The sequence below is a fragment of the Theropithecus gelada genome, chromosome 19, assembly GCF_003255815.1.
Source record: "Theropithecus gelada isolate Dixy chromosome 19, Tgel_1.0, whole genome shotgun sequence".
Taxonomy (NCBI): Eukaryota; Metazoa; Chordata; class Mammalia; order Primates; family Cercopithecidae; genus Theropithecus; species Theropithecus gelada.
In genome coordinates, this window is record NC_037687.1 from 9,848,662 (window position 1) to 9,987,161 (window position 138,500).

At 51.2% G+C, this 138,500-nt stretch overlaps 6 protein-coding genes and 2 non-coding genes across 13 annotated transcripts in view; 5 read left to right on the forward strand and 3 right to left on the reverse strand.

Annotated features, from left to right (window-relative positions):
* C19H19orf66 (chromosome 19 C19orf66 homolog) overlaps positions 1 to 5,038 on the forward strand; it is a 7,266-nt gene extending 2,228 nt beyond the window's left edge. The window contains exons 4-8 of one of the 2 annotated variants that reach the window (XM_025368927.1): positions 1,414 to 1,452; positions 1,655 to 1,804; positions 2,973 to 3,076; positions 3,199 to 3,353; positions 3,851 to 5,038. In XM_025368927.1, coding sequence (XP_025224712.1) covers positions 1,414 to 1,452; positions 1,655 to 1,804; positions 2,973 to 3,076; positions 3,199 to 3,353; positions 3,851 to 4,086 — 684 coding nt within the window. In that variant the 3' untranslated portion in view covers positions 4,087 to 5,038. The remainder of the gene's footprint in view (positions 1 to 1,413; positions 1,453 to 1,654; positions 1,805 to 2,972; positions 3,077 to 3,198; positions 3,354 to 3,850) is intronic. The other variant, XM_025368928.1, reaches the window with a different exon arrangement.
* Positions 4,122 to 13,924, reverse strand: ANGPTL6 (angiopoietin like 6). 2 transcript variants are annotated; one of them, XM_025368924.1, is made up of 6 exons: positions 13,702 to 13,924; positions 7,774 to 8,365; positions 6,553 to 6,733; positions 5,482 to 5,669; positions 5,138 to 5,408; positions 4,122 to 4,564 (listed from the first exon to the last, which is right to left on the reverse strand). In XM_025368924.1, the coding sequence occupies exons 2-6, from the start codon at positions 8,353 to 8,355 to the stop codon at positions 4,374 to 4,376; spliced, it is 1,413 nt and encodes a 470-aa protein (XP_025224709.1). In that variant the 5' UTR covers positions 8,356 to 8,365; positions 13,702 to 13,924; the 3' UTR covers positions 4,122 to 4,373. The 2 variants fall into 2 exon arrangements, with proteins under 2 accessions (XP_025224709.1, XP_025224711.1); XM_025368926.1 differs by having other exon boundaries at positions 13,686 to 13,787.
* A 3,200-nt stretch (positions 13,925 to 17,124) lies between these two features.
* Positions 17,125 to 22,560, forward strand: LOC112613573 (suppressor of SWI4 1 homolog). 2 transcript variants are annotated; one of them, XM_025369222.1, is made up of 12 exons: positions 17,125 to 17,314; positions 17,403 to 17,573; positions 18,410 to 18,511; positions 18,710 to 18,760; positions 18,867 to 19,037; positions 20,905 to 20,981; positions 21,183 to 21,290; positions 21,392 to 21,515; positions 21,592 to 21,670; positions 21,753 to 21,882; positions 21,962 to 22,131; positions 22,210 to 22,560. In XM_025369222.1, the coding sequence occupies exons 1-12, from the start codon at positions 17,297 to 17,299 to the stop codon at positions 22,422 to 22,424; spliced, it is 1,416 nt and encodes a 471-aa protein (XP_025225007.1). In that variant the 5' UTR covers positions 17,125 to 17,296; the 3' UTR covers positions 22,425 to 22,560. The 2 variants fall into 2 exon arrangements, with proteins under 2 accessions (XP_025225007.1, XP_025225008.1); XM_025369223.1 differs by having other exon boundaries at positions 21,186 to 21,290.
* Positions 18,556 to 18,640, forward strand: LOC112613661. The gene has a single exon (XR_003116988.1). It is a non-coding gene; the product is annotated as a small nucleolar RNA SNORD105 (small nucleolar RNA).
* Positions 21,031 to 21,110, forward strand: LOC112613668. The gene has a single exon (XR_003116994.1). It is a non-coding gene; the product is annotated as a small nucleolar RNA U105B (small nucleolar RNA).
* Positions 22,561 to 22,776: 216 nt separating the features above from the next.
* On the forward strand, positions 22,777 to 26,627 carry P2RY11 (purinergic receptor P2Y11). Its single transcript, XM_025369225.1, has 2 exons — positions 22,777 to 23,001; positions 24,857 to 26,627. Exons 1-2 carry the CDS (start codon positions 22,983 to 22,985, stop codon positions 25,960 to 25,962), a joined length of 1,125 nt encoding a protein of 374 aa, XP_025225010.1. The 5' UTR covers positions 22,777 to 22,982; the 3' UTR covers positions 25,963 to 26,627.
* EIF3G (eukaryotic translation initiation factor 3 subunit G) lies at positions 26,239 to 31,134 on the reverse strand. The gene is made up of 11 exons (XM_025369227.1): positions 31,055 to 31,134; positions 30,869 to 30,915; positions 30,294 to 30,377; positions 30,097 to 30,185; positions 29,898 to 29,957; positions 28,359 to 28,463; positions 28,074 to 28,263; positions 27,205 to 27,312; positions 26,940 to 27,076; positions 26,733 to 26,839; positions 26,239 to 26,354 (listed from the first exon to the last, which is right to left on the reverse strand). Exons 1-11 carry the CDS (start codon positions 31,072 to 31,074, stop codon positions 26,339 to 26,341), a joined length of 963 nt encoding a protein of 320 aa, XP_025225012.1. The 5' UTR covers positions 31,075 to 31,134; the 3' UTR covers positions 26,239 to 26,338.
* A 15,882-nt stretch (positions 31,135 to 47,016) lies between these two features.
* Positions 47,017 to 116,628, reverse strand: DNMT1 (DNA methyltransferase 1). Of its 3 annotated transcripts, XM_025369220.1 has the most exons (42): positions 116,556 to 116,628; positions 116,311 to 116,454; positions 109,705 to 109,942; positions 97,721 to 97,757; positions 95,559 to 95,666; positions 95,125 to 95,344; positions 91,613 to 91,688; positions 89,543 to 89,621; positions 87,639 to 87,673; positions 86,877 to 86,961; positions 84,333 to 84,367; positions 82,313 to 82,400; positions 78,792 to 78,826; positions 78,140 to 78,221; positions 75,308 to 75,342; positions 74,940 to 74,985; positions 74,764 to 74,844; positions 74,580 to 74,689; positions 71,325 to 71,443; positions 70,724 to 70,816; positions 69,780 to 69,931; positions 69,461 to 69,648; positions 69,168 to 69,354; positions 65,719 to 65,816; positions 65,367 to 65,514; positions 63,504 to 63,619; positions 63,107 to 63,311; positions 62,524 to 62,657; positions 60,359 to 60,532; positions 57,478 to 57,699; positions 55,702 to 55,894; positions 54,776 to 54,860; positions 54,453 to 54,581; positions 53,714 to 53,996; positions 53,346 to 53,487; positions 52,118 to 52,284; positions 51,531 to 51,708; positions 50,768 to 50,972; positions 49,765 to 49,931; positions 49,371 to 49,487; positions 47,865 to 47,955; positions 47,017 to 47,373 (listed from the first exon to the last, which is right to left on the reverse strand). In XM_025369220.1, exons 2-42 carry the CDS (start codon positions 116,318 to 116,320, stop codon positions 47,339 to 47,341), a joined length of 5,028 nt encoding a protein of 1,675 aa, XP_025225005.1. In that variant the 5' UTR covers positions 116,321 to 116,454; positions 116,556 to 116,628; the 3' UTR covers positions 47,017 to 47,338. The 3 variants fall into 3 exon arrangements, with proteins under 3 accessions (XP_025225005.1, XP_025225006.1, XP_025225004.1); XM_025369221.1 differs by lacking the exons at positions 116,311 to 116,454; positions 116,556 to 116,628 and adding an exon at positions 93,560 to 93,607 and having other exon boundaries at positions 50,777 to 50,972; positions 109,705 to 109,874; XM_025369219.1 differs by lacking the exons at positions 116,311 to 116,454; positions 116,556 to 116,628 and having other exon boundaries at positions 50,777 to 50,972; positions 109,705 to 110,014.
* Positions 116,629 to 138,500: the final 21,872 nt, after the last annotated feature.

Below are 138,500 nucleotides of genomic sequence, written 5' to 3' on the forward strand. Positions count from 1 at the left end.
GTCAAAAAAAAAAAAAAAAAAAAAAAAGGCCAGGCGTGGTGGCTCACGCCTGTAATCCCAGCACTTTGGGAGGCCAAAGCAGGCGGATCACGAGGTCAGGAGATTAAGACCATCCTGGCTAACATGGTGAAACCCCATCTCTACTAAAAATACAAAACAACAACAACAACAACAATTAGCCAGGCGTAGTGGCAGGCGCCTGTAGTCCCAGCTACTCAGGAGGCTGAGGCAGGAGAATGGCGTAAACCCGGAAGGCAGAGCTTGCAGTGAGCCAAGATCGCGCCACTGCACTCCAGCCTGGGCAACAGAGCAAGACTCCGTCTCAAAAACAAAACAAAAAACAAAAAAAACCCATAGGATAGTAAAATATGTATCATAGTCTACATTATACATATAAAAGTATGATAAAAATGATAGCAGAGGGGCCGGGTGCGGTGGCTCACGCCTGTAATCCCAGCACTTTGGGAGGTTGAGGCGGGCAGATCACTTGAGGTCAGGAGCTCGAGATTAGCCTGGCCAACATAGTGAAACCCCATCCATACCAAAAATACAAAAATTAGCTGGGCGTGGTGGTGCATGCTTGTAATCCCAGCTACTTGGGAGGCTAAGGCAGAAGAATCACTTGAACCTGGGAGGTGGAGGTTGCAGTCAGCCGAGATCACGCCATTGCACTCCAGCCTGGGCGACAAGAGTGAAACTCCATCTCAAAAATATAATAATAACAATAGCAGAGGGTAGCATTCATTGAGTATTTCCCATATGGCAAGACTCCAGGAATTGATTTATTTCATCGCCACAGTGACCTCAGGAGACAGGTCCTGTTATTTATCCCCATTTCACAGACAAACTGAGGATGAAGTCACTTGCTAGGTTCACGAAGCAAGCAGGTGGCAGCTGCGATTTGAACCCTGGCCACCTGGAGTCAGAGTCTGGGCTCTAACATGCCTGTCAGTGGGAACCCAGGAGGCAGGGAGTGGCTTGTCCAAGTCCCCACAGCTGGAAGTGATAGAGCTGGGATTCGAACCCACATCTCTCAGTCCAGATCCCCACCACTTAGCCAAGCACAACGTGGCCTCAAAGGGGCGATGTTGTCACAACACCAACAAGCATGTGGCATTTGCAGGCAGGAAGTGAGTATGGGGGTCAGGCTGGCCTCACTCAGGCAAGCCCTCCCCTAAGCCTCAGTTTCCCCATCTGAGCAATAAGGTAACAGGTGTGCCCACCTCTCAGGGCTGCTATGAGGACAACTGAGGCCACACACCTGGCTCTCAATATGTGGGCAGTGCTCTGTGAGCTCCTGGCGAGCTAGGGGCACCCTATTCTCCTTGCGGCCGGGGCCCTCCCAACACAGCAAATAGGTGGAAAAGAGGCCTGAGGCCCGTCCCAGTTTCTGCCCCTGCTATCTCCACCCAGGATCCACCAGAAGATATGAAACAGGACCGGGACATTCAGGTGAGTTGGTGGCTGGGGCTTGAGATGGGGAAGTGGGGAGGGGGACATCTGCAGGCACGGAAGGATGTCCATTAGGGCAGGAGGGGAGACATTCACTGGGGCAGGAGGGGGACTCATCTGTGGGGAGAGGAGGGCTGATGCTTATGCTGGTGCACAAGGGGTGACCCCCCTCCACCTCATCCCCACCTGCCCCATTCCACAGGCAGTGGCGACCTCCCTCCTGCCGCTGACAGAAGCCAACCTACGCATGTTTCAACGTGCCCAGGACGACCTTATCCCTGCTGTGGACCGGCAGTTTGCCTGCTCCTCCTGCGACCACGTCTGGTGGCGCCGCGTGCCCCAGAGGAAGGAGGTAGTGACCCACAACTTAACCTTGACTTTGACTGTCCCGAACTCCACTCCTGACTCCCATCCTCAGTGACTGTACCTCTGACCTAAGGATTTCCATCACTGACCTCCAAACTCAGAGCTCAGCCTTCATCTCTGATCCCAACCCCTGACCTTAAATGTGAGAAGCCTAATACCTCCTTACCCCAGAGCCTGACCCTTGACCCCACAATTGAACAGCTACTACAGAAATCAAACCTGGCCAGGCGCAGTGGCTCATGGCTGCAATCTCAGTGCTTTGGGAGGCTAAGTGGGGAGGATTGCTTGAACCTAGGAGTTTGAGACCAGCCTGGGTGACAGGGTGAGACCCTGGCTCCAAAAAGATTTTTGTTTTGAAGAGATGGGGTCTCGCCCTGTCGCCCAGGCTGGAGTACAGTGGCGGGATCATAGCTCACTGCAGCCTCCACCTTCTGGGCTCAGATGATCCTCCCCACTCAGCCTCCCAAGTAACTGAGACTACAGGCCTGCGCCACCACACTTGGCTAATTTTTGTATTTTGTGTGTGTGTGTGGAGATGGGGTTTTGCCATGTTGCCCAAGCTGGTCTCAAACTCCTGAGCTCAAGCAATCTACCGCCTCAGCCTCCCAAAGTGCTGGGATTACAGGCATGAGCCACTGCGTCTGGCAAAAAAATTTTTTTTAATTAGCTGGGAGTGGCGGTGTGTGCCTGTGGTCCCAACTACTCAGGAGGCTAAGGTGGGAGGATCGTTTGAGCCTAGGAGGTGGAGGCTGCAGTGAGTCATGATCACAACACTGTATTCCAGCCTGGATGACAGAGTGAGACTCTGTCTCTGAAAAAAGAAAGAAAGAAAGAAAAGAAACCAAATCTGACCTCAAAAACACAGCCCCAAATCTGGCCTCTGAACGTCCTGACCAGTAGTTCGCTTCTGGTCAATGCTTAACTAGTTCTTGCAAAAGAGGCAGGAAAGCAAGATGTGTAGTGTTTGCCAATTTCTGTGGTGTAAGTATTCCCACCATGGTCAATATGAGGCTACCCATGTGAAGTCACTGATTGAGTTGGGTTGCTCAAGCTGAGGCCAGCCACTGCAGCACACTTCTAGCCCTGACCCCAACCTCAGACACCTCTGACAATCCTTGGTCCCCTCTCTGCACGCCCCCCACCACCACCACCAGGTATCCCGGTGCCGGAAATGCCGGAAGCGCTACGAGCCAGTGCCAGCTGACAAGATGTGGGGCCTGGCTGAGTTCCACTGCCCGAAGTGTCGGCACAACTTCCGGTGAGGGCGCTGACCCCCAGCTCCCCCTCAGCCCTGCCCCACCCCAGCCCTGCCCCTCCCTGCCCTGGCCCCACCCTGGCCCAGCCTCGCCCTCGGACCCTCACAGCCCTGCCCGCCCCCAGGGGCTGGGCACAGATGGGGTCCCCGTCCCCCTGCTACGGGTGCGGCTTCCCCGTGTATCCAACACGGATCCTCCCCCCGCGCTGGGACCGGGACCCGGATCGCCGCAGCACCCACACTCACTCCTGCTCGGCCGCCGACTGCTACAACCGGCGAGGTGAGGCTTTTCTCCTCCAACATCCTGGGCAGTCTTTGTCCCCTTCTGTGCCTTTAAGTCCCCAAATCTCCACTCAGTCCACTTCGTCTCCCACAGCAGCAGCCACTGCTTCTACGTGGCCTCCATGGCCCCCCAGTCTCCATGGTCTTGCTCACGAGGCTCTGAGGTTTCACCCCAGTGGCCCATGCCTGAGGGTCTCCATGGCCTCTGCCCCCATGGTCTCTGGGTTTGGGGCCCCTGTTTTGTCCCCTGTAATCTCAGGTGACCCCCATGTCCCCAGGTCTCCTGTATCTTCAACACCCCTGAATGTCCAGTTGTGCTGGTCCCCGTATATTGTGGCCTCAGCTCCTCCCTAGAGCCCCTCGTGGCCTCAGCCCCTCCCTAGAGCCCCTCGTGGCCTCAGCCCCTCCCTAGAGCCCCTCGTGGCCTCAGCCCCCTCCTGCCCAAACTCTTATGGGACCTGGAGTCCCATGTCTGCAGCACCTCTCCCTCCCTAGAGCCCCACGTGCCTGGGACATCCTGTGCTCACCCCAAGAGCCGGAAGCAGAACCACCTGCCCAAAGTGCTCCACCCCAGCAACCCTCACATTAGCAGTGGCTCCACTGTGGCCACCTGCTTGAGCCAGGGCGGCCTCCTGGAAGACCTGGACAACCTCATCCTGGAGGACCTGAAGGAGGAGGAGGAGGAGGAAGAGGAAGAGGTGGAGGACGAGGAGGGCGGGCCCAGGGAGTGACCCCTGCCAGGTGCAGATACAAACCAGACACGGTCTGTGGCTACTTTGTGTTATTATAAGATATGAGCTCAAACCGAGATATGAATGACCTTGGGGAGCCATCTGGGGCCAAGATATTGACAGGGGGGGATTCCTGGGGCCCATTTTCAGCACCCAGGGTCACAGATCCACAGTGGGAGGTTCTGTGGGACACACTGGCACTGAGCCACAAAGAAGGTGTGGCCAGGACAACTTGAGTTCCTGCTGACCAATGTCCCCTGGGGCCTAGGGGACAGAGGAACAGAGAGTCACAGCTTCAGGGGCCGAATGAGCATGGCGGCCTTCCTGAGAGAGTATGCTCCACCACGAAACTCAGCCCAGTAGACACCATCCTGGTAGCGGCTTCGGTAGTGGCCGCCGCGGTGCCACACACCGTTGAGGTTGGAGTGGGCACAGGCATGGTACCACCAGCCTCCCCGCTGGTACAGGGCACAGTTACCTGAGGGGAGAGAGAAAGTCCATGTCCTCTCACCAGAATAAAAGTCTCTACCTGCACCTCACAGTGCAAGGCTTTTGCCAGGTATCCACTGGCCCCTCCCATTCTTATTTAATACAAGCCCTGATCTTCCATCTCCTCAGCAAAAAAATAGGAGCCCTGGCCCCCCAACTTTCTTCGGAGTAATAGCCTTAATTCCTTCCCTATCTCCTTACCAAAGTACGAGTCACACCTTTCCCACTTTTTCTGCAAACTAGGAGTCTACCACTCATTCCTTTATCAAAGAAAAGAAAATTATCTACTTCCTTTCTAGATAAGAGTACTAGCTCTCACCCTCTGCCCTTCACTTGAACAGGAGTCTTGATTCTTTTTTTGCCTCATCAGAGAAGGAATCTGGACTCCCCATACCCCCACCAGGATAAAAGTCCTGACCTTTGTTCTCTTGACAGAATAAAAGCTTGCTTATCCTAATACTTACCAGAGGGGCGTCTTACCTACCCTGCCTCCTTTCATTCCCTCACCAGAACAGAAGTCCCGCCTCCCCTATCCTCCCACCAGAATAAGAGTTCTCCTTACCAGAATAAGAGTCTCGGTCCCTATCCACGGTGCTGAAGGGCTTGTCATTGTGCCAGGAAAGAGAGTCTCCAGCATCACCATGGTACTGGCCAAGCCGCAGGCGGTAGTGATCGCTCTCAGGTTCCAGGGAGAAGCCATCATAGTGGGCACGTGCTCCACGGCCCCCCCAGTCTTCCAGGAGAACCAGCAGCTCATGGTCCCCACGGCTGGTCAGCTGATACACGGGTTCAAGGCCCAGCCAGTATTCTCCGTCTGGCCGCCCAAAGCCCGCCTGGCAGGGCAGGAAAGTCAGGAAGCCAGAACAGGCTCCCTCCCCTTCCCTGCCTCTGCCCACCTGTGCCCACCTTATAGTGCTGCCAGGTAGTGAAGAAGTTGACTGAACCATCTTGCCTCCGCTGGATCACAGTCCAGCCTCCACCCTCCAGCTGCTGCTCACACCATGCTGACACCACATGCCGGCCCACTCGCAGTTCATACACTCCACTCTGTTCATGGCCTGCCTGGCGGGCCTCTGCACAATCCTGCCATGGGCCTGTGGGCACAGGGATATGTGGGAGGCACAGCCTGGGCTGACCAATCCCTTACTGGAGCAAGAGTCAAGATTCTCACAGGTCCCTCACCAGAATAAGAGTCCTGCCTCTCCCACTTTTCTATCAGAGTCATGCCTCTCCCATTTCCTCACCAGCATAAGAGGCCTGCCTCTCCCATTTCCTCACTAGAATTTGAGCCCCAGTAGCCATTTCCTTACCTGAGTAAGAATCTGGGTCCCTTGTCTCTAACCAGAGGAAATGCCAAGCCTGGGGTTCGTTCTTTCTTTCTTTTTTTTGAGACAGAGTCTCGCTCTGTCGCCCAGGCTGGAGTGCAGTGGTGTGATCTTGGCTCACTGCAAGCTCTGCCTCCCGGGTTCACGCCATTCTCCTGTCTCAGCCTCCCGAGTAGCTGGGACCACAGGTGCCCGCCACCATGCCCAGATAATTTTTTGTATTTTTAGTAGAGACGGGGTTTCACCGTGTTAGCCAGGATGGTCTCGATCTCCTGACCTCATGATCTGCCCGCCTCGGCCTCCCAAAGTGTTCGGATTACGGGCATGAGCCACCGCGCCGGGCCAAGTCTGGGGTTCTTAAACCCTGGTTTTTATGGTCTCCTCACCAGAATATAAGTCCTGAATATGGTACTCTGAACCAGTTCAAACTCTTACCAAAGTAGCAGTCCTAAATCTACAATCGCCTCACTAAAATAAGAGTCCCTCCTCTTCTATTTCTTGTTTCTCCTATTTTCACACCTTAGAAGTTTGGTCTTATTTTTAATCAGAATCATTTCTTCCGGTCCTCTCACGATAAGAGAAATATGCCACTAAAATCCTGACTCCTCAATTTGCCTCTACCCACAATTCCTCAGCCCTGCTGTCGACTTACCCACAGGCTTGGTGGGGACAGCAGGTTGACCTGCAGGGATGGGAGAACCCAGGGGCTCCTGCTGTCTCTGGGTCTGGTCTCTCTGGGGCTCTGGGACTGGGTCCAGCATCCTACTGGTGTCATTGGTGCTACCCACAAGACGGACCGGAACCACAGGCACCAGTGGGGGTGGTGGCAGGACCTGGGGTGACGGAGAAAGTCAGGTGTTATTACACTAACCCTCAGGCCAGGAGGCCTGGTCTCAGGGGCAGAGATGGTGGATAAATCTCCCAGCTCCCAAATGACCTGGACATCTGGCAGTGGGGATATCCCAGCCCCAGGAATAATCCTCCCCAAAAGCTAAACAACTTGGCTTTAAAGTGCAGACAGGCTGTGTGCGACGGCCCACTCCTGTAATCCCAGTACTTTGGGAGGCCGAGGCAGGCGGATCACCTGAGGTCAGTAGTTCGAGACCAGCCTGACCAACATGGTGAAACCCTGTCTCTACTAAAAGTACAAAAAAAAAAATTAACTGAGTGTGGTGGCTCATGCCTGTAATGCCAGCCACTCAGAAGGTTGAGGTAGGAGGATCGCTTGAACCTGGGAAGTGGAGGCTGCAGTGAGCCAAGATCACACCACTGCACTCCAGCCTGGGAGACAGAGCAAGACTCTATCTCAAAAATAAAATTAAAAAAATAAAGTGCAGACAGAGCTGGGCTTAAATACCGGTTCTTGGTGCTCATGGCTTAATTGATCTGTGCCCCAGCCTCCTTCTCTGTAAAGTAGGCATAATAAGAACACATCCAACAGTATCTTAACTTACTGACTCCTCTCACCAACCCTGTAAGGTAGGGACTGTCACAGAGCAACATTCTCTTATCCCAAACCCAGACCCGGACACGTTCCAGAATTCAGAATAACACGGCTGGATTTAGACACAGTGACATAGGGAGGGTTATGTATATGCATGTGCGTACAGAATATACATAACACCCCTAAAGGGGTTTTTGGTCTTTACGTGATAATGATATGCTTAATTATAGGATCCTATGACTATTCACATTAAGTGGATAAGTAAAGGCTATAAATAGCCACCAGTCACTTTTTGACCCAAATAAGTTACCAGAAGGGGCGAGTAGCAATCCGGTTTTCAGGGTTTTGCGGATCTCGGAACTGTGGATTGGGGTTGCAAAACGCCCATTTCACAGACGATGCTGCTATCCGGGGAGGCTGCGAGGTTACCTGCTGCTGCCCGCCCGCGCCTCCCGGGCACAGGCGCTCCAGGCGGGCGATGAGACTGCTCTGCTGGGTGACAAGCTGCGCCAGCTCGCGAAACTTGACGTCCAGCTGGTGGAAGCGGGCGGCGGCGCGCTGAGCCTCGGCGGACGCGTTGAGCACGCGCTCCCCAAGCAGCGCCAGGGCCGCGGCAGGCTCCGCCCCCGGATCCGCCCCCGGGCCCACCCCGGGCCCCGCCTCGTGCTGCAGCTGCGCGCGCAACTGGCCCAGGCGCGCGCTCAGGCCGCGGCTTTCCTTGCGCAGCGCGCGCACCTCGCCGGCCACGGCGCCGTCGGCCGCCGCCAGCCTCTGCAGCTCGCGCAACAGCTCCTCGTGGCGGCCAACGCGCATGCGCAGCGCCGCCAGCTCGCTGGCGTTGGCGGCTTCGGGCGCCGCCCGCGTGGACGCTGGGCCGCTCCAGCACACGGCCCCCGTGAACTTCTGCGGCGGCAGCACGAAGGTGTAGGTGCAGCGCGGGGCACCCTCCCGCGCCCACGACGCGCCCAGCAGGAGCAGCAGTTGCAGCGCACGCAGCCAGGGCCTCCCCATGGCGGCGGACCTGCAGGCAGAAGAGGAACGGGAGGAAGACGGCGTGCTGGGGCCCGGCCAGATCCCTCTGCTTCCACGCGGGGATGCGCGCGTCTACACCCGCGGTGTCCCGGGCCCATGATTCCCATCCCCATCTCATTCCCCCCGCGGCTGGAGGGCCCCAGGGTGATCCCACTCTGGCTTCAACACTGAGCTCCTGGCGCCCCCCCGAGATAACGCATCTCACGCATTCATTCAAGCGAGGCCGGGCGCGGTGGCTCACGCCTGCAAACTCAGCACTTTGGGAGGTCGAGGCGAGAGGATCGCTTGAGACCAGGAGTTCGAGACCAGCCTGGGCAACATGAGGAGACCCCCCCCCCCATCTCTACAAAAAATTAAAAATTAGCCGGACGTGGTGGTGCACACCTCTGGCTATTCGGGAGGCTGAGGCAGGACGATCACTTGAGCCCAGGAGTTCAAGGCTGCAGTGAGCCATGAGCGCTCCCATGCACTCCAGCCTGGGCAACAAAGTGATACCCCATCTCAAAAATAAATAAATAAATAAAAACATGAGGCTTGTTTTTAGGCTGGTAATTCCAGCACTTTGGGAGGTCGAGGTGGGCTAATCGCTTGAGCCTAGGAGTTGGAGACCAGCCCAGACAACACAGAGAGACCCTGTCTATACAAAAAATACAAAAATTAGCTAGGCATGGTGGCAAGGGCTTGTCATCCCAAGATCGCCTGCGCCCAGGAGTTCCAGGCTGCAGTGAGCTGTGATCGCGCCACTGCACTCCAGCTTGGGCGACAGAGCGACTCTGTCATAAAAAAAAAAAAAAAAAAAAAAAAAAAGGCACTAGGTACCATGCACAAATGTGTGCCAGCCCCCTTTCTAGGCACTGGGAATACATTTAGGAACAAAACAGACAAAAATCCCTCCCCCAGTGGCAAAACAAAACAAAACAAAACAAACATACTGTATGGGATGAATAAATAGAGTATATCAGACAATGTTAAGTGCTAAAAATAATAGGACTGGTGAGGCAGCTGAGGCCTGCGTTAAGGCAGGAAGACTGCTTGAGGCCATGAATTCAAGACCACACTTCAGACAGGGCAATGTATCCAGATCCTATCTCTTAAAAAAAAAAAAAAAAAAACTCCAAGTGCACAGAACCACATCTGGCTAATGTTTAAATTTTCTGTAGAGTTAGGGTCTCGCTATGTTGCCCAGGCTGGTCTCCCCTGGCCTCAAGTGATCCACCTCCGCCTCCCAAAATGCTGAGATTACAGGTGTGACCCACCATGCCCTGCTAATTTTTAAAATATTTTGTACATCTGGGCTCAGTGGCTCACACCTGTAATCCCAGCTCCTTGGGAGGCAGAGGAGGGAGGATCAATTGAGGCCAGGAGTTTGAAGCTGCAGTGAGCTATGATCGTAGCATTGCACTCCAGCCTGGGGACAACAGAGCAAACTCTGTCTCTTAAAACAAAACAATAACAACAGCAAACTAGGTAAAGAACATGGAGGTCTGTGCAGGGGCAGCATGAGAGGAGGGGTTGCCTAAAGGGAAAGCCTGGTGGAGGAGGAGGTCTAAGCACAACAGCTCTGAGACTGGACCCTGCCTGATGTACTAAAGCAACCTGGGAGAGGTTAAAGCAAAAGCAAAGGAAGGCCGAGTGCTGTGGGAAGGCCGAGTGCTGTGGCTCACGTCTGTAATCCCAGCAGTTTGGGAGGCCAAGGCGGATGGATCACCTGAGGTCAGGAACTCGAGACCAGCATGACCAACACAGTGAAACCCCGTCTCTACTGAAAATACAAAATTAGCCGGGTGTGGGGATACAGGCCTGTAATCTCAGCTACTTGGGAGGCTGAGGCAGAAGAATCACTTGAACCTGGGAGGTGGAGGTTGCAGTGTGCGGAGATAGCACCACTGCACTCCAGCCTGGGCAACAAGAGCAAAACTGTCTCAAAAAAAAAAAAAAAAAAAAAGCAAAGGGAGCAGGGTGCAAGGAGGTAAGATGGGTCTCATCTGTTGGATATTGGAAACCCCAACTTCCACATCCTCAGACAAAACCCCAGCAGATCCAACCCATCTAAGCAGATCTAATCCATCAGCCAGACCTGTCTGCTCTTCTGTTTAGATCCTGAATTCCTCCACGTCCCCGCTACTCCCCGCTGCCCGGAGACCCTCCCTGAATTCCCAGCTCAAGACACCATCTGGATGACAGCAGCTGCCTCCCTGCTCTCTGGATTTCCATCCTCAACCCCAGGTCTAGTCTCCCCAACAGCAGCCAGAGGGCGCCTGTGAACATCTGAGTCAGTTCACATCCCTCCCTCCCTCCTCTGCCCTGAATCTTCCTTGGCTCCCACCTCCTTTAGAGGAAAAGCCCAAATCCACCCACCGTCCATAAAAACTTGCGCTATCTGCCATATCCCCTCCTGCCCTCACCTCCTCCCATGCACTTCCTCACACGAAGCAAGTTCCAGCCTCAGGGCCTTTGTACCTGCTATTTTTGCAGCCTGGAACATTGTTCACAATTTAACATCATTCCCTTCCTGTCCTTATTCAAGTCTCAGCAGCCCTCCTTGATCAGCAGATTTAGGGTTGTCCCTCCATATACAGCGCTCGCTCTCTCGCTCTCTCTCTCTCTCTCTCTTTCCCTCTTTCCCCGCCCCCCCCCCCCTCTTTTTTTTTTTCTTTTTTTTTTTTAGACGGAGTTTTGCTCTGCAGTCTCAGCTCACTGCAACCTCCGCCTCCTGGGTTCAAGCGATTCTCATGCCTCAGCCTCCCAAGTAGCTGGGATTATAGGCACGTACCACCACTCCCAGCTAATTTTTGTATTTTTAGTAGAGACAGGGTGCCTGGCCAACATGGTGAAATCCCATCTCTACTAAAAATACAATTAGCTGGGCATGGTGGCATGGGCCTGTAATCTCAACTACTCGGGAGGCTGAGGCAGAAGAATGGCTTGAACCTGGGAGGCAGAGGTGGCAGTGAGCTGAGACCATGCCACTGCCTTCTAGCCTGGGCAATCCAGTGAAACTCCATCTCAAAAAAAAGAAAAAAAAAAAAAAGACAGAGTCTTGCTCTGTTGCCCAGGCTAGAGTGCAGTGGAGCAATCATAGCTCACTGCAGCCTCCAACTCCTGCACTCAAGTGGTCCTCCTGCCTCAGCCTCCTGAGTAGTTGTAACTATAGGTGCACACCACCATGCCCAGCTACTTTTTTGTAGGCAGGGGGTCTCACTATGTTGCCCAGGCTAGTCTCAAACTCCTGGGCTCAAGTGATCCTTCCACCTTGGACTCCCAAAGTGCTGAAATTACAGGTGTAAGCGACCACACTGGGCCTAAACCTACACTTCCTGATGCCTGTACAAGCACATATCCTGAGGGTCTCCACCTCACACACACATTGCCGCATTCATGCATTCAACCACAGGCGCCTTGAGTGCCTATCGTGTGCCAGGTGCTGTTTTAGGCAATGAGGACACAACCTTAAACCAAACAGACAAAATTCCTGCCCTTACAAAGCTGACATTCAAGTTGGTAGAACAGAGAAATAAGTCAAACAGTCGCCAGGTAGGTCAGAGGGTAATCGTGCTTAGGAGAAAAATGGAACAGGAAAGGGGGTGACAGTCCTGGGGTTGGGGGACATTTAACAGAGAAGTCAGGACTGGGGGTGGTGGCTCACGCCCACAATCCCAGCACTTTTGGGAGATTGAGGTGCCTATAATCCTAGCACTTTGGGATGCTGAGGTGGGAGGATCACTTGAGGCCAGGAGTTTGAGACCAGCTTGGCTAACGTGGCGAAACCCTGTCTCTACTGAAAATACAAAAATTAGCCAGGCGTAGTGGCGCACGCCTGTAGTCTCAGCTACTCAGGAGGCTGAGGCATAAGAATCACTTGAACCCGGAAGGCAGAGGTTGCAGTGAGCCATGATTGTGCCACTGCAGTCCAGCCTGGGCAACAGAGCGGGACTCTGTCTCAAAAAATAAATAAATAAATAAATAAAAGGAGTCAGGAAAGGCCTCACAGAAGAAGTGACACTTGACTGGACACAGTGCCTCACGCCTGTAATTTCAGCTCTTTGGGAGGCCAAGGCAGGAGGATCGCTTGAGCCCAGGAGTTTGAGACCAGCCTGGCCAACATGGTGAAAGCCCATTTCTACTAAATATAAAAATTAAAATAAAATAAAGAATGACACTTTTGCAAAGACCTGAAGGACGAGAGAGAAGAGGAAGAGCATTTCAGGCAGAGGGAACAGCAGGTGCAAAGGCCCTGAGGTTGCACCCAAGAAATGGCAGAAAGGGGCCAGGCATGGTGGCTCATGCCTGTAATCCCAGCATTTTGGGAGGCTGAGGCAGGAAGATCACCTGAGGTCAGGAGTTCAAGACCAGCCTGACCAACATGGTGAAACCCCATGTCTACTAAAAATACAAAAATTAGCTGGGCATGGTAATGCATGCCTGTAATCCCAGCTACTACTCAGGAGGCTGAGGTGGGAGAATCGCTTGAACTCAGGAGGCAGAGGTTGCAGTGAGCTGAGATCATGCCATTGCACTCCAGCCTGGGCTACAGAGTAAGTCTAAAAAACTAAAAAATAAAAAAATAATAAAAAAGGCCGGGTGTGGTGGCTCACGCCTGTAATCCTAGCCCTTTGGAAGGCCGAGGCGGGTGGTTCACGAGGTCAGGAGATCAAGACCATCCTGGCTAACACGGTGAAACCCTGTCTCTACTAAAAATACAAAAAAAAAAAAAAAAATTATCCGGGCATGGTGGTGGGCGCCTGTAGTCCCAGCTACTCGGGAGGCTGAGGCAAGAGAATGGCGTGAACCCGGGAGGCAGAGCTTGCAGTGAGCCGAGATTGTGCCACTGCACTCCAGCCTGGGCAACAGGGCGAGACTCTGTCTCAAAAAAAAAAAAAAAAAAAAAGGAAATGGCAGAAAGGTCTACGAGGCCGGAACAGAGAGAGTAAGCGAGGGGGGAAGCAGGAGGAGGGAAGACATGACAGGGCAAAGGGTCCTGTGGGCCCGGAGGAGGACTTGGGTTTTACTCTGAGTCAGCTGGGAACCATGGAAGGGTCTGGGCTGGAGATGGCCACATTTACTTCTGGACTCAGACACCAAGCAGGGGCTCACAAGAGTCCGGGGCGGGGGGTCCTCTTTTTGTCCCCTGATCACTGACATGCCCCCACCCCCCACAACAGAGACTGACCAACCCCCCTGGAACTGGGACGTGTGTATAATACCCACTGCCTTTCACACTGTCAGCCTGGGGTGGCGGGGTGGCCTGGGGGCCCCTAAGCCAAGCTGTGGTCGGAGTTTCCCCACAGTGAGAATCAGCCTCTACCTACCTTCCCACCCTCTCACCTCTCGCGCCCAAGACCCTGAATCCAGCGAAGCTCACAGAACACACAAGAAGTCCAAGGAAGAGCCGAGGGTCCAGTGGGGCCTCTGAGCTAGAGAAGGAGAGAGGGTGGTGGGACAGGAGAGAGGAGGCTTAGTAACCACTCCCCAGCCCCCAGAGCCTGGGAGTGGAGCTGGGATGCTGGGCCCAGAAGCCCAAACTATAAATATTTAGCTTTTCCCGAATGCGAAATGAGACAGAATTGCCAGACCCCCCTGCCCAGGCCACCAGAGCCTGATAACACAGGTCAGTGTCCTGGACATCCCTCCCCTTCCCCCCCCATCCTCCACTGCAGAGCCGAGAGTGTGGGAGCGGCAGGCCCCGGGGCAGCCAGGCAGGATCCCAGCCCCAGACATGCACACACCACACACAGAACAAGGAACATCACTGGGGACTCACTGTGTGTAGGGCTTGGTTCTAAACTCTCCACACCTTTTATGTATTTGATCCTCACAACCTGAGCTGGATTCTGTATGTACCCTCATTTTACGGCAGGGAAAACTGAGGCTCAGAGAGGGTAAGCGACTTGCCTGCAGTCACACAGCCAAAAAGAGACCAGGACGGGAGCCATTCGAGGTAGCCTGACTCAGAAACTCACACATGTACACCACAGCAGTCACACACATATGGGCACATAACAGAGCGGACACAAAGACACACACACACTCGCATGCACGCACACATTAACACCCAGCAAAAGTCTGGGTGCAGTGGCTCATGCCCGAAATGCCAGCACTTTGGGAGGCCGGGGTGGGTGGATTACCTGAGGTTAGGAGTTTGAAACCATCCTGGCCAACATGGTAAAACCTCGCCTCTACTAAAAATACAAAAATTAGCTGGGCATGGTGGTGTGCGCCAGTAATCCCAACTACTCCAGAGGCTGAGGCAGGAGAATTGCTTGAAGGCAGGAGAGTCGCTTGAAGCTGGGAGGCGGAGGTTGCAGTGAGCCAAGATAGAGCAACTGCACACACTCCAGCCTGGGCGACAAGACTGAAACTCCATCTCAAAATAATAATAAATGATGATAATAAATTGAAGAATTAATAAATTAAAATAAAAAATAAATATAAAAGACAGCTGGAAATTTTTAAATTGTGGTAGAAGTAATATATTCTTAAAGTGAAAACCTTAGCTCAGTTACATGTGATTTATGTTTTCTGGATTAATCTGGATTTTGTAATTATAAATAAAAATGTAAGGCCGGGCACAGTGGCTCACGCCTGTAATCCCAGCACTTTGGGAGGCCAAGGCAGGCAGATCACGAGGTCAGCAATTCAAGACCAGCCTGGCCAAGATGGTGAAACCCCATCTCTACTAAAAATACAAAAATTCACCAGGCGTGGTGGCGGGCGCCTGTAATCCCAGGTACTCAGGAGGCTTAGGCAGGAGAATCGGTTGAACCCGGGGGGCGGAGGTTGCAGTGAGCCACTGTACTCCAGCCTGGGCGACAGAGTGAGACTCTGGCTCAAAAAAAAAAAAAAAAAGAAGAAATGAAAATGTAAGATTTTGAGTCCACTTAATTATTTGTTGAAAATAATACAAGTCAGTATAATAGAGAAGCATTCATATATTCAACACTGTAAGACAAAACACTAGAGACCTTGGATTTGATAATTGATCTGATATCCTGGACAGTACTCATATGTACAGTGATAGTTATCTTCCTTTGGGTTTTGTGTGTGTGTGTGTGTGTGTAGTTTTATGCAGTAAGTTCCATGTAGTGCTGGCACTTATTTAATTAACTATTCATGATTTTGTTAATACCTTGTTATAGAATTCAGGCATGTATTTTCAGCATAAGAAGCCAAACACACCAGCTTGTCATTGGAAAGAAACCATAAAGCTTGACTTTTGCATTGGAACTATGCTTTCATAAATAAAGGATATCTCATTGATTTTTAAAAAAAGACACAGCTGAAAACAACACAGTTTCAGGCAACAACTGTATGTTCCAAATATGGTCACACACACATCACAACTTAAAGGGAAATGGGGGTGGGCTGAGTGGGTCTTTATCTGTGTGTCAGGCCTTCCACACCCTGGTTCTTGTGATCACGCAGTAGTGCACAGATACAAAACAGGTCTGCACAGGTGACACCTGGAAACCTATCCACCACATCACAGAGGTCACCATCTGTCTCCCACACGCTCGTTCACATTTTCACACAAGTCAAATCACACAAGACGGAACTGGGGGAAGTAACCATGCAGTCATTTCCCAGGGGTACAAAGAAACTCACGTAGAGCCCTGCAGAGTCCTGGCCCAGGGTCTGAGACCTGTCCGAAGGCCCCACCGACGACCAGCCACACGCTGGGAGAGCCGCCTCCTTCCCCGGGTCTGCACCGTCCTGAGCTCCCAAGTAACTCGAGTGGACTCCAGGGTTGAAAGAGGAAATGGTCGTCCCAGATCTTAGAGAGGCTGCCAGGCTGGGCTCTGGGCCTGGGCTGGGGCCCCCACACTGGGCCCCTCAGCCCCCCACCCTCAGCCCCTTCTGGCTTCCCCATTGGCAGTAGAGAGGGAGGGAACTTCATAAGTCACAGAGAGGGGCTGAAGAAGACAGAGAGTCAGACAGATGGAGATGGGAGAGACATAGGGCGATGGCAGAGATAGGGAAGAGACGGGGAGATGGGGAGAGACACAGGGAGGCAGATGAGAAGAAACAGGGATGGGACCAGACACAGAGAAAGGAAACTTCTTTAGTTTCCATCTTTAGTTATAAATGATGAAAGAGACAACTAATGACAGAGACAATGTTGCAAGAGGGAGAGAGAGATGGGGGAAGACGAATGGGAGGGGAGACACATCTAGGGGAGAGGAGGAAGAATTGGGGTGCCAGAGAGAGCAAGGAGGGAGAGGAGGCCGATGGGGGAGGGGAGAGCAACGCTCAGCCCAGCGAGGGGGTGTCCCTTCCCCCCACCGCAAGGTTTTGGGGAAGACGCCAGAGGCCTGAGGCCAAGACTGAGGCTTTGAGCGGAAAGAAGGAGGGGGCGAGTTATTCACGAAGCGCCCGCCTTGCCCTGAGTTTCCAGAAGGTGATGTGGAGTTTCCATCCCTCAGCCCGTCTGCAGTCAGGGGTACCCAGGGAGGACAGCTGGCCCAGAGGAGCTGTGGGACAAAAATGAATGATTGCCACAGTCATTCCGTCCAGTGGCTTCTCCCCAAGTACGTGGCGCCAGAGCGCCCAACATTGTGCGTATATGATCGCTCCTAATTCGTGAGCCCGGGGACATTATCATCCTTACTTTGGGAGGAGCCTCGGAATGCAGAAAGTGGTTTTAGCCCAGCTGGAGGAAATGGACCGAAGCGGGATTCGAACCGGCGGATTAGTTGCTCTGCAGCCCGGAGCCGCGTAGCCCCGCCCCTTTCTCCCTAGAAACTGGCACCCGTGTCTCCATAGCAACCGCTCCACCTGATTGCCCCTCCCCGCTCCCGGAGGCCACCTAGTGCGCAGGCCTGCACGATGACGACCCAGGCCGTGCCGGCTCTCAGGCGCCGGAAGTGAGCTGCGCAGCGCCGGAAGCGGCGGACACAGGAGGCCTCGTGGAGGACACAGCAGCATGGGACAGTCAGGGAGGGTAAGGCCCGGAGGTTTGGGAGGCAGGGGACGCAGGCGGGGTCCCGACCGAGGTCGCGGCGCTCACCGTTTGTCTCTTGCCACCGCAGTCCCGGCACCAGAAGCGCGCCCGCGCTCAGGCGCAGCTCCGCAACCTCGAGGCCTATGCCGCGAACCCGCACTCGTTCGTGTTCACGCGGGGCTGTACGGGTCGCAACATCCGGCAGCTCAGCCTGGACGTGCGGCGGGTCATGGAGCCGCTCACTGCCAGCCGTCTGCAGGTCTGTACCCCATCCCCAGCCCGCCTCCACCCACCCTGGGCCCCGTATTCACGGCTGCAGTAATGGCTCCCGCTACAAAACTGTGGGAGGCCCCAGTCTCCCCGGGTGGAAAAAGTGACCCTCATGGGGAGCATCATCTCTACCTTTCAGGGCTTTGCTGAGCTGGAATGAGGGCGCGCAGCTTGGGAGATAGTTGGTCGCCTAAGCCTGACGGTTAAGACTGGAATCTGGAGCCGGGCGTAGTGGCTCATGCCTGTATTCCCAGTATTTTGGGAGGCTGAGGCAGGAGGATCACTTGAGCCCAGGAATTCGAGATCAGCCTGCGCAGCATGGCGAAACCCCGTCTTTGCAAAAAATAGAAAAATTAGTCGGATATGGTGGTGCATGCCTGTAGTTCCAGCTACTCGAGAGGCTGAGGTGGGAGGATTCCTTGAGCCCAGGAAATTAAGGCTGCAGTGAATCAGGATCGTGCCACCTCACTCCAGCCTGGGCGACAGGAGGAGACCGTGTCGGGAAAAAAAAAAGAGGCTAGAATCTGGAGGCAGCAAAGCAGGGTTCCAAACTGTCTTCTCCCCAGTACCTGAAGCAAGTTAGTTAACCTTGCTGGGCCTCAGTTCACTCATTTGTCAATGGGAAAATGCGCTGTGAGCAAGAGGTAAGAGTTAGAACTCAAATCTGCGTCTGATTGACTCTAAAGGCTAAGATCCTTTTGCTCCTCTGGGCTTATTGAAAGGGTTTGATGCTAGACAGACCATAACAGGATTTGCACCGTCAGCTTATAGTCATAGCAATAAGGGATAAGCTATGTTTTCTCTTTTTCTTTTTGTCATTTCCAGGTTCGTAAGAAGAACTCGCTAAAAGACTGTGTGGCAGTGGCTGGGCCCCTCGGGGTCACACACTTTCTGATCCTGAGCAAAACAGAGACCAGTGTCTACTTTGTGAGTAGATGCCCTCACCCTTCATCTCCCCCAGACCCCCACTTCCCCCTTCTCTTATGATGAACACATGTGCCTCTGAGCTGCTGTGATTTCTGGCTTCAAAGTAAACGCTCTGAAGAAGAGATGGGGCAAAGGTGCCTACTCGCAGACTCCTCTGCTAGATCCCTCCAGCGTCACTGATCTTTTTTTCTCCTGCAGAAGTTGATGCGCCTCCCAGGAGGCCCCACCTTGACCTTCCAGGTCAAGAAGGTGAGAGGGGTGGAGGTGGTACAAAGCCATGTGGGGTCAGAGCTGGACTTGGGGGTGTTCCCAGCCATGTGTGGTTGGTGGTCACCCCCTCACTCCTGCCCTACAGTACTCGCTGGTGCGTGATGTGGTCTCCTCATTGCGCCGGCACCGTATGCACGAGCAGCAGTTTGCCCACCCACCCCTCCTGGTACTCAACAGCTTTGGCCCCCACGGCATGCATGTGAAGCTTATGGCCACCATGTTCCAGAACCTGTTCCCCTCCATCAATGTGCACAAGGTGGGTCTGGCCTGGCGAGGTGGCAGGTATGGGTGGGTGCAGCGGGTAGAGGTCCCACAGGCCCTCAGATGGATTGCTCAGTCCTCCCAGTTCTGAAGCTGAGAGCTCCTGGGTCTGCTGAGTCCTGAGGGCAAATCCCACTCCTGTGTCTGATGATGCTGGACAAAAGTGTCCACAGATGCCCCTAGCGCTCCCCACCCCACGAGCTGCGCCTTTTCCAGCAGGTGGAGAGAAATACTGATGGAGCTCTATTCCCTGTGTGTGTTGAGTGCTGGACTGAGCAGGATCATAGCATCTCTTCTCATGGCCCTGTTTTACAGAGGGAAGCTGCAGGCCCAGTGCTGTGGCTCAGGCCTGTAATCCCAGTACCTTGAGAGGGCGAGGTGGGAGGATTGCTTGAGCCCAAGACTTTGAGATAAGCTTGTGCAACATAGTGAGACTGCATGTCTACAAAAAGTAGATTTTTAAAAAGCCCAGTGTGGTGATGCATGCCTTTAGTACCAGCTACTGGGGAGGCTGAGGTGAGGATCACCTTAGCCCAGGAGGTCGAGGTTGCAGTGAGTTGTGTTCATGCCACTCTACTCCATCCTGGGTGACAAAGCGAGACCCTGTCTCAAAAAAAAAAAAGCAAAACTGAGGCTGGCCAAGATGCTGATTTTAGATTCCAGGGCGCAGGACTGGATTTTTAAACTCGTCTGGCTCCTGAGTTCTAGCTCCTAATCCTTGTCACTAGTGACTCTCAGGTGGGACTTAGAAATTATGGAAGATATCAGTCATCAGAGAGTCTAATACGGGCTCAGGGACCAGGATTTCTTCTTTCCTTTTCTTTTTTTTTTTTTTTGAGACAGAGTCTGGCTCTGTAGCCCAGGCTGGAGTGCAGTGGCCGGATCTCAGCTCACTGCAAGTTCCGCCTCCCGGGTTCATGCCATTCTCCTGCCTCAGCCACCTGAGTAGCTGGGACTACAGGCGCCTGCCACCTCGCCTGGCTAGTTTTTTTTTGTATTTTTTAGTAGAGACGGGGTTTCACCGTGTTAACCAGGATGGTCTCGATCTCCTGACCTCGTGATCCGCCCGTCTCAGCCTCCCAAAGTGCTGGGATTACAGGCTTGAGCCACCGTGCCCGGTTGATTTTTTTTTTTTTTTTTTTAATTATTATTTTTTATTTTTTCAAACCCGCTTGTTCTTTCTTTTTTATAGTTTATTTTTTTTTTTTTTTTGAGACGGAGTCTCGCTCTGTCGCCCAGGCTGGAGTGCAGTGGCCGGATCTCAGTTCACCGCAAGCTCCGCCTCCCGGGTTCACGCCATTCTCCTGCCTCAGCCTCCCGAGTAGCTGGGACTACAGGCGTCCGCCACATCGCCCGGCTAGTTTTTTGTATTTTTTAGTAGAGACGGGGTTTCACCGTGTTAGCCAGGATGGTCTCGATCTCCTGACCTCGTGATCCACCCGTCTCGGCTTCCCAAAGTACTGGGATTACAGGCTTGAGCCACCGCGCCCGGCCCCTTTTTTTTTTTTAAGAGACACATCTCCCTACGTTGATCTTGAACTCCTGGGCGCAGGCAATCCTGCAGCCTCCGCCCCCCAAGTAGCTGAGACTACAGGCATGAGCCACCACATCCAGCACATTTTTCCATCTACTTTTTGTAGACATGGAGACTCGCTATGTTGCCCAGGCTGGTTTTGAACTCCTGGGCTCAGGCAGTCCCCCCACTTCAGCCTCTGGAGTAGCTGAAACTGCAGGTGCGAGCTGGAGGCAGCATTTGTAGCCAGTGCCACAGTCCATGTACAGTGCATGCATCCCCCAAAGCCCCCACTTCCCCATACTTCGCCGTGAGCCTACTGGAGCATGCGCTGTTCCTCACCTTCTAGGTGAACCTGAACACCATCAAGCGCTGCCTGCTCATTGACTACAACCCTGACTCCCAGGAGCTGGACTTCCGCCACTAGTGAGTGTCCCAGCGGAATGGGGGACGAGGGGGTGCCGGGTGGGGGCCCCTGCGTGCGGCTGATGACAGCACTCCTGCTGAGACTCTGTGATTGCTGTGTCTCAAAGTAAACGCCCTGACGCACTGTGGGAAGGGTGGGATGGGGACTGCCAGCCCCGTGTCCCCTGACCACCCCCTTGCCGTCCACTCACGTTCCTGCAGTAGCATCAAAGTCGTTCCTGTGGGCGCGAGTCGCGGGATGAAGAAGCTTCTCCAGGAAAAGTTCCCCAACATGAGCCGCCTGCAGGACATCAGCGAGCTGCTGGCCACGTGAGGAGGGCACAGGGCGGAAGGCCACTGCCGCCTGGGGACCCCAGAACAGGCCCGGGAGCCTGAGCTTCCCCACTGAGCCCTGTATGTCCCACACACAGGGGCGCGGGGCTGTCGGAGAGCGAGGCAGAGCCTGATGGCGACCACAACATCACAGAGCTGCCTCAGGCTGTTGCTGGCCGTGGCAACATGCGAGCCCAGCAGAGTGCAGTGCGGCTCACTGAGGTGAGGCCCAGGGCAGGGGACTCCTGGGTTCCCCCAGTCCCAACAATGGGCTGACACTTCTCCCTCATCGCCCTAGATCGGCCCGCGGATGACATTGCAGCTCATCAAGGTCCAGGAGGGCGTTGGGGAGGGCAAAGTGATGTTCCACAGTTTTGGTGAGTCCAGATCCCGCGGGGGTGCGGGGTCATGGGTGCCGGGCTGCATCCGGACCTTGGTGACCTGCGTCTCCTGGCTCAGTGCGCAAGACAGAGGAGGAGCTGCAGGCCATCCTGGAAGCCAAGGAGAAGAAGCTGCGGCTGAAGGCACAGAGGCAGGCCCAGCAGGCCCAGAATGTGCAGCGCAAGCAGGAGCAGCGGGAGGCCCACAGGTTCGGGCAGGGCTGGGCACGGCGGGGCTGGGGGATCCCTGGGGTGGGCAGCGACGTTGACCCCCACCCCCTCCTCCAGGAAGAAGAGCCTGGAGGGCATGAAGAAGGCACGGGTCGGGGGTGGTGATGAAGAGGCCTCTGGGATCCCTTCGAGGACGGCGAGCCTGGGGTTGGGTGAGGAGGACGATGACCAGGAAGATGATGACATCGAGTATTTCTGCCAGGCGGTCGGCGAGGCGCCTAGTGAAGGTATGGAGTGGGGTCTGCAGCGGGGCACCCAGAGCCTGTCCTTGTCCCTGGGAACCCTGACACTGTCTCTCCCCACAGACCTGTTCCCCGAGGCCAAGCGGAAACGGCCTGCCAAGTCTCCAGGCCGGAAGCGGCGGGAAACGGATCGAGGCAGGGGTCGTCTTTGTGACCGGAAGTTTCCCAAGCCCAAGGACAAGCCCCCGGGGTCCCAGACCAGGCGAGGGCCCAGAGGGGCTTCCCGGGATGGTGGGCGAGGCCAGGGCCGGGGCCGCTCACGGAAGAGAGTGGCCTGAGCCCAAGCCGCACCGGAGCAGCGGATGAACCGAACGCCCCAGATTGGGGCCCGAGAGACATGGCCCTCGGTTTCCTTTCATAAAGGAGTCGTGTCCCCCACCCTTCCACTCCAATAAACAACTGAACTGGCCAGGGGTCCACGTCGGCGTTTGGGATGGGGGATCCTGGAGCTCTGCAAAGCAACCCAGAGTCGCCTGGGCAGGTGACCCCGGGAGTCCCTCCCACCTGGTTTCTTCCTGGAAGCTGGGTCTCTCCGCTCCCTGCATGGGGTTGGTTTCATTGGTGGCAGTGGTGGTCATGAGGCCCCTCCCCACAGTCCCACCAAGAGCCCTGCAAGCAGACAGGTCACGCTTTCAGCAGATGAGCTTGAACCTCAAGAGGGCTGTGCACAATGAGGAAGGAAACGTGGGTGGAAAGGCACCCTGGCCTGCTCTGCTGGCTGGGCCAGGAACTGGGGGTGGGGCTGGGGCAGGGGCAGGGCCCGCTAAGCCACCAGTGACTGGGGGAGGAGCTGCGGAACTGGGTGGCAGACACAGGCTGAGGCTCGGCACGGGAGCATGGCAGCCAACGTCTCAGGTAAGAAGGCATGTTGGCTTTCTCTGGGGGTCTGTGGTTAGCCCTGCAGATTGTCAGGAGGTGGGGGCGGTGGGGCATGGGTATTGGTAAAACCTAGGTCTGGGGCTGGGCACAGTGGCTCACGCCTGTAATCCCAGCACTTTGGGAGGTTGAGGCGGGCAGAACATGAGGTCAGGAGTTTGAGAACACCCTGACCAGCCAGAAACCCCATTGCTACTAAAAATATAAAATTAGCCGGACCTGGTGGTACGTGCTTGTAATCCCAGCTACTCGGGAGGCTGAGACAGGAGAATCACTTAAACGCGGGAGGCGGAGGTTGCCCTCCAGCTTGGGCAACGAGCAAAACTCTCTCAAACCTGGTGGTGTGAGCCTGAGATTCCAGCTACTGGTGAGGCTGAGGCAGGAGGATCACGACCCCAGGAGGTCCGAGACTGCACTGAGCTGTGATTGCACCTCAGCCTCGGTGACAGTGAAATCCTGTCTCCAAAAAAAGCCAGTCTAGACGACACTTCCTCCCTGAGCAGGCTGGCGTTGGGAGTCCTCCGGAGGAGCCTGCCCCGGCCTGCGGTGGCAGGAGTGGGGTGTGCAAGGAGTGAGTGCCCCTGTGCTGCTGGGCCCTGGGCACTGCGGTGAGCACTGGCGCCAGTAGTGTGTAAGCAGGCCCCCCCATTCTCCCGAAAGAGGGAGATTTTTCTCACTGTCATCAGGTGAGGCACAGGGTATGGGGGAAAATACCGCAGGGAAGGGAGAGTGGAGGGCACATAGTGGTTAGAGTGGCCTTGGGCCCTCTCACAGGCAAGACCACAGATGTGGGGAAAGGAGCCTCAAGAAAGTCTGGGTGAGGCCAGGTGCGGTGGCTCATGCCTGTAATCCCAGCACTTTCGGAGGCTGAGGCGGGCAGATCTGAGGTCAGGAGTTCGAGACCTCCTGGCCAACATGGGGAAACCCGATCTCTACTAAAAATACAAAATTTAAAATTAAACCAAGCGTGGTGGTGGTTGCCTGTAGTCCCAGCTACTCAGGAGGCTGAGGCAGGAGAATCACTTGAACCAGGGAGGCAGAGGTTGCAGTGAGCTGAGATCGCATCATTGCACTCCAGCCTGGGTGATGAGAGCGAGACTCTTGTCTCAAAAAAAAAAAAGAAAAAAAAAGAATGTCTGGGTATTAAGGTCCCAAGGCACAAGCCTGTAAAAGCAGCCGGGAAGCCAGGGTGGGCTGGCACAAGGGAGTGAGTCGTGGAGCACAGAGGGTGGCACTGGGGGGTATGGCGGGTGGGAGTGCTCTTGTGGGACCTTGTGGGGTGAGTCTGGCTTTTTGGCGGCAACTCTGTGGCCAAGTGTGAGCACCTGGAAGCAAAAGGATGGGGACAGGACTCTGGCGCTCGCAGGTGCCCTCTGGTGGCCACAGGGAGAAGAGGCTGTGGGCAGCGGCTAGTGCTGAGGTGGGGGCAGGATGCTGGGGCTGGACCCCACCCCGGTGGGGCCTCAGACGGCACAGGTCTGAAGCGGAGCCAGCAGGCCTTGCCGGGGCTGGACTTTGAGGAGGAGGCCTCTAGTGAGGCCAGGGACTCCCACAGGCAGGTGTGGTGCGGGAGCAGGGTGGCCACTGCCCGTGTTACCGGTGGACCCTGAGCTCCAAGACTGCCTGGCCCTCCTTAGCTGGTCCCTCGGGGCCCAATGCAGAACCCCGGCTCTGAGCCCAGTCCTGTCCATATAAAGGAGTGGAGCCCGGTCTTCCAGGGAGGGGAAAGAACTTGTGTCAAGGAATCCATGCCATGGCAGACGTGGGCTCTGGGGGCAGCAGGAGCTGCCATGTGGGAGAATAAGGCTCAGCTGGTGACACCTTCTGCCCACAGATGCCAAGTCCTGCCCTGCCAACTTCTCAGCAGCTGCCGACCACATCCTCAGTGGGTTCCAGGAAGACTTCCTGTGGCCCATACTGCTGGTTCAGTTCCTGGTGGCCTTGGCCAGCAATGGCCTGGCCTTGTACCGCTTCAGCACCCGGGAGCAGCGCCCATGGTACCCCGCCGTGGTCTTCTCAGTCCAGCTGGCAGTCAGTGACCTGCTCTGCGCCCTGACGCTGCCCCCGCTGGCCGCCTACCTCTATCCCCCCAAGCACTGGCGCTATGGGGAGGCCGCATGCCACCTGGAGCGCTTCCTCTTCACCTGCAACCTGCTGGGCAGCGTCATCTTCATCACCTGCATCAGCCTCAACCGCTACCTGGGCATCGTGCACCCCTTCTTCACCCGCAGCCACCTGCGGCCCAAGCATGCCTGGGCCGTGAGCGCCGCCGGCTGGGTCCTGGCCGCCCTGCTGGCCATGCCCACACTCAGCTTCTCCCACCTGAAGAGGCCACAGCAGGGGGTGGGCAACTGCAGCGTGGCCAGGCCCGAGGCCTGCATCAAGTGTCTGGGGACAGCAGGTCACAGGCTGGAGGCCTACAGAGCATACAGCCTGGTGCTGGCGGGGCTGGGCTGCGGCCTGCCGCTGCTGCTCACGCTGGCAGCCTATGGCGCCCTGGGGCGGGCTGTGCTACGCAGCCCGAGCATGACTGTGGCCGAGAAGCTGCGCGTGGCGGCGCTGGTGGCCAGTGGCGTGGCCCTCTACGCCAGCTCCTACGTGCCCTACCACGTCATGCATGTGCTCAACGTGGATGCTCGGCGGCGCTGGAGCACCCGCTGCCCGAGCTTTGCAGACGTGGCCCAGGCCACAGCAGCCCTGGAGCTGGGACCCTACGTGGGCTACCAGGTGATGCGGGGCCTCATGCCCCTAGCCTTCTGTGTCCACCCGCTGCTCTACATGGCCGCGGTGCCCAGCCTGGGTTGCTGCTGCCGACACTGCCCTGGCTACAAGGACAGCTGGAACCCAGAGGATGCCAAGAACACTGGCCAAGCCCTGCCCCTCAATGCCACAGCTGCCTCTAAACCGTCGGAGCCCCAGTCCCATGAGCTGAGCCCGTGACGTAGCCTAGCTGAAGCCGCCGTCTCACCCCAGGTGTTGCTGGAGAACCCTGAGGACAGGACCCCAGCCCCAACATGCCCCTTCCCCCAAAAAGCAACACCTGTGGTTGCAGCCAGGTCAAGCCCAGCTGCAGCCCAGGCAGGAGCAGTTGCCTTTCCCACCCAACAGCGCTGGCCACAGGGCTCCCTGCAGCATCAGGGACCAAACCATGCCCAGGGGAGGGGAGGCGCTGGCCCCCGCCACAGGACTGGAGACACGAGAACAAACAGGCCCGGGTAGAGAGAGTGGAGCTTTTTTATTGCCCTTGGAGCCCGCTCTCTCAGAGGCTGCCTTCTGTCGCCGAGGGTCCTGGGCCGAGCACGTGGTGGCAGCTGGCTTAGTTGGTGGACGGCCTGGGGTAGGGGAGGGTGGCAGGGTATGAGACCTCCAGGGGCGCCCCAAGACCCCAGACACCCAAATGGTGCCTTGCGGCGGGCTAGGGGCAGAGAAGGACGGGGTAATGGGAGGACAAAGTGGGCACTGAGCCAGATGGCCAGCCTCAAGGCCTGGCCCACGGACTGGCAGGGATGCCAGGCACAAGAGCTGCCACCCCTCTGCCCCTCTGCCAGGTTTTGGGAAAAAACAATAAAGGACTGTCCCCTCAAAACCAGCTGGGGGACTGTTAATTTGGCACACGGCCACTGGTTGGCCCAAGGTTCCGTGGAGGTGCTGGGACGAGGTGGGGAGCAGGGGCTGGGGTGGGGAGGGGTGGGGCGGGGGTGGAGTCTTACTTGGCCCACTCGACATTGAGAATGAGGTGGTCGTAGCCGAAGCCGGACACCCCGGCGATGGCGCGCGCGGCATCCTCACGGCGGTGGAAGCTGATGAAGGCGAAGCCCTGTGCAGGGGCGGGGTGGGGTCAGGAGCACAAACTAGGACAGGCGACCCCAGGACAGGTGACCCTCACACAGCCCCGTTGCACCCGCCTGCCTGCCCACCTTGGACTGGCCGGTGGTCTTGTCCTTAGCCAGGTAGATGCGGGAAATGGAGCCGAAAGGCCGGAAGAGCTCCTGCAGGTCGGTCTCACGTGTGTCCTCTGACAAGTTGGTGACACGGATGGTGGCGTTGTCGTCGGCTGTGTGGGAGAGGGGAGGTGGCTGTGAGGGGGAGGCCCCTGCCCAGCCCTTGTGTGCACGCTTTAGGGATAATTACGAGGTGCCGGGAGATGCCCACCCACCAGCCTGGCATCAGGGTGCCCCTCACCTCTGCGGTTGGGCTGCATGGACTCCCCGCGTCGGCTGGCCCCGTCGCGCAGGCTTGGGGGCACGTACTTCCCTGTCTTGTTCTGCGTGGCCTGCACCGGCTCCAGCTCTGGGGACCAAAAGACAGTCAACTGAGTTCAACCTCACCCTGGCACAGGAACAGGGACACAGCCGCCCCAGGAGGCTCAGGCTTCAGTGCTGACCCAGCGCAGGCACTGTGTGCCAAGCCACAGGCAGCCGGTTGGCCACGAGGACACCAAGGTGACACCTAGGAAGCTGACACCATTTGAGTTCCTGGCCAGTGACAATGGCGGAGGAAGAGGGAGCCCTGACCCCACCCCAGAGAGGGTGGGTTGGGCGGGGGGGGCGACGGGAATGGCAGCCTCACATCCACAGCGACAGCAGGCATGGGACACACGACAGGAACAGTGCCCAGGTTTCCCTCGCATGGTAGGCGACAAATGCACGTCTCCACTCTCACACTCACCACCAGCAATCCCACCAAAAGATTCAGACGGTACAGCCACAGGCATGCAACGGAGACACTACACACACAGTGCGTACACACAAGGGCGGGTGGTCAGCACCCTGGGGCCGGCCGACAGCAGCTCCCATCAGCACAGTCATAGGGCCACCAGCAGAGTCACAGCTGCCAAGTCACACATATACAAGAGACGCCGGTCTCCCAACCACAGGAGGTACAGCCAATTAGGAAGGCACAGACGCCCTGAGGAGAGTCGGGCGCCATCAACCCTGCCACGCTGTTGTGTGGGAGATGACAGCACAAAGGCAGCACTGGGGACAGAACCCGCGCACTGACAGCAGGACCCCCCGCCCCCGCAATGGCAGCCAGCATCTCCAGCCCCGCACCTCCCGGCAGCTTCTCCTTCTCGCCCGTAGACAGGCCCAGCTGCTCGGCCAGCTCCTTCTGCATGGGACCCAGCGTGTCCTTGTAGGGGCAGCGGGTGGTCCAGTGGTCGCCCTTGCAGATGCGGCAAGACACAATCTTCTGGCCCTTGAGTTTGTTCATGGGGTCCTCCTCCTCCTGGCAGTTCAGGTCCTGGCAGGGGTGGGTTGTGGGGAGCTCAGAGGCGGCTGAGGCACCCCCTTTCCCCCCACCCCAGCATGTCAGACCCACCTGATTGCCCGGCTTACCTCTTTGCTGGTGATGAACGTCATAGAGACATCATCACTGACAGTGGTGGTGGCCACATTGGGTCCCGGGGGGTCAAACTCTGAGTTCCCGAACTTCTTCCAGTTCTGGGCTCAGGGAGGGATGGGGGACAGTTGAGGCAGGGTTCCACAGTGGGGTACCCTAGACCTACAGCAGCCATCCCCAGAGTGCCTGGGCCTCGAACCCCATTTTCATCCTCCTCAACCACTCCCCAAATAGTCCTGGCGACAGTTCCCATTTCCTGAGTACACGCCAGGCCCAAGCTCCAGGTGACAGCTGTACAGCCTGGGGCCTGTGCAGGCTGGCGGACCAGCTCCCACCAGGGCGTGATACTCAGGGATGTGCAGGGGTCCACCCAGACCTCCGGGCCCTTGAGCTAGACAACCTCAGCCTCAGCTTCCTCCCTTCCTCCCTTATCAAACGGGAACCACAAAAGCTTCCTGCCTCCCTGGGCTCCTAAGGAGACTGAATCAGAGAAACACTCCCTGCAAGGTGTTTGCCATGGGGTATGTTACAATGAAGCGCACAGCAAGCTGTTCTAAGTGTATTTATTGCTAACGCTTCTAACTGCTGCGACCACCTCCTGCCTCTGTTCCTCCAGGCTGATGGGCCAAGAGGAACAAGAATCTAACCCCGGCTGGGCCCGGTGGCTCCCTCCTGTAATCCCAGCACTTTGAGAGGCAAAGGTGGGAGGATCTCTTAAGCCCAGGAGCTGGAGACCAGCCTGGGCAACATAGTGAAACCCCATATCTACAAATAATTAAAATTAGCCGGGTGTGGCAGTGCACACCTGTAATCCCAGGTTGGCTTGAGCCTGGGAGTTCAAGGCTGCAGTAAGCTATGATCGTGCCACTGCACTCCAACCTGGGCAACAGAACTGGACCCTGTGTCTTTAAAAAAATTAAAAGAATCTAACTTTCACTCGATATTTATAATCGAATTTATTTGACATTTATTAATATAATTTGATATCTATCATCAAACTTTTATTAGATATTTGTCATTTATTTAATCGCTATTTATCATCGACTCCTATGCCCTGGGCTTTTCAGAGTCCCAAGAGAGTGCAAGCACTCCAGGCCTCAGTTCAGCTTCAACAAAATAGGTACAAAGAGTTAAGCCCGGCTGGGTGCGATGGCTCATGCCTGTAATCCCAACACTTTGGGAGGCCGAGGCAGGTGGATCACATGAGGTCAGGAGTTCAAGACCAGTCTGGCCAACATGGCAAAACCCCATCTCTACTAAAAGTACAAAAATTAGCTGGGCGTGGTGGCGCATGCCTGTAACCCCAGCTACTCGGGAGGCTGAGGCAGGAGAATCACTTGAACCCAGGAGGCGCAGGTTGCGGTGAGTCAAGATCGTGCCACTGCACTACAGCCTGGGGGATAGAGCGACACTCTATCTCAAAAAAAAAGAAAAGAAAAGAAAAGAAAAGAGTGAAGCCCCATCTCTAAACACAAAGGTCTGGGAGCACGGTTTCCCAATTCCTCTGGGTTAGCCCTGGGGAAGGAGCGCCTCACCTTCCTCCTTGCAACAGCCTTTGAAGCCTTCCGGGTCTCAATCCTGAAGGTGCGGACAATCTGGGGATGACAGGGGAGAAGGGTCAGGCTTCTGGGACTAGGGGATCTCCTTTACCAACCCCCTCAGCACACCCCACCGCCTTCTCGTCTAAGGGCCCCCAAGCACAAGGGTCCCCACTCCCTGGCCCCCTACCCTCACCTTGAACTTCTTGCCATCCTCATCTATCTTGTACTCTGTCACTGTCTTTATGTTTCCGTTGATGACCTCCTTGGGAGGTGGCAGTGGAGCTGGGAGAAGGGGAAAAACAGAAGGACTGAGCCCTGGGTCATGGGGATCAGCAGCGGCAGGGCTGGAGGGAGAGGCAGCCCGGACACGGAGTGGCAGTCCTCACTCACCTCCCGGCAGTAGCTCTGGCTCTGGGCTGGTATCGCCAGTGGCCAGAGGGATCCCCTTGAGGAGCTCACTGGTGACACATTTGTCTGCAAGAGGCAGCGTGGGGAGGAGGGGTCAGCTCCAGGGCAGGAGCTCCCCAGCTGCGATGGAAGGGCCTTTGGGATGATGCCTACAGCAAGAGCTGAGAAAGGCAGGCCAAGGGCAGAGGGCTGACCAGGCAGCGCACTGGGATAGCCCTGTGGGGACTTGGAGTGGCAAAGATGGGGGATCCCTCGTAGGAAGGTGGGTGCCAGGCCATGAAGCCAACCAGGCGCCAGTAGAGAAACAGGAGACGGGAGATTACAACTTCCTCCCTGGAGTAAGGCAACAGCTGGGAGAACTTGGGCAGTAACATGGGAGGAACAGGGACCCGCCGGGGAACACCTGGAGTTGGCAACAGGCAGGTCCCAAGGAGGATGGCGCGGGGCAGGGACTGGTCGTGACGGGGGACACGGTGCCAGACTGCGAGATGGAAGCAGGCGTCAGTCGCCTGGCTCGGGCCTGGCCGTGATTACCCCGGGCGACCGGGTACACTCACCGTCCTCCCCCTCCTCCTCCACCTGGTCGGCCCAACTGGGCTTCGAACTGCGGAAACAAATGTGTGGGAAGCGAAGATTAAGTCAGCAAGGCCCGGTCCCCGCAGCCTCGGCACACCCAGGCCCCATAATACTGCCCAGAGCACCCCAACCGCTTCCCATGCCCCCCTCCGCGATCCCGGACTCACTCAAAGTCTCCAGTAGGCATCGCAAAAAGTATTCTCCACGCAGCCCAAGCCTGGCCAGAGAGCGGAAGTGGGTGGAAAACGAGACTTCCGGTGTCGCCGTCGCCGCTAGAGAGGCCCAGCCGCGGCACCCACAGCGACACCTGCGGACGGAGGTGGAGGCGCACGCGGCTGTGTGTGCTGCTGAATGCTGCTGGTACCAGAGCAGGGCTGGCGGGGCAGAGGCTGATTTCAGTGCTGGTCCTATTAACCTTTAAAATTAAAATAGGCGGGGCGCGGTGGCTCAAGCCTGTAATCCCCTCACTTTGGGAGATCGAGGCGGGCGGATCACCTGAGGTAAGGAGTTCGAGACCAGCTTGGCCAACGTGGCGAAACCCCGTCACTACTAAAAATACAAAAATTAGCTGGGCGTGGTAGTGCGCGTCTGTAGTCCTAGCTACAGATTGGAGGCTGAGGCAGGAGAATCGCTTGAACCCGGGAGGTGGAGATTGCAGTGAGCTGAGATTGCGCCACTGCACTCCACCCTGGCGACAGAGCGAGACACCGTCTCAAAAACACACACACACACACACACACACACACACACACACACAAAAACAAAATTAGCCAGGCGTGGTGGCGGGCGCCTATAATCCCAGGGACTCGGGAGGCTGAGGCGGGAGAATCGCTAGAACCCATGAGGCGGAGGCTGCAGTGAGCCGAAATCACACCACTGCACTCTAGCCTGGGCTGCAGAGTGAGACTCTGTCTGAGAAAAATAAGTAAAATTAAAATAAATAATAATCATAACAAGGCTCACTTATTGAGTGCTTGTTGTATATGAAGCATGGTGAGGAGGATATTACTTCCATTTTACAGCTGAGGAAACTGAGGCTCAGACTGGGTCCGGTGGCGCATGCCTGTAATCCTGCACTTTGGGAGACTGAGGTGTGGGGATCGCTTGAGGCCAGGAGTTTGAGACCAGCCTGGGCAGCATAGTGAGAACCCCTGTCTCTAAAACAGAAAAAAAAAAGAAAAAAGAAACCAAAGCTCAGGGAAAACAATCCTTTTGCTTAAACTGTTCCTTATCTTCTTTCCCGATCTCAATGATTCAGATGCCAAGTCGCCCCCCTCCCCAGCCACTCCCTCTTCTTTTCTTTGTAGCGTTCTTGGCTTTCCGGTATAATTTTGTGCATTTACTTGTTTATGGCTCAGCTGCTTGCTCTAAGCACAACCGTCCTCAGTTGGAGTGATTCATGATGACTCCCCAGGGGAAAAAACTGCTTTTCAGGGAGGAAAAAAATCTTAGATATTGTGGTCTTCTAAAGCCAGCTCTATCAGACATCTTATTCCTAAGTATTTAGTTTCTGCCTTTAGGGAGATATTAAATGTAATTAAATTGAAATTAATTTAGTTGATGTAAATTCAATTTTAGAATAATTCGGGTTTTCTCCTAAGGAGGGTGATATGAACAAAAAAAGTTTGACAATGCCGGATGCAGTGGCTTACACGTGTAATCCCAGCACTTTGAGAGGCCGAGGCGGGCAGATCTCTTGAGGTCAGGAGTTCAAGACCAGCCTCGGCAACATGGCGAAACCCGTCTTTACTAAAAATACAAAAATTAGTTGGGTGTTGTGGCCCGCGCCTGTAATCCCAGCACTTTGGGAGACTGAGGCAGAAGGATCACTTGAGCCCCGGAGTTCGACCAGCCTGGGCAACACATAGCGAGACCCCCATCTCTAAAACACTTTTTTTTGGGGGGGGGATGCAGTCTCACTCTGTCGCCCAGTCTGGAGTGCAGTGGCGCAATCGCGGATCACTGCAACCTCTGCCTCCCAGGTTCTAGAGATTCTCCTGCCTCAGCCTCCCGAATAGCTGGGATTACAGACTACGGCCACCATGTCGTGCTAATTTTTGTATTTTTAGTAGAGATAGAGACAGGGGCCTGCCTCGGCCTCCCAAGGTGCTGGGATTACAGTTGTGAGCCTGGCCCCTAAAAAGAAAAACAAACAAAAAAAAACAACAACTTTAAAAAAATTAGCTGGGCATAATTCTGTGTGCCTGTAGTCCCAGATACTCAGGAGGCTGAGGTGGGAGAATAGCTTCAGTCCAGGAGGTTGAGCCATGATCACACCACTGCGCTTCAGCCTAGGCAACAGAGCGAGACTCTGTCTCGAAAACACAGACACACACACACACACACGCAACAAACAAAACAAAACAAAACAAACTTGTAAGGGAGAATGGCCTGAGAAAAATAAATAAAGAAGACAGGAAAAACAAAGTTTATGCTGTTTAACTTCTGAGGTGTGAGTGAGGAGGCCACTCAAGGGTTTGGAATATCACCAGCTTTTCTTGTGGAAAAAATTATTCTAGAAGCCTGTAGAGACCCAAGTGGAAGGGAAAACATTAGCTGGAGGCAGGAAAGAGAGGCACGCCGCTGCGGCTTGCGGCGGTTTTTCAGGAGGGTGTCCTGGCTATGTATATTAGTGAAAATATGAGGCTGGTCCAAAGGGCTGATAAACATTTGTACAAACTCACTCAAATGTACTCTGAGCAACACAAAATCCAAACAACCTAGCAGATTGGGCAAAGCTTTAAAAATTTGATATCACCCGGTGGTAGTAAAGATGTTATAGGGAAACAGGCCAGGCGCGGTGGTTCACGCCTGTAATCCCAGCACTTCGGGAGGCTGAGGTGGGTGGATCACCTGAGGTCAGGAGTTTGAGACCAGCCTGGAAAGCATGGTGAAACCTCATCTATACTAAAAATACAAAAATTCACTGGGCGTGGTGGTGGCGGGTGCCTGTGATCACAACTACTTGGGAGGCTGAGTCAGAAGGATCACTTGAACCTGGGAGACAGAGGTTGCAGTAAGCCAAGATTGCCCCACTGCACTCCAGCCTGGGTGACAGAGCAAGCCTCTGTCTCAAAAAAAGAAAAAAACAAGCACGTATGAATTTTCCTTTGAACCAGCTAATAATTCCTGCTGTGAATAAACTTGTAAATATATGCAAAGATGTGAGTAAAATGTCTGCAGTATTGTTTATGATAGCAAAAACTGGAAACACTCATCCACCATCCATAGGGACTAGTTACATAGATGAAGTTATGCTATACTGTAATCTATAAATTGCTATTTGATCTTTAAGGAGGTAGATACATTTGTGCTCATGTAAAAAACAAACTTCAGGATAAAAAGAGGAAGCAAAGACGGCGCGCAGTGGCTCACTCCTGTAATCCCAGCACTTTGGGAGGCCGAGGCGGGTGGATCACCGGAGGTCAGGAGTTCAAGACCAGCCCCTGGCCAACATGGTGAGATGCCGTCTCTACTAAAAATACAAAAAATATATATTGGCCGGGCGCGGTGGCTCAAGCCTGTAATCCCAGCACTTAGGGAGGCCGAGATGGGCGGATCACGAGGTCAGGAGATCGAGACCATCCTGGCTAACACGGTGAAACCCTGTCTCTACTAAAAAATACAAAAAAAAAAAAAACTAGCTGGGCGAGGTGGCGGGCGTCTGTAGTCCCAGCTACTTGGGAGGCTGAGGCAGGAGAATGGCGTGAACCCGGCAGGCGGAGCTTGCAGTGAGCTGAGATCTGGCCATGGAACCCCGGCCTGGGCGACAGAGCGAGACTCCGTCTCCAAAAAAAAAAAAAAAAATATATATATATATATATATATATCTGGCCGTGGTGGTGGGTGCCTGTAATCCCAGCTACTCGGGAGGCTGAGGCAGGAGAATCACCACTGCACTCCAGCCTGGGCGACACAGCGAGACTTCATCTCAAAAAAAAAAAAAAGAGGAAGCAATATATAAAATGGCATATATTGTAGGAACCAATTTGTGTACATCTTTAATAGCACATAGATATGCAGATATATGCAAATCATTTCCTGGAAAGAAAGAATCAGAAACTGTTAATGAGGAATGCTTTGGAAAGAAGGCACCAAGAAAGGAAAGATTATTTTTGGACATGAATTAATATATAATATGCATTTATGTAATATATGTGAGATGTAACATATAAATATATTTCTTGGCTGGGCACTGTGGCTCATGCCTATAATCCCAGCACTTTGGGAGGCCAAGGCAGAAGAGTTTCTTAAGCCCAGGAGTTCAAGACCAGACGAGGCAACGTCATTGAGACCCCATCACTACACACAAAAAATTGCTGGGTGTGGTAATGTACGCCTGTAGTCCCAGCTACCTGGGAGGCTGAGGTGGGAGGATTGCCTGAGCCCAGGAGGTAAGGCTGCAGTGAGCTATGATTGTACCATTCCACTCTGGCCTGGGTGACAGAGCAAAAACCCTGTCTCTGAAAAAGAAAGAGGCTGGGCACAGTGGCTTACGTCTGTAATCCCAGCACTTTGGGAGGCCAAGGCGGGCAGATGGCCTGAGGTCAGAAGTTCAAGACTAGCCTGGCCGGGCGCGGTGGCTCAAGCCTGTAATCCCAGCACTTTGGGAGGCCGAGACGGGCGGATCGTGAGGTCAGGAGATCCAGACCATCCTGGCTAACACGGTGAAACCCCGTCTCTACTAAAAAAATACGAAAAACTAGCCGGGCGAGGTGGCGGGCGCCTGTAGTCCCAGCTACTCGGGAGGCTGAGACAGGAGAATGGCGTGAACCCGGGAAGCGGAGCTTGCAGTGAGCTGAGATCCAGCCACTGCACTCCATCCAGCCTGGGCGACAGAGCGAGACTCCGTCTCAAAAAAAAAAAAAAAAAAAAAAAAAGACTAGCCTGGCAAACATGGTGAAAACCCATCTCTATTAAAAATACAAAAATTAGCTGAGCATGATGGCATGTGTCTGTAATCCCAGCTACTCAGGAGGCTGAGGCAGGAGAATCCCTGGAGCCCGGGAGGTGGAGGCTGCAATGAGCAAAGTGCTGGGATTAGGCAGGTGTGAGCCACCATGCCCGGCCACATCAAGGTTTGGGTATAAGAGTACATCTGGTTATAGATTACAGAAGCATAATACCCTAACCCCATTAGATGTTATTTTATATGTAGGAAAAGGCTTAGGCCAGGTCCTTTTTTTTTTTTTTTTTCCCCCGAGATGGGGTCTTGCTCTGTCACCCAGGCTGGAGTGCAGTGGTGCAATCTTAGCTCACTGCAACCTCTGCCTCCGGGGTTCAAGCAATTCTCCCACCTCAGCCTCCTGAGTAGCTGGGATTACAGTCATGCGCCACCATGCCCAGCTAATTTTGTGTTTTTAGTAGAGACGGGGTTTCTCCATATTGGTCAGGCTGATCTCGAACTCCTGACTTCAGGTGATCCACCCGCCTTGGCCTCCCAAAGTGCTGGGATTACAGGCGTGAGCCACTGCGCCCGGCACACCTCTTTTTTTTTCCTTTTTTTTTTGGGACAGGGTCTTGCTCTATCACCCAGGCTGGAGTGCAGTGGCGTGATCACAGCTCGCTGCAGCCTCAACCTCCCCAGGCTAAGGTGATACTCTTGCCCTAGTCTCCCAAAATGCTGGGATCACAGGCATGAGCCACTGTGCCCAGACTCACTTAAGGAATATAGTGATTTGGGCAAGAGACATGGGGTGCCCTGTGCTCTATACTGTTTTGTCTTCAAAGTCTCATTCTGTAGAGCTGTGCAGACATGTCCCAGAGTCAGGGGCTTTGTGAAGTTATGCCAGAAAACAGAAATGAGCAAACCCAGCTTAACATTAGTTACTTTCTCTCATATTGCCACGACGAAATACCACAGACTGGGGGGCTTAAACAGCACACATTTATTTTCTCAATTCTGGAGGCTGGAAGTCCAAGATCACAGTGTCAGCAGGGTTGGTTTCTTCTGAGGTGGTGGCACCTTCTCCGTATGTCCTCACATGGCCTCCTCTGTGTGTATCTATGTCCCAATCTCTTCTTCTAAGGACATCAGTCTTACTGGATTAGGGCCCACCCTAATGACCTCATTTAAACTTAATTCTTTTTTTTTTTTAAATTTTTTTTTTAAGGTGAAGTCTTACTCTGTAGCCCAGGCTGGAGTGCAGTGGTGCAATCTCAGCTAATGGCAACCTCTGCCTCCTGGGTTCCAGTGATTCTCCTGCCTCAGCCTCCTGAGTAGCTGTGACTACAGGCATGTGCCACCACACCCAGCTAATGTTTGTATTTCTAGTAGAGACAGGGTTTCCCCAAGTTGGCAAGGCTGGTCTTGAACTCCTGACCTCATGATCTGCCTGCCTCGGCCTCCCAACATGCTGGGATTACAGGCATGAGCCACCGCGCTTGGCCTTAATTTTCTCTCTAAAGGCCCTATTTCTGCTGGGCGCAGTGGATCACGTCTGTAATCCCAGCACGTTGGGAGACCCAGACAGGCGGATCCCCTGAGGTCAGGAGTTCGAGACCAGCCTGGCCAACATAGCGAAACCCCATGTCTACTAAAAATACAAAAATTAGCCAGGTGTGGTGGCAGGCATCTGTAATCCCAGCTACTCGGGAGGCTGAGGCATGACAATCCCTTGAACCCGAGAGGCAGAGGTTGCCGTGAACCGATATCGTACCACATCCTCCAGCCTGGGTGATGGAGAGAGACTCCTTTTTTTTTTTTTTTTTTTTTTGGAGATGGAGTTTTGCTCTTGTTGTCCAGGCTGGAGTGCAATGGCATGATCTCGGCTCACCACAACCTCTACCTCCCGGGTTTAAGCTATTCTGCCTCAGCTTCCCTAGTAGCTGGGATTACAGGCATGCTCCACCATGCCCATCTAATTTTGTATTTTTAGTAGAGACAGGGTTTCTCCATGTTGGCCAGGCTAGTCTTGAACTCCAAACTCAGGTGATCTGCCTGCCTTGGCCTCCGAAAGTGCTGGGATTATAGGCGTGAGCCGCCATGCCCGGCCAAGACTCTTTCTAAAAAGAAATAAAAATAGGCCATGTGCGGTGGCTCACATCTGTAATCCCAGCACTTTGGAAGGCCGAAGTGGGAGATCACTTGAGGTCAAGAGTTCGAGACAAGCCTGGCCAACATGATGAAACCCTATCTCTACTAAAAATACAAAAATCAGCTGGGTATGGCCAGGAGTTGGAGACCAGCCTGGCCAACATGGTGAGCTGAGATCCTGCCATTGCACTTCAGCCTGGGCAACAAGAAGGTAACTCTGTTTCAAAAAAAAAAAAATCAGCTGGGTGTGGTGGTGCATGCCTGTTACTCAGGAGGCTGAGGCAGGAGAATCACTTGAACCCAGGAGGCAGAGGTTGCTGTTGCAATGAACCAAGATTGCACCACTGCACTCCAGCCTGGGTGACAGACTCCATCTCAAAAAAAAAAAAAAAAAGTAAATAGAAATAAAAAGAAGGAAATACTAAATTGATGGGACATGCAGATGTGGTAACAGTAAAAAAATAGGGCAGAAAGGAGACATGGCAATGTCCTTACTGTGGTTTTTCTAGGGAAGTAGATGGGCACGTCAGCAGTGCCTTACATGTTTATTTCATTAAAATAAAACAGCCTTCCACTATGAACTATGGTATGGTGGTTCCTCAAAAAATTAAAAATAGAACTACCAAATGACCCAGCGCTTCCACATCTGCTTTATACTTACAAGAATGGAAATCACTGGAGACCAGCCTGGGCAATACAGCGAGACCCCATCTTTACAAAAAATAATAATACATTAAAAGGAAAAAAAAAAAGAAGCCAGGCACGGTGGCTTACACTTGTAATCCCAGCACTTTGGGAGGCTGGGGAGGGAAGATCACTGGAGCCCAGGAGTTTGAAACCAGCCTGGGCAACATGGCAAGAACTCATCTTTACTAAAAATAAAAATAAAAATGAGTTAGGCATACTGGTACATACCTGTAGTCCCAGCTACTCCAGAGACTGAGCGGGGAGGATCTCTGGAGCAAAGGAGTTCGAGGCTGCAGTGAGCTATGATCGCATCACTGCAGTCCAGTCTGGGTGAAAGAATAAGACCCTGTCTCTCAAAAGACAAGACAATGGCTTCTAATTCTTACACCAAAGTACACCCTCAAGTTGTCTTTGGTGAAGGATTGTATACTTCAGACTGTGACAACTGAAAAAGTGGGATTAAAAACAAGGAAATTCAGGCCAGGTGTGATGGCTCACACCTGTAATCCCAGCACTTTGGGAGGCTGAGGATCACCTGAGGTCAGGAGTTGGAGACCAGCCTGGCCAACATGGTGAAACCCCTTCTCTACTAAAAATACAAAAATTAGCTGGGCGTGATGGCCTATGCCTGTAATCCCAGCTACTCAGAAGGCTGAGGCAGGAGAATCCCTTGAACCTGAAGGTGGAGGTTGCAGTGAGCAGAGATCACGCCACTGCACTGGGTGACAGAGCGAGACTCCATCTCCAAAAAAAAAAAAAAAAGGAATTCAACAAGTTGGTTAGGTTCAAAAACCAATTTACAAAATCACAGCCAATACAAATGGAGCATCTCTCCATAGGCAAAGGACCACAGTTTAGAAAACAAGAAAACATCCCCATTTATATTAGTAATGAAGGGACTAAATACTTAGGAATCCAGTTATGAAGTCTGCAAGATCTGGATGAAAAGCTGTGGACACAAAGGAATTCCTGAACAAACAGGACAAACCCTGTTCTTAGAAAGGAAGGCTTGGCCGGGCTTGGTGGCTAACGCCTGTAATCCCAGCACTTTGGGAGGCCAAGGCGGGCGGATCACGAGGTCAGGAGATCGAGACCATTCTGGCAAACACGGTGAAACCCTGTCTCTACTAAAAATACAAAAAAATTAGCCGGGTGTGGTGGCGGGCGCCTGTAGTCCCAGCTTCTAGGGAGGCTGAGGCAGGAGAATGGCATGAACCTGGGAGGCGGCGGAGCTTACAGTGAGCGGAGATCGTGCCACTACACTCCAACCTGGGCGACAGAGCGAGATTCCGTCTCAAAAAAAAAAAAAAAAAAAAAAAAAAAGGAAGGCTTGTCATTAACACGTCAATTCTTCCAGAAGTCTGCAAAGTTAATGCAATCCCTATAAAACACCTGCTCGATTTTTAGCAGATGTGCCAGTTCTAAAGTTTCAACCCAGTCATTCAACTCCTAGAAAAGTAGACTATATGTGGATACACATATGTATACAAATCTACGTCCAGCCATCTCTCAGTATCCCCAGGGGATTGGTTCCAGGATCCCATGTGGTACCAAAATCAGAATGTGCTCAAATCCCTGATAGAAAATAGCATAGGCTGGGCGTGGTGGCTCACACCTGTAGTTCCAGCACTTTGGGAGGCCAAGACGGGTGGATCATTTGAGGCCAGGAGTTCAAGACCACCCTGACCAACATGGCGAAACCCCGTCTCTACTAAAAATACAAAAAAATTAGCCGGGTGTGATGGCGCATGCCTGTAATCTCAGTTACTTGGGAGGCTGAGGCAGAAGAATCGCTTGACCCCGGGAAGCAGAGGTTGCAGTGAGCCGAAATTGTGCTACTATATTCCAGCCTGGGCAACAGAGTGAGACTCTGTCTCAAATATAAAATAAAATAAAGGCCGGGCGCGGTGGCTCACGCCTGTAATCCCAGCACTTTGGGAGGCCAAGGCGGGAGGATCACAAGGTCAGAAGATCGAGACCACGGTGAAACCCCGTCTCTACTAAAAATACAAAAAACTAGCCGGGCGCGGTGGCGGGCGCCTGTAGTCCCAGCTACTCAGGAGGCTGAGGCAGGAGAATGGCGTGAACCTGGGAGGCGGAGCTTGCAGTGAGCCGAGATCGCGCCACTGCACTCCAGCCTGGGCGACAGAGCAAGACTCCATCTCAAAAAAAATAAAAATAAAAATAAAAATAAAAATAAAAATAAAATAAAATAAAATAAAATGGCATAGTATTTGCATATACACTACACACATTCCCCTGTGTACATTACTTTTTGACAGAGTCTTGCTTTGTCACCCAGGCTAGCGCAATCTCAGCTCAATGTAACCTCCACCTGCTGGGCTCAAGTGATCCTTCCATCGCAGCCTCTGGAGTAGCTGGGACTACAGGTGTGTGCCACCATGCTCAGCACATTTTTGTATTTTTTGTAGAGAGGGTGTTTCGCCATGTTGGCCAGGCTGGTCTTGAACTCCTGGCCTCCAGTGTTCCTCCTGCCTTGGCCTCCCAAAGTGCTGGGATTACAGGCGTGAGCCACTGCACCCAGCCTCTCTTATGTACTTTATATCATCTCTAGATTACTTGTAATACCTGACATAATGTCTACACATTGCTTTCTTCTTATGGATTCCACGTAGCACTTCATGAGCGGCAAATACAAGTTTCGCTTTTTGGAACTTTATGGACTTTTTCTGGATATTTTAAATCCGTGGTTGGTTGAATGGCAGAGGTGGAATCCTTGGATATGGAGGGCTGACCTGCATCACAATTCAATCTACTGCTCTTGAGACTGTAGTTGTTTCCAAACAATATAAAGAAAAAAAGTTCAAATAAAGGCATTCTAAGATATTTATTGTATAACATAGTGAGTATAGTTAATATATTATATTCTTTTTTTTTTTTTTTGAGACGGAGTCTCGCTCTGTCGCCCAGGCTGGAGTGCAGTGGCCGGATCTCAGCTCACTGCAAGCTCCGCCTCCCGGGTTCACGCCATTCTCCTGCCTCAGTCTCCCGAGTAGCTGGGACTACAGGCGCCCGCCACCGCGCCCGGCTAGTTTTTTGTATTTTTTAGTAGAGACGGAGTTTCACCGGGTTAGCCAGGATGGTCTCGATCTCCTGACCTCATGATCCGCCCGTCTCGGCCTCCCAAAGTGCTGGGATTACAGGCTTAAGCCACCGCGCCCGGCCAGTTAATATATTATATTCTTGTCCAGGCGCAGTGGCTAATGCCTATAATCCCAGCATTTGGGGACGCCAAGGCAGGCAGATCGCTTGAGCCCAGGAGTGTGAGGCCAGCCTGGGCAACAAAGCGAGACCCCGTCTCTACAGAAAATATAAAAATCAGCTGCCGGGCACGGTAGCTCGTGTCTGTAATCCAAGCACTTTGGAAGGCTGAAGCAGGCAGATCACTTGAGACCAGGAGATCGAGACCAGCCTGGCCAACATGGGGAAACCCCGTCTCTACTAAAAACATAAAAATTAGCCGGGCCTGGTGGCGGGCCTGTAATCCCAGCTACTCGGGAGGCTGAGGCATGAGAATAGCTTGAACCCAGGAGGCAGAGGTTGCAGTAAGCCAAGATCGCACCACTGCACTCCAGCCTGGAGACAGAGTGAGACTCTGTCTCAAAAATAAAGAAATAAAATAAATAAATAAATAATAATAAATAAATAATAATAATATATTTATAATAATACATAATAATAATTAGAAATAAAATAAATAAATAAAATAAATAAATAAATAAATAATAATGTGGCGGCACATACCTGTGGTCCCAGCTACTACAGAAGCTGAGGTGGGAGGATCACGTGAGGCCAGGAGTTTTAGACCACCCTGAGCAACACAGTGAGACCCCATCTCCATAAAAAAAATGTAAAACTTAGCTGGGCATGGTGGCATGCGCCTATAGCTCCAGCTACTCAGGAGGCTGAGGCAGGAGGATCACTTGAGCCCAGGAGATGAAGGCTGCAGTAGAGCATCACTGCACTCCAGCCTGGGCAACAGAGCAAGATCCTGCCTCTAAAATATACATATATATATATATATATGGACAAAACTGATACACATATTAATGGCATGGATGAATCCCAAAGGCATTTATGCTGAAAGATCCCAAACACAAGAGCTCATGCTGGCCTGAACAGGCAAATGTCATCTATGGAGACAAAACTGGATGGGAGGCTGCCCAGGGACCGGGAAGGGGAAGATCAAGTGGGAAGAGGTACGAGGTGACCTGAGGTGACAGAGACATTCTCTATCTCGATAAGGACGTAGTCTACAGTGCTATATTCACTTCTCGAAATTTAAGCTGAACATTTAGGAGTTGCATATTTCATATTCTACCCCGATTTTCAAAAATAGAGGAACAAGCGAGATTCCTAGGTAAGACAACCTTCGAGGTGCGAGACAGTTTTTTTTTTTTTTTTTTTTTTTGAGACAGTCTCACTTTGTCGCCCAGGCTGGAGTGTAGTGGTGTGATCGTGGCTCACTGCAGCCACCGCCTCCCAGGTTCAAGTGATTCTGCCTCAATCTCCCGAGTAGCTGGGATTACAGGCATATTCCACCATGCCTAGTTGATTTTTGTATCTATACTAGAGATGGGGTTTCACCCTATTGGCCAGGGTGGTCTTGAACTCCTGACCTCAGGTGATCCACCTGCCTGGGCCTCCCAAAGTGCTGGAATTACAGGCGTGAGCCACCGCACCTGGCCCAAAGCAGTTTATTTTTGAGACAGGGTCTCGCTGTGTTACCCAGGCTGGAGTGCAATGGCACAATCTCGGTTGCAGTAAGCCGAGATTGCTACTGCAAACTCCACCTCCTGGGCTCAAGCGATTCTCCCGCTTCATTCTCCTGAGTAACTGGGACTACAGGCATGTGCCACCATGTCCCACTAAGTTTTGTAAAGGCAGTCTTAATAGACACTATCATAGGGCGCAGTGGCTCACGCCTGTAATCCCAACACTTTTAGAGGCCAAGGTGGGTGGATCACCTGAGGTCAGGGGTTCAAGACCAGCCTGGCCAACATGGTGAAACCCCGTCTCTACTAAAATATGAAAATTAGCTGGGCGTGGTGGTAGGCGCCTGTAATCTCAGCTACTCGGGAGGCTGAGGCAGGAGAATCACTTGAACCCAGGAGGCGGAGGTTGCAGTGAGCCAAGATCATGCCATTGCATTCCAGCCTGGGCAACAAGACCAAAACTCCATCTCATTAAAAAAAAAAAAAAAAAGACACTATTGGCTGGGTATGGTGGCACATACCTGTAATCTAGCACTTTAGGAGGCCAAGTGGGAGGATCGCTTGAGGCCAGGAGTTTGAGACCAGCCTGGGCAACATAGTGAGACTGCATCTCTACAAAAGCAAAAATTAGGCCTGGTGTGGTGGCTCACGCCTGTAATCCTGACACTTTGGGAGGCTGAGGTGGGCTGATCGCTTGAGATCACTTGAGGTCATGGGCAACATGGTGAAACTCTGTCTCTACCAAAAATACAAAAATTAGCTGGGCACATGCCTTTAATCCCAGCTACTTGGGAGGCTGGGGCAGGAGGATCCATGAACCCGGGAGGTAGAGGCTGCAGTGAGCTGAGATTGTGCCATTGCACTCCAGCCTGGGCAACAAGAGTGAAACTCCATCTTAAAAAAACAAACAAAAAATTAGCCACATGTGATGATATACTCCTGTAGTCCCAGTTACATGGAAGCAGGGGATCACTTGAACCCAGGAGGTGGAGGTTGCCATGCGCCGAGATCAGGCCACTGCACTCCAGCCTGGGTGACAGACCGAGATCCTGTCTCAAAAAAATAGAAAATAGGCCGGGCGCGGTGGCTCACGCCTGTAATCCCAGCACTTTGGGAGGCCGAGATGGGCGGATCACGAGGTCAGGAGATCGAGACCATCCTGGCTAACACGGTGAAACCCCGTCTCTACTAAAAAATACAAAAAAAAATTAGCCGGGCGAGGTGGCGGGCACCTGTAGTCCCAGCTACTCGAGAGGCTGAGGCAGGAGAATGGCGTGAACCCGGGAGGCGGAGCTTGCAGTCAGCTGAGATCCGGCCACTGCACTCCAGCCTGGGTGACAGAGCGAGACTCTGTCTCAAAAAAAAAAAAAAAAAAAAGAAAAGAAAAGATCATAGGTACATGGGCAAAATGCATAGTGTGACCTTGTGAGAAAACAAGGATTCGGTTGTCTTGCTCAAGGTGCCTCGGAATCCAGAAAAAGAAAACTCATTATACTCATTATATACTTTAAAATGATTTTTTTTTTTTTTAGCTCAAAATAGCAGCAGAAAGTATATTAAAAAAAAATCTTGGATGGGGGAACTTTACCATATGTCAGGCTGAGCTGTTGTACTTTGCTGTGTGCATTTGCTATCAGTCTTATTCAAAAAATAAGCTGAGATTCCCATTTTTAGTCCTTACAAAAGTGATTCATGTGTTAAAATGGGAATGTCAGAAATGTGGAAGAAGATACATGTTTAAGATCTCTTGGTGGAGGGAGGGAAGGCATTTCTAAATAGGCTACAAAGGCCGGGTGTGGTGGCTTATGCTTGTAATGCCAGCACTTTGGGAGGCCAAGGCGGGAGGATCACTTGAGGTCAGGAGTTTGAGACTAGCCTGGCCAACATAGCAAAACCCTGTCTCTACTAAATTAACAAAAATTAGTCGGATGTGGTGGCAGGCGCCTGTAATCCCAGCTACTCAATCCCCGCTACTTGGGAGGCTGAGGAAGGAGGTTATAAACCCGGGAGGTGGAGGTTGCAGTGAGCCGAGATCATGCCACTGCACTCCAGCCTGGGCGACAGAGTGAGAATCCATCTCAAAAATAAACAGGCTACAAAAAACTAAGAGTGACAAATATAAATAAATTGACTTCCTAAAACTGGGAGGTCTCTGTATGGCACAGACATGAGCCAGGATGACTGAGCAGGGGCAGTCATCCCAAACGCCCGGGGATCTCCCAGCAAAGACGGTCATGTGGCCACCACAGAGAAGGGGTACATCCAGTGGCCACTGGACACACAGAAGTGTTATGTCACTATTAAAAAATGCTGGCCAGGCACGGTGGCTCACACCTACAATCACAGCACTTTAGGAGGCCGAGGCAGGCAGATCACCTGAGGTCGGGAGTTTGAGATCACCCTGACCAACATGGAGAAATCCTATCTCTACCAAAAATATAAAATTAGCTGGGTGTGGTGGCGCACACCTGTAACCCCAGCTACTTGGGAGGCTGAGGCAGGAGAATCATGAACCTGGGAGGTGGAGGTTGCAGTGAGCAGAGATCGTGCCACCGCACTCCAGCCTAGGTAACAAGAATGAAACTGTCTCAAAAAAAAAAAAAAAAAAAAAAAGCTGCCAGGCGCGGTGGCTCATGCCTGTAATCCCAGCACTTTGGGAGGCCGAGGCTGGTGGATCACGAGGTCAGGAGATCGAGACCATCATGGCTAACATGGTGAAACCCCGTCTCTACTGAAAATACAAAAAAATTAGCCGGGCGTGGTGGTGGGCACCTGTAGTCCCAGCTACTCGGGAGGCTGAGGCAGGAGAATGGCGTGAACCCGGGAGGCGGAGCTTGCAGTGAGCCAAGATCTGGCCACTGCACTCCAGCCTGGGCGACAGAGCAAGACTCCGTCTCCAAAAAAAAAAAAAAAGCTAATGGGAGGCTGGGTGCAGTGGGTCACACCTGTAACACAGCACTTTAGGAGGCCCAGGTGGGCGGATCATATCAGGATTTCAAGACCAGCCTGGCCAACATGGTGAAACATCATCTCTACTAAAAGTACAAAAATTAGCTGGGCGTGGTGATGGGCGGCTGCAACCCCAGCTACTCAGGAGGCTGAGGCAAGACAATTTCTTGAATCCAGGAGGCAGAGGTTACGCTGAACCAAGACTGCCCCACTACACTACAGTCTGAGCAACAGAGCAAGACCCTGTCTCAAAAAAAAAAAAAAAGAAAAAAGAAAAAAAAACCTTTAAAAAAAAACCCAACTAAAGAAGGGGTTTTGCTTTGGGATAGGGAGGCCGGAGCTCCAAGGGCAGCTCAGTGGTGACTTCTCTCTCCTTGTTCCACCAGTCGCTGCACAGAGCTCTGCCTCATGGTCACAGGATGGCTGCTCTACTGCCAGGCATCACAACCTACTCCAGACCAAAGAAGGGCTACCAGCCATGGGGAAGGCTAGCCAAGACTTCCGTCAAAAGGCTTTCCTGGAAGCTACACTAGCAAGTTCCATTTGCATGTCATGGGGATCAACTCATGTGACTCAGTTCTGAACAAACAGACACACGGAGTGTCTAGCTTCAAACATGTGCTAGCTTCAAACTCCATGTGGGTCGCCTTCAGTGTGGAGGAGCTTGTTCCTGTCTGGCCTCAGCCAGAAGCCCCGTGCAAATCACGAGTCCCCACCCAGGGTGGTTTATAGGAGAGATTTATTTGAAGAAATATTACAACATATAAAAACTACATAAAGTCTTAATTTCCACTCATACAGTGGTAGATTTGATATAATGCATAATAAAAAACTTTTAAAATCCAGAATGCACAAAGTACTGCACAATTTGATCACTAAATCATTAGTTGATAAGCGAACCTCACACAACAGCTTCATGTCAGCCAAGGCCACAAACACCATGTACCACACATGTGAACGGACAGATTGACATGTTAAAAACACAACATCAGTGCATGTTGGGGATTCCTGGTGCCAGAAACAGGGGTGACGGGAGGGCAGAACTAGTCCTTAGCAGCTTCCTCCTCCTTTATTTTAGCTGAAGGGAAATAAAAGGAGAAGTCACTCTGGGGAACACGCACGGTATCACGCTACATGACAGGTGAGGAACAGACATGGACCATCAGGAAATGTTAACGTACTGATGTAACAGCTGACCCAGTAAGCGGCAGAGTGCTAAAGGAACATTCATGGAGACTGAATACTCCTCAAAAGGTCCCAGGGGGTTCTAGACCCAGAGGCTCGAGTGAACAGCTGAGGCAGGTGCCTGCTGAGCCAGACTCACTGAACAGGAGTGAGGGAAATGGCCCCAGGGCCAGCCCAGCAGCCAACCTGACCAAAGGCCTGCTGTGTGCAGCGCGCCTGCTCTAAGCACTCGACACGTGCAACTCAATCCTCACAGCAGCCCCTTCAGAAAGATGGGTGACCCACATGAGGCCCAGAGTCCAGAGCGGTGGCCGGCAGCTGCCCCTGCATGTACCCCCAGAGGGTGCTCAGGCCCCAGAGGAAGCCCAGCCCACCCCACCATACCTGAGGCACTCTCTCGGGCTTTGGCCAACATACAGAGCTTGATCTCCAAGCCAATGGCTTTGGCCAGGGGCGGCGGCACAGCATTGCCCACCTGCGGGAGGGGAGAAGGGCAATGCCTGGTGTGGATGGCCAGGCCCGAGGCCCGGGGTCAGGTGTACTGCCGCCCCTGCTCAGACGGAGGACACCCTGGGCATCGCGCCCCTTGGGGAGGGGTTCTGGTCCTGCTCACATGGGCCCAAAGCCCTTCCAGCACAAGGTCCTCGGATCCTCCAACTGGCCCATCGTCCCACCCCACAGCCATAGTTCACTGGGCCTTTGAAGAGCTTCAGAAAGACTTGAGACAATGACACATGGGGCTGGGCGCGGTGGCTCACGCCTGTAATCCCAGCACTTTGGGAAGCCAAGGCAGGTGGGTTAGTTGAGGCCAGGAGTTCAAGACCAGCCTGGCCAACATGGCGAAACCTCGTCTACTAAAAGTACAAAAACTAGCCGGGCATGGTGGCACATGTCTGTAATCCCAGCTACTCGGGAGGCTGAGACAGCAGAATGGCTTGAACCCGGGAGGTGGAGGTTGCAGTGAGCAGAGATGATGTCACTGCACTCCAGCCTGGGTGACAGAGTGAGACTGTCTCAGGAAAAAAAAAAGACAAATGGGCTACCTAGACACGTTTCGCTCCCAGCTAAGAGTGGCTGCTTCCCTGGCCGGCGCGGAGGCGCATGCCTATAATCCCAGCACTTTGGGAGGCCGAGGCAGGTGGATCACCTGAGGTCAAGAGTTCGGGACCAGCCTGGCCAACATGGTGAAACCCCGTCTCTACTAAAAATACAAAAATTAGCCCGGTGTGTTGGCACACAACTGTAATCCCAGCTACTCAGGAGTCTGAGGCAGGAGAATCACTTGAAACCAGGGGGGTGTAGTAGGTTGTGGTGAGCTGAGATCATGCCACTTCACTCCAGCATGGGCGAGAGAAAAGCTTCATCTTAAAAAAAAGAAAAAAAAAAAGTGGCTGCTTCCTGAGAACCAGATTCGGCGGGAGGGGCGAAACATGGTTTTTCACAAGAACCCTGGACACTGGTTTTTAAGCTATGCATGTGCCCTGTGTTGATGAAAATACACTTAACTAAGACTAACTTATAGACTAACTCGTCAAGTCAACCTGACAACTGAGAAGCAGGTAGGAATTAAGGTGCTAGTTCATTTGAACCTACAGTGAGTGAGCTGTCGCCACCGTGGGTTTTAGCCTGCTCCCTTAGTGTGACGGACTGTCCTTCTGGCTCAGTCTCTGACTCAAAGACAAACAGTAAGGAACCAGCGTAGGGATACAGCCTGACTCGGATGTCTCAGCCCTGGCCCTCCTGTGGGCCATCGTCCTACTGCGAGTGCTGGGGCTACCCGGCAGCCAACAGGTGTCCTCTCGGAAGTGACTGTGCTGGCCCCAGTCCCACCCAATGACAGGCACAGAAGCCTCCTTCCTGTCCAGACCCAGTGGGCGCCGCCCCACTGACCTGCCGGTGCTTGTCCAGGATGTTGCCGAAGAGCCGGTAGGTGTCGGGGAAGCCCTGGGAGCGGGCGCACTCCCGCACGCTCACCACGCGGTGCTGCTCGGGGTGGAGCACGCGGCCCTGGGGCAAGAGGCGCAGTGGGTGAGGGTAGTAGCACCCAGGCCAGGTCACCGTGGGGGACAGGGAGGGAAATGGCAACCTGGCAGCGTCCGGCCGTGGCCTTGGCCTTGGCCTACGAGCCTGTCCCATGGACACGGAGCGGGCAGGAGGCAGAGGAGGCCAGGTGCCTGGGGTCCTGGGGTGCTGTCCTCCAGTTGGCTAAGCCCACACCTCCACCCAGTTAGGCCTCCAAGTACAGGGCCTGACACAGGCCCTTGGACACCCCCTCCCCACCTACCTGCTTGCCCATGGGCTCGGGGTTGGTGACGGTTGTGCTGAAGAAGCCATCCCACTCGAGCCTTCCATAGAGGCCAGCCCAGTGGTTGTGCCGGTTCCCGGTGTGGGGCAGGCACCAGGGGATGAGGGTGTTGAACTGCCTGGCTGCGGGGTCGCAGGCTTTGCCGGCTGGAAGAGAGGACAGTGATGAGGCTGCAGTTACGGGATGGGGTATAGGCTTGGGACGGGGGACAGTGGCTCTTAGAGCTTTGGGAGGCAGAGATGGCACCTCCTGTGCAAGGGGACCCCTGGGGTGGAACAGCCAACAATCCTCATTCTCTGGGCACTGTGTTTGTTATTATTACTATATATTTTTTTGAGACAGAGTCTGGCTCTGTTGCCCAGGCTGGAGTGCAATGGCATGATCTTGGCTCACTGCAACCTCTGCCTATGGAGTTCAAGCGATTCTCCTGCCTCAGCCTCCCAAATAGCTGGGATTACAGGCGTGTGATACCACGCCCAGCTAATTTGTGTAATTTTAGTAAAGATGGGGTTTCACCATGTTGGCCAGGCTGATCTCGAGCTCCTGACCTCAAGTGATCTGCCTGCCTTGGCCTCCCAAAGTGCTGGGATTACAGAGGTTGAGCCACTGTGCCTGACCTGTTTTATTTGTTTTATTATTTTATCTATCTATCCATTCATTCATTCATTCATTCATTCATTTTAGAGACAAGGTCTCACTCTGTCTCCCAGGCTGGAGTGCAATGGCACAATCACAGCTCTCTACAGCCTCAACCTCCCAGGCTCAAGTGATCCTCCCGCCTTAAAGTGCTTCCCAAAGTGCTGGGATTACAGGTGTGGCCACCAACCCAGCCTGCTTTTACTGCTTAACATGGTCAGCAGCTACCTTCTCTGGGACACCCAGGTTTGGTGTGTCTGTGCCCTGCCCTGGCCTCCAGGTTCACAGGTCAAAGCCCCAGGGCTCTGCCTTCCTTCCCCTCAGCCCATCGGGAACCACGACCTACAGGCCCCACCTTCCACGCAGGAGCAGACCCCACGGAGGGCCCCAGAGCTGCTGCGGCCGTTCTTCCTGTCATGGTGGGTATACCGCAGCTTCCTGGCCATGGTGCCGTCCGAGAGCCGCACCTCGATGTTCGGCAGATCGCGCCAGTCTGAGCCGGGGGCCAAGGGGATGTGCCGCATGCGGGCGGCCACCAATGCACTCATGTCCTGAAAGAGTGTGGGGGACCCAGCTGTCACCTCGTGTAAGCAGCATCCGAGCATCCATGGTGGGCTGGGTGCTGGGAACACCATGGTGACCAGGAAGCCCCCTGGGGCTCACGCCCATCGGGAAAGAGACAGTCGGGGATGTTGTACTTGGCTCAAGGCCATAGCAGAGACCTGAGGCAGCGCAGGGGCGGGACAGCGTGGGAATCTAAGCTGAGTCTTTAGGGTGGGGGAAGGGGAGTGGTGCCAGGGGATGGTGAAAGGGCTGGTCTTGGCATCCTGGGAAAATATGCAGGAAGAGGCAGCGAGGGGGAAGGCAGTGGTGGGTGGGCAGTGGCTTGACACCATTCCAGACCGAGTCTGAGTCCAGGAGTGCGGGAGCTCTGACACTTCCCATGACCATGGGAGAGAGACCAGGGGTCACGCAAGGGCTGAGGTCTCAGGAAGAGGAGCCTGGGATCAGATTCCATGTCCCCCCTGAGCCTTGGGAAGGCTCTGACTGTTCCCATGAGGCTGCTAGGCTGGGCCTCCGGGGGAGCTGCTTTGTCAGGGTGCCGTTACCTTACAGATGTGGTCCCTGAGGATGGGCTGGTACTGTGCGCCCCGGAGCTGCCTCTGGAACCAGGACTGAGGCTCCCCATTGTAGGAGATCTCCAGTGCTGAAGCTCCATTCCGCACCTCTGGCAGGTCGGACATTGTGTCTCGCACCGTGATGGTCCGAAAAGGACCTGAGCTCAACCTGCAACAGGAGGTCGACACCTCTGGGCATGCACGCAGCAGCTGTCCCCTCGTCACAGGTGCTGCCCCCTGCCTGCTCACATGGCCTTCTCGAGAGGTCACAGCACACTGCCTGAGGTCACATGAGTGGCAGTGTGCCTGGATGCCATCTGGAAGAGGGGACGAGGTTATGGCATGGACTTTGTGGATGACCACAGCCAAGCATGCGGCCAGCCGCTCTACATGCGCTATCTACTAGGGAAGCAGATGACGCGGGGTCAGAATTGGAGAAGGGGGGTGACAGAGCGCCGTGTTGCAGGCTGGATGCCGTACCATCCTCTCCTCCCTAAATCTCACCAGGGAGCACTCACGGGCCCTAGGAGCTACTGAGGCCCGCTCGGCAGTGTGGAGGAGTGACCAGGGCCACCTACCTGGTTATGTTGCTCACGAACTTCTTGTCGTCCACCACCACACTCAGCTGGCAGGCCCGGGGTGCAAACACGTGCAGCGGCTCCGGGAACAGGGGAAGTTTCTCTCCAGGGGCTGCGGCCAGGATGATGGCCCGCCTCCGCGTCTGGGCCACGCCGTACTGACCGGCCTGTGGGGGAGAAGGACAGACACCCCCATCAGTGGGACACTCCCAACTGGACAGGCCAGACCCAGGCCTGGCGTCAGCAGCCTGACTTGGGAGCAGCTGGCCGATGCAGAGTGCACTTGCAGAATCCCCAGTTACCCCAGCAGGCACGCTCCTGGTCAGAGGAGGTTGGAGCAGATAAAGAACAAAAGCAGCTGAGCGCAGGGGACAACCACTGGGGAAGGTGGGAGCGAACCTTGTGGGCAAGTCCAGCCAGCTCTGAAAGCACTGCAAGGGCCCCGAGGTCTTAGCACTCAGGGAGAACAACACTGGAGACCAGGAGCCCTGCCACTTCCCTAATGGCTGTGGTTACAAGGACAGAGAACGTGGCTGTGACAAGTCTTGCCTGCTGAGCCTGAGTCACCCTGAGGCTGAACTAGGGGACCGGGTAGCCAAGTGCTTGCCCACTTAGGCAGACATCCTGTGCTAGCATCTGAATAGCTGCTTCATTTTTAGTTATACCCTCAATCGCTGAGCTGATAGAGGACGAGGGATGCTTTTCAGATAAGGCCTGGGCCCCACAGACCATGTCCATCCTGTCCCTGCAGACACAGCCACCTGGAGTGCAACCCTCGGCCATCTGTGGGGGTTTGTATGTGCAGTTACCCAGAGCAAAACTGTCTTTTAAATCGATCGAACAGCAGCTGCCTACACATGTCTCTGCACACCTCACTTCCCCTCCCTCATGCAGACTCAACCGCTCCGTGGTGCTCCGTGGTGGGCTGCTCACCCTTCTCCATCGAGGGAAAGGAACCGGGAGCTACCTGGTGAGAAGCCCCTGGTAGCCAGCCCTCCCGGGCATGTTCGAGAACACAGCTCAAGAGACGCTAGAGGTGGACTTGCTGGGGGCTGGCTGAGCATGCATCTCCCCTGACCCCACCAGTGGGACAGAGCACCACGCCAGCCTCTGCCGCCTGAATGGCAGGCCTGTGCCATTGAACCCTGCTTTCAGTAAGGGACGGTTGGCTGCTGGCCGGGTCATGTGCTGGCCACATCCATCTGCCCGCCCCGGCCCCGGGGCCCACCTGCAGCACGCCGAAGGTGCACTGATAGCCCATGCGGACCAGGCAGCGGAGGGTGAGCTTCAGGACCATGGAACGCTTGAAGGAGACAAAGTTCCTGACATTCTCCAGGAGGAAGAACCGGGGCCGGTAGTAGTCGCAGTAGCTGTAGGGGGCAGGAGAGACTGCAGGAGTCACCTCCACAGACAGAGGGGAGAAACGACCCACTGTGCTAGAAGCCCCTCGTGAATGTTATCAAAGTCTCTCCCTACTGAAAGCTGAGCTGTGAGTTTCCAGCGGGCAGAAGCCTCAGTGCAGGGTGAATGACCACTGCTGACACGCGGCACAGCCCCAGGCCATCTGTCAACATGGGGGGGCTTCTACCTGTTTACCTGAGGAAGGAGACCACCAGCGAGTTTTTGAACTTGGAGTAGGTGCGTGAGTTGAAGCGGTTCATGCCACTGAAGCCCTGGCAGGGCGGCCCACCGCACAGCATCTCCACGTCTCCCTTCTGGGGCAGCCGCTGGCCGCGGGAGTTGGTGGTCTCCCCGGCCATGACCAGCTTCAGCAGTATGTTGCAGTCCTCTGTGAACACCGTGGAGCCAGGGTTGTTCAGTCGGAACGCCTGGGCCGCGGGGTCCCACATCTCGATGGCCCACAGCGTGTCAGAGATGCCTGGCGGATCAAGAACGAAGCCATGCTTTCAACTTCCCAGAAGGAGATTTTTTTTTTTTTTTTTTTGAGATGGAGTCTCGCTCTGTCACCTAGGCTGGAGTGCAGTGGCACGATCTCAGCTCACTGCAAGCCTCCCAGGTTCAAGCGATTCTCCCACCTCAGCCTCCCGAGAAGCTGGGACACTACAGGTGCCCGCCACCACGCCCGGCTAATTTTTGTATTCTTATTAGAGACAGGGTTTCACCATGTTGGTCAGGATGGTCTCGAACTCCTGACCTCGTGATCCTCCCACGTTGGCCTCCCAAAGTGCTGGGATTACAGGCGTGCGCCACCGTGCCTGGCCTCGGAAGGAGATTCTTGAGTCAGGAAGGTGACCGGGGTTGGAAGTCGTTTCAGGTAGCACCTGCCCAGTCTGGGCTCACCAGGTGTTCAGAGATGGAGCCTACGGGCACTCACCTGCTTGGTGGAATCCCTCCGACAACCCCCCGCAGCCAGAAAACACATCCAGGGTCCGCAGCTTGGGCAGCTTGATCTCCTTCTCTGGCTCGCTCGGCTCACAGGCTTGGGACTTGGGCTTGCCCTTCCCTGGGGGAGAGAGGCCAGAGGCTAAACCTGATCCTGAGTCCAAGTCCCACCTTGCTCTCAAGCACCTTGTTAATTCAGGCAGCCTCGCTATCCCAGAGTTGGTAACACCAAAGGTGGTTTTACACTGAGGGATTCACAGGCAGCCTCCAAGTTACAGAAGAATGACTTGAAAAGAAACTCATACAATGACATACCTTTTCCCTTGCCCTTCCCTTTGTTTCCAGGGCTACGGGCATGGTTGGGAGGATCTTCAAAGCTTTTACTCTTCGCATTATAGGCCTGAAAAGGAGAGAACTGCCATCGTTTGGGAGAGAAGCGCACTGGTCCCCTCTCTAACACAGACTAGTAAGAAGGCAATTTCATAGCCACTTAATTTCTCCCTCAGTGAGGCATGGTCAGTTAGCCACCAATAAGAGTAGTGTGACTTTGCTACAATGGAAACTTAAAACAATCCATCTTATTAATACTAACATTTGATCTGGCTGACACTGAAATGCCTATTATAAGCACTTGGGAGTACTCATTCTAGAACAGGAAAAAGTGCTATACAGAATCTGCTGTCCAATTGAGCTATCCTCATCCAAGCCTGGGAAAACGTGGATGTATCGTTTTAAGATAACAACACGGAAAGGCCAAGCCCCAACAATTTACAAGTCATGAGCTTGATCAGCTGACTACCGGGCCCTCTCCATAACCAGGGCCACCTGCACGGGCATGTGGGCTGGGCCTGGACGTGGGTGCCTGGCCCAAGGGACCCAGGAGCAGGGGTACCTTCTCCAACTCATACTAAGACACCAGTCAGGCTGGTGGAGGCTGCCTCACGATCCTCAACGTTCAGTTGCACCAAGACACTAAAATGTTATGTTCTCTAATGACACGCTTTTTAAAAACCAGGAGTGTTAAACTCCGGAACTACTTGAATCTCATACAACTTGTGCTCCGGAGAACCCTGCCCAGACCCCCGTAAAGCTCCTGCAGAACAGCTTCACGTCAGCCAACCACCCACTTCTTACAAAAGCTGAAACCCTGCAGCCAAGCCGCCTTGTGCATAACCCGACATCAGACTCCTTCTGGACAACTTTGACCCCGAAGCCTTCCCTCTAGCAAGCAGGGGCACCACCTCGAGGAAGTAGAAGCGGTTGGGGCCGCCCATGGAGTACACCTGGACGCACTCGGGCAGGTCCTCCCCATACTCCACGGTGCAGCGGCCCTGCACGGCCTTGAAGTCCACCACAGCCTCCTCGTCGCTCCAGTAGAGCAGGTTGATGTCTGCGTGGTAGCTCGCCGGGGTGGACTTGTGGGTGTTCTCAGGCCTGCGAGCGGGAGAGGCCTCGTTAGGAGCTCTCCTTCGTGGTGAGCTTATGCAGAATTAAACAGCACCATGTTCCTGGGGTGCTCAGGGAACTGCTGGGTAAAGACCACCCCCCGCCAGTAGGCAACCACCAGGTAAAGACACCCCCAGTTAGGGAACCGCAGGGTAAGGAACCCCTGCCAATTAGGGAACCGCAGGGTAAAGATATCCCCTCCCCACACTGGGGAACTGCAAGGTAGACAGACTCCCCCCATTTAGGGAACCGCAGGGTAAAGACCCACCCCCAGTTAGGGAACCGCAGGGCAAAGACCCACCCCCAGTTAGGGAACAACAGGGTAAAGACCCACCCCCAGTTAGGGAACAACAGGGTAAAGACCCACCCCCAGTTAGGGAACTGTAGGGTAAAGATATCCCCTTCCCACATTAGGGAACTGCAAGGTAGACTCCCCCACAATTAGGGAACCGCCGGATAATGACCCCCCACCCCAGTTAGGGAACCACAGGGTAAAGGCCCCCTCAGCGAATCATAGGGTAAAGACCCCCCCCATATTTAGGGAACCGTAGGTAAAGATATCCCCTCCCCACATGAGGGAACTGTAAGGTAGACTCGCCCCCAATTAGGGAACTGCCAGGTAAAGACTCCCCAACCGTTAGGTCAGGTTGGCTGCTTGCTCTGCACGCCTGGCCCTGCCCTGTGTGGCCACCTGCCGGTAGCAGCCTCTCCAGAGTGTGTTTCTCTCACCTGTACCCCTCAGAACCCTTGTTTTATTTCCCGTTATTACAAAGGCTTCAGGAAATCTTTGATCTATGTTAGCTAAGAGGTGAGGCAAGTGTATACCTTCCTGTACAGGCTAGTTTCAGGTTAATGCCCAATCACCACCAGTTACTCGGGTCTTAGAAAAAGAAAACGTAATAGGCCAAAAGCTTAGGAAAGAGAAAAAATCCCAGAGACAGAAAGGAGGACCTGGGAAGAGGTGGGGACAGTGGGACAGAACCTGGACAGTCATAGATGCAGCTCTGGGATGCGGGTGCCCAGACACTCTACCCTTTTTTTCTTTTGAGACAGGGTTTGGCTGTCACCCAGGCTGGAGTGCAGTGGTGGGATCATGGCTCACCACAGCCTCAAATTCCTGGGTTTGAATGATCCCTCCAGCCTCAGCCTCCCAAGTACCTGGGACTACAGGCATGTGCCACCACACCCAGCTGGTCTTTTTTTTTTTTTGGTAGGTTCAGGGTCTCACTACATTTCCTCAGGCTGGTCTCGAACTCCTGGACTCAAGTGATCTTCCTGCCTCAGCCTCCCGAAGTGCTAGGATTAGAGGCGTGAGCTACAGCGCCCAGACAGCTTAAGGATTTCTTTTGGAAAAAGGGCTCTGCAACATTAAAATAAGGACCTAAAAGTGAGGGCTGGGAACTAGAATTCTAGTCATTATCAATGCCCACCGATAATCAAAAACACTTGGAAAAACAGCTAACTCAACCTAACTCTTAGAACAACCGTGGGTGCTATGTCATAACCCTGTTTCAGGCAGAGCCTTCTAGAAGAGTCTGCGGCCTCGTGGAAGAATAGAGGCCTCCACTGACCTGTAGAACTTGTTGACCCGGATCTTGATATCAGTCTCGTTGGGCCTGCCGTTGCTCTTCTTGGGACAGAAGATCTCTTTGATCCGGCCAATTCGGTAGGGCTCAGGGGCATCCAGGTTGCTGCCTTTGATGTAGTCGGAGTATTTCCGGTAGTGCTCTGGGTACAGGTCCTCGTCCACAGGCTCCTTCCGTGGGCGTTTCACGGGACTGGACAGCTTGATGCTGCAGAGAAGCACCCACTTAGCATCAATGAACTTTCCACCTTGCAGTGGTCAGTCAGACATGACTGACCCGTGACAATAGCCATTTAAAGTCAAACACCTGATAAATTAAGGTAGGTGTGTACCTTAAGAAATGATTTAGGCTGGGCATTGTGGCTCACGCCTGTAATCCCAGCACTTTGGGAGATCGAGGCAGGTAGACTACAAGGTCAGAAGTTCGAGACCAGCCTGGCCAACATAGTGAAACCCTGTCTCTACTAAAAATACAAAAATTGGCTGGGCGCGGTGGTACACGCCTGTAATTCCAGCTACTCAGGAGGCTGAGGCAGGAGAATTGCTTGAACCCAGGAGGCAGAGGTGGCAGTGAGCTGACATTGTGCCACTGCACTGAAGCCTGGGTGACAGAGCAAGACTCCATCTTGAAGAATAAAAAAATATTTAGCTGGAAATTCAGTCTCACGGTTTGAAGCAGGCATTCAGCCTCTGTGCGTTACTGGCTACGGTGGTGGCCAGCACTGCTTAAATACCCCAGGCTCCTGCCTCCCGACCACTTGGCATCTTGTGTTTCCTGGCCTGTGACGTGAGCAGAAATGACCTAAGAGCACGTCACTGCCTGGGGAATGTCCTGTGTGCTTTCCCTTGGGCTCAGAGACTGGCAACTTCTGACTCCAGCAGCCCAGATATCCAAGGGACACAACAGGCGGAGTTCTCTGCTGACCTGTGATGGGCACCTCGTATGAGCAAGACAGTGGCTACTGTGGTTTTTGTTGAGACACTTTCACTCTATCACCCAGGTTAGAGTGCAGTGGCATGATCTCGGCTCACTGCAACTCCTCCTCCCGGGTTCAAGCGATTCTCGTGCCTCGGCCTCCCAAGTAGCTGGGATTACAGGCACCCGCCACCACGCCCAGCTAACCGTGGCTAATTTATTTTTAGTAGAGACAGGTATGTTGGCCAGGCTGGTCTTTTTTTTTTTTTTTCTTTTTTTTGAGACGGAGTCTCGCTCTGTCGCCCAGGCTGGAGTGCAGTGGCGCGATCTCGGCTCACTGCAAGCTCCGCCTCCCGGGTTCACGCGATTCTCCTGCCTCAGCCTCCTGAGTAGCTGGGACTACAGGCGCCCGCCACCGCGCCCGGCTAATTTTTTGTATTTTTAGTAGAGACGGGGTTTCACCGTGGTCTCGATCTCCTGACCTTGTGATCCGCCCGCCTCGGCCTCCCAAAGTGCTGGGATTACAGGCGTGAGCCACCGCGCCCGGCCGGCCAGGCTGGTCTTGAACTCCTGACAGGCACGAGCCACCATGCCCAGTCCAGTTTCTGTGGTTTTAAGTCACTGTGATTTGGGGTTGTTGCTATGATACAACCTACGCTACCCTGACTAAGGCTCTGATCTAGAAGAGACACTGGAGAAGGCCAATCTAAGGCGACACGGGGGCCTGGGGCAATGGGAATGAGGTCTGACTAGTGGGGAAAAGCTGTTCTTTGGAGAGGGCCTGCCGTTAGGGAAGGCGGCTGCCATGTTCTCCCCACTAGGCCCCCCAGGAGTCTGACAGGCTCCAAAGGCACCTCTGTGCTGAGTCTCCCACTCTGCCAGGAGCACCTGGCAGAAAATACTACAGGGAGGTGTCCCCTTCCAATCAAGGACAACCAGAGGGGGTAATGCACCCTAACTGTGCCAAGGCTGGAGGGACCCTATTTCTCCAGGTCTCATAATTCACAGTAACTGAACTAAGGGAGCTGGGGCTCTAGGGAAATGGAACTGTGAGCTGGGAAAGCATCTGGAAAATGTGGGCTGTAATTCCAACCACGCACTTATTCTTAGCAAAAACACAGAATGCATCAGTGTGGAAACGATCTGTGGCTTTAGGTTTTTCCTGAAAGAGCCTCGATCCTCCGACACAGATAAGTCATCTGATGTAATTCCCTCTTACCAAGAAGTAACTCATGTTCATTAAGCCTTTACTTTAAGCCAGGTACTGTACGGAGCACTTTCAACTCACTCAACCCTTCGAGCCCCAGCAGCCAAGATCCCACTCTCCCACTTCACAGCAGGGGACGGAGAGGAGGTGTCCTTGGGCAGAGGCAGAACTGGGGAGGGCCCCCAGCTGTCCCTCACGCTTTAGCCAGTAAGTTCCTTTTTGCTTTTTTTATTTTGAGACGGAGTCACACTCTGTCGCCCAGGCTGGAGTGCAGTGGCATGATCTTGGCTCACTGCAACCTCTGCCTCCCAGGTTCAAGTGATTCTCCTGTCTCTGCCTCCCGAGTAGCTGGGACTACAGGTGTGGTGGCACACCCGGCTAATTTTTGTATTTTTAGTAGAGACGAGGTTTCACCATGTTGGCCAGGCTGGTTTCGGACTCCTGACCTCAGATGATTCCCCACTGCCTCAGCCTCCCAAAGCGCTGGGATTACAGGTGTGAGAAATCACACCCAGCCAAACCAGCGAGTTCTGACTTTTACAGTCAGCTTTGCTCTGCAATAGCATCACGGTCAGTCTACACTCCATGCTTTATGTTGTCTGTTTGCCACCTATGCCGAAGTGAAGGCTGGGATAACAGCTGGTGCAGAGGGGTTGGGGATGTCTGTGAGGAGGGGGACACCACAAAGCCAGCCTGGCTCGGCCTGGAGCGCCCCGGCCCCGGCTGCTCCAAGGGGGCACTCACTTGAACGTGAAGGCCTCAGGGGGCAGGTAAACGCCATCACCGACTCGGTATGGGATGCCGTTCTTGGTGGCTGAGTAGTAGAGGACCCGGCTGTCCAGGTCCTCGAGCTGCTCCAGGACCCTGGGGATTTCTTTTTGCCTCATCTCAGCCAGACGGGCACAGCTCGCACAGAACCTGAAGGAAACAAAGGGACAGAAGCGTAAGGCCCTGAGGTGGCCGGCGGTGGCCGCAGCAGCTACTGCCAGCTTAATCCAGAGACTCTGGCGACCAAGAGAAAACATTTGCAGATGATAGAAGGAAGGAAGTGGCTTTCTTGTGCTTTGTGTTCACATTTTGAAGGCACTTATTTGAGACCAAAGTCCAGAGAGAATATAGCAAGAAAATCAAGCCACTTTTGAGTCATTGATACAAAACCCCTAAGATATCAATGAAGAGAGTCTAGAATGCGGTTAAGAACACACCACCAGCAAGAGTCCCGAGCGGCTCAGTGAGGAACTCAATCCAGCAGAGACTCTTACTGTTCTCTCTATAAAGGCCCAACAGGTATTTGAGGAAATTCAACATTATTCTTGACTAGTAAGCCCTTAAAGGAGACCTGAAGACAGCCTTAAAAATAGAGATCAAGGCCCAGCATGGTGGCTCATGTCTGTAATCCCAGCCCTTTGGGAGGCCAAGGCAGGAGGATCGCTTGAGTCCAGAAGTTTGAGACTAGCCTGGTCAACACGGTGAGACCCCGTCTCTACAAAAAAAAATTTTTTTAATTAACCAGGCAGAGTGGTGCACGCCTGCAGTCCCAGGTACTCAGGAGGCTGAGGCAGGAAGATCACTTGAGCCCAGCAGGTCGAGGCTGCAGTGAGCTGTGACCACACAACTGCACTCCAGCCTGGGTGACAGAGTGAGATCCTGTCTCAAATAAATAAATAAATAAATGGGGTTGGGTGATAATAAATAAATAAATGGGGTTGGGTGCGGTAGCTCACGCCTGTAATCCCAGCACTTTGGGAGCCTGAAGGGAGCAGATCGCCTAAGGTCAGGAGTTCCAGACCAGCCTGGCCAACATGGTGAAACCCTGTCTCTACTAAAAATACAAAAATTAGTCGGGCATGGTAGCAGGCACCTGTAGTCTCAGCTACTTGGGAAGCTGAGGCAGGAGAATTGCTTGAACCCAGGAGGCAGAGGTTGTAATGAGCCAAGATCGTGCACTCCAGCCTGGGTGACAAGAGTGAAACTCCATCTCGAACAAATAAAAATAAAATAAATAAAAAATAAAATGAAAATAGAGATCAAGCTGAAGTCAGCATGAGACTTATGGGAGAAGCACAGATACCCCCAGGGGAGCCCTCTTGGCCTCCCTGGGTCTCCCTGGTTGCCACCTGCTCCTCTGGGGGTGCTGGCTGCTGCTTTTAGTTGAAAAAAGTGAGGTACGGAGGTTAAAAAGAAGGCATGTGGCATTGGACATTAACAAATAAAAGCTGGTCAGGCACAGTGGCTCACGCCTGTAATCTCAGCACTCTGGGAGGTCAAGGCGGGCGGATCACCTGAGGTCGGGAGTTCGAGACTAGCCTGACCAACATGGAGAAACCCCGTTTCTACTAAAAATACAAAAAAATTAGCCGGGCATGGTGGCACATGCTTGTAGTCCCAGCTACTCGGGAGGCTGAGGCAGGAGAATCACCTGAACCCAGGAGGCGGCGGTTGCGGTGGGCCAAGATTGAGCCGTTGTACTCCAGCCTGGGCAACAAAAGTGAAACTCTGTCTCAAAAACAAAATAAAAAATAAAAGCTTCCCTAAAAGCAGTCACCCAGTTAGAAAAGAATCCAATAAAGGTCTCATTTACAGGAAAAAATATCTAAGAAACAGCCAAAAACATGCCAGAGCTGGGCACACACTGAAGAACACACGGGAAGTCTTGAAATGGGAAGACGAACCCTGATCCTGGGTAGAGAACCCTCTTACAAAGCCAATGCCAGGTCATCCACACACTTAAAGCAACTCCAGGCCATCTATACCGTTGAGCATCATCCATAGTCAGGCTGGCCTTTGGTGAGCAAGAAACACAAACTGGGGGGCCACTGGGGGAAGCCAACCAGACAGAAGCACACAGGAAACGGGAGCGATGTGGGCTGAAAGTGCCTGTTGACCCCGAGCCTGGCCCCAATGCTCACTTGAACTTGTTGTCCTCCGTTGGCTGGGTTTTTGGAGGGGACTCGAATCTCGCGTAGTCTTGATCGTACCACAGCTGGTAGAAGTAGGTCTTCCCGTCGTCCCCCTCCAGCAGAGACTCGGGATCCATGCCTCCCTTGGGAGATAAGAATACGTGTCAGGCCAGGCGTGGTGGCTCATGCCTGTAATCCCAGCACTATGGGAGGCCGAGGCGGGTGGATCACCTGGCCTTCCAGGCTGGTCAGGAGTTCGAGACCAGCCTGGCCAACATGGTGAAATCCTGTGTCTACTAAAAATACAAAAAAAAATTAGCCAGGCGTGGTGGCGGGTGCCTATAATCCCAGCTACTCAGGAGACTGAGGCAGGAGAATCACTTGAACCTGGGAGGCAGAGGTTGCAGTGAGCTGAGATCATGCCATTGCACTCCAGCCTAGGCAACAAGAGTGAAATTCTGTCTCAAAAAAAAAAAAACAACACACACACACACACACACAAGATAATACAAATAAAAACAAAACAGAACACATGTCAGCAGTTGACCCTCCATGGCAAGGCGGGGGCTCGCGAGGGGCACCAGGCACTCACCTCCATGGCCCAGTTTTCGGATGGGGATTTGTAGATGACTTTCACTTTGCTGTGGATATATGAAAGCTGCATGTCCTCACATTCATCCACCAAGAACAACTCCAGAGGGTCCGACGTGGCCCCGAGGACTGTGTCTGTCCCAGCGCAGAACCAGTGGGCGTGAAACATCTGCCCGTTGATGCTGTCCTCCCACAGCGCCGTGACCCTGGAATCAAGACGGGCATGGGGAGAAGTTCTGACCTGGCCAGCAGATATGTGACCGAGTCTGGGCAGCGGCACTCGTCCTTTTCGGTTTTCATCTAGGGCAAAAAGCTGCTGGTGCTATTTTGGCAAAACAGGCATCTCCTACTTGATGAGAAAGTACGTGCAGAAGTCAAGCAAAAAGAAAGATGCAAACCTTGCTAGATACAGCGGTTTTGAGGAATCATCTGGAATAACAGAGACACAATCCCCAACTTCCAGGGTTTCCGCATCAATGCACACCTTCTTATAGTAACTCTTCTTCCCGTCAGTCTGAAAATGAGAGCTGATGTTCAGGGAGGATCATTTTGAGGGTCTTTGCTGGCCTTGACCTGCATGGTTCTCTGTTACTTAATGTAAGACATGACTCCATTTCATCAAGAAGTCAATGAAGAGTTGCTGCTAAAGAGAACATCCTGTTCTACAAGGGCTTCAATAATAAAAAAGAAGAGAACATCCACCCTCCTCGGCCGGATGCTGTAACCAAGGGAACTCGCGTCCCTCCCACTTCTGCTCTGCCACTCGGGTCCCAGGATTTGATTTTAACAGCATAGCTCCCAACACCTCACCATTGTCTGTAAGGCCACAGCCTGAACCCTGGCCCCTGTCCTGCCTGTCACCCCCTGGCTCAAGCCAATCCAACTGCAGGGGCCTCCTTCCTTTTCTCCACCAAGGTAAGCTGACTGCCACCTCAGTGCAGCTCTCCCCCAGGTCTTGGTGTGGCTAGGTCCTACCTGACCTTCTCCATCTCAGCCCACGTGTCACCTCTGCAAGGCCTCGCGGCCCTAGCCTCCTCCCAGCCCCCTACCCTGCAGAGGTACTCATGCCATGCAACAGTACCCATGTCTGTCCTCCTGCAGGGGCTCAGCCACGGCCCAGGCAGCCAGCAGGCGGCAAGCCTCATGCTTAAGTGAACTGATTGCATCTTTAATTTACGGACATCAGAGAAGCAACACAGAGGATACTCACTCCTTTCTCTCATACTGTGGTAAAGGAACTGACCCTCAGTGAAGCCGATGACCACAGAACAACTGGGAGGCCATCTGTTGGTGCCCCCAAAAGACCCATCCCACGCCAGAGGGGGCTGTGACGGCTCTCTTGAAAACAAGCGCCGGGCGCGGTGGCTCAAGCCTGTAATCCCAGCACTTTGGGAGGCCGAGGCGGGCGGATCACGAGGTCAGGAGATCGAGACCATCCTGGCTAACATGGTGAAACCCCGTCTCTACTAAAAATACAAAAAACTAGCCGGGCGTGGTGGCGGGCGCCTGTAGTCCCAGCTACTCGGAGGCTGAGGCAGGAGAATGGCCTGAACCTGGGAGGTGGAGCTTGCAGTGAGCCGAGATCGCGCCACTGCACTCCAGCCTGGGTGACACAGCGCGAGACTCCGTCTCAAAAAAAAAAAAAAAAAAAAAAAAAAGAAAACAAGCTATGAGGGGCCAGGCGCGGTGGCTCCCGCCTGTAATCCCAGCACTTTGGGAGGCTGAGGTAGGTGGATCACTTGAGGCTAGGAGTTTGAGAATGGTCTGGGCAACATGATGAAACCCTGTCTCTACTAAAAACACAAAAAAAGTTAGCCTGGCATGGTGGTGCATGCCTGTAATCTCAGCTACTCAGGAGGCTGGGGTAGGAGAATTGCTTGAACCTGGGAGGCAGAGGTTGCAGCGAGCTGAGATCATGTCACCACACTCCAGCCTGGGTGACAGAGCAAGACTCTGTCCCAAACAAAACAAAACAGAAAAACAAGCTATGAGGGCTCACCTGCCTGACGCCCCTAGAACTGTGTCAAATGCCTATTTTGGGACATTAGGAGAACTGAGCCTTGTGGCCACACAAAAATGCCTTGCTGGTACTGAGCCACAGAACATGGTCTCTCGGCCAGTCCTGCTCCTCTCAGGGGCAAACAGGCAGGTTTCTTGGTGCTGGGGCTCAGGTTGACCAAGAGGTCAGGTTGGCAAGATACTAGGGGAACCTGCTTATCGGGAACATGGCAGTGAGCCGAACGAGGGGCTCCAAGGGTTACCTTGACGGCTTCTCCAACCCAAGAGATGCGATTCTTGTTCTGTTTCTTTTTCTTCCCCTGGTGCATTTTTTTGGGTGACGGCATCTCTGGGATGTTATCATCGACTTCCTCATCGTCATCTGCCTCCTTCATGGCCATATTGGGACACCTGCAATGTCACTGGTTATACCTAAGGCCCCTTTTCTAAGTAAGACCAACCAAGGCTGTTTTCGTCCTAACAGGGACAGGCCCTGAGACAATGCCTAACGAAGGAATCCTGGTGCTATCCCACACACGTGGGCCCTTCTCCACAGTGCATCTGCCACCAGCTGGCAAGTCCTTTGCCACAGGAGGAGGACTCGGCCCGACCTACCTCCGCTCTTGGCAAGCCTGCTTGCTCCGTCCACTGCCACCAAATTTAACCATGTCCTTGCAGGCTTTACATTTCCCACACTCAGGCTGCTGACACACCTAAAAAATGGTATTAAAAAGGCAAATCAGGGCCGGGCACAGTGGCTCATGCCTGTAATCCCAGCATTTCAGAAGGCCAAGGCAGGCAGATCACTTAAGGTCAGGAATTCCAGACCAGCCTGGCCAACGTGGTGAAACCCCGTCTCTACTAAAAATACAAAGATTAGCCAGGCATGGTAGGGTGTGCCTGTAATCACAGCTACTTGGGAGGCTGAGGCAGGAGAATTGCTTGAACCTGGGAGGTGGAGATTGCAGCGAGCCAAGATCACACCACTGCATTCCAATCTGGACAAGAGTGAAACTCCATCTCTTTTTTTTTTTTTTTCTTTTTGAGACGGAGTCTCACTCTGTCGCCCAGGCTGGAGTGCAGTGGCCGGATCTCAGCTCACTGCAAGCTCCACCTCCCGGGTCTACGCCATTCTCCTGCCTCAGCCTCCCGAGTAGCTGGGACTACAGGTGCCTGCCACCTCGCCCGGCTAGTTTTTCGTATTTTTTTAGTAGAGACGGGGTTTCACTGTGTTAGCCAGGTTGGTCTCCATCTCCTGACCTCGTGATCTGCCCGTCTCGGCCTCCCAAAGTGCTGGGATTACAGGCTTGAGCTACCGTGCCCGGCCGAAACTCCATCTCAAAGAAAAAAAAAAAGGGGAAATCATACAGCCCTTAGTAACAATGAGACAAATGATGAATTAAGACTTTTAGGTCTCAAAAAATTTAAAAAATAAACAAAAAAGGTGAATCGTGGCCGGGCACGGTGGCTCATGCCTGTAATCCCAGCACTTTGGGAGGCCAAGGTGGGCAGATCATGAGGTCAGGAGATTGAGACCATCCTGGCTAACATGGTGAAACCCCGTCTCTACTAAAAATACAAAAAAAAATTAGCTGGGCGTGGTGGCGGGCGCCTGTAGTCCCAGCTACTAGGGAGGCTGAGGCCAGAGAATGGCATGAACCCAGGAGGCAGAGCTTGCAGTGAGCCGAGGTCACACCACTGCACTCCAGCCTGGGCGACTGGGCAAGATTCCATCTCAAAAAAAAAAAAGGTGAATCACAAGCCCTTAGTGACAATCAAACAAACAGTGAATTAAGACTTTTAGGCTGCCGGGCGCGGTGGCTCAAGCCTGTAATCCCAGCACTTTGGGAGGCCGAGATGGGCGGATCACGAGGTCAGGAGATCGAGACCATGCTGGCTAATACGGTGAAACCCCGTCTCTACTAAAAAATACAAAAAATCAGCCGGGCGAGGTGGCGGGCGCCTGTGGTCCCAGCTACTCGGGAGGCTGAGGCGGGAGAATGGCGTGAACCCAGGAGGCGGAGCTTGCAGTGAGCTGAGATCCGGCCACTGCACTCCAGCCTGGGCGACAGAGCGAGACTCCGTCTCAAAAAAAAAAAAAAAAAAAAGACTTTTAGGCTAGGCATGGTGGCTCATGCCTGAACCGGTATATTGGGAGGCTGAAGCATATGTAGATGGATCACTTGAGTCCAAGAGTTCAAGACCAGCCTGGGCAACATATTAAGACCCCCATCTCTACAAAAAATTAAAAATTCACCAGGCGTGGTGACAAATTCCTGCAGTCCCAGCAATTCAGGATGCTAAGGAGGGAGGACTGCTTAAGTTCAGGCATTTAAGACCAGCCTAGGCAACATGGCAAAATCCCATCTACAATATGTTTTTTTTTTTTTAATTAGCTGGGCATGGTGGCATATACCTGTGGTCCCAGCTACTTGGGAGGCTAAGGTGGGAGGATCACTTGAGCCCAGGAGGTTGAGAATGTAGTGAGCTGCAGCCATGCCACTGCACTCCAGACTGGGTGACAGAGCAAGACCCATCTCAACAACAACAATAACAAACAAGAAGACTTTTAAAAATGTGCCTGTTTGGCCAGGTGCAGTGCCTCATGCCTCTAATCCCGGCAGTTTGGGAGGCTGAGACAGGAGGACCACTTGAAGCCAGGAGTTTGAGACCAGACAAGGCAACACAGCAGGACCCTGTCTCTACAAAAAAAAAAAAAAAAAAAAAAAAAAAAAAAATAAAGAATCAACCTTATTAGAAGTACGGTAAGTGAGAGAAAAAGTTCCCTTCCCATTCTCCAGATGGGTAAAGGTTAAGAAGCCATAGAGGTGGTGTGAGGAAACAAGAATGCACACTACTCAAATAAGTTGATAGAACCATTTTGGAGCGCAATCTTCTAGATCAAACTTAAGAATACACACCCACAGCCTGGCAACGCTATTTCTAAGCAGATACACTTGCAAGAAGCTTTGCTCAAGGATGCTGCCTTATATTTATAATACTGAAGAGGTGCCTATCATTGAGAAGTTAGGATGTTCATTTAATGAAATACTACAGAATATTTAAAATGAAATTACTAGATCTACCTGTATCAACATATAACAGTTGCATAAATAAAAACAAAAGATTTTAGGGCTAGGCACAGCAGCTCACACCTGTAATCCCAGCACTTTGGGAGGCCAAGGTGGGCAGATCACTTGAGGTCAGAAATTCAAGACAAGCATGGCCAACATGGTGCAACCCCGTTTCTACTAAAAATACAAAAAAATTAGCTGGGTATGGTGGCAGGTGCCTATAATCCCAGCCACTCGGGAGGCTGAGGCAGGAGAACTGCTTCAACCCGGGAGGCAGAGATTATGGTGAGCTGAGATCGTGCCACTGAACTCTAGCCTGGGTGACAGAGCGAGACTGTCTCAAAAAAATTAAAATTTTTTTTTAGAAATTATAAAACATTGGACACACGTGTGTTAACCAAGAAAAATAAAATAAAACCAAAGTAACAATGGTGACGACATGCAGGCTCCTGTTAAGGGATGCCAGTGGGGATCAAAGACAAAGCCCTGAAGCCAGTGTTTATCCAAAAGAAAGTCAGGTAATAGGTATCAAAATATACCTGGTCTTTGGGTCATAGAACGAGGAGGTTGGTTCCTCCTGAGTGAAGTAAACATATATTTTCAAAACCCACAGAAAGGAAGGCCTCCTAAGGGCCTCAAATCTAAGTTGGACAAAGTGCCCACTTAGATGTGAATACTCCCTTAGCACTCCAACGGGGGCCTCCAGACAGTGAGATGCAGGCAGAGCAGAGTCACCCAGAAGCCAGGTTCGTCAGTTAAGGACTGTGGCATTATCAGCAAAGCACCCAAGCACGCCTCTGTGGATATCTGTCCTATTGATGTTCAATGAAGCATGCAGGGTCCTCCTAGAACACTAACTAATTTCTGTCTCAGGGGTCACATTTGAGCAGCCAGAGTCTTAAGCCATAGAGAGAAAGATGGAGCAGTCCTCAGATCAGGCCAGAAGCTGGGCCACCTCAGGGGAGTGGGAGCCCCTACAGGCGAGGTTACCTCGCACACGCCACATCGCCGGCGCTTAAAGGCGTTCTCCTTGTCTTCTCTGTCATCCTTTTCAATTTGCTCTGCGAAGAAAGTGTCGAAGATCTGGTAGACCAACTTGGTGGTGGTGGCTTTCGTGGGTCCCCTGTCCTTCTCCCTGGTAGAATGCCTGATGGCCTGCCGCCTCGCCTGGGCTCGCCTACGGGAGAGGGTCCAGCATCTCAGAGGACTGGCACAGAGGATGTGCACCATGCTCTAACCTCCTCAGTCTCCAGTCTTCACTCTCGTCTCCACCACATCCTTACCTCTGTCCCAGCGTGACCCCGGCCAGCTTGATCAGGTCCCGCATGCAGGGCGTCAGGAAGATGGGCTGCTCGTCACTGTCCCCGGCCTCGTCATAACTCTCCACCTGCTCCACCACAAACTGCGCGTGTCGCAGGAGGGAGTCCTCCGTGAAGCGGTTCAAGTTGAGGCCAGAAGGAGGAACTGTGGTCTTGAAAGAGAACAGGTTTCTCTCATGCTTAAGCCAAACTGGCCTAAATTCAACTGAAGAACAATGTCTGCTGGTTCTGAAGGCAAGTTTCCGGTGGGAATCCCAGATGCTGAGGCCCCTCGATCTCTTACCTCGATCTTGTTGATCAGGTCCTCGTAGGTCGAGTCGGAATTGCTCTGCAGGAACTCCACCACAATCTTGCTGATGTAGATCTTCTCCTGCATCAGCCCAAATATGGGCGCATACTCCGGGCTGGGATCCATCAGAATGTATTCGGCAAACGCTGGGGTGAACAGAGCAGGTGTGAAAAAGGGGTTGGAATCTGATGGCACCTACGGTGGCCACAGGGCAGGGAGGAGTCTAGCAAACTCACCCAACAGTCTAAAAGTCATCCTGTACCCAAATGTCAGAAACACAGGGCACAACACATCATAGCTGGCTTGTTCTGAAGAAGCCTGTCTGAGTCAGCCAGAGAGCGAAGACTAGCTGAGTAGGCCTTCATTGAGCTCATCTCTGGTTTTTGGAATTCAGTCTGGGTTTGGGTTGCAAGAATAAGACCTGCTTTTTTTTTTTTTTGTGGAGGAGGATGGAGTCTTGCTCCATCGCCCAGGCTGGAGTGCAGTGGCATGATCTCGGCTCACTGCAACCTCTGCCTCCTGGGTTCACGTGATTCTCCTGCCATAGCCTCCCACGTAGCTGGGATTACAGGTGTGCACCATCACACGTGGCTATTGTTTGCGTTTTTGGTAGATGGGGTTTCACCATGTTGGCCAGGCTCAGCGAATTCCTGGCCTCAAGTGATCCCCCGACCTCGGCCTCCCAAAGTGCTGGGATTACAGGTGTGAGCCACCACATCCGGCCAAGACCTGCTCTTACAACTGGAGAGTCAGTTCCAGAGCCGGTCATAACTAACACAACAGGCTACCCCAACTGAACCTGCTAAGCTTCCCACAGTCACATGGCCTTCTGCAAGCCTGCTGAGAATTCCCACCAGAGCCCCACCAGCCCCCAGGAAGGAGAACATGAAGGCCCCCTTTCAGACCCCCGGCCAGCCTTTGATGGGCCACACACTTACAGGTGCTGAAGCCGATGAGGGCCTTTTCACCTCCGTCAAAGCCAGTGATCCACCATTCATTTATGGGGCCAAGATTTTTGCCATTAACACCACCTAGAGCAGAAAAAGGAAATGGACTAAGGGCTCTGACTCATATCTCAAACCCAGGAGGGCTAAGAGGTGCTCCAAGCGCCCAGCTCAGCAGACATCCCATCAGCCAGGTCGGGTGCTCCTCAGTCACCACAGTGACTTGGCCTACAGCTGTTCCCAACACAAAATCTCATGCCCTAACTTTAAGAGGCAGCAGCTCCAGTTGAATATTGCTTTATAAGTATATTTCTATTTATACGTATATACAAGTATGTGTGCGTATGTATATATATAAATATATGTGTATACATGTGTATATGTATATGTGTATATATACATATATATACACACACATATTTATAATTTTTTAAATAGAAGCAGGCTCTTGCTATGTTGCCCAGGCTGGCCTCAAACTCCTGAGCTCAGGTGATCCTCTGGCCTCAGACCCCCAAAGTGCTAGGATTATAGATGTGAACCACCCTGCCTGGCTGTTTTTAAAGTGTGCCCCAAACAATCCTGGACTCCTCCTCACCTTCAAGAGATGGGTCATCATCATAGATTGGTTTTGCTGAACCAGAAAAGAAGAGTTCGATATTCTTCTCGATGAGGCCGGTGTCGATGGGACACAGGTGGCCATGTTTACAGTACACGCTGGACAGGAAACAAAGCATACGCTTACCAGCTAAGCCATGAAGGTGGGTCTTGGTGCAGACTTCAGATCAGGCACGAAGCAATGAGACAATGTACAAGTCCAACACTCTTTTTTTGTTTTTGAAACAGTCTTGCTCTGTCCCCTAGGCTGGAGTGCAATGGCGTGATCTCGGCTCACTGCAACCTATCCGCCTCCCGGGTTCAAGTAATTCTCCTGCCTCAGTCTCCCGAGTAGCTGGGATTACAGGCCTGCACCACCATGCCGAGCTAATTTTTGTATTTTTAGTAGGGACGGTGTTTCACTACATTGGCCAGGCTAGTCTTGAACTCCCGACCTCCAGTGATCTACCTGCCTCGGCCTCCCAAAATGCTGGGATTACAGACTGAGCCACCACGCCCAGCCCCAACATTCATTTTTTTGGTTGCGGGAACACTAAATTAAGACAGTGTTCTAACACCCGGAGTGTCTACCTTATTCTCCCACCTAAGCATCAAGAGTATGTGTGTCTGCAAGAGCAACACCAAAAGATCAGTCAGACTTACAGTGTGGGAAATACCGGTTTCTAAAACAGTTTCCACTATGCAGTGTAGCCACCATATCTATTCAGCTGTAGAACATTTCCGTCACTCAAATGTTAATAAAGCCTCATTCCCATCAAGTAGCAGTCACTCTCCAGTCTCCTCCCAACCGGCCCTTAGCCCCCGCAACCACCTGCTTTCTATATCTATGAATTCACCTATTCAAATACCTCATATGGTTAATTTTATATTACACGAGTCAGACCTCAATTTAAAAAAGTAATAAAGCAGGTTATAGAACAGTGTGAAAAGGGATGTGGGAGAGAAGGACTTCTGCCTCCTTTTGGGCATAAATCTCAAACACAGGGAGGGCACCCGTGACCCCACTGTCCAGATGCCCCTTGACATTTGGGAGCAGGTTCCTTATTGAAGACAGAGAGGCAAGATGTCAAACTTAAGGAAAAAGACATGAACTGGGGGTTCTGCTTATGAACCTGCTCATCTAGGCACAAGGATCACCCTTCCCCGGCCAGAGGTGCTGGGCTATCCTCAGAGCCCCCATATGGAGCCTGCACAGGTCTCTGGAGAGCACCCCTCCACCACACTCACCAGGCTTAGTGCCTTGAAAACCAGAAATGCTCAAACAAAAAACTGAACACCTCCTGCGGAGCTCCCCTACCGCGTGCCAGGCATGGCAGACAGAATAGGTGGCAGCCCTGCCCTCAGGATGTAAGGCCCAGAAGAAGAGACAGATAGATGAAGACAGCATGGATCAAGGGAGATCAAGGGAGGGCCTACAGAAGAGGGGGTCCCGCTCCCCGCTGCACAGGTGAGCTGGAGGCTCTCTCCATGGGGAGACATGGGAGAGAAGTTCTAAGTCCTAGGCAGTGGCAGGACCCACTGATTCGCAGGCCAGACCCCACCCATGAGTGGCTTCTATCCGCCACTTTCAGGCCAAGTACAGCAGCATGGAGAGTCCCTAAATAACCCAGGCAGCCCAGCTCCAGTGGACAGAAGGCATGCGACTCCTGTAAAGTGTCCTCCAGGCCACCATCCCACGCTCCAGGAACAAATCTATGATAGATCTCAATTCAGGGAGGAAGCTGAGACATCAGGACTCTGGCAGCCCCAGCCCCAGGCTCCCCTGAGCCTTTGTCCTGATGAAGGCCAGAGTGAGGCCCTGGGGCATGGTAGCCAGCTCTGCCCACCACAGCACACCTCACTCACACCAGCAGGCAGAGGTGTGTGGCCCTGCTTTGGGCAAGGCCTGGGGGGCTAGCAGTTGCTGGTGGGTGCAACAGCATCTTGGTCTGGATCGGGATCCCATAGAAGGAGAGGGAGGGGAACAACCATCAGCCAAGCACAGGGAGCATGTGGGTGCCCTCCCAGTGGGCGCAGGAACCGTGCCTGTGGGTGTTTCCAACAGGGGTCCCCAAGGCACTTCCCCCTCCTCTTCACAGAGAGGGAAAACACCACCCAGGCCTAAAAGGAGGCAGGGCTGTTCCTGGAGCTGAGGCATTTCCCACGAAGAACAAGGTGAAGCCCTGTAGGGTGATTGCACCCGCAGGGAGAGGGAGCAAAATGGGGCTGGGGATGCCTGAGAGCATGGGCCCTCTGCCCACTCAAGAGCTGACGTAAGCCTCGGTGAAGGTAGAGGCCGGACGCCAGGCACGTTCCCTCAGAGGACACGAGAGTCAATGCTGAGGTCTGCAAGGCCCTGTGTGGCCCAGCCCCAACCCACCACCACATCAGGCTCGCCATTCACCTTCCACAGCTGGCACAGGCCCCTCCGAGCCCTGGTAATCACGCCCCCTTCTACCTAGGGTGCCCCACCCTGGCCATCCCCTTGGCCTCTTCTCTCGCAAGGTCTTTACTGAAATCATTGCCTCTCGCATCTTCACAGACCTTCCTCCTCACACTCTTTCTCTCTACATGCAACCAGGCTTTTTAAAAATCTGTCATGGCTGTGACTACCCGACAGGTATCACCCATTTTTGGCTCCGTGAAGGCAGGATCTGAGCAGCTACATCGACACCCAGATCACTGGTACCTAGCAGAGCAGGCCTTCATCTAAGCGTGTGACTCTCAGGATGTAGGCAGAATGGAGGAGCAATATGTGCAGTGTAAAAACCCAAAACCCAAACCAAAAATCAGCAAAGCTCTACTGTCCCTTCACCGGTTTTCCATGGTGGCTCTTTGAGATGGAATCTTGCTCTGTCGCCCAGGCTGGAGTGCAGTGGCACCATCTCAGCTCACTGCAACCTCTGCCTCCAGAGTTCAAGAAATTCTCCTGCCTAAGCCTCTCGAGTAGTTGGGATTACAGTCGCGTACCACCACACCCGGCTACTTTTTGTATTTTCAGTAGGTTTCGCCATGTTGGCCAGGCTGGTCTCAAACTCCTGACCTGAAGTGATCTGCTCACCTCGGCCTCCCAAAATGCTAGGATTACAGGCATGAGCCACCGCGCCCAGCCCTCCAGGTGGCTCTTATCCACGAAGTGTTAGCTTAAGACATGTTGCAGGTCAGGCCCTAAAAACCATAATCTTGAGCCTGTAGACGCCTCTGGGGAAGCGCCTCCTTCCACGAAACACACACACACACACAAAAGTACACTTACCTGAAGCAAGTCAGTTTGTGCTGGGGAAGCGCCTCATAGCTCTCAAAGCCAGACTCGTTGGCATCAAAGATGGACAGCTTCTCATTTGTCAGCATCTGTGGCTCATCCACCTGAAGGACACAGGGCCGGTGAGCAGAGGGACGAGGGACGAGCAGAGGAAGGCTGGGAAGAGAGCTGCACGTACCGCGTCTGGTGGGTGCTGCCCATATTTGAGGTCGGGGTCGTCCAGGTACTGCCCGCACTGAATGCACTTGGGAGGGTGGGTCTGTGGGAGCAAGAACACAGATGATGGCGCTCAGAGAGCCGCTCCCAGCCGCCTCATGAGCACCGCCACCAGCTTCATTCCCAGCAGACATTTACCTTGGAGTTCACGACTGTTTTGGCGCGAGCCATTTTTTTCTCCGTTCTGGGGGGAAAAGCACAGCATCGTTTAATTGTTTCAGAAAATATCAAAATTGCCCCTGTGAGGTTTCTGCCTGAGGCGCCTGTGGCACATGGAGGCACCGGTTGCGGCAGTGAGGCCCAGGCGCGAGGTCACAGTGGCTCTTCACCGCAGGGGCGTCCTGCCTGACGCATCTTGGTCCTATGTTCACCAACCCAATCCAAAATGAGCCTAAGGTTGCTCCCCAAGGTTGCTCTGGCAATTACTAAAACCTTTCCCTTTTGTTCTAGAACCATCATTTTAACATTAGCATCTGCTTTGGATAATGCCAAGAATAAATTCTTACAGTTCTTTGGGGGTCGTTTTCCGTCTCTTCTCCTCCTACACAGGGAAAACAAAAGAGGATTAAAGGGTAAGAGTGTTTCACACCCAGATAGTGCTTCGGTGTTAAGAACTTTGTATAAGTGATTATCATAAAACAGAAGGGGGAGGGAGGGAATGAGAGGGCCAGCAGGTGAGTTCTGATTCACTCTACCATCTAAAGTCATATAATCAAAAATCTAGGCCGGGTGCGGTGGCTCAAGCCTGTAATCCCAGCACTTTGGGAGGCTGAGACGGGCGGATCACAAGGTCAGGAGATCGAGACCATCCAGGCTAACACGGTGAAACCCCATTTCTACTAAAAAATACAAAAAACTAGCCAGGCGAGGTGGCGGGCGTCTGTAGTCCCAGCTACTCGGGAGGCTGAGGCAGGAGAATGGCATAAACCTGGGAGGCAGAGCTTGCAGTGAGCTGAGATCCGGCCACTGCACTCCAGCCTGAGCGACAGAGCGAGACTCCGTCTCAAAAAAAAAAAAAAAAAAAATCTTATAGCCAGGCCCGGTACAGTGGCTAATGCCTGTAATCCCAGCACTTTGGGAGGCCAAGGCACACAGATCACTGGAGGTCAGGAGTTCCAGACTAGCCTGGCCAAAGCGGCGAAATCATTTCTCTACTAAAAATACTAAGATTGACCGGGCGCGGTGGCTCAAGCCTGTAATCCCAGCACTTTGGGAGGCCGAGACGGGCGGATCACGAGGTCAGGAGATCAAGACCATCCTGGCTAACACGGTGAAACCCCGTCTCTACTAAAAAATACAAAAAACTAGCCGGGCGAGGTGGCGGGCGCCTGTAGTCCCAGCTACTCGGGAGGCTGAGGCAGGAGAATGGCGTAAACCCGGGAGGCGGAGCTTGTAGTGAGCCAAGATCCGGCCACTGCACTCCAGCCTGAGTGACAGAGACTCCGTCTCAAAAAAAAAAAAAAAGAAAAAAAAAATACTAAGATTAAGCCAGGCGGGCACTTGTAATTCCAGATACTCAGGAGGCTGAGGCAGAAGAATTGCTTGAACCCGGGACATAGAGGTTGCAGTGAGCAGAGATCACGCCAGTGCACTCCAGCCTGGGCGACAGTGAGAGTTCATCTCAAAATAAATGAATAAATAAATCTCATAACCAAAAACTTCCTGAAAAGATTCAGAGGGGAAGCCAATTTTTTAAAACCTGAGCTTTCCTGTATAAGTGACACCTCAAGGTAAACAAATAACTGGCCAGGCACAGGACCAGGCACGGTGGCTCACGCCTGTAATCCCAGCACTTTGGGAGGCCAAGGCAGATGGATCACGAGGTCAAGAGATTGAGACCATCCTGGCCAAGATGGTGAAACCCCGTCTCTACTAAAATTACAAAAATTAGCTGGGTGTGGTGGCGAGTGCCTGTAGTCCCAGCTACTCGGGCGGCTGAGGCAAGAGAATTGCTTGAACCAGGGTGACGGAGGTTGCAGTGAGCCGAGATCGCACCACTGCACTCCAGTCTGGTGACAGAGCGAGACTCTGTCTCAATAAATAAATAAATAAATAACTGGCCAGGCACAGTGGCCCATGCCTGTAATCCTAGCACTTTAAGTAGCCCAGGTGGGAGGACTGCTTGAGCCCAGGAGCTCAAGACCAGCCTGGGCAACACAGTAAAACCCTGTCTCCACAAAAAGAGAAAGTTAGCTGGGTGTAGTGGCATCGCCTATAGTCCCAGCTACCTTGAAGGCCCAGGTGGGAGGATTGCTTCAGCCCAGGAGTCCGAGGCTATGGTAGCTATAACTGTACCACTGCACTCTAGCCTCGACAACAGAATGAGACCCTGTCTCAAAAATAAATACTAAAATGTAAAGGTAAGCAAACAATTGATGAGGGGGTATACAGACTGAGTCATGTCCCCTACAAAATTCATACATTAAGACTAACCTGCTATGTGACTGTATTTGGATATAGAATCTTTAAGGAGACAATTATGGTTAAAAGAGGTAATAAAGGTGGGGCCTCACCCAATAAGACCAATGTCCTTGTATTTTTTGTTGTTGTTTTTGAGAAGGAGTCTTGCTGTGTCCCCAGCCTGGAGTGCAATGGCATGATCTTGGCTCACTGCAACCTCTGCCTCCTGGGTTCAAGCGATTCTCCTGCCTCAGCTTTCCAAGTAGCTGAGAGATTACAGGCCCCTACCACCACAACTGACTAACTTTTGTATTTTTAGTAGAGATGGGGTTTCACCATGTTGTCCAGGCTGGTTTCAAACTCCTGACTTCAGGTGATGCGCCTGCCTTGGCCTCCCAAAGTGCTGGGAAGACAGGCGTGAGCCACTGTACCCAGCCCTTTTTTTTTTTTTTTGAGACAGTCTTGCTCTGTTGTCCAGGCAGGAGTACAGTGGCACAATCTCAGCTCACAGCAACCTCCACCTCCTGGGTGCAAGCAATTCTCGTGCCTTCCAAGCAGCTGGGACTACAGGCATATGCCACTGCACCCAGCTAATTTTGCTGTGTCCCTAGCCTACAGTGCAATGGTGAGATCTCGCTTACTGCAACCTCCACCTCCCGTGCTCAAGTGATTCTCCTGTCTCAGCCTCCCGAGTAGCTGGGACTATGGGTGCGCACCACAGCCTGCTAATTTTTCTATTTTTAGTAGAGACAGGGTTTCACCATATTGGTCAGGCTGGTCTTGAACTCCTGATTCACCTGCCTCAGCCTCTTAAAGTGCTGGGATTACAGGCGTGAGCCACCACGCCCAGTCTTCTTTTTTCCCAAGACCAGTCTGGGCAACATGGCGAAATCCCGTCTTGAAAAAAAAAAAAAAAGAAAGAAAAGTGAGACCTTTACCTTTTCATCCTCGTCTTTTTCATCAGAAATCTGTGGATTTGCTTTTTCAGGTTCTTTTTCTTCAGGCCTCCGTTTGGCAGCTCTGCAGGGTGAACAGATACATAGCAAGTAGCAGCTTAGGAATACCACATCGCCAACTCGCACGGAAAATGACAAACTAATGCCTCCCCAGGGGAAAGCAAGATACCCGTGGGAGCTTTACAGTTACACTGCCAGCTTGTCATCCTGAGACGAGGCCTTCAGAGGCCCCAGGGACCCCACACATGTCTACATCACCACAGGTTTCTAGAACAGGCTTGCTTTCTTTATTTTTTTGAGACAGTTTTACTCTTGTTGTCCAGGCTGGAGAGTAGTGGCGCGATCTTGGCTCACCGCAACCTCCACCTCCTGGCTTCTAACAATTCTGCCTCAGCCTCCTGAGTAGCTGGGATTATAGGCACCTGCCAGTACAGCCAGCTAATTTTTGTATTTTTGGTAGAGATGGGTTTCCACCATATTGGCCAGGCTGGCCTCAAACTCCTGACCTCACGTGATTCACCCACCTCAGCCTCCCAAAGTGCCGGGATTACTGGTGCAAGCCACCGCACCTGGCCTAGAACAGGTTTTCTCCTGGTTCAGAAAACACAAAAGCACAAGCATTTTAAACACTTACAGATCTTTGGGTTGACTTCTGTGCTTCTTCTCATCCTGAGAGAAAAACAGGGGGGAGGTAGAGAGAGAAAGAGGGGAAAAAATTAGTTTCTGAGCCAGAGTGAGATAAAATGCAAACACCAAAGTTACAGGTTAGGGATCCTCACTGTGGAGCTGGAAGACAGGCAGGCCTGGGCAGATCTACCTGGTAGACACAAGGCTTCACTTTCCCTCCCTTAATTCCCCACCTGAAACTAACAAGAGGGCACTAAACAACCTCCTACACCAGGGCTTCGCAAACTGTTTTTGTCAGAGCCAGAGGATCAGTATTTTCAGCTTTGCTGACCACGTGGTCTGTGTCAGGATGATCATCTCTGCCATGGTAGCACAAAAGCACCCACAGGCAAAATGTAAATGAAAAAGTATGGCTCTGCTCCAATAAAACTTTATTTACAGGCTGTGTGCAGTGGCATGTGCCTGTAAGTCCAGCACTTTGGGAGGCTAAGGCAGGAGGTTGCTTGAGGCCAGGAATTCGAGGCCAGCCTGGGTAACACAGTGAGACCCTGTCTCTACAAAAATCTCTCTCTCTCTCTCTCTCGAGAAACGAGAGAGAGAGAGAGAGAGAGAGAGAGAGAGAGAGAGAGAGAGATGGAGTTTCACTCTTGTTGCCCAGGCTCACTCATCTATCTACCTACCTACCTACCTACCTACCTACCTACCTATCTGAGAGACAGTTGCACTCTTGTTGCCTATCTATCTATCTATCTATCTATCTATCTATCTATCTACCTAAGAGAGGCAGAGTTTCACTCCTGTTGCCTATCTATCTATCTATCTATCTATCTATCTATCTATCTATCTGAGAGAGAGACAGAGTTTCATTCTTGTTGCCCAGGCTAGAGTGCAATGGTGTGATCTTGGCTCACTGCAACCTCTGCCTCTCGGGTTCAAACGATTCTCCTGCCTCAGTCTCCCTAGTAGCTGGGATTATAGGCATGCACCACCATACCCAGCTAATTTTGTATTTTTAGTAGAGGCGGGGTTTCACCATATAGTCAGACTGATTTCGAACTCCTGACCTCAGGTGATCCGCCCACCTCAGCCTCCCAAAATGCTGGGATTATAGGTGTGAGCCACCACGGCTGGCCTACAAAAAATAAATTTAAAAAGTAGTGCATGCCTATAGTGCCAGCTACTTGGGAGGCTGAGGTGGGAGGATCACTTGAGCCCAGGAGACTACAGTGAGCTATGATAGCACCACTGCACTCCTGCACTCTAGCCTGGGAAACAGAACAAGGTCCTGTCTCAAAAAAACAGGCCAGGTGTGGTGCCTCACACATGTAATCCCAGCACCTTTGGAGGCTGAGGCACGTGGATTGTTTGAGGTCAGGAGTTAGAGACCAGCCTGGCCAACATGGTAAATCCCCATCTCTACTAAAAATATAAAAATTAGCCAGGCATGGTAGCACATGCCTGTAATCCCAGTCACTCAAGAGGTTGAGACAGGAGAATCACTTAAACCTAGGAGGTGGAAGTTGCAGTGAGTCAACCAGTGCATGACAGCGGGAGACTGTCTTTAAAAAAAAAAAAAAAGAACGAACCAAACAGACTGAACACAATGGTTCGTGCCTGTAATCCTACCACTCTGCCACTTTGGGAGACTGAGGTAGGTAGAGAGCTTGAGTCCAGGAGTTTGACTGAGACCAGCCTAGGCAACATGGCAAAACCTTATCTCTACAAACACTTTATTATTATTTTTTTTTTTGAGACGGAGTCTTGCTCTGTCCCCCAGGCTGGAGTGCAGTGGCGCGATCTCGGCTCACTGCAAGCTCCGCCTCCCGGGTTTACGCCATTCTCCTGCCTCAGCCTCCTGAGTAGCTGGGACTACAGGCGCCCGCCACCTCGCCCGGCTAGTTTTTTGTATTTTTAGTAGAGACGGGGTTTCACCGTGTTAGCCAGGATGGTCTCGATCTCCTGACCTTGTGATCCGCCCGCCTCGGCCTCCCAAAGTGCTGGGATTACAGGCTTGAGCCACCGCGCCCGGCTCTACAAACACTTTAAAAAAAAATTAGCTGGACATGGTGGTGCCTGCCTATAGTCCCAGCTACTTGGGAGGCTGAGGTGGAAAGATCACCTGAGCCTGGGAGGTCGAGGCTGCAGTGAACTGTGATGGCACCATTGCACTCCAGCCTAGGTGACAGAGCAAGACCCTGTCTCTCGGGATAGGGGACAGTGGTGCTTAGAGCTTTGGGAGGCAGAGACGGCACCTCCTGTGCAAGGGGCCCCCTGGGGTGAAGCAGCCCACAATCCTTGTTCTCTGGGCACTGCTTTTATTATTATTACTATATATATTTTTTTGAGAGTCTCACACTCTGTTGCCCAGGCTGGACTCCAGCGGCATAATCTTGGCTCACTGCAACCTCTGCCATCTGGGTTCAAGTGATTCTCATACCTCAGCCTCCCAAGTAGCTGGGATTATAGGCATGTACCATAAAGCCGACCTAATTTTTGTATTTTTAGGTGACATGGGGTTTCACCCTGTTGGCCAGGCTGGTCTTAAACTCCTGACCTCAAGTGATCCACCCACCTCAGCCTCCCAAAGTGCTGGAATTACAGTAGTGAGCCACCGTGCGCAGCCCTCACATCCTTTTCTACCATGAGGCAAAAGTGTTGGCGGTGTGAGCTCAGGCCCCTGCCAGTTTCCAATAGAGGGCAGGGAGTAATGTGACTACTCCAGGGATCCCAGGCATGTGCTGACAGTAAGGTGCCCAACATTTGGACAGAAGAGGTGAGGGACAGGAGGCAATACCAAAGGCTCTCCCGCTACAGGGTGAGGACGGAAGCCTATCGGCGACCAGGTCAGAAGTGAGGGTGCTCGTCACCCAGCAAGCCCGTGACTTTGGGCTCCACTCTCTAGATCGCAACAGGCAGAAACCCAGAGACTCTCTTGGGGTCTTCGGCGTCTCTTAGATAGGGACTCGCTGTCCCACACCGATGACCTAGCTCCCTTCCCTGGAGTTCATGCAGGAGGGCCTGCAGGCAACCTGGCCATCCTGTACTTTGACAGAGGCCCAGCAGTGCTCCACATGATGGTTTAGGGTTTAAACATATGCACTTGGCTGAATTAGACTGCGGAGGCTGGCAGGGGGAGAGCTAGACTCAGAAGAACGTAGGAGGCTGGGAAAGAAATCGAGGTGTGGCTGACATGTGTGTCGGAGCTGACTGTGTATCAAGGCTTCTCAGCAGTGAGGCCTCAGGAGAGGATGCTTCACGCACATCTCAGCTCAGGTGCACACAGACCCTCTCTAGTGTGAAAGACAGAGGACAACTGAGTGTTCACTAGGCATTGGGCACAGGCATCCAGCCACAAATCCCGGCCCCCAAGAGGAGGAAAAGGTGACCTTCCCAGAGTCTGGATGACCCCGTGGAGCCTGGGTGGATAGGACTGGACTTGAACCCAGATCCCCACCCTGCACTCTCCCGCCCAAGCAAACAGGAGTAGAAGAACAAGGGGGAGGTCAGAAACAAAGATCCCGCCTTTACTTTCTCATCTCCGTCTTCGTCCTCGTCAGCGTGCACACCTGCCCTGGCTTCTCTGTCCGGCTCCTCCTTCAGTTTCTGTTTGGGTGTTCTATCACAGAAGACAACACACACATAGGCTGGTCAGCTCGGCAGGGGGCGCCCTGCACCAGGGCCAACAGCTCCTAAGGGTTGACACAAGCTCCCCAGGTTCAGAGGACAGGCTGCCTCTCCAGTTTTCACTGCAGGAAGCCCAGAGGGCATTTACTACTTCAGGACTCAAGGTCTTCAGGAACACCATCAATACCCCATCTGAACGTTGGTCAGAGATGCCAGTGGTTTAATACAAAAAGTAGACAAAGGGACGCCATGATTTCTGTGGCCTGATGGGAATCCAGACTGCAGTAGAGGAAGACCCGTGTCTGGCCTGCCCGGGCTGAGGAGAGCTGCGCTGATGTGCGATCTGCGTCAGTCAGTGACCGTGGACGGCTGACTGCACACAGGGGTCTGAGTCTTCACCTACCTCTCTGCCAGGGCCCTGACGCTGAGGTGGGGTATTCTGCCCATCTCTGGATTCAGGCTCACTCTCAACATTTGCTTCAGCTAATTGTTTTTTCTTTTTCTTTTTTTCTTGAGGCAGAGTCTCGCTCTGTCACCCAGGCTGGAGTGCAGTGATGTGATCTCGGTTCACTGCAACCTCCGCCTCCCAGGTTCAAGTGATTTTCCTGCCTCAGTCTCCCAAGTAGCTGGGACCACAGGCATGCTCCACCACGCCCAGCTAATTTTTTGTATTTTTAATTAGAGACGGGGTTTCACCACGTTGGCCAGGTTGATCTTGAACTCCTGACCTCAAGTGATCCAACCACCTCAGCCTCTCAAAGTGCTGAGATTATAGGCGCGAGCTACTGCACCTGGCCCAACTTTTTTCAAGAAAGGTTTGAAAAAGTGCTACTTTTCATTTCTACCCTTGTGATCTGGCACAGCCACAAGTGTGTACCCAGGTTGGCCAAATTGTGGAGGCAGAGCTGGGTCAGCCCAGCTGTCCCCACTAAGCCAGCTCAAGATCAGCTGACAGCCACCAAGCTGTAGACAAGTGAGCTTGAAAAATGCTCGCTGTTCTAGGCCTCTGGCCTTGGAGTCATTTGTCACACAGCATTTTCACAGCAAAAGGTAGTGACACAGCTGCTCACTCGACGGCCTTTTACTACTACACAACACACAGCTGTGTGACCAACCCTGAGGAGGGCCCTGGGGTTGGGAAGAGAAATTGAAGCTAACTTCACCCTGTAATCCCAGCACTTTGGGAGGCTGAGGCAGGTGGGTCACCTGAGGTCAGGAGTTCAAGACCAGCCTGACCAATATGGTGAAACCCTGTCTCCACTAAAAATACAAAAATTCGCTGGGCATGGTGATGCACGCCTGAAGTCTCAGCTACTCAGGAGGCTGAGACAGGAGAATCGCTTGAGCCTGGGAGTTGGGGGTGGCAGTGAGCCGGGATTGCACCACTGCACTCCAGCCTGGGTGACAAAGGGAGACTCCGTCTCTAAATTAAATTAAATTAAAATTTATAAAAGTTAACTTCAGGGCCGGGCGCAGTGGCTCACGCCTGTAATCCCAGCACTTTGGGAGGCCGAGACAGGCGGAGCACGAGGTCAGGAGATCGAGACCATCCTGGCTAACACGGTGAAACCCCGTCTCTACTAAAAAATACAAAAACTAGCCGGGCAAGGTGGCGGGCGCCTGTAGTCCCAGCTACTCGGGAGGCTGAGGCAGGAGAATGGCGTAAACCCGGGAGGCGGAGCTTGCAGTGAGCTGAGATCCGGCCACTGCACTCCAGCCTGGGCAACAGAGCAAGACTCTGTCTCAAAAAAAAAAAAAAAGTTAACTTCAGCCTTCACTTCAGGGTGTCCTCACCTTTCACAAGCAGAACTCGCCCACTTAGGAGACATACGATTAGTGCCCAGGGTTCCACACCAACCCGTTATTTTACCAGGATACTTATGTTAGCAATTCAGTTTCACAACATAAAGCACAAACAACTTACGGTTCTTTGGTTTGACTTCGGAGTCTCTTTTCTTCCTAAAGTTGCGGGGAAAAAAGACAAGTTAGTTTTTTTTATTTGGTTTGGATCTTTCTGATCCTAGAGTCCAGTGGTGGGAGTGAAGACTGTCTACTGGCGGGCATGGTGGCTCACGCCTGTAATCTCAGAACTTTGGAAGGCTGAAGTTGGAGGATCACTTGCGCCAGGTGTTCAAGACAGCAATTTTCCTTTCTTCTTCAGTGGGGTAAGTAGACAGGAAATGAAACTCTTAGAAAGGAGATACTACAACACTGCAGTTTAAGTATTTTTACTTCAAAATTCCTCTACCACTTGTCATCAGTAAGTGTTGATAGCCTCACAGAAAGTAACTTTATTGTAAATCTCCACTTCCGATATAAAGGAATGAAATACAATGGTGCAATCTGGAAAGGAGCTCCAACTGAGACACAACACCACATCCTCTGAGACTGCATTTATTCATTTATTTATTTATGAGACGGAGTCTCACTCTGTCACCCAGGCTGGAGTGCAGTGGTGTCATCTTTTTACAGAGATTTTTTAGTAGAGACAGGGTTTCATCACGTTGGCCAGACTGGTCTTGAATTCAAGTGATCCGTCCGCCTTGGTCTCCCAAAGTGCTGGTATTACAGGTGTGAGCCACCATGCCCAGCCTGAGGTTGCATTTAAAGAACTAGATACTTCTTGACAGAGAATCAGGCAAGTCAAATCCAACCCTCAGAAACTCCACATGTGGTAGTTTGTGAAGAGATCACAACGGTCAGCGATATTAAGAAACGCTTTGCAGCCGGGCGCGGTGGCTCAAGCCTGTAATCCCAGCACTTTGGGAGGCCAAGGCGGGCGGATCATGAGGTCAGGAGATCGAGACCATCCTGGCTAACACAGTGAAACCCCGTCTCTACTAAAAATACAAAAAATTAGCCGGGCGTGGTGGTGGGCGCCTGTAGACTCAGATTTTACAAAGAATATGAGAGACTGGGGAAAGAGCTAGTCTGACTTCACAGAGGAGAATACAACTTTATGTCTGGATGATGCTAAGGAATTTTAGCACCTCCTACGTCTGAAAATTAGATCTTCACCAAGATCCCATCAGCCAGAGAAGGAAGTGGGCGAGGTGACAGACTGAAACTCTGTGACTAGTCGATTAAGTAGCATAGGTTGGCCAGTGTGGTGGCTCATGCCTATAATCCCAGCACTTTGATGGCTGAGGCAGGTGGACCATTTGAGGTCAGGAGTTTGAGACCAGCCTGGCCAACATGGTAAAACCCTGTCTCTACTAAAAACACAAAAATTAGCCAGGTGTGCTGGCAGGCGCCTGTAATCCCAGCTACTTGGGAGGCTGTGACACGAGAATTACTTGAACCCGGGAGGCAGAGGTTGCAATAAGCCAAGATCGCATCTCTGTACTCTAGCCTGGGTGACAGAGCAGGAGACTGTCTCAAAATAAATAAACTAATTAAATTAAATAAATACCACAAATAAGTAGCAAAGGTCCTCACTATGACAACCTCATACCCTACCTTCCATGTAGAGAACCACAAAAAAATAAGTTTGTAAAGTATTTTAGGCCAGGTGTGGTAGCTCATGCCTATAATCCCAGCACTTTGGGAGGCCAAGGCAGGCAGATCACCTGAGGTTGGGAGTTTAAGACCAGCCTGACCAACATGGAGAAACCCTGTCTTTACTAAAAATACAAAATTAGCTAGGTGTGGTAGCAGGCACCTGTAATCCCAGCTACTCAAGAAGCTGAGGCACGAGAATCACTTGAACCCAGGAGGCGGAGATTGCCGTGAGACAAGATCACACCACTGCACTCCAGCCTGGGCAACAGAGCAAGACCGTCTCAAAAAAAAAAAAAGAATTTTAGCACCTCCTATGTCTGAAAATTAGATCTTCACAAAGATTTCATTAGCCAGAGAAGCAAGAGGGCAAGGTGACAAACTGAAGCTCTGTGACTAGTTGATTAAGTAGCATAGGTTGGCTGGTGTGGTGGCTCATGCCTGTAATCCCAGCACTTTGGTGGCGAGGCAGATGGATCATTCGAGGTGAGGAGTCAGAGACCAGCCAGGCCAACACAGTGAAACCCCATCTCCACTAAAATTAGCCGAGTGTGGTGGCGGGCGCCTGTAGCCCCAGGGACTCAGGAGGTTGGGACATGAGAATCACCTGAACCTGGGAGGCAGAGGTTGCAATGAGCCAGGATCGCACCTTTGTACTCCAGCCTGGGTGACTGGCTCCACAGCGGGAGACTGTCTCAATAAATTAATTAATTAAATAAACTGAAATTTTGAAAATCACAAATAAGTAACAAGGGTCCTCACTATCACAACCTCATAACCCACCTTCCATGTACAGAACCATGAAAAAACAAGTTTGAAAAGTGTTTAGCCAAAGTCAAAGGCACTTCAATCACTGGCAAAAGCCATCTCGTTCTTCCACGTTCCCCACCCGCTGTCCCCATGTCCTGGAAGGAAACTGGGACCATATAGGATTAGGGGAGAATTAAACTTAGAGGTGATAGAGCTTTACTTTTTCATCTCTTTCTTCTTCCTTTTCAGAGCGTGTTCCTGGTTTTGCTCTTTCAGGTTCTTCTGCAGGAAGCGGTCTAGCAACTCTGTCAAGCAAAATAACACAGACCCCAAGTGTGAGTGCCAGGAGCCTCCCCAAAGAAGCAGTTTTCATAAAGCTCCTCTTTCCTACCCCCAAAAGCAACCTTCATTATCTCAGGAGACCGGACAGATACACACTCATTTAACCTGTAGTATCTGATACGACTTTTACATCTGGTTCGAATGCCAGCTGCCCTCAATTCATTCTTTCCAAGGAAAGAGGAGAATTGTACTTGAATCTAAACATCAATGATCTGACCCCAAATTCAGATCCTTCATAAGGATATGGCTGCCTTGGAAACTCACAATAAAGTTCTTCTTTTTAAACTTTTTTTTTTTTTTTTTTTCTGTCGCTCAGGCTGGACTGCAGTGATATGATCTCAGATCACTGTAGCCTCCACCTCCTGGGTTCAAGCAATCCTACTGAGTAGCTGGGATTAGAAGCACGTGCCACCACACCCAGCTAAGTTTTATATTTTTAGTAGAGACGGGGTTTCACCATGTTGGTCAGGCTGGTCTTGAACTCTTGACCTCAAGTGATTCACCCATCTCGGCCTCCCAAAGTGCTGGGATTACAGGCATGAATCACCTTGCCCAGCCTTAAACTTTCTGAAAAAGTAGTTTTGTGATCAAGATTACATAACTCGTAGAACAAAAAGAAAGGCATAGTAACTATTCTTACCGTTCTTTGGATGTAACTCTACGTCTCTTCTCATCCTGTGTGGAGGGAAGGGAGGAAGAACAAAAAAGATTAGAATACTGGTTTCAAGGGAAGATCAACACCAAAAGTGTGAGTTGAAATATTAACACATTTGACATGGTTACAACAAGAGTAGGAAAGGAGGGGGCCTGGGTTTTTTGGGAGAAGATCTGAGAAACTCTTACTCTCGTATTAATCCCCACCAATCCCAAAACAAAGGCAGGTCTGAGAAGTAGGCAGGCACACTGCCCATCAATAGAGATCGCCTAGTGATGCTACGCAAGAGAATCAAAGATTCCCCATCTTGCGTCAGGAATCTGTTTAGTTTATGTATTAGAGACCAGTCTGGGCAACATGGGAAACCTCATCTCTACAAAAAATACAAAAATTAGCTGATTAGCATGTGCCTGTAGTCCCAGCTGCTTGGGAGGGTGAGGTGGGAGGATCGCTTGAATCCAGGAGGTTGAGGCTGCAGTGAGCCATAACTGTGCCACTGCACCCCAGCCTGATGACAGAATGAGATCTGTCTCAAAAAAAAAAAAAAAAAAAAAAAAGAAAAGAAAAGTCAACTGTAATCCCAGCACTTTGGGAGGCTGAGGCAGGTGAATCACTTGAGGTCAGGAGTTCAAGACCAGCCTGGACAACACAGTGAAATCCCATCTCTACTAAAAATATAAAAATTAGCTGGGTATAGTGGCACATGCCTGTAGTCCCAGCTACTCAGGAGACTGAGGATGGAGAGTCACTTGAACCCAGGAGGCAGAGGTTGCAATGAGCCGAGATTGTGCCATTGCACTCCATCCTGAGTGAAAGAGTGAGACTCTGTCTAAAAAAAGTTAAGGAAAAAAAAAATTGGCTGGGCACGGTGGCTCACGCCTATAATCCCAGCACTTTTGGAGGCCGAGGCGGGAGCATTGCCTGAGCTCAAGGAGTTCGAGACCAGCCTAGGCAACATGGTGAAACCCTATCTCTACTAAAATACAAAAATTAGCCGGGCGTGGTGGCACACGCCTGTAGTCCCAGCTACTCGGGAGGCTGAGGCAGGAGAATCGCTTAAACCCGGGAGGCTGAGGTTGCAGTGAACCAAGATGGCGCCATTGCACTCTAGCCTAGGCAACAAGAGCAAAGCTCTGTCTCCAAAAAAAAAAAAAAAAGTCCAAACACATCCATACATATATACACACACACACACACACATATATATAACAGGTATGTTTATAAGACTGCCTTCCCACTTGAGCTATGATGTCATTTCTCCCCTGGGCCTCCAGCCTGCCCTGCAGATTTCAAATTTGCCAGCTTTCTTTTTTTTTTTTTTTTTTTGAGATGGAGTCTCGCTGTGTCTCCCAGGCTGGAGTGCAGTGGCGTGATCTCGGCTCACTGCAAGCTCCGCCTCCCGGGTTCACGCCATTCTCCCGCCTCAGCCTCCCAAGTAGCTGAGACTACAGGCACCCGCCACCACGCCCGGCTAGTTTTTTGTATTTTTAGTAGAGACGGGGTTTCACCATGTTAGCCAGGATAGTCTTGATCTCCTGACCTCGTGATCCACCCGCCTCGGCCTCCCAAAGTGCTGGGATTACAGGCTTGAGCCACCGCGCCCGGCCTAAATTTGCCAGCTTTCACAATCTTGTGAGCCAATTTCTCAAAATAAAGTCTCTCCCCATAAATATATATTCCAACGAAAACAAGAAAATAAAACAAATTATATACACATACACGTGCATATGTGTCTATCTGTATACACACATATACATTCTATTGGTCCTGTCTCTCTGGAGAGCCCTAACTAGACAGGGTTTTTATTTACTTGGACAGACCACATATGAAGTCACAATCATCAAATACCAAGTTAAGGTAGAGTCAGGAAATGAAAGCACCGGCCCTACCTGGTCTTTGTCTTCTTCCTTGATGGACTCATCCAATTTGGCTCTTTCAGACTCTTCCTGAGGTTTCCGTTTGGCAGGGCTGTCACACAGTGAGGCTGACCGTTAGTGGAACAAGACCCTAGGCCTCCAGCGGGCCTGGAGTGGACCCTCATTCCCCAGGATGTCGAAAGAGGCTTTAAGTTTAATGTTTCTCTGAATGACAGGTTTAGAATGCTGTCTTGCCACCTTGTAAGCCCTAAGAAATCATGGGTCTAAACACTGATCAACAGCTGCTAGTGTCAGATGTTACGCACCTTTCTGATGGAGGAACACAGCACCATCCATAAAGTCAGCCCCAGACCAAGTACAGTGGCTCACGCCTGTAATCCCAGCACTTTGAGAGGCCAAGGCATGAGGATCACCTGAGTTCAGGAGTTTCAGACCAGCCTGGCCAACATGGTAAAACCCTGTCTCTACCAAAAATACAAACATTAGCCAAGGATTGTGGCAGGCACTTGTAATGCCAGTTACTCAGGAAGCTGAGGCAGGAGAATCGCTTGAACCTGGGAGGTGGAGGTTGCAGTGAGCCAAAATCATGCCACTGCACTCCAGCCTGGGTGACAGAGCAAGACTCCATATCAAAAAAAAATGAAGTCAGCCTCAAAAAATAAAAAGTTGGAATCTGATCAGGCCTGTAATCCTAACTATCAGTTTATAGGGAACAGAAGACAAGGGGACCTGTGGAACACTACAAAGATGCAATCGGCCCAATCTAGGAACTGCTGGACAAATGAATTTCTTCAAGTAAAGGGCAAGAAGATAAGAGGAATTTAAAATCTGTGAGGAATTTTAAGTAAAATAGGAGGGAAGGAATCTATAACTTTAAGGAACAAGTCAACCAAACGCTGTCTGTTTGCCACACGGCTTGTTCACCACAAAGGGAAAAATGTAAATACCAACTACATATCTGATAGTAGGAAATTCTTACATTTTGTAAAGACATCAGAACAGTATTATTTATACTTTGGTTTGTTAAAAAGACTGTTTTGGCTGGGCACGGTGGCTCACGCCTGTAATCTAGCACTTTGGGAGGTCAAGGCGGGCAGATCACCTGAGGTCAGGAGTTTGAGACCAGTCTGGCCAACATGGTGAAACCCCATCTCTACTACAAATACAAAAATTAGCCAGGCATGGTGGCATGCGCCTGTAATCCCAGCTACTCAGGAGGCTGAGGCAGGATAATCACTTGAACCCAGGAGGCGGAGGTTGCAGTGAGCCGAGATTGTGCCACTGTACTCCAGCCTGGGTGACAGAGCCAGACGCTGTCTCAAAAAAAAAGAAGACTGTGGGCCGGGCGCGGTGGCTCAAGCCTGTAATCCCAGCACTTTGGGAGGCCGAGACGGGCGGATCACGAGGTCAGGAGATCGAGACCATCCTGGCTAACAAGGTGAAACCTCGTCTCTACTAAAAAATACAAAACACTAGCCGGGCGAGGTGGCAGGCGCCTGTAGTCCCAGCTACTCGGGAGGCTGAGGCAGGAGAATAGCATAAACCCGGGAGGCGGAGCTTGCAGTGAGCTGAGATCCGGCCACAGCACTCCAGCCTGGGCGACAGAGCGAGACTCTGTCTCAAAAAAAAAAAAAAAAAAAAAAAAGAAAAAAAAAAGAAGACTGCTAAATGTTAGCAATTATTGTAAACTATAAGTAATTAAAAAAAAGTTATCAAAAGAGATCTCACTATCTAGAAATATACTAAAATATTTATGGACAAAGTAATCCAGGTGGGGCGGGGACATACAATACAGGGGTATAGATGAAACAATGGCTGTAACTTGATAACTGTTGGCACTAGATGGGTATTTCAGGGTTCATTATACAAAACTCATAATTGTGTGTACATTTCACCTTTCCTATATGAGTAAAAACAGGTAACGCTTTCAGAAATGCTATTCATAAACGTCTAGTGAACAGAACCGCAAGATGAAAACCTATATAACATGGAAGACAGAATTGCCACGTGACCCCCTACCAATTCCATCCCAAAATGGCCGACCCCTAAAAAAATGCAGCTGCCAATTTATCATATACTGACCCCTTTGTGAAATGAGATGTGATGGTGGTTTGTCTGGTGCTTTTCCTTGTAATCCTGGGGCTAGGTGAAGGTTCAGCTGTTTAAAGAAAAAAATGTATTAAAAAAAAAAGCCACTGTAAATAGAAAGCCCACAGCAATAATGCAGTTCAACATTACTAAGCTATTGCAGGAAGCCAGGTTCTAAGGACTAAGCATCTTTGCATTTTTATTCTAGTCAATAACCAGCTCGCTAATGTCAGCAGTTAGCACCTGCCAGTTTGCTGAGCCATATCATGTCAGTTATTTGAGGAGCCAAATGCTAAAGAAGGCCAGGAAACAGAACCTCTTGTTAAAATACCAAAGGATGAAGTGGGCCAGGCACAGTGGCGCACGTCTATAATCCCAAAACTTTGAGAGGCCGAGGTAGGAAAATAATCCAAGCTCAGGTATTCGAGAACAGCCTGGACAACATGGCAAATCTCTACTAAAAATACAAAAAAATTAGCTGGGCGTGGTGGTACACACCTATAATCCCAGCTATTCAAGAGGCTAAGGCATGAGAATCACTTGAACCCAGGAGATGAAGGTTGCTGTGAGCCAAGATCACACCACTGCATACAGCCTTGGCGACAGAGCAAGACCCTGTCTCTTAAAAATAAAAATGCCGGGCGCGGTGGGTCAAGCCTGTAATCCTAGCACTTTGGGAGGCTGAGACGGGCGGATCACGAGGTCAGGAGATCGAGACCATCCAGGCTAACACGGTGAAACCCCGTCTCTACTAAAAAATACAAAAAACTAGCCGGGCAAGGCGGCGGGTGCCTATAGTCCCAGCTACTCAGGAGGCTGAGGCAGGAGAATGGCGTAAACCCGGGAGGCAGAGCTTGCAGTGAGCTGAGATCCGGCCACTGCATTCCAGCCTGGGCTACAGAGCCAGACTCCGTCTCAAAAAAATAAATAAATAAATAAATAAAAATAAAAAAAGAAGGCCGAGCATGGTGGCTCAAGCCTGTAATCCCACAACTTTGGGAGGCCAAGATGGGCGGATCACAAGGTCAGGAGATCGAGACCATCCTGGCTAACACGGTGAAACCCCCTCTCTACTAAAAAATACAAAAAACTAGCCGGGCGAGGTGGCGGGTGCCTGTAGTCCCAGCTACTCGGGAGGCTGAGGCAGGAGAATGGCATAAACCCAGGAGGTGGAGCTTGCAGTGAGCTGAGATCCAGCCACTGCACTCCAGCCTGGGAGACAGAGCGAGACGCCGTCTCAAAAAAAAAATTTTTTTAAATTAAAAAAAAGAAAAGGAAGAAAAGAAATAGCCCTGGTGCAGTGGCTCATGCCTGTAATCCCAGCACTTTGGGAGACAAGATGGGCAGATCACAAGGTCAAGAGATTGAGACTATCCTGGCCAACATGGTGAAACCCGTCTCCAATAAAAATACAAAAATTAGCTGGGTGTGGTGGCACCTGCCTGTAGTCCCAGCTACTCAGGAGACTGAGGCAGGAAAATCACTTGAACCCAGGAAGTGGAGGTTGTGGTGAGCTGAGATCGCGCCACTGTACTCCAGCCTGGCAACAGAGTGAGACTCCATCTCAAAAAAAATAAAATAAAGAGCTGGGTGCAGTGGCTTACGCCTGTAATCTCAACACTTTGGGAGGCCAAGGCAGGTGGATCACCTGAGGTCAGGAGGTCGAGACCACCTTAGCCAACATGGTGAAACCCCGTCTCTATTAAAAGTACAAAAATTAACTGGGCGTGGTAGTGCGTGCCTCCATCTCAAAAAATAAAATAAAAATAAAAAATAAAATAAGGCCAGGCACAGTGGCTCACACCTGTAATCCCAACACTTTGGGAGGCTGAGGCGGGCAGATCATGAGGTCAGGAGATTGAGACCATCCTGGCTACCATGGTGAAATCCCATCCTACTAAAAATACAAAAAATTAGCCAGCCAGGCGTGGTGGCAGACACCTGTAGTCCCAGCTACTTGGGAGGCTGAGGCAGGAGAATGGCATGAACCTGGGAGGCGGAGCTTGCAGTGAACCGAGATTATGCCACTGGGCAACAGAGCAAGACTCTGTCTCAAAAAAAATAAAATTAAAAATAAAATAAAATAAAAATGAAGTGGCTGAGAACCAGACCTGAGCTCAAGTACTATCCTCTTGTTTGTTTTTTTAAAAATTCCAGAAGAGTTCCTTTGCCTACAAACTAGACAGGAGTCTGAGAATAAATGTTTAGTTTAACCAGGCATATAAGGTCTTAGAAGGAGTTAAGTATTTTTAGCACTTGTCATCTGCAACCTCTCACACATGTAGCCATGTTTTGGAATCTAATGCTGTAACTTGGTCAAAAACAAATTTCTTTTTTTTTTTTGAGACAATGTCTCTCTTGTTGCCCAGGCTGGAATTACAGGTGCCTGCCACCACGCCCAGCTAATTTTTTGTATTTTTAGTAGAGATGGGGTTTCACCAAGTTGGGCAGGCTGGTCTCGAACTCCTGACCTCAGGTGATCCAGCCACCTTGGGCTCCCAAAGTGCAGGGATTACAGGCATGAGCCACCGCACCCCTGGCTAAGACAAAATTTAAAGATGTACACATCTTAGTTAGGAAGTGTCTAGTAATTACTAGTGAGGATGTGTATACAAGAAAGGAACCTGGAGGCCGGGCGCGGTGGCTCAAGCCTGTAATCCCAGCACTTTGGGAGGCCGAGACGGGCAGATCATGAGGTCAGGAGATCGAGACCATCCTGGCTAATACGGTGAAACCCCGTCTCTACTAAAAAATACAAAAAACTAGCCGGGCGAAGTGGCGGGTGCCTGTAGTCCCAGCTACTCGGGAGGCTGAGGCAGGAGAATGGCGTGAACCCGAGAGGAGGAGCTTGCAGTGAGCTGAGATCCGGCCACTGCACTCCAGCCTGGGTGACAGAGCAAGACTCCGTCTCAAAAAAAAAAAAAAAAAAAAAAAGAAAGGAACCTGGAAACACTGACCCAGGGTCCAAGTTTAACTGCCCGCTTATACGCTACCAAAGCCTCCTTCTAGGTTGAAAATGAGCCAAGTGGTGCCAGGCTCAGTGGCCCATGCCTGTAATCCCAGCACTTTGGGAGGCTAAGGCAGGTGGATCACTTGAGGTCAGGAGTCCAGACCAGTCTGGCCAACATGGTGAAATCCTGTCTCTACTAAAAATACAAAAATTAGCTGGGGGTGGTGCTGCCCGCGTGTAATACTAGCTACTTGGGAGGCTGAGGCAGGAGAATCGCTTGAAACTGGGAGGCAGAGGTTGCAGTGAGCCGAGATGGCGCCATTGCACTCTAGCCTGGGCAATAGAGCAAGACTCTGTCATTAAAAAAAAAAAAAAAAAAAAGAGTCAAGCTGGGCCAGGCGTGGTGGCTCATGCCTATAATCCTAGCACTCTGGAGGTTTCTTGAACCTGGGAGGCAGAGGTTACAGTGAGCTGAGGTTACACCACCGTGCTCCAGCCTGGGCAACAGAGTGAGACTCCATCTCAAAAACAATTAAAAGGAATCATCCGCTCTTACGCTTAGTCTCTCCATCGGACTTGCTCCTCCTGGGCGTGCGAGGTTTGGAAAGGGGTTTGGGAGGACTGTTGGCATCTGCCATTCCCACTCTATGGTCTTCACCTCTTGCTTGGTTCCCGTTTTCTAGACATCCATTCACTTCCCGGTTGCAAGCATGAGCACCGTTCTCCAAGGACAAATCTTTATTTAAAAGGGATTTGACTTTAGCCAGGTAGCCCTCCTATAGCAGGAAAGGATAATTTAAGTAGCAGTGAATGTAAACAAGTGTCAGAGAACAAGGAAACACATGTGTTTCCATCATCATCATCATCATCATCATCATCATCATCATCAGGCAATGAGGACAGCTGGGGATCTTGCTGCCTCCGTGGTCACAGACAAGTTACTGGGAGGAGACATTTTTCTAGAGGCTGGGATGCTGAGAACTGACTTACCTCAGATAATTCTTCTTTACGTAATTTGGTTTCCAAGTCACATAACTGATTCTTTATTTCTGTTTGCAGAAATTCATGCAAGAGATTCAATTTCTCCTTCACACATTCCTGAGGGAAGGATATAGGTTTAGCGGTCCCCAGATTCCCAAGCTATTCACTAATGGACTAACACACAAATTACTGAGCTGCCTGGTCACATCACAATGACTGAACGACAGGCAATGCTGTCTCGGCCAAAACACAGTCATGAAATGTGTTCAGGGAATTTCCATTAGGATCATTTCACTCCTGTCTCCAAAGTGGTGAAAAATGGAAAAGCTGGAGGTGAGATGGAGACTTATGGTTTACAAGAACAATACTGTGCTTCTGTAAAGTGTTGGCCAGGCACAGTGGCTCACACTTGTAATCCCAGCACTTTGGGAGGCTGAGGCAAGTGGATTGCTTTGAGCCCCAGAGTTCAAGACCAGCCTGGGGTGACATGACAAAATCCCATCTTTACAAAAAATACTAAAAAATTGGCCGGGCGCAGTGGCTCACACCTGTAATCCCAGCACTTTGGGAGGCTGAGGTGGGTGGATCACGAGGTCAGGAGATCAAGACCATCCTGGCTAACACGGTGAAACCCTGTCTCTACTAAAAAAAAATGCAAAAAGATTAGCCGGGCGTGGTGGCGGGTACCTGTAGTCCCAGCTACTTGGGAGGCTGAGGCAGGAGAATGGCGTGAACCTGGGGGGCAGAGCTCGCAGTGAGCCGAGATTGCGCCACTGAACTCCAGCCTGGGCAACAGAGCCAGACTCCGTCTCAAAAAAAAAAAAAAAAAAAAAAAAGGCCAGGCGCGGTGGCTCAAGCCTGTAATCCCAGCACTTTGGGAGGCCAAGACGGGCGGATCACGAGGTCAGGAGATCGAGACCATCCTGGCTAAATACGGTGAAACCCTGTCTCTACTAAAAAATACAAAAAACTAGCCAGGTGAGGTGGCGGGCGCCTGTAGTCCCAGCTACTTCAGAGGCTGAGTCAGGAGAATGGCGTAAACCTGGGAGGTGGAGCTTGCAGTGAGCTGAGATCGTACCACTGCACTCCAGCCTGGGCGACAGAGTGAGACTCCATCTCAAAAAAAAAAAAAAAAATTAGCTGGGCATGGTGGCTTGAGCCTGTAGTTAGAGCTACTCGGGAGGCTGAGTGGGAGGATCACTTGAGCCTGGGAGGCGAAGGTTGCAGTGAGCCAAAATTGTGTCACTGCACTCCAGCCTGGGCTACAGAATGAGACCCTATCTCAAAACAACAACAACAAAAACACAATAAAACAGTGTTACCAGGACCAGTTACAATCCAGAGTAGATTGTTTAGGAACTGAGATTGGTTAAAAAAAAAAAACCCCGGCCAGGCGCAGTGGCTCATGCCTGTAATTCCAGTACTTTGAGAGGCCAAGGTGAGCAGATCACGAGGTCAGGAGTTCAAGATCAGCCTGGCCAACATGGTGAAACACCATCTGTACCATTAATATAAAAATTAGCTGGGCGTGGTGGCAGGCACCTGTAGTCCCAGCTACTCAGGAGGCCGAGGCAGGAGAACTGCTTGAACCCAGGAGGTCGCAGTGAGCCGAGATCGTGCCATTGCACTCTAGCCTGGGTGACAGAGTGAAACCACTTCAAAAAAAAAAAAAAAAGGCCGGGCGCGGTGGCTCACGCCTGTAATTCCAGCACTTTGAGAGGCTGAGGCGGGCGGATCACAAGGTCAGGAGATCGAGACCATCCTGGCTAACACGGTGAAACCCCGTCTCTACTAAAAATACAAAAAATTAGCCGGGCACGGTGGTGGGCACCTGTGGTCCCAGCTACACGGGAGGCTGAGGCAGGAGAATGGCGTGGGCCCAGGAGGCGGAGCTTGCAGTGAGCCGAGATCGCACCACTGCACTCCAGCCTGGGCCACAGAGCAAGACTCCGTCTCAAAAAAAAAAAAAAAAAAAACCAAACAAACAAAAAAAACCACCCAACTATTAGCAGCAAATTAGTGCTGACATTCACCAAGAGTATCCAAATTATCTTTGAAATCATGGGAAAAAGTGCGAAATCCATTTAAAGAAAACAAACAACCTCTTTTCATGATCCACAAAGTATGTCAGTCACATTTGGTAGCAAGAAAAATTTTAAGGTGAAGATTACCTTTTCTGTTAAGCTGTCTCTTTCCAAATCTTTGAGCCTGGGAGGAAGAAATAGGGGAGAAAATACAAATACTTGTTAAGCAACTTCATTTGCCTGTAAGAATATCACAGTTCTAAACAAGTTTTGGACAGAAGCAAGTTTAACGTATGAGTGTTAGAAAAACCAAAGCTGGCTTTTGTCTCCCCACAAGAGTCTAGAGTGTCCTACTGGAATGCCTAATGCTAAGAAGTCATCTGATCTGAACAAGCTTCCCCTTTTGGGGGCCATTTTTCTGATGACTGTGAGATTACACAGCAGCTCTGTAACAGAATATGTATATGTGTGTGTGTATACATATATATGTGTGTATATATATGTATATACACATATACATATGTGTGTATGGAGTGCAGTGGTGCGATCTCAGCTCACTGCAACCCTTGCCTTCTGGGTTCAAGTGATTCTCACGCAGTCTCCCAAGTAGCTGGGATTACAGGTGCCACCAGCCTGGTTAATTTTTTGTATTTTTAGTAGAGACAGGGTTTCACCATGTTGGCCAAGCTGGTCTTGAATTTCTGACCTCAAGTGATCCGCCAGCCTCCATCTCCTGAAGTGCTAGGATTACAGGCGTGAGCCACAGTGCCTGGCATGCATATATACATATAATTTTTTTTTTTTTTTTTTTTTTTGAGACAGTCTCCTTCTGTCGCCCAGGCTGGAGTGCAGTGGTGCAATCTCGGCTCACTGCAACCTCTGCCTCCCAGGTTCAAGCTATTCTCCTGTCTCAGCCTCCCAAGTAGCTGGGACTACAGGCGCCCGCCACCACGCCCAGCTAATTTTTGTGTTTTTAGTAGAGACAAGGTTTCACCATATTGGTCAGGCTGGTCTTGAACTCCTGACCTTATGATCTGCCCGCCTCGGCCTCCCTAAGTGCTGGGATTACAGGCGTGAGCCATCACGCCCGGTCTAATTTTTTTTTTTTTTTTTTTTTTTGAGATGGGGTTTCACTCTTGTTGCCCCGGCTGGAGTGCAATGGTGCGATATCAGCTCACCACAACCTTCACCTCCCGGGTTCAAGCGATTCTCCTGGCTCAGTCTCCCGAGTAGCTGGGATTACAGGCATGCACCACCATACCCAGCTAATTTTACATTTTTAGTAGAGACAGGGTTTCTCCATGTTGGTCAGGCTGGTCTCGAACTCCAGAGACCATGCCCAGCCTATATATTTTAAAAGGTACCAGGGACCGGGCATGGTGGCTCACACTTATAATCCCAGAACTTTGGGAGGCCAAGGCAGGCGGATCACTTGAGCCCAGGTGTTCAGACTAGCCTGGGCAACATGGCAAAACCCTGTCTCTACAAAAATTAGTGGCTGGGCGTGGTGGTTAATGCCTGTAATCCCAACACTTTCGGAGGCCAAGGTGGGTAAATTACCTGAGGTCAAGGGTTCGAGACCAGCCTGGCCAACATGGCAAAACCCCATCTGTACTAAAAATACGAAAATTAGCTGGGTGTGATGGTGGGTGGCTGTAATCCCAGCAACTCGGGAGGCTGAGGCAGGAGAATCGCTTGAACCCAGGAGACAGAGGTTGCAGTGAGCCGGTCACGTTGCCCAGGCAAGAGTGCAATGGCAAGAGTGAAACTCCATCTCAAAAAAAAAAAAAGCTGGGTTGGTGGTACGTGCTTGTGGTCCCAGTTAGTTAGCTGGGAGGCTAAGGAAGGAAGATCACCTGAGCCCGGGAGGTCGAGGCCACAGTGAGCCATGATTGCATCACTGCACTCCAGTCTAGGCAACAGAGTGAGACCCTGACTCAAAAAGATACCAGGAAAGGAGGGGCAGGTCATACAGTTGGGGCCCTTTACGTAAGGGAAATGACCTACAGCTGGTCTTTCTCCAGTTGGGTCTGACCACAGCCCATAACAAGGTATGCCACAGTATGGCCAGTGTCAGAATGAGTAGCCCAGGGCCACAGGACACTGGGGGAACAGCCAGTTAATATTCCTAAAGGCCTGGTGGGGGGTGGTGGCATTTTAATGAGGATGAAATGGGGGAGTGAAGCATCCAGGGAAGCAAGGGGTACCCACACACAGGGCGGATAGAGGTGAAATTAGAGGAGGTGGCTGGCGCCTCCCCAAATAACTCATTCTTCAGGATGTCTCTAACTAATCACTCCTAACTGTAGAACTGCCAGGAGTTTCCCTGGGAAATCGTGGTCTGATTTGATTACTGACAATTAGTGGCTTGACTCTTTCGGGGACAAAAAGGGAAAACATAAAAGAACAATAGCTGGGTGCGGTGCTGTGGTGCTGAGTGCCTGCAACCCCAGCTACTCAGGCGGCTGAGGTGGGAGGACGGCTTGAGGCCAGGAGTTCGAGTCCAGCCTGGGCAACATAGGGAGATCCTATCTCTTCAGAAAAAAATAAAGGAACAATAAGAGAAGGTACCAAGGAAAGGGAAGGGAACACAGAGGCTGTTGTTCCCAGCCTGGATGCTAACTGCAGACGTGGAATGAGAACAGGTCTAACCAGCTGGGTAAGTGTCTGTTGGTGGAGAGAAGGTGCCCCAGGCAGGGACCAGGCCACTGCCATCTCTGGACCTTCCCACCCAGCACCCGCACAGACAGGTGCTCAGTTATCATTTGCCTGAAAGGCAGAAGTGGCTCCTCCAGGCTGGCCTTCCTAGAGGGCAAGTACAGGCAGTAGCATGAGGAATGCTTTGCTGGACCGATGTCTTACAGCGGCTGCTCTGGGTCATGCGGGCCCTGATTCCCCACCAGCGCTGCTCACATCTGAGCACCTGCTGAATGCCAGACCCTGCTCCAGGCAATGAGTTAAGTGATTAAATGTAGGTGCCACTAGGCAGGGACTTCCTGACTTGCTGCATGGTTAGGAAAGACTGCTCTGTAGGGCCAGGTGCAGTGGCTCACGCCTGTTATCCCAGCACTTTGGGAGGCCGAGGCAGGCGGATCACAAGATCAGGAGATCAAGACCATCCTGGCTAACACAGCGAAATCCCGTCTCTACTAAAAATACAAAAAAGTGGGCAGGCGCAGTGGCTCAAGCCTGTAATCCCAGCACTTTGGGAGGCTGAGACGGGCGGATCACAAGGTCAGGAGATCAAGACCATCCTGGCTAACACGGTGAAACCCCGTCTCTACTAAAAAATACAAAAAACTAGCTGGGCGAGGTGGCGGGCGCCTGTAGTCCCAGCTACTTGGGAGGCTGAGGCAGGAGAATGGTGTAAACCCGGGAGGCGGAGCTTGCAGTGAGCTGAGATCCGGCCACTGCACTCCAGCCTGGGCGAGAGAGCGAGACTCTATCTCAAAAAAAACAAAAAACAAAAAAAAAACACTCTGTAAAAGAGACACTTCGCACCCTGCAAACACAGTGGTAACATAGACTGCATATTATATATACTGCATCAGTTGGACTCAAGGTGCTATGAGGTGAGACACAGTAGCTCACGCCTGTAATCCCAGCACTTTGGGAGGCCAAGGCAGGAGGATCATTTGAGGTCAGGAGTTTTGAGACCAGCCTGGGCTACATTGAGAGATCCAGTCTCTCCAAAAAAAAAAAAAATGTAAAAATTAGCCGAGTGTGGTTAGTCTGCACCTGTGGTACCAGCTACTTGGGAGGCTGAGGTGGTAGGACCGCTTGAGCCTGGGATGTTGAGGCTGCAGTGAGTTATGATGGCACCGCTGCACTCCAGCCTGTTCAGCCTGGGCAACAGAGCAAGACCCTGTCTCACAAGGAAAAAAAAAAAAGATGCTTTGACATCAGGATTTCCAGGAGCACAGGGAACCTCTTCCGGGCAAAAGTCATTCTACCCTTGTAGCAACTGGGGTCCGAGGAGAGCCTTAAGTCAGGAGGGCTACAGAAACTGGTACTTCCAGCCAGAGGCACACAAGCTGTGGTAACAGCATTACACTCGATTTCTCAGTCACTCTGCTGAGAAAACTGGAAGGACATGGCTTGTACCTCTACCAAGCTAGCCAGTCTCCTGATCCCGAGGTTGCCTGGGGTGTGAAGGACAAGGTTCAACTGACTGCGGAGAATGGGTCTGCTTTCTTTCAACCCCTCCTATGAACTGGGATATTTAGCCTGGCAAAGAGAAGAATAGAGAAACCTTCAAAATCCCTAGAATGTCTCATCCAGTGGAGACTGGATTTAACCTGCCTGGCCCCAGAGTGGCAGGTGGGATCCCAGGCAGGCACCCAGGAGCTGGCAGGAGGGTCACTGTAAAGACACCCTTCCCTGGTAAAACTGTGATGACACCAATCACACCTGCTGAAGCCAGGAGGGTCGCGGACGGCCAAGAAGGAAGTAGCAGAAGACTCAGAATGCCGGCTTAGTGCATAGCCTGAGACCCTATGATTCCTTCCTAGTGTTTCCCTCGGAGATGAGCCCTCTTCAGAGGGAAGATAAGATATATATATATAAACAGTTGGCTGGGCACGGTAGCTCACGCCTGCAATCCCAGCACTTTGGGAGGCTGAGGTGGGCAGTTCACCTGAGGTCAGGAGCTCGAGACCAGCCTGGCCAACACAAAGAAACTCTGTCTCTACTAAAAATACAAAATTAGCCGGGCATAGTGGCGCATGCCTATAATCCCAGCTACTTGGGAGGCTGAGGCAGAATCGCTTGAACCCGGGTGGCGGAGGTTGTGGTTAGCCAAGATCACGCCATTGCACTCCAGCCTGGGCAACAAGAGTAAAACTCCATCTCAATAAATAAATAAATAAATAAATAAATATATAAACAGCCACAGAAGAATAAGGCAAATATGGCTCACGCCTGCGGGCTTCCCAAGATAAAGGGTGTAACAGCCTCAGGAAGGAATTGAGAGCTCTGTGCGAACCGGGCACAGGAAGCTGCTTAAATAGGCGGACCGTCGAGAAATGGCTGCCTCTGGAAACACCCAAGAAACAAACGCCAGACTGGTCACACACAGAGAGGGAAAGGCACCTCCAGAGAGGAGGCTGGCGATAGTCGGAGGGAGAGCAGAAGCATCACACTTATCAATCTTATTCCATAGTTAACGAACCACCAAAGCAGTCAAGGGGAAGTAGAACCCGTGATATCAGAGCCATGTTAAGAAAACTAACCCAGCAGAGGTATCTAGTATAGATTGGATAGGAAGAAGTTATAAAATGTTAGATTACTCTAACACCTCTATGCCAGAAATGCTGGTCTGAAATATAGCAGACCATGGCTGGGCGCAGCGGCTCATGCCTGTAATCTCTATACTCGGGAAGCCAGGGCAGGAGGATCACTTGAGCCTAGGAATTCGAGAGTAGCCTGGGCAACAGAGCGAGACCCTGTCTACAAGAAAAAATAATTAGCTGGGTGTGGTAGAATGCACCTATAGTCCTAGCTACTCGGGAGGCAGAGGCGGGAGGATCACTAGAGCTCAGGAATTTGTGACCAGCCTGGGCAATACAGTGAGACCCTGTCTCTACAAAAAAATAGTAATTAGCTGGGTGTGATAGCATGTACCTGTACTCCTAGCTGCTCAGGAGGCCAAGGCGAAAGGATCACTAGAGCCCAGGAATTTGAGACCAGCCTGGGCAACATAGTGAGACTGTCTTTACAAAAAATAGTAATTAGCTGGGTGTGGTGGCATGCACCCATAGTCCTAACTACTCAGGAGGCTGAGGCGGGAGGATCACTAGAGCCCAGGAATCCACGACTAGCCTGGGCAACACAGTGAGACTCTGTCTCTACAAAAAATAGTAATTAGTAATTAGCTGGGTGTGCTAGCATGTACCTATAGGCCTAGCTACTCGGGAAGCTGAGGCGGGAGGATCAATACAGCCCAGGAATTTGAAACCAGCCTGGGCAACACAGCAGAGACCCTGCCTGCCTAAACAAAAAATAGTAATTAGCTGGCTGTGGTAGCATGCACCTGTGTTCCTAGCTACTCAGGAGACTGAGGCAGGAGGATCACTAGAGCCTAGTGAGCTATAATTGTGCTGCTGCATTCCAGCCTGGGTGACAGAGCAAGACCTTGTCTCTAAAAATATAGTGGACCATGCAAGACAAGTTACAAGTCTGTCAACCCAGCTTCTTCAGGCTGGCTGCATGGCAGCTGGAGCAGGGCTGCCCAAGACAGCATCTGCAGTAGGCAAAAGAGTAGACCCACTGGGCACGGTGGCTCATGCCTGTAATCCCAGCACTTTGGGAGGCTGAGGCGGGCAGATCACCCGAGCTCAGGAGTTCAAGAGCAGCCTGGGCAACATGGCAAAAAAAAACCCCATCTCTACTAAAAATACAAAAATTAACCGGGCTTGGCCCGGCACGGTGGCTCACGCCTGTAATCCCAGCACTTTGGGAGGCCAATGCAGGCGGATCACGAGGTCAGGAGATCAAGACCATCCTGGTTAACACAGTGAAACCCCGTCTCTCCTAAAAATACAAAAAATTAGCCAGGCGTGGTGGTGGGCACCTGTGGTCCCAGCTACTCGGGAGGCTGAGGCAGGAGAATGGCGTGAACCTGCGAGGCGGAGCTTGCAGTGAGCCGAGATCAGGCCACTGCATTCCAGTCTGGGCGACAGAGTGAGACTCTGCCTCAAAAAAAAAAAGAAAAAAAAAGACTCATAGTATAATAATTTTTTTTTTTTTTTGAGACAGGGTCTCGCTCTGTCGCCCATGCTGGAGTACAGTGGCATAATCATGGCTCACTGCAGCTTCGACCTCATGGGTTCAAGTGATCCTCTCACCTCTGCTTCCTGAGTAGCTGGGACCCCAGGAGCATGCCACCATTTTTGGCTTTTTTTTTTTTTTTGAGACGGGGGTGGGGGTCTTCCTATGTTGCCCAGGCTAGTCTTGAACTCCTTGGCTCAAGCGATCCTTCTGCCTCGCCTCCCAAAGTCCTGGGATTACAGGCATGAGCCACTGCACACGGCCTAGTCTAATAACTTTTACACATACTGGGACCAAAATGCGTGTGTGACTCACTTTCTTGCTAGATTCACTTTACTGCAGTAATCTGGAACCAAACCCACAGCATCCCCACTGTATACACAGGACCACAAAATTAACAGGTGACGAAGGGCTTTGGACAGCTGCTGCTCTCAACACATCTATACCGATAAGCTCAGTCTTCCTAACACCCCTGTGGAGCAGGTAGCCCCACCCCCTTTTTATAGATGAAACACCAAGGCACCAAGAAGTTCAATAACTTAGCCATACAGCTGGCAAGTAGGGCGGGATGTGAACCCCAGCAGTCTGCACCCCTAGAATTCTACCACAGGGGAGCAAAACAAAAAGAGGTAAGTCAATTTTGCCTTATTCAGTATGTACTCAGTAGTAGCCAAGGAACTGGAGTTAAGGAGTTCAAGACCTAGCTTAATCCAATCACAGAATGACTAGCAGATAAGAAAGCTGTAGTAGTTACAAAAGCTAATCAGTTGTGCGAAGGAGGCTGCTAGCATTAATGTGTTAATCCAGGCTGTACAGGTGAAAAGCTAGCATGCAAGCATTCGAGTCTATTGTGCTCCAAGCTACAGATACAGTGAATATGGCAGACATGCTCTGGTAACAGACTCTGAAATAATCACTAATTTCAGTGTTATAATGGCACCATGTGGGGTACACCGACAAGATTCAACACTCTTATTGTGGGGAAGCAAGCCTAGCTGTCTGAGAGCAGGCTTAAGAATCAATTAATAGGCCAGGCACGGTGGCTCACGCCTGTAATCCCAACACTTTGTGGGGCTGAGACGGGCGGATCACTCGAGGCCAGGAGTTCAACACCAGCCTGGCCAACACAGTAAACCCTGGTTTCTACTAACAATAAAAAAAAATTAGCTGGGTATCTTGGCGCATGCCTGTAATCGCAGCTACTCGGGAGGCTGAGGCAGGAGAATTGTTTGAACCCGGGAGGCGGAGGTTGCAGTGAGCCAAGATTTCACCACTGCACTCCAGCCTCGACAACAGAGCGAGAGTCCGTCAAAAGAAAAAAGAAAAAAAAAACATCAAACAATGAACCAGCTGGACACCATGGCTCATACCTGTAATCCCAGCATTTTGGGAGGCTAAGTCGAGTAGATCACTTAAGGTCAAGAGTTTCAAACCAGTCTGGTCAACATAGCAAAACCCAGTCTCTAATAAAAATACAAAAATTACCTGGACTTGGTGGCGGGCGCCTGTAATTCCAGATACTTGGGACGCTGAGGCAGATTTGCTTGAACTCAGGAGGCGGAGGTCGCAGTGAGCCGAGATCATGGCCACTGCACTCCAGCCTGGGAGACACAGCAAGACTCAGCCTCAAGGGGGAAAAAAAAAATTAGCTGGGCGTGGTGGTGCACACCTGTAATCCCAACTACTTGGGAAGCTGGGACAGGAGAATTGCTTAAACCCGGGAGGCGGAGGCTGCAGTGAGCTGAGATCACGCCATTGCACTCCAGCCTGGGTCACATAGCAAGACCCTGCCTCAATTTAAAAAAAAAAAAAATCTAAGTTTCAGGTACTGTTGGATGCCATGTTTGTTTATTTTTCATATAATGAAATATTTTCAAAATGTTAAAAAAAAAAAATCTGTGGAGTGAGTCATATAAACTGCAGTTTCAATGTCTACCACATGGTCAAAAGCAGTCCTCCAAAACTCCAATGCCTACAGTGAAGCAATCTGAGTTCAAAGAAATGTGGAACTTAGGGTCAATGGTGGATTGTAAGGCTCACCTAATGGTATTCCAATTCAGCCAAACAAAATATTTGCACAGGGCCAACAGAGCCCCTGAGCCAGTGGCCTATTGGCAACCCCAGTTGAAGGGAAAGGCTTTGGCAAGCAGCAGACCTTAGCAGGAATTCCTGCTTCCTGGCAGTTAACTCCTCCAGCATCCACTTTTAAGAACTCTTGAGGAATAATGGCCGGGCCCAGTGGCTCACGCCTGTAATATCAGCCCTTCGGGAGGCCAAAGCAGAGGATCACTTGAGCCCAGGAGTTCAAGACCAGCCTGGGCAACAAAGCAAGACCCTCATCTCTAAAAAACAAAAAAAATTTTTTTTTTTTGAGACAGAGTTTTGCTCCTGTTGCCCAGGCTGGAGTGCAATGGCACAATCTCGGCTCGCTGCAACCTCCACCTCCTGCGTTCAAGCCTCCTGGGTTCAAGCGATTATCCTGCCTCAGCCTCCTGAGTAGCTGGGTTTACAGGTGCCCGCCACCATACCTGGCTAATTTTTTTTTTTAGTACAGATGGGGATTCACCACGTTGGCCAGGCTAGTCTCAAATTCCTGACCTCAGGTGATCCACCCATCTTGACCTCCCAAAGTGCGGGGATTACAGGCGTGAGCCACTGAGCCCGGCCTTCTAAAAATTTTTTTAAGGATTAGCTGGGCATGGTGGCATGTGCCAGCTACTCAGGAGGCTAAGGCAAGAGGACTGCTTGAGCTCATGGGTTTGAGGCTGCAGTAAGCCATGACTGTGCCACTGCATTCCAGCCTGGGTGACACAATGAGATCCCGTGTCTTAAAAGAAAAAACTTAAAAAACAAGCTAAGTTAGCCACTAGCATATGAACCTTTTTGTGCCATGCATATTCTCATTTAACCCAATACCACCTGAAAACACATGTCATTATTCCTAGACTATGGATATAGAGGTGGCATATGCTTGTTTAAGATCATCGAGCCAGTGGAGGCCACGTTTTCAAGAAGGCTGGGCAGGCCAGGTACAGTGGCTCACACCTGTAATCCCAGCACTTTGGGAAGCTGAGGCAGGAGGATCGCTTGAGGCCAGGAATCGAAGACCAGCCTGAGCAACATGGCAAGACTCCGTCTCTACAAAATTAAAAAAGGGAATAAAAAAGGAAGGCCGGGCCCAAACTTCTCTGAATTGGGTCTAACATCATGAAGCCAGGTACTTTTGTAACTTCACTTCCATTCCATTTTAAATCAAGTTTTATCTTGGGAGGATACTGGCACAGATGATTCAAGAAGGTATATACCCACTAACTGGTTAAGAAGTGGTTTGACTATAATCCCAGCACTTTGGGAGGCTGAGGCGGGTGGATCACTTGAGGTCAGGAGTTCGAGACCAGCCTGGCCAACATGGAGAAACCCCAACTCTACTGAAAACACAAAAATTAGCCAGGCATGGTGGTGGGCACCTGTAATCCCAGCTACTCAGGAGGCTGAGGCAGGAGAATCACTTGAACCCCGGAAGTGGAGGTTGCAATGAGCTGAGATCACGCCACTGCATTCCAGCCTGGGTGACAGAGCAAGACTCCATCTCAAAATAAAAAAGTTGTAGTTAAGGCATGGTGGCTCATACCTGTAACCCTAACCTTTGGGACACAGAGGCAGGAGGACTGCTTAAGGGCAGGGGTTTAAGACCCACCTGGGCAATATGGTGAAACCTCATGTATACAGAAAAAACTAAGAAAGTCAGTTGGGCATGGTGGTGGTCGCCCATGGTCCCAGCTACTCAGGAGGCTGAGGATCCCTTGAGCCCAGGAGTTCAAGGCTACAGTGTGTTATAATTGTGCCAGGGCACTCCAGCCTGGACAACAGAGTGAGACTCATCTCTAAAAATAAAATTGTTGTTGTTGTTTTTTTTGTTTGTTTGTTTGTTTTGAGACAGGGTCTCACTCTGTCACCCAGGCTGGAGTGAAGTAGCACGATCTCGGCTCACTATATACAGCCTCAATCTCTGGGGCTCAAGTGATACTCCCACCTTAGTCTCTTGAGTAGCTGGGACTACAGGTACATGGCACTACTCCTGGCTAATTTTTGTATTTTTAGTAGAGATGGGGTTTTGCCATGTTGTCCAGGCTGGTCTCAAACCCCTGGTTCAAGAGATTCATCCGCCACTGCCTCCCAAATTGCTGGGATTACAGGCGTAAGCCACAGCACCCAGCCTTCAAAAAAAAAAGTAGGGGGTCGAACCAAATATCCATCCCTCCCCAAAGACCCAAATCAGAACTGGCCTGACCCAACCAGGCCAGTTAACAAGCCCAGGGAAATAGAAAAATGGCAAAGAGTGCTTTCACAGATTCAGCTGGAAGTGTCCAGGCCTGGTGAGGGTTCCTATGCCTCATGCACACCTCCCTTGAACAAGTTGTCAGGAATGAATAGATGGCGTTCATGGACAAGGGGCTGGGACCACTGCTCCCACTGATCCTGTGCACGGAAGTCGGACAGAGGCATGAATTGCTAAAGCCAGGGCCTCCAACATTAGACACACACACTAAAGAACACACCCATGAACACACGCAAACACACACGAAAGTGTAGCCAGTTCTCAATAGCAAGACTTCCCTGATGCCCACGGCTCACAGGCACAGATTTATAGGAAAAGACCAACCATGGAGCCTTCACGCTTCCCGGGCCCTGCGCGGCACTGCACGGTTCAAGTTCCTGCCAAAACACAGACTTTCCCAAGGAGCAAGGAACACACAGTCCCAAGTGACAGAATGAGTCCCCCCTACGGAAGGCTGGGCTCTCAAACATGAGCCAGCCCAGCCCGGGCCCCGACCGGTGACGTCCGTCTCTGGAGGCCGCCATCGGGATGCACAGCTTTGGGGGAAAGGCACTGAACTGAGGGACCCCCCACCAGAGAAGCGCCACCGGGGACCGGGCCGGACACCGGAAGTGGAGGCCGAAGTGCCGGTGCCCGAGGGGTGTCCGTTGGCCGCGGGCTGCCCACTTCCTGTGCTACCAAGCTGGAGGCAGGAGCCCGGCCCACCGCTGCTTAGAGAAGGGGACCCCGGAGACGAACCCAAAGCTTACTGTATTTGGGGATCAAAAGAGAACCCCCACCCCGCCCAGTTTCTAGCCACCAGGGAGCTACGGGAGAATCCACAGCCCATTTTGGCGCCAAACAGCCCGGGCACGCGCGACCGGAAGTGCCACTCTGCCCGCGCCAACTGCCGCTGCGCGCCGCACCACCCCACGCATGCGCGCCCGTCTGTCAGCAGCGGCCACTGGCCACCCCGAGGGGAAGCGACCCCCCACCCAGCGCCCTGCCTGGCCCCCCGAGTCCGCTTCCCCCCCACGGTACCTACCGCCTGCGGACATCGTCGGGCAGTGAGATGGCCGGGACGGCCAGTGTGGGCACCCGGGCTGGGGCGGTACGCGCCGGCATCTCGCAGGCTGCAGCAGACGCGACGGCGGCAGCGCAGGCGCCCAGGCTTTTCGCGCGGAAACCGATGGGGAGGGGCGATGAGCGGAGGCGGCGTCTACCACCCCAGTCCGGGCGCGGGGAGGGGGGAGCGGATGTACCAAAAGGAAAGAGGCGATACCCTGTGCAGAAGGATGGAACGGAGCAGGCCATGCCCAGGGACCACGCATGCGCGAGGCGGTCACGCACCCCCGCGCGGAGCAGTGGGCTCGTCCAAGCTCCGCGGTTTGCTGGGAGGTGGGCACGGTGCCCGAGGCATTCATTCATTCATTCTTTCAGGTGTGATGGGGATAAAGCAGCAAGAAGTCCCCAAGGGCTTGTGAGAGCCCTTGAGTAAAGTCCTCAGTTCCAATTCAACCTCCATCTATTTGCTGGCTGTACGACCTTGGATGGGTCACTAGGACTCAGCCTCTGTGTCCTCGTCTGTAAAACGGGGTAATTGCACCTACTCTAGAAAATCTTGAGTATGCACAGAATTTGTAGCTAGTACCAAGAATCTCACAGTGTATAGAGACCCGTGCCACTTCTATACCCAGTGTGTGTGGGGTTTTTTGTTCCCCTTTTTAAGCACCACGTGGCTTATGCCTGTCATCCCAGTACTTTGGAAGGCCAGGGCAGGAGGATAGCCTCCTGATTTAAGAGAAACCACATCTCTTAAAAGAAAAAAAGGAAAACAAAAATTAGCTAGGCGTAGTGGCGTGTGCCTGTAGTATAACTACTCCAGAGGTTGAGGCAGCAAGATCGCTTGACCCAGTGAGGCAGAGGTTATAGTGAGCCATGATTGCGCCACTGCATTCCAGCCTGGGAGACAGAGCAAGACCTTGTCTCAAAAAAATAAAAATAAAAAGTGAAAATAAATTAAGAAGCACTATACCAGGCGCAGTGGCTCATGCCTGTAATCCCAGTGCTTTGAGAGGCCCAGGTGGGAGGATCGCTTGAGGTTAGGAGTTCAAGACCAGCCTGAGCAACATAGGGATACCCCATCTCTACAAAAAATACAAAGATTCGCTGGGCATGGTGACATACACCTGTAATCGTACCTACTCAGGAGGCTGAGGTGGGAGGATGGCTTGAGCCCTGGCAGTATAGGCTGCAGTGAGCTATGATTGGGCCACTGGACTCCTGCCTGGGCGACAGGGTAAGACCCTGTCTCACTCTGTCACGCCGGCTGGAGTGCAGTGGTGAGATCTCGGCTCACTGCAACCTCTGCCTGCCAGGTTCAAGCGATTCTCATGCCTCAGCCTCCCTAGTAGGCTGGGATTACGGGCGTACTCCACCACGCCTGGCCAATTTCTGTATTTTTAGTGGGAGAGACAGGGTTTCACCATGTTGGCCAGGGTAGTCTGGAACTCCTTACCTCAAGCAATCCACTTGCCTCAGCCTCCCAAAGTGCTGGGATTATAGGCCTAAGCCACCGCAACTGGCCGGAATTTTTTTTTTTTTTTTTAAGCACCAGAACACGGGGGAAAGATTGTGTCTTTAACAAATGGTGCTGAGATAACTGTATAACCACATATAAAAGAATGAAGTTGGACCCTTACCTTACACCATATACAAAAAACACAAAATTGATTAAAGACTTAAACATAAGACCTGAAACTATAGTGCTCCTAGAAGAAAACATGGGGAAAAGTTTCATGACATTGGATTTGGCAATGATTTCTTGGATATGACAGCAAAATACAGCCAACAAGAGAGAAGATAGACAATTGAGTTGGCATCAAACTTAAGGATAGCTATGCAGCAAAAGAAATGACCAACACAGTGAAAAGGCAACCTATAGGATGGGGAAAAAAAAAAAAGTTTGCAAACTATATTATCTGGTAAAGGGTTAATATCCAGAATATAGGAAAAATTACAGCCAGGCACGGTGGTTCACGCCTGTGATCCCTGTACTTTGGGAGGCCCAGGCAGGCAGATCGCTTGAGCCCGGTAGTTTTAGACCAGCCTGAGCAACATGGCAAAACCTCATCTCTACCAAGAAAAGAAAAAAAAATTATATAAAAAATAAATTACTACTGGTCAGGCTCGGTGTCTTACGCCTGTAATCCCAGCACTTTGAGAGGCCAAGGCAGGTGGATCACCTGAGGTCAGGAGTTTGAGACCAGCCTGGCCAACATGGTGAAACACTGTCTCTCCTCAAAATATAAAAATTTGCTGGGTGTGGTGGCACACACCTATAATCCCAGCTAGTCAGAAGGCTGGGGCAGGAGAATTGCTTGAACCCAGGATATGGAGGCTGCAGTGAGCCGAGATCGCACCATTGCACTCCAGCCTGGGAGACAAGAGAGAAACTCTGTCTCAAATAAATAAATAAAAATTTAAAAAATAAAAAATAAATTACTACAACGCAACAACAAAAACTCGATTTAAAAATGAGCAGATGGGTTGGGTGCGGTAGCTCATGCCTGTGATCCCAGCACTTTGGGAGGCCAAGGCAGACAGATCATGAGGTCAGGAGATCAAGACCATCCTGGCTAACATGGTGAAACCCCATCTACTAAAAATCCAAAAAATTCGCTGGGCGTGGTGGCAATCGCCTGTAGTCTCAGCTAGTCAAGAGGCTGAAGCAGGAGAATGGCGTGAACCCGGGAGGCGGAGCTTGCAGTGAGCCAAGATCATGCCACTGCACTCCATCCAGCCTGGGCAACAGAGCGAGACTCCATCTCAAAAACAAACAAAAAGAGCAAACGACTTCAATACATACTTTCCCAAAGAAGATATGCGAATAGAAAACAAGCATATTAAAAGATGCTCAACATCACTGGTCATCGGGGAAGTGCAAATCAAAACCACAATGAAATATCCCTAAGACCCCTTAGAATGGCTACTGTCAAATAATAAGTGTTGGTGAAAATGTGGAGAAATTGGAACCCTTATGCACGGTTGAGAGTCAAATAAAATGGTGGAGCTGCTATGAGAAACAGTGTGGAAGTTCCTCAAAAAATTAAAAATAGAATTATCATATGATCCAGCAATCCCATTTCTGGATATAAATTCAAAAGAATTGAAAAGAGGATCTTAAAGAGATATTTGCATACCCATCTTCATTGCAGCATTAGTCACAACAGCCAAGAGATAGAAAAAAAAAAAAAAGAAGATCATATTGCTTCTAAGAGATGGAGTCTTGCTTGCCCAGGCAGGTCTCAAACTCCTGGGCTCAAGGCATCCTCCTACCTCAGCTTCTCAAGTAGCTGGGACTACAGGTATGTGCCACCATAATGGGCTAATTTTTTATATTTTTTGTAGAGACAGGATTTTTCCATGTTGCCCAGGCTGGTCTCGAACTCCTGAGCTCAAGCAATCTGCCGGCCTTGGCCTCCCAAAGCACTGGGATTACAGGTGTGAGCCACTGCACCCAGCCTAATTCAGTCTTTAAAAAAGAAAAAATGGCCACGTGTAGTGGCTCATACCTGTAATCCCAACACTTAGGGAAGCCAAGGCAGGCAAATCACCTGAGGTCAGGAGTTCGAGACCAGCCTGACCAACATGGAGAAGCTCCATCTCTACTAAAAACACAAAATTAGCCAGACGTGGTGGCTCATGCCTGTAATCCCAGCTACTCCGGAGGTTGAGGCAGGAGAATTGCTTGAACCCAGGAGGTGGAGGTTGAGGTAAGCCAAGATTGCACCATTGCACTCCAGCCTGGACAACGAAAGAGAAACTGTCTCAAAATAAATAAATAAATAATATAAAAGTAAAAATACAAAATTAGCTAGGTGTGGTGGCACACACCTGTAATCCCAGCTACTCTAGAGGCTAAGGCAAGGCAATCGCTTGAACCTGAGAGGTGGAGGTTGCAGTGAGCCGAGATCCCGCCATTGCACTCCAGCCTGGGTGACAAAAGTGACACTCCGTCTCAAAAAAGAAAAAAAGAAAATTATCTTTCTCAGAAAAGAAAAAATAAAAATATCTTTTTTTTTTTTTTTTTTTGAGACGGAGTCTCGCTCAGTCGCCCAGGCTGGAGTGCAGTAGCGCGATCTCGGCTCACTGCAAGCTCCGCCTCCCGGGTTCACGCCATTCTCCTGCCTCAGCCTCCAGAGTAGCTGGGACTACAGGCGCCCGCCGCCATGCTTGGCTAAGTTTTTGCATTTTTAGTAGAGACAGGGTTTCACTGTGTTAGCCAGGATGGTCTCGATCTCCTGACCTCGTGATCCGCCTACCTTGGCCTCCCAAACTGCTGGGATTACAGGTGTGAGCCACCACGCCTGGCCTGAAAAAATATATTATATGCTACAACATGGATGAACCTTCAGGATATTACGCTCAGTGAGAACTTAATCACACAAACATAAAATACCGTAGGATTCCACTTATGCAGCATCTAAAGTAATCAAAATCTTAGAAACAGAAAGTAGAATAGTGGTTACCAAGGACGGGGGAAGGAGGAAAAGGAGTCACTGTTCAAGAGTTTCAGTTTTACAAAATGATTCCAGACATCTGTTGCACAACAATGTGTATATACTAAACTGCACACTGAAAAATTTATAAGATGGTAAATAAAATACTATTAGTAAACGGGGCTAAGGTTTTTTTTTTTTTGAGACCGAGTCTTGCTCTATCACCCAAGCTGGAGTGCAGTGGCACAATCTCAGCTCACTGCAACCTCCGCCTCCTGGGTTCAAGCGATTCTCCTCCCTCAGCCTCCTGAGTAGCTGGGATTACAGGTGTGCACCACCACGCCCGGCTAATCTTTGTATATTTAGCAGAGAGTGTTTTGCCATGTTGGCCAGGCTTGTCTTGAACTCCTGACCTCAAGTGACCCGCCCACCTCGGCCTCCCAAAGGGCTGGGATTATAGGCATGAGCCATGACACCCAGCCCTAAAAAGTACTTTCCCTTCAACAATAAGAAGCACCAAAAAGGAGTTTAAAATTCGGGCATATTTTTACATTTTTGTATTACAAAATATTTGTATTATAAAATTCACAGTGAATGTGTTTATATGCATGTACACACTCACGCACACACAGTTCCCCCAACAGCTGGTGGGGAAGGGTCATTCTGGCCAGAAGTGAACCCTCACACAGACCCCCCCGTTTGCTATGAATTACTCACACATGGCAGGACCCAGGAAGACTGAATAATAAGACAAATTCCCAGCGGTTAATATTGAATCAGCACTGATGTATTCTACCAGGTTCTTTAGATAACTTTTTTTTCTTTTCCAATTTTTTTTTTCTTTCAAATAGAGACAGGGTCTCGCTATGTTGCCCAGGCCAGGCCAGTCTTGAACTCTTGAGCTCAGTTACAGGCATGAGCCACTGTGCCTGGGGCTTTTTGGTGTTTTTTTTTTTTTGAAATGGAGTTTCGCTCTGTCACCGAGGCTGGAGTGCAGTGGTGCGATCTCAGCTCACTACAAGCTCCGCCTCCTGGGTTCACGCAATTGTCCTGCCTCAGTCTCCCGAGTAGCTGAGATTACAGGTGCACACCACCACGCTTAGCTAATTAGCTAATTTTTTGTGTGTTTTTAGTAGAGACGGGGTTTCACTATGTTGGCCAGACTGGTCTCCAACTCCTGACCTCGTGATCTGCCCACCTCAGCCTCCCAAAGTGCTGGGATTACAGTTGTGAGCCACTGTGCCAGGCCATTTTGTTTTGTTTTGTCTTTTTGAGATAGGGTTTCACTTCCGTGTCTCAGACTGGAATGGAATGGTGTGCAATCTCAGCTCACTACCACCTCCACCTCCCAGGCTCAAGCAATTCTTTTGCCTCGGCCTCCCGAGTAGCCAGGAATACAGGCACACACCACCACACCTGGTTAATTTTTGTATTTTTTTGTAGAGACGAGGTTTTGCCATGTTGCCCAGGCTAGTCTCTAACTCCTGAACTCAAGCGATCCTCCTGCCTCGGCCTCCCAAGGTGCTGCAATTACAGGCCTGAGCTACTGTGCCCAGCCTTCTTTTATTTTGAGACAGGGTCTCACTCTGTCACCCAGGCTGGAATGCAGTGGCACGATCACCATTCACTGCAACCTCAGCCTCCCAGGCTCAAGCAATCCTCTCATCTCAGCCTCCCAAGTAGCTGGGACCCACAGGGACACACTACCGGGCTTGAGACGGAGTCTCGCTCTGTCGCCCAGGCTGGAGTGCAGTGGCCAGATCTCAGCTCACTGCAAGCTCCGCCCCCCGGGTTCACGCCATTCTCCTGCCTCAGCCTCCCGAGTAGCTGGGACTACAGGCACCCGCCACCTCGCCCAGCTGGTTTTTTGTACTTTTTAGTAGAGACGGGGTTTCACTGGGTTAGCCAGGATGGTCTCGATCTCCTGACCTCGTGATCCGCCCGCCTCGGCCTCCCAAAGTGCTGGGATTACAGGCTTGAGCCACCGCGCCTGGCCTTTTTTTATATATTTTTGTAGAGACAGAGTGTTCCATGTTGCCCAGGCTGGGAATTATTTAATTTAATCCTTAACAACCATAAAGGTAGGTAGCAGGACCCTGCTTGCCATGGCCTGAAATATTCGTCACATAGGACTCTCAGACACCACTTACCCAAGATCATAGACTCACTCAGCACTAAGGACCATGAATCCAGCTGTCTTTCATCCAGAACCTGAGGGCAAAACAGTGGCCCCAGGGATGGCCAGCTGTCCAGGCCATGGGAGACCAAAGAGATAGCACTTGAAAGAAGCTGGACTAGGATAGGATCAGAACGGGAATAATAGAAGTCATTCTTACCAGAGTGGACCTTAGGCCCATAAACCTGTCAGAACTCGTGATCAGGACCCCTAACCCACCTTAGAGCCAGGGGAGGAGATAGAAGAAGGGACAGATGAACAGACTTCCTACTCAGGGACTTCAAGGCAAGGAGAGCAGTTGCATTTATTGGGGACTTCCTCTAAGCTAGATTTCCTTTGTAACAGCATTGTCAACCTTGTCAGGAAGAGATGGCTTGACCCATCTTCCAGATACGGGTAAAAAAACACAGAGATATGGAAACGATTTGCCTTAAGGGCACCCTGCAAGTTGGAATTTGCTTCCAAGTTGGGCGAAAAATCCAGGCATCTCCTTTCATGCCTCTCCTCGCCTCAGATACTAAACATTAGCAAGCTCTGCTGGTTCTTCCTCTGGAATACAAGCCAAGTCTTTCTACTTATCCACGCTCCTGCTACCCTAGCCCAAACTGCCATCATCACGCACCTGGACTTCATTCTAGAAGCTTCCTCCCTGACCTCCCAGCTGCCCTGGAGAATCCCTTCCAAATGCTTCAGCTAGAAAGCTTTATTTTATGTATTTATTTATATTATTATTATTATTATTATTATTATTATTATTATTATTATTATTTTGAGACGGAGTCTTATTCTGTCGCCCAGGCTGGAGTGCAGTGGCACAATCTCAGCCCACTACAACCTCTGCCTCCCGGATTCAAGCAGTTCTCCTGCCTCAGCCTCCCTAGTAGCTGGGATTACAGGCACTCGCCACCACGCCTGGCTGATTTTTGTATTTTTAGTTAATACGGGGTTTCAACATGTTAGCCAGGCCAACTCCTGACCTGTGATACACCCACCTTGGCCTCTCAAAGTGCTGGGATTATAGGTGTAAGCCACCCCACCAGGCCTTCTTTTTTTTTTTTTTTTTTTTTTTTGAGATGGAGTCTCACTCTGTTGCCCAGGCTGGAGTGCAATGGTGCAATCTTGGCTCACTGTGACCTCCATCTCCCAGGTTCAAGCAATTCTCCTGCCTCAGCCTTCCAAGTAGCTGGGACTACAGAAACGAGCCACCATGTCCAGCTAATTTTTTGTATTTTTAGTAGAGATGGGGTTTCACCATGTTGGCCAGGCTGGTCTCAAGCACCTGACCTCAAGTGATCCACCCGCCTCAGCCTCCCAAAGTGCTGGAATTACAGGCGTGAGCTATGTGTCCGGCCTTTTTTTAAAAAACAACAACAACAACCACCACCACCCAGCTGGGGTCTCACTGTCACTGCAGGCTGGAGTACAGTGACATGATTATAGCTCACTACAGCCTCAAACTCCTGGGCTCAAGCAATCCTCCCACCTTAGCCTCCCAAAGCACTGGGAATTACAGGCATAAGCCCCTACACCTGGCTCTGAGAAATGTTTACAAAAATAAACTGGAACATGCCATCCCCTTCTTTGCCACTAAAACCTTCCAGAACTTCCCATTGTTCTTGAAATAAAATCTAAGCATTTTGTTATTTTTATGGGGTCCTGCTCGGTGAGTTTTATTCCTCCCTTCACTGAGCACCAGTTTTGGGTTTTTTTCGTTGTTTTTTGAGATGGAGTTTCACTCTTCTTCCCCTGGCTGGAATGCAGTGGTGTCATCTTGGCTCACTGCAGCCTCTGCCTACTGGGTTCCAGCGATTCTCCTACCCCAGACTCCTGAGTAGCTGGGATTACAGGCACGTACCACCACGCCTGGTTAATTTTTGTATTTTTAGTGGAGACAGAGTTTCACCATGTTAGCCAGGCTGGTCTCGAACTCCCAACCTCAAGTGATCCGCCTACCTCGGCCTCCCAAAGTGCTAGGATTACAGGCATGAGCCACTGTACCCAGCCTAGCTTTATTTTAATTTTGTACTTTTGAGACAGGGTCTCATTCTGTTGCCCATGCTGGAGTGTAGTGGTGCAATCACAGCTCACTGCAGCCTCCAACTCCTGGGCTCAAGCAATCATCCCCCCTCAGCCTCCCAAGTAGCTGGGACTACAGGAACACATCACCATGTCTGACTAGTTTTTTTTTGTTTATTTTTGTTTTTGGTAGAGACACTATGTTGCCCAGGCTGGTCTTGAACTCCTGGGCACAAGCGATTCTCCTGCCTCAGCCTCCCAAAGTGTTGGGATTACAAGTATGAGCCACTGCCCCTGGCCTCTCAAGTTCTTAAGTGCCCCAAAGCCTTTGTTTTTGCTGCTACTTCTGCCCAAATCAGCCTTCTGGAAGATTCACACAGCTCAACATTGCCTCAAAACAGAGGCTTCCCCAGACCACTGGAGAGTAACCTTTACCCGCCGAGTCATGCTTTACTATTACTGTTTCTTCATAGCATTTACCACTGTCAAAGATTCTTTTTTTTTTCCTTAGAGTCTTGCTCTGTCACCCAGGCTGGAGTGCAGTGGCACAACCTTGGCTCACTGTGACCTCTATCTTCCAGGTTCAAGCGATTCTCCTGCCTCGCCTCCAGAGTAGCTGGGACTACAGGTGCCCACCACCACAGCTGGCTAACTTTTTGTATTTTTTTAGTAGAGATGGGGTTTCACCATGTTGGCCAGGCAGGTCTCGAACTCCTGACCTCAGGTGATCTGCCCGCCTCCACCTCCCATAGTGTTGGGATTACAGGCGTGAGCCACTGTGCCCAGTCTGAGATTTTCTTATTTACTATCTATTGTAATCTGTCTGCCCCACAAGAACAAAGCAGGGGTTGGCACACGTTTTCTGTAAAGAACCAGATAAATATTTCAGGTTTCATGAGCCACACATTCTATGCCCCAACTGCTCAACCCTGCCATCATCAAAGTGCAGAAACAGCCATCATCAATAGGTAAATGAGTAGGTATGACTGTGTTCCAGTAAAACTTTATAAAAACAGATGGCCAGCCAAATTTGGCCTTCAGGCCTTAGTATGCTGACCCCTCCACAGACTACAAGCTCCAGAGGAATGCAAATATAGGTTGAATTAACATATAGAACACGAGGCCAGGCGTGGCGGCTTGACACCTGTAATCCCAGCAGTTTGTGAGGCCAAGGCAGATGGATCACCTGAGGTCAGGAGTTCGAGACCAGCCTGGCCAACATGGTGAAACTCCATCTCTACTAAAAACACAAAAATTAGGCCAGGCATGGTGGTTCACACCTGTAATCCCAGCACTTTGGGAGGCTGAGGTGGACAGATCACCTGAGGTTAGCCGTCAAGACCAACCTGGTCAACATGGTGAAACCCTGTCTCTACTAAAAATACGAAAATTAGCCGGGCATGGTGGCGTGCACCTGTAGTCCCAGCTACCCACAAGACTGAGGCAGGAAAATTGATTGAACCCAGGAGGCGGAGGTTGCAGTGAGCCAAGATCATGCCACTGCACTCCAGCCTGGGCGACAGAGGGAAATTCTGTCTCAAAAAAAAAAAAAAAACCCTCAAAAATTGTCGTAACCTGGGAGGTGGAGGTTGCAGTGAGCTGAGATCACATCACTGCACTCCAACCTGGGCGACAGAGCGAGACCCTGTCTCAAAACAAAAAAAGTAAAGTTGTTTTCCCCACAACAACAGTGTCATTTCCATTTTACAAACAGAAACCCAAACCAGATCAAGTTACAAACCTAGGTTTGTCTCCAATTCCTGGATCATTTGCTTTGTTCACTTGAACACTAGAAATCTCAAACAAAGGATCAGGTGCGGTGGCTCATGGCTGTAAACCCAGCACTTTGGGAGGACAAGGCAGGTGGATCAATTGAGGTCAAGTTTGAGACCAGCCTGGCCAAAATGGTTAAACCTCATCTCTGCTAAAAATATGAAAATTAGCTGGGTGTGGTGGTGCACACCTGTAATCCCAGCTACTTGGGAGGCTGAGGCAGGAGAATCGCTTGAACTCGGGAGGCAGAGGTTGCAGTGAGCTGAGATTGTGCCACTGTACTCCAGCCTGGGCAACAGAGTGACACTCTATCAAGAAAGAGAAAGAGAGAGAGAGAGAGAGAGAGAGAGAGAGAGAGAGAGAGAGACAGAGACACAGAGAGAGACAGAGACATAGAGAGAGACACACACACACAGAGACACACAGAGAGAGAGACACACAGAGAGAGAGACACACAGAGAGAGAAACAGACACACACAGAGAGAAAGACACACACAGAGAGAAAGACACACACAGAGAGAAAGAGACACAGAGAGAGACACAGAGACACAGAAAGAGACACAGAGACACAGAGAGAGACACAGAGAGACACAGAGACAGAGAAAGAGAGAGACAGAGAAAGAGAGAGACAGAGAAAGAGAGAGACAGAGAAAGAGAGAGACAGAGAAAGAGAAAGAGACAGACAGAGACAGAGAGAGACAGAAAGAGACAGAGAGACAGAGAGACAGAGACAGACAGAGACAGAGAGATAGAGAGAAAGAGAGAAAGAGAAAAAGAGAAAAAGAGAAAGAAAAAGAGAAAGAGGAAAAAAAGAGAAAAAGATCTCAAAGAGAGAAAGATCTCAGAGAGAGAAAGATCTCAGAGAAAGAGATCTCAGAGAAAGAGATCTCAGAGAAAGATCTCAGAGAAAGAAAGAAAGAGAAAGAAAGAGAAAAGAAAGGAAGGAGAAAAGAAAAGAAAGACCAAAGGCCGGGTGCAGTGGCTCACGCCTTACCTGAGAGAAGGAAGTGGAACCTCTAGAAGAAAACACGTACCGATTTTGTGGGCATTCACTCCGCCTCCACCTCTCAGCCTCCAAAGTCACATTCACTAACATGCCACAAGACAGACTTGCCAGGCCAGGCATGGTGGCTCATGCCTGTGATCCTGGCGCTTTGGGAAGCTGAGGCAGGATTGCTTAAGGACAGGAGTTTGAGGCTGCAGTGAGCTATAATCGTGCTACTGCACTCCAGCCTGGGCGACAGAGCAAGACCACATCTCTAAAAAACAAAAAATAAATCTAGGCCGGTCATGGTGGCTCATACCTATAATCCCAGCACCTTGGGAGGCCAACACAAGTGGATCACTTGAGGTCAGGTGTTCGAGACCAGCCTGGCCACCACGGTGAACCCTCGTCTCTACTAAAAATACAAAAATTAGCTGGGCATGGTAGCAGGCGCCTGTAATTCCAGCTACTCAGGAGGCTGAGGTGCAAGAATCGCTTGAACCTGGGAGGTGGAGGTTGCAGTGAGCCAAGATCAGGCCACTACACTCCACCTTGGGCGACAGAACAAGACTCTGTCCCCACCAAAAAGAAAAAAATTAAATGAAAAGGAAAGATCTGCCAGGTCGTAGCTCCTTGCTTCCCAGGCCACATTCCAGGAAGGCTAGAAGAGGCCCAGAGATCAGTCTAACCGAGGTCCAGGCAGCCCCGAGCACAAGGACTGGTGGAGAGCTGGCCACATGTCCTGAGCCACGGTCAGTCAGAAGGCTGAAGCTGAGTCATCCCAGACACCGTGCTCAGTGCTAGGCCCATCAGAGGCCCTGGGCAGGAACAGCAGCACTCAGTAACAATGGGGACACTTTACCACCCTCACCCCGGAAGGGCCTCAGAAGTACTCTCTCCAGGCTCAAGTGACTTGCCCAAGCCAGGAACCAGATCTGCAGAAACCCAAGTCCCATAGTGTGTGCTGGGTAGAGCCGCCTACTCCTCATGGAGCCTTTGAGCAGGCGGACAGCTCTCTGTTGGGATCACAAGAGGCTTGCTGCCAAGCCCTGCGGGTTTTTCCTTCAAAGAGCCCTTGAGTCAACTGATCTGCTCCTCCTGGGCCCCTGGCCCAGGTCACCCTCACCTTTCTCCTGGATGCCTGCCCAGCCTTGTTCCTGGGCTGCTACTTGGCCCCTTCACCATCCATTCACCATGGAGGAAGTTCGTCAGAATCCAGATCTGATCATGTTAGCTCCTCCCTACCTCACTGAATGCCCCTGAATGACTTCTCAGGGATCTTAGGATAAACCCAAGCCCACCCTCTCCACTGCAGCCCACAAGGCCTCAGTGCCCAGCCCCGTCCTGTCCTTTCATCTCCTGCCACCCACCTATTAACCCACTCCAGCTGAGCCACATTATGGACAGTCCCAGCCTCTTTCTGCCTAAGACCTGTGGTGGCCAGCCTCCAAGAAGGCCCTCGATGTCTCTTGCCTCTGGGTATTCATACCCTGCCAAGCCTTCTCCCTTCTTCCATAGTCATGGTCAGTTTATGTGGCCAAGGGAAGGTGAGTGACTTCCAAGGCTAGATCATAAAAGGCACTGCAGCACCACCTTTCATTCCCTGGGAAACCAGCTGCCATATTGTAAGGGTGCTCAAGCAGCCCTGCAGGGAGGCCCATAGGAAGAGAAACCAATTTATCAGCCAGGTGAGTAAGCCACATTGGAGGTAGCTGCACTACAGCCCCCATCAGACCTGCAGATGAGTGGAACCCTGGATGATATCTGACTGTAACCTCATAAAAGACCCCTAAGGCCGGGCGCGGTGGCTCAAGCCTGTAATCCCAGCACTTTGGGAGGCCGAGACGGGCGGATCACGAGGTCAGGAGATCGAGACCATCCTGGCTAACACGGTGAAACCCCGTCTCTACTAAAAAATACAAAAAACTAGCCGGGCGAGGTGGCGGGCGCCTGCAGTCCCAGCTACTCGGGAGGCTGAGGCAGGAGAATGGCGTGAACCCGGGAGGCGGAGCTTGCAGTGAGCTGAGATCCGGCCACTGCACTCCAGCCTGGGCGACAGAGCGAGACTCCGTCTCAAAAAAAAATAAATAAATAAATAAAAAATAAAAGACCCCTAAGAGAGCTGCTCCCAAATTCCCAGCCCGCAGAAACCACAGGATATAATGCCTGGGTGTTGTTCTGAGCCACTGAGGTTTGAGGCTTGTTGTTAATGCAGCCAGAGATATGTATTGCAAGGCTTCTGCATGTGCTGTTTCCTTAGCTTGGAAAGTCCTATTCTACATGCTCGGTTCTCCTGCTTGGATAATCTACAATTATCCTCCCTATTGTGGCTCAGCCGTGACCTCCCTCAAGGAGCCTTTCCTAACCTCCCCTGGCCCTTTCAGGTCTCTGTTCCATAGTCTTTTAGAAGCCAAGCCCTTTCCTTCAGAGCCTTTACCCCAGCTGTTGATCATATATTTTGAGATTTATGTCAGCCATACCCCCACCAATGCCCAGTGCCTAGCAAAGCACCCAGGATGTAGTTAGCACCCAATAAAGCATTATGGAGCCCTACACAGATGAGAGAGGGTATGACGCCCGTTCTCCCCACATTAAATGCTCAGTTTACAAATATCCATCAAAATTACCAACAGGTGGCCGGGCGCGGTGGCTCAAGCCTGTAATCCCAGCACTTTGGGAGGCCGAGGCAGGCGGATCACAAGGTCAGGAGATCGAGACCATCCTGGCTAACACGGTGAAACCCCGTCTCTACTAAAAAATACAAAAAAATAGCCAGGCGTGGTGGAAGGCGTCTGTAGTCCCAGCTACTCGGGAGGCTGAGGCAGGAGAATGGCGTGAACCCGGGAGGCGGAGCTTGCAGTGAGCTGAGATCCGGCCACTGCACTCCAGCCTGGGCGACAGCACGAGACTCTGTCTCAAAAAAAAAAAAAACAAAAAAATTACCAACAGGCTGGGCAGTGGCTCACACCTGTAATCCCAGCAATCTGGGAGGATGAGGCAGGCAGATTTGCTTGAGTCCAGGAGTTCAAGACCAGCCTGGGCAACATGGCAAGACTCTGTCTCTACAAAAAAATATAAAAATTAGACGAGCTAGATCGCCTGAGGTCAGGAGTTCAAGACCAGCCCGACCAACATGGTGAAACCCCTTCTCCACTAAAAATACAAAATTAGCTGGGCATGGTGGCGCATGCCTGTAATCCCAGCTACTTGGGAGGCTGAGGTAGGAGAATCGCTTGAACCTGAGAGGCAGAGGTTGCAGTGAGCTGAGATCTGAGATCACGCCATTGCACTCCAGCCTGGGCAACAAGAGCAAAACTCCCTCTCAAAAAAAAAAAAAAAAAAAAATTAGCTGGACACGGCGGCAGGCACCTGTAGTCCCAGCTACTCTGGAGGCTGAGGTGGGAGGATCACCTGAGCCCAAAGAGGTTGAGGCTGCAATGAGCCGTGATCACACCACTGTGCTCCCACCTGGGTGACAGTAAGACCCTGTCTCAAACAAAAACAAAAACAAAACACACAACTCAGACACCTTGCATATCTAAATACAAAAGCAAAGTCAAGAAAGCTTTTGAAATAAAACACAGAACAGCTATGTGACTTGTGGACAGGCAAGCGTTTCTTCAGCAGGACACAAAGTACATTAGTCATAAAAGAAAATATGCTGGACTCTATGAAAAGGAGTTTTTGGGTTTTGTTTTGTTTTTTGAGAGAGGGTCTGTCTCCCAGCTTGGAGTGTAGTGGCACAATCACAGCTTACTGCAATCTTGAACTCCTGGGCTCAAGTGATCCTCTCACCTCAGCCTCCAGAGTAGCTAGTAGCTGGGGCTATAGGTATGCACCACCATACCCGGCTAATTTTTTTTTTTTTTTTTTTTTTTTTTGTCGACACAGGGTCTCACTATGTTGCCCAGGCAGGTCTCGACCTCCTGGCCTCAAGTGACTCTTCCACCTTGGCCTCCCAAAGTGCTGGGATAACAGGTGTGAGCCACCACTCCCAGCTGAAGATGAGTTTTGGTTCATCAAAAGATGCCTTTGAAAAGGAGGCCACAGATGGCCAGGCATGGTGGCTTACACCTGTAATCACAGCACTTTGGGAGGCCGAGGCGGGTGGATCACGAGGTCAAGAGTTTGAGACCAGCCTGGCCAACATGGTGAAACCCTGCCTCTACTAAAAATACAGAAATTAGCCAGGCACAGTAGCGGGTGCCAGTAATCCCAGCAACTTGGGAGGCTGAGGCGGGAGAATTGCTTGACCCAGGAGGCGGAGGTTGCAGTGAGCCGAGATCGCGCCACGGCACTCCAGCCTGGATGACAGAGCAAGACTCCATCTCAAAAAAAAAAAAAAAAAAAGCCACAGACATACGTCATACCTATAATACATATAGAACTCCTTCAATTTAATGACAGACAATCACTTTTTTACTTAGTGGCTAAAAGAGCTAAACAGGCACTTCACAAAAGAGGATGCCCAGATGGCCAAGGCTAACGTGGGAAGCTGCTCAACTTCATTAGTCATCAGGGAAATGCAAACTCAAACCTCAATACAGTATCACCCTCACACGCACACGCAAATGAAACACTTTTTTTTTTCCCGGGGTTGGCAAAACCAGAACTCTTCTATGTTGCTGGAGGAAGTCTCAAATGGTATGGCCACTTTGGAAAATGATTTGGCAACATTTGCTAAAGCCATGTCTACTGCTGACCAGGACCCACCAATCCCATGCCTGGAATGAGTGTATATATCTACCAATTGACACGAACAAGAAATGTTCATAGTAGTTTACTCACAGTAGCCAAAAGCTGAAGACCGCATGATCAATAGTAGAACAGATAGTTACTTATTCACATGGAATATTATACACAGGGGTCATCAACTTTCTTTTTTAAAGGCAGGGTCTTGTTCTCACACCCAGGCTGGTATGCAGGGGTGCGATCGTAGCTCACCGCAGCCTCAACCTCCAGGCTCAAGCAATCCTCCCGCCTCAGGCTCCCAAGTAGTAGCTGAGACTACAGGTATGCACCACCACACCCAGCTATTTTTTTTTTTGGTAATCTCAAAGTGTTGAGATTACAGAAATGAGCCACTGCACCCAGCAAAAAATAGAAATCAAAATTTAAGTTAGCTGGGCATGGTGGCACATGCCTGTGGTCTCAGTTACTTGGGAAGCTGAGGTGGGAGGAATGCTTGAGCCCTGGAGATAAAGGCTGCGGTGAGCTATGATTATGCCACTGTACTCCAGCCTGGGCAACACAGCAAGACCCTATCTCAGAAAAAAACAAACAAACAAACAAATGTGAATTTCAAAAACATTACATTGCATGAAAGAAACCAGTTATAGGAGAGTACATACTGTGCAATTCTGTTTATAGAAATTACCAAGCACTTATCTTCATTTTTCTCACCCACTTCAAACTTAGGCTTCCTTCCTTCTTTCCAGGCCACTTACACCCTGCCTTCCTCCCTCGACTCTTCCCAGCCCCCTTCAGCCTGCCATTATCCATGACAGCCACAAGCCCTAGAGAAAAAAAATGCCAGTCACAGGCCAGAGACTTGCCCACCTCCTGGAGAATGACGTGAAAACACACAGTGTCTGCTCCTGAACTGCAAAGAAAGTTTCCCTCTCTACACTGTGGTGAGCAGGAATAAAAGCTAGGCCTGCCCTGGCCTTAAATTAAGCCAGAGGGATGTCACATGAGGAGACCCCTTTCTGGAGGGAAAAAAAAAAAAACAAAAAAAAAACAAACCACCAATTAACCACAGCTGATTCTCCAGAAGCAATTGGCAAGTTGGGGATCATTAGTTGGTGCAGAGGTAATTGCGATCTTTGCTACTAAAGTAATGAGCCGGGTGCAGTGGCTCACGCCTATAATCTCAGCACTTTGGGAGGCGAAGGCGGGCGGATCATGAGGCAGGTGAATCACTTGAAGCCAGGAGTTTGAGACCAGCATGGCTACATGATGAAACCCCGTCTCTACTAAAAATACAAAAAAATAGTTGGACATGGTGGTGGGCACCTGTAATCGCAGCTCCTGGGGAGGCAGAGGCCGGAGAATCGCTTGAACCTGGGAGGCGGAGGTTGCAGTGAGCCGAGATCGCACCACTGCACTCTAGCCTGGGACACAGAGTGAGACTCCATCTCAAAAAAAAAAAAAAAAAAGGTAACGTACTTATTTAACAGATGAGGCCAGCTGACAGTTGTCATGTGCCATCCCCAAAGTCTACTTGGGTTGTTGAGTGTTGGATGTGAGATTCAAATCTGCTTTTCCTAACTTGATAGTATGCACTTTTAACAGCTATGCCACCACAATTGCCGACAAAAATGAATCACATCCGACCCACTTCATTTCCCTTTTTTTGGACAGACTTGACTATTCCTGGATGAGACATTCAAGGAAGGGTGGTGGCATTGGTTTCTTTGAATGTCTTATCCGAGAATAGTTAAATCTGTCCAATAAAAGGGGGAAGATGGCAGTATCGGGTGTCCAAATTTTGGGCAAGTATGTCAGCTTTGTAGACAAATGGGAAAAAATGGCTAGATATGAGGATGGAGAGATGGTTTAGAAACTGTTTGTAGGCGTGGTGGCTCATGCCTGTAATCCCAGCACTTTGGGAGGCCGAGCTGGGCGGGTCACGAGGTCAGGAGATCGAGACTATCCTGGCTAACACAGTGAAATCCCGTCTCTACTAAAAAAAATACAAAAAATTAGCCGGGCATGGTGGTGGGCGCCTGTAGTCCCAGCTACTCGGGAGGCTGAGGCAGGAGAATGGCGTGACCCCGGGAGGCGGAGCTTGCAGTGAGCTGAGATCACGCCACTGCACTCCAGCCTGGGCGACACAGCGAGACTCCTTCTCAACAACAACAACAAAAAAAGAAACTGTTTGTAGGTTTTTTGTTTGTTTGTTTGTTTGTTTTTAGAGAGGCAGTCTCACTCTGTTGCCCAGGCTGGAGTGCAGTGGTGCAATCATAGCTCACTGCATCCTCCAGCTCCTGGGTTCAAGTGATCCTCCTGCTTTGCCTTCCTGAGTAGCTGGGACTATAGGTGCATGCTACCATGCCCAACTAATTTTAAAGATTTTTTTATAGAGCTGGGGGTGTCTCACTGTGTTGCCCAGGCTAGTCTTGAATTCCTGGCCTCAAGCGATCTTCCCGCCTGAGCACCCTAGAGTGCTGGAATTACAGACGTGGGCCACACCACGCCCAGCCAGAAACCCTTTGAAGACTGCTAATGAAACAACACTTCCAGGCAATGGTTATCCATGGGTGATCAAACCTTTAGGGAAACGCCAGATGGGGAATTTACAAAGGCAGGGTCAGGCGGATGGCATCCGAACCCCTGGATCATTCTTAGCTATCAGTGAAAAGTGGAAAGACAGGCCAGGCACAGTGACTCATGCCTGTAATCCTAGCACTTTGGGAGGCTGAGGCAAGAGGATCGCTTGAGCCCAGGAGTTCCAGACCAGCCTGGGCAACATAGTGGGACCTTGGTTCTACAGAAAGGTTTTTTGGTTTTTGTTTTGTTTTGCTTTTAAGATGGGGGTCTCACTCTGTCACCCAGGCTGGAGTGCAGGGGTGCAATCTCTGCTCACTGCAGCCTCCACCTCCTGGGCTCAAGCAATCCTCCCCACTCAGCCTCCCAAGCAGCTAGGACTACAGGCGCATGCCACCATGCCCAGCATGCCCAGCTTTTTTTTTTTTTTTTTTGTAGACACAGGGTTTCACCATGTTGCCCAGACTGGCCTCCAACCTCTGTGCTCAAGCTATTTGCCCACCTCAGCCACCCAAAGTGCTGGGATTACAGGAGTGAGCCACCACGCCCTGCCCAAAAAAGGTATTGCAGCATTTTTTTAAAAAGTGTTGCTACATTTTAGAGATAAAAAATGGAGTATTTACAAATGAAATTATTTGAGGTCTCAGATTTGCTTCAAAATATCCGGTGAGGCTGGCTGGGTGTGGTGGCTGACACCCATAATCCCATAATTTGGGGAGGCCAAGGTAACTGGATTACTTGAGCCCAAGAATTGGAGACCAACCTAGGCAACATGGCGAAACCAACCCTTCTTTACAAAAATTAGCCAGACATGGCGGCTTGCACCTGTAGCCCCAGCTACTTGAGAGGCTGAGGCAGGAGGATTGCTTGGGCCTGGGAGGTCGAGGCTGTAGTGAGCTATGATCACACCACTGCACCCTAGCCTGGGTGACAGAGTGAGACACTGTCTCAAAAACAAAACAAAACAAAACAAAAAAAAACCATTGAATAATAATTGATTCAGGCAAGAATGAATCCTGAAAGAGTGAAAGTCTGATGAATAACAGGATATTTATAGAATCTCAAAGTACCTCCCCACAAGAAACTTAATAATTACAAATCGGAAAGCAGTAACTTTGTAGCAGAGACACCTGGCAGATACCACTTAACCAAGTGGTCAAAATTAACATCACCAGTAATGGGACCAATTGATGTCAGGCTGGGGTCTTCCTGCCAAAAAGGCACAACCTGAATCTAATCATAAGGAAACGGCAGACAAACCCAAGTTGAAAGCCATTCTGCCTAATAACTGACCTACACTTTGTTAAAACGTCAAGGTCACAAAAGACAAAAAGGCTCAGAAATTGATCTCAGTGAAAGAAACTAAAAAGACAACTGGAAACAACAAGTGATCTGGGATTTTCTTTTGCTATAAAGGTCAGCGATGTGACAATGGGGAAATCTAATTAGGTTTGCAGATTTCCTGCTTTTGATCATTTTACTGAGGTTATGTTAGAGAATGCCTTGTTTTGGCCAGGTGCAGTGGCTCACGCCTGTAATCCCAGTAGTTTGGGAGGCTGAGGCAGGCGGATCCCCTGAGGTCAGGAGTTCGAGATCACTCTAGCCAAATGGTGAAACCCTGTCTCTACTAGAAATACAAAATTGTGGCGTGTGCCTATAATCCCAGCTACTTGGGAGGCTGAGTCAGGAGAATCACCTGAACCCAGGAGGTGGAGGTTGCAGTGAGCCAAGCCTGCACCATTACATTCCAACCTGGGCAACAAGAGTGAAACGCTGTCTTAAAAAAAAAAAAAAAAATTGTTGAGATGGGCTGGGCATGGTGGCTCACACCTGTAATCCCAGCACTTTGGGAGGCCAAGACGGGTAAATCACAAAGTCAGGAGTTCAAGACCAGTCTGGCCAACATAGTGAAACCCTGTCTCTACTCAAAAATACCAAAAAAAAAAAAAAAAAAAGTTAGCTGGGCCTGATGGGCACCTATAATCCCAGCTACTCGGGAGGCTGAGGCAGGAGAATCATTTGAATCCGGGAGGCAGAGGTTGCAGTGAGCTGAGATCTGCCATTGCACTCCAACCCAGGCGACAGTGTGAGACTCCATCTCAAAAAAAAAAAAAAAAAGAAAGAAAAATTGTTGAGATAGTAATCAAAAATCAAAACAGCTCAGTTGCTCAGAGGCTGCAGAAACTAGAAATATGAAACCCAGAATTGTGCTGTCCAATATTATAGCTAATAATTTCTGTTAATTAAAATTCAATAATATGTAAAACTCAGTCCCTGCCTGCCTCACAGTAGTCTTATTTGTAATGCTCATGACAGTGCTGCTCCGAATTATGGAGCCAAGAATGCTTCTTAGAATATGGTGCAAGGGCCAGGCACAGTGACTCACACCTGTAATCCCAGCACTTTGGGAAGTCAAGGTGGGAGGATCGCTTGAGCCCAGGAGTTTGAGTCCAGCTTAGGGAACACGGCAAAAGCCCATGTCTACAAATAAAAAATTTAAAAAGTAGCCAAGCTTGGTGGCAAGTGCCTACAGTCCCAGTTTCTCAGGAGGCTGAGGCAAGAGAATCACTTGAGCCTGGAACGTTGAGGCTGCAGTGAGCCGAGATGGCACCACTGCACTCCAGCCTGGGTGACAGAGTAAGACCCTGTCTCCAAAACAACAACAAAACAGAATATAGTGCAAGGCCTACTTTTTATTTTATTTTATTTTATTTTTTGAGATGGAGTTTCGCTCTTGTTGCCCAGGCTGGAGTGCAATGACGGGATCTCAGCTCACCGCAACCTTTTCTGTATTTTTTTTTTTTTTTGTATTTTGTATTTTATATTTTGTACTTTTGTATTTTTAGTAGAGACGGGGTTTCTCCATGTTAGTCAGGCTGGTCTCGAACTCCTGACCTCAGGTGATCCACCCGCCACGGCTTCCTAAAGTGCTGGGATTACAGGCGTGAGCCACTGTGCCCGGCCAAGGACTACATATTTTTAAATTACCAGGGGTTCCTGGTAAAAAAAAACCCACACACTTCTAGGTTCATTCCAGACCTGTTTTGTCAGAATCTCTGACCACAGAGGTTGAGAATTTGCATTTAAGCAGGTTCTTCCAGGTCATTCCTTTGTTGGTCCCTGTTAGGTAATAGCCTCCCTGAGGAAAAAAGGAGGTGAAAGTCATCTTGTGTTTCCTGCTGGAAGGACCACTTTAATTTGGGCCCCAAGATTTGAGAGCTATCAACAAACAGGATCCTCAGATCCGGATATTGAGGAGGATCAGATGTGACCATGGGCCGGGCGCGGTGGCTCATGCCTGTAATCCCAGCACTTTGGGAGGCTGAGGCGGGTTTATCATGAGGTCAGGAGTTCAAGACCAGCCTGGCCAACATGGTGAAACCCTGTCTCTACTAAAAATACAAAAAAAAAAAAAAAAAAAAATAGCCAGGCGTGGTTGCGGGCGCCTGCAATCCCAGCTACTTGAGAGGCTGAGACAAGGAGAATCTCTTGAACCTGGGAGGCAGAGGTTGCAGTGAGCCGAGATCGGGCTATTGCACTCCAGCCTGGGCAACAGTGCAAGACTCCATCTCACTGGGTGTGAGTGTGCACCCAGTGTACTGAGTGTGGTGGTGCACACCTGTAATCCCAGCTACTCGGAAGGCTGACGTGGGAGAAGCGCTTGAACCTGGGAGGCAGAGGTTGCAGTGAGCCAAGACCGCGCCACTGTACTCCAGCCTGGGCGACAAGAGCGAAACTCTGCCTCAAAAAAAAAAAAAAAAAAAAATTAGCTAGGCGTGGTGGCACGTGCCTGTAATCGCTGCTACTAGAGAAGCTGAGGCAGGAGAGACTCTTGAACCTGGGAGGTGGAGGTTGCAGTGAGCTGAGATTGCGCCACTGCACTCCAGCCTGGGCAACAGAGTGAGACTCCATCTCCAAAAATAAATAAATACATAATTTTTTTTTGAGACGGAGTTTCGCTCTTGTTGCCCTGGCTGGAGTGCAATGGTGCAATCTCCAGCTCACCGCAATCTCCGCCTCCTGGGTTCAAGCGATTCTCCTGCCTAAGCCTCCTGAGTAGCTAGGATTACAGGCATGTGCCAGCTAATTTTGTATTTTTAGTAAAGATGGGGTTTCTCCATGTTGGTCAGTGTGGTCTCGAACTCCCAACCTCAGGTGATTCGCCCACCTCAGCCTCCCAAAGTGCTGGGATTACAGGCATGAGCCACCATGCCAGGCTGAAAAATTTTTTTAAAAGATGTGATTGTGGGCCAGGCGCCGTGGCTCACGTCTATAATCCCATCACTTTGGGAGGCCGAGGCAGGCGGATCATGAAGTCAGGAGATCGAGACCATCCTGGCTAACATGGTGAAACCCCGTCTCTACTAAAAATACAAAAAAATTAGCCAGGCGGCCGGGCGCGGTGGCTCAAGCCTGTAATCCCAGCACTTTGGGAGGCCGAGACGGGCGGATCACGAGGTCAGGAGATCGAGACCATCCTGGCTAACACGGTGAAACCCCATCTCTACTAAAAAATTACAAAAAACTAGCCGGGCGAGGTGGCGGGTGCCTGTAGTCCCAGCTACTCGGGAGGCTGAGGCAGGAGAATGGCGTGAACCCAGGAGGCGGAGCTTGCAGTGAGCCGAGATCGCGCCACTGCACTCCAGCCTGGGCGACAGAGCCAGACTCTGTCTCAAAAACAAACAATCAAAAAGATATGATTGTGGTCTTCTATCACTGCCTGAGTTCCAATCCTGGCCCCTTGACTCCTATGCTACTTGACCTTGGGTGAATTACTTAACCTCTCTGTGCCTCAGTTTCTTTATCTGTCAAAAAGCCATTAATAGCACCTACTCTATAGGATTATTGTGAGGATTCCAGAAGTTTGCAGATGTCAAATGATTCTAACAGTGCCCAGCACACGAGCACACGTTAGACTTTATTTTTTGAGACAGGGTCTCACTCTGTTGCCCAGGCTGGAGTGCAGTGGCATGCCCATAGCTCACTGCAGCCTCAGTCGCCTGGACTCAAAGAATCCTCCCACCTCCGCCTCCAGAGTGGCCAGGACTATAGACACATACCACCACACCAGGGTATATATGTATGTATTTACTTATTTTCACAGATGGGGTCTCACTATGTTGCCCAGACTCATCTCAAACTCCTGGCCCCAAGTGAGCCTCCTGCCTTGGCCTTCCAAAGGGCTGGGATTACAGGCATGAGTCATCATGCCTGGCCCTATTTTATTTCCTTCTCTTTTTTTTTTTTTCTTTTGAGACGGAGTCTGGTTCTGTCGCCCAGGCTGGAGTGCAGTGTCACAATCTCAGCTCACTGCAAGCTCCGCCTCCCAGGTTCACCCCATTCTCCTGCCTCAGCCTCCTGAGCAGCTGGGACTACAGGCGCCTGCCACCACGCCCAGCTAATTTTTTGTATTTTTAGTAGAGACGGGGTTTCACAGTGTTAGCCAGGACGGTCTCAATCTCCTGGTCTGGTGATCCGCCTGCCTCGGCCTCCCAAAGTGCTGGGATTACAGGCATGAGCCACCGCGCCCGCCTATTTCTTTTTCTTTTCTTTTTTTTTTTTTTTGAGACGGAGTTTCACTTTTGTTGCCTAGGCTGGACTGCAGTGCAATGGTGTGATCTTGGCTCACTGCATCTTCCACCTCCCGGGTTCAAGCAATTCTCCTGCCTCAGCCTCCCAAGTAGCTGGGATTACAGGCACCCACCACCACGCCTGGCTAATTTTGTATTTTTAGTAGAGATGGGGTTTCACCATGCGGCCAGGCTGATTTCAAACTCCTGACCTCAGGTGATCCGCTCACCTCAGCATTCCAAAGTGCTGGGATTATGGGCATGAGCTACAGCACCTGGCACTATTTTCTTTTCTTTTTTTTCTTTGTTTTTTGTTTGTTTGTTTGTTTGTTTTCATTTGTTTTTGTGGTCTAAAATAAACTCTTTTAATTGCACATTTGTGTCTTGGGTTATCTGTGGGGTGAGAAACCTCCTCCTCACTTCCAATCCCAGCTATCCAGGTACAATCTGGTTGTGGTCCGGCTGTGGGCGAGGGGTAGAGGTGGGTGCAGGGCTGGCCCCCGAGTCTGCACCGACATCTTCAGGGCAGGGAGCTCAGACCATGGTTGTACTTGCACTGCTTCGGGGCCTCAGTGAAGCCCTCACACATGGACAGGTCATTCTCAGTGGTCGGACAGTCCAGGAACTGCCTGATCTTGTAGGCGCAGGGCCCCATCTGCAGGGGCTGTGGGGCAGCACGGGTGGGGGTCTGGCTGGCCTGTCGGCTGCAGCTGCGCTGCGGCTTCCCCAAGGCCTGGTGGCGGTGGTGAGACCTGGGCAATATTAGTCAGAGATGGTGACAGCGACAGCAGTTCTGTCCAGGGGACAAATGCCACCTTTTTTTGGGGGGGGGGGGGGGGGATGGAGTTTCGCTCCTGTTGCCCAGGCTGGAGTGCAAAGGCACGATCTTGGCTCACTGCAACCTCCACCTCCCGGGTTCAAGCAATTCTCCAGCCTCAGCCTCCAGGCTAGCTGTGATTACAGGCGCCCACCACCACACCCAGCTAAGTTTTTTTTTTGAGACAGAGTCTCACTCTGTTGCCCAGGCTGGAGTGCAGTGGCATGATCTTGGCTCACTGCAACCTCTGCCTCCCAGGTTCAAGCAATTCTCCTGCCTCAGCCTCCCAAGTAGCTGGGACTACAGGCACGTGCCACCACGCCCGGCTAATTTTTGTATTTTTAGTACAGACAGGGTTTCACCATGTTGGCCAGGCTGGTCTTGAACTCCTGACTTCATGATCCACCCGCCTTGACCTCCCAAAGTGCTGGAATTATAGGCATAATCCCAAAATTAGGCACATGGCCTAATTTTGTATTTTTGGTAGAGAGAGGGTTTCACCATGCTGGCCAGGCTGGTTTCAAACTCTTGACCTTGGCTGGGCACAGTGGCTCACGCCCGTAATCCCAGCACTTTGGGAGGCCAAGGTGAGTGGATCACTTGAGACCGGGAGTTTGACACCAGACTGACCAACATGGTGAAAACCCCGTCTCTACTACAAATACAAAAATTAGCCAGACTTGGTGGCACCTGCCTGTAATGCCAGCTACTCGGGAGGCTGAGGCAGGAGAATCTCTCGAACTCAGGAGGTGGAGGTTGCGGTGAGTAGATTGCACTTCAGCCTGGGTGACAGAACAAGACTCTGTCTCAAACAAACAAACAAACAAACAAAAAACTCCTGACCTCAGGTGATCCGCCCGCCTCGGCCTCCCAAAGTGCTGGGATTACAGGCATGAGTCACCATGCCTGTAATTTTTTTTAGTTCTTTTCTTTTCTTTTTGTTAGACGGGGTTTCACTTTTGTTGCCCAGGCTGGAGTGCAAAGGCGTGATCTCGGCTCACTGCAAACTCCAGCGCCCAGGTTTAAGCAATTCTCCAGCCTCAGCCTCTGGAGTCGCTGGGCTTACAGATGCCCACTACCACACCTGGCTAATTTTGTATTTTTAGTAGAGATGAGGTTTCACCATGCTGGCCAGGCTGGTTTCAAACTCCTGACTTCAGGTGATCCGCTCGCCTCGGCCTCCCAAAATGCTGGAATTACAGGCATGAGCCACCGCGTCTGGCCCTATTTTATTCTCCTCCTGGCACTTAACACTCACTGACGTGACCATCATTTGCTTTTGCTTTATTTATTCAACAAGCATTTATTGAGGACCTACTGTGTGTAGGCATTCCAGGCAGAGGGAACAGCAGGTGCAAAGGCCCTGGGGTGGGAACATGCTAAATAGTGTTTAAGATGTTACAGATAGCCAGGCGTGGTGACTCATGCCTGTAATCCCAGCACTTTGGAAGGCTGAGGTGGGCGGAGCACTGAGCCCAGGAGTTTGAGACCAACCTGGGCAACATGGTGAAACCCTGTCTCTACAAACAATACAAAAAAGTAGGCCAGTGTGTTGGCACATATGTGTAGTTCCACCTACTTGGGAGATTGAGGTGGGAGGATGGCTTGAGCCCAGGAGGTCAAGGCTGCAGTGAGCTGTGATTACGCCACTGAACTCCAGCCTGAGTGACAGAGCCAGACCCTGCATCAAAAAAAAAAAAAAAAAAAAAAAAAAAAAAAAAAAAAAAAAAAAAAAGATGCTAGAGAGCTATAAATAGCCAGGCAAGGAGGTTCACACCTGTAATCTCAGCACTTTGGGAGGTTGAGGCGGGGAGATCTCTTAAGCCCAGGAATTCAAGACCAGCCTGGGCAACACGGCAGAACCATGTCTCTACAAAAGAAGAAAATTAGCAGGCTTATAATGCCAGCTACTAGGAAGCCTGAGGTGGAAGGATCATCTGAGCCCATGAGCCCATGAGGTTGAGGCTGCAGTGAGCTGTGATTGCACCGCTGCACTCAAGCCTGGGTAACAGAGTGAGACCTTCTCTCAAAAAAAAAACAAAACGCTGGAGATACATTAGTAAATAAGGCAGGTGCAGTCCTATATTCATGGTGCTTGTATTTTAATGGGGGTAGACACAGATAAATTGATATGTATTGGGTTGGTGCTAAAGTCATTGCAGTTTTTGCCATTAAAAGTCATTGCATAGGCTGGGTGCAGTGGCTCAAGCCTGTAATCCCAGCACTTTGGGAGGCTGAGACGGTGGATCACGAGGTCAGGAGATCGAGACCATCCTGGCTAACACGGTGAAACCCCGTCTCTACTAAAAAATACAAAAAAGTAGCCAGGCGAGATGGCGGGTGGCCTGTAGTCCCAGCTACTTGGGAGGCTGAGGCAGGAGAATGGCGTAAACCCGGGAGGCAGAGCTTGCAGTGAGCTGAGATCCGGCCACTGCACTCTAGCCTGGATGACAGAGTGAGACTCCCATCTCAAAAAAAAAAAAGTCATTGCAGGTCGGGCGCGGTGGCTTATGCCTGTAATCCCAACACTTTGAGAGGCCGAGGCGGGTGGATCACGAGGTCAGGAGATCGAGACCATCCTGGCTAACACGGTGAAACCCCGTCTCTGCTAAAAACTACAAAAAAATCAGCTGGACGTGCTGGTGGGCATCTGTAGTCCCAGCTACTCGGGAGGCTGAGGCAGGAGAATGGCGTGAACCCAGGAAGCGGAGTTTGCAGTGAGCCGATATCGTGCCACTGCACTCCAGCCTGGACGACAGAGCGAGACTCCGTCTCAAAAAAAAAAAAAAAAAAGTCAATGTGGCTTTTGCCATTAAAAGAAATGGCAAAAGTCATTGCGGTTTTTGCCATTAAAGGTAATGGCAAAAATTGCGGTTTTTGCCATTAAAGGTAATGGCAAAAACCGCAATGACTTTTGCACCAACTTAATCATATACTGATAAGCAAGTGAGGAGGAAGGAGGTGGCCAGGGAGGGCCTCTCTGAGGAGGTGGCATTTGAACAGAGTCCTGAAGGGGGAGATAGAGAACCCTGTGGGTACCTGGGGAAAATCTACTGGCTCCAGCCTGGTCTGTGCCTTTTTCCCCCACCCCACCCCCTATCCCATCTAGGGTTCAGGTTTCCAAACAGAGGTTGTTGTCTCAACTGCTAGAGAAGGGGAATTCCGATGGGGGTTGCAGGCCCTCGGCCTCTGTGGTCTGCCTTCTCTCTCACTGGCTGTCCTAGTCTTAGAGCTGGTGTTGCCGTGTGGGGCTCCAGCTGGGGGATCTAGGGTCCCCCATCTGTTCATGCCTGAAATCCCAGCACTTTGGGAGGCCAAGGTGGAGGCAGGAGGATCACTTGAGTCCAGGATTTCCAGACCAGCCTGGGCAACATAGGGAGAACCCCCTCTACAAAAAAATAAATAGGCCGGGCGCGGTGGCTCAAGCCTGTAATCCCAGCACTTTGGGAGGCCGAGACGGGTGGATCACGAGGTCAGAAGATCGAGACCATCCTGGCGAACACGGTGAAACCCCGTCTCTACTAAAAAATACAAAAAACTAGCCGGGCGAGATGGCGGGCGCCTGTAGTCCCAGTTACTTGGGAGGCTGAGGCAGGAGAATGGCGTAAACCCGGGAGGCGGAGCTTGCAGTGAGCTGAGATCCGGCCACTGCACTCCAGCCCGGGCGACAGAGCGAGACTCCGTCTCACAAAAAAAAAAAAAAAAAAAAAAAAAAAAAAAAAAAAAAAAAAAAA

Excerpts from the sequence above, each read along its gene's own strand:
- EIF3G (XM_025369227.1), bottom strand. The coding sequence starts at position 31,074 with ATGCCTACTGGAGACTTTGA. Across the intron at positions 30,186-30,293 it reads GCCAGAGCTACTGCCGGGAG|CTCCACTGCCACCTCCCAAG; the intron begins GTGAGTGAGGAC and ends CCCTTCTCCCAG. Across the intron at positions 28,464-29,897 it reads AGGCTGTTGCAAGGAGGAAG|AACTGGAAGAAGTTCGGGAA; the intron begins GTGAGGCGCTCC and ends CCCTGAGCCCAG.
- ANGPTL6 (XM_025368924.1), bottom strand. The coding sequence starts at position 8,355 with ATGGGGAGGCCCTGGCTGCGTGCGCTGCAACTGCTGCTCCTGCTGGGC. Across the intron at positions 5,670-6,552 it reads TGTCCCCACCAAGCCTGTGG|GCCCATGGCAGGATTGTGCA; the intron begins GTAAGTCGACAG and ends CTGTGCCCACAG. Across the intron at positions 4,565-5,137 it reads GGACCGAGACTCTTATTCTG|GTAACTGTGCCCTGTACCAG; the intron begins GTAAGGAGAACT and ends CTCTCCCCTCAG.
- LOC112613573 (XM_025369222.1), top strand. Across the intron at positions 18,512-18,709 it reads CAGAGACCAGTGTCTACTTT|AAGTTGATGCGCCTCCCAGG; the intron begins GTGAGTAGATGC and ends TTTCTCCTGCAG. Across the intron at positions 21,516-21,591 it reads GTGCAGTGCGGCTCACTGAG|ATCGGCCCGCGGATGACATT; the intron begins GTGAGGCCCAGG and ends TCATCGCCCTAG.
- DNMT1 (XM_025369219.1), bottom strand. The coding sequence starts at position 109,973 with ATGGCCTGCTCCGTTCCATCCTTCTGCACAGGGTATCGCCTCTTTCCT. Across the intron at positions 78,827-82,312 it reads ACGAAGACGGAGATGAGAAA|GATGAGAAGAAGCACAGAAG; the intron begins GTAAAGGCGGGA and ends TTTTTCTCTCAG. Across the intron at positions 75,343-78,139 it reads AAAAAGACGAGGATGAAAAG|GAGGAGAAGAGACGGAAAAC; the intron begins GTAAAGGTCTCA and ends TTCCCTGTGTAG.